This window comes from Cricetulus griseus, chromosome 3, assembly GCF_003668045.3.
Source record: "Cricetulus griseus strain 17A/GY chromosome 3, alternate assembly CriGri-PICRH-1.0, whole genome shotgun sequence".
Taxonomy (NCBI): Eukaryota; Metazoa; Chordata; class Mammalia; order Rodentia; family Cricetidae; genus Cricetulus; species Cricetulus griseus.
This window is the reverse complement of record NC_048596.1, coordinates 2,812,097-2,956,275: the sequence shown is the minus strand read 5'-3', so window position 1 is coordinate 2,956,275 and position 144,179 is coordinate 2,812,097. Positions and strand designations below refer to the sequence as shown.

General features: G+C 42.9%; 2 protein-coding genes across 3 annotated transcripts in view; one reads left to right on the top strand and one right to left on the bottom strand.

The window, feature by feature from the left end:
* Gfra1 (GDNF family receptor alpha 1) overlaps positions 1-5,790 on the bottom strand; it is a 215,274-nt gene extending 209,484 nt beyond the window's left edge. For both annotated transcript variants that reach the window (XM_035441748.1, XM_035441747.1), the window contains exons 1-3: positions 5,751-5,790; positions 4,522-4,815; positions 3,255-3,338 (exon numbers count right to left, since the gene is read on the bottom strand). In XM_035441748.1, the coding sequence (XP_035297639.1) occupies positions 3,255-3,338; positions 4,522-4,815; positions 5,751-5,790 (418 nt within the window). The remainder of the gene's footprint in view (positions 1-3,254; positions 3,339-4,521; positions 4,816-5,750) is intronic.
* A 58,380-nt stretch (positions 5,791-64,170) lies between these two features.
* Ccdc172 (coiled-coil domain containing 172) lies at positions 64,171-126,999 on the top strand. The gene is made up of 8 exons (XM_027407461.1): positions 64,171-64,249; positions 64,727-64,812; positions 81,866-81,982; positions 83,216-83,381; positions 102,285-102,386; positions 102,964-103,066; positions 126,114-126,201; positions 126,934-126,999. Exons 1-8 carry the CDS (start codon positions 64,171-64,173, stop codon positions 126,997-126,999), a joined length of 807 nt encoding a protein of 268 aa, XP_027263262.1.
* Positions 127,000-144,179: the final 17,180 nt, after the last annotated feature.

Here is a 144,179-nt window from a genome sequence, read left to right as displayed (position 1 = left end):
GCCCTCCTTTTCTGGGGAGTCAAAGAAAAGAAATGCCAGCAGATCCACCGTACTCGCAAGCCCATGCCTCGTTGCTGCTGTTGACTGAACTCTTGTGAGGAAAACAGGAAGCAGATCAGAAGTGAACAAGGCAGAGAAGGCTGTGGCCAAGAGAGAAGAGCCTGTTGAGTACTACATGGTAAGTTCTAGTGTCTGGGCCTCCAAGTGCACACGCAGCTCTGCCGTCTTCATACCCCCATTCACCCCAGCATTCTCTCACACGGGCTCATTTTCTCCCTTGTTTAAGTCAGGCCCCTGACCCTTTGGAAACCATGCTGGTAGAGTCGACAGTGAACATGCCTCCTCAAGTCCATTTGCATGCCTCAGAGACCAAAGGTTCCCACAATCAAATTTTCACAAGTGTAAGCCTGCCAACTGTCCAGTAAAACACTGGCTTCAATCAGCAGCTCCTTTTCCCTTCACGGTTCAGGCTTCAGAAGAGAAAACAGTTTGAGATTATATCTTATTGTTGTTCTCTTCCTTGTTCCTGCCAGGTCACAAGTTAATAGTTCTACAAGGCCTTTTATCCAGTTAGCAACACAGCTTTGGGTTTGAAGACTCCAAAGAATATGTAAACAAACACATCCTTGAGGGGGCCAGGCACGCTTCTGTGTGTACAGTAGCACTGGGCCACATACGTGTGTGTAGAGGCCAGAGGTCCAGTTTGGGTATCTTCCTGTAACTCTCTCCACGCTGACGGGGGATGTCCTTCTTTTTATACATTTCTCTAATTGGTTGATGAATAAAACACTGTTTGGCCAATAGAAGCAGGAAGAAAGGCAGGACTAGGAGAAGAGGAGAATTCTGGGAAAGGTAGGCAGAGAAAGACGGAGAGGAGATGCCATGTAGAAGAGGAGGAGTAACAGGTCCAGACCCTTCTCCAGTAAGATAAGGCCACATGAAAACACTTAAGATTAATAGAAATGGGTTAATAATTAAGACAGAGCTAGTCAATAAGAAGCCCTAGCTATGGACCAACAGTTTTATAATAGAGCATCCATGTGCTTATTTGGTGTTGAAGGGCAGCGGGACAAGGCTGACAAGGAAACTCCAGCAACATTACCTTGTTTGTTGTTGTTGTTGTTGTTGTTGTTTTTGAGATAGGGTCACTCACTGAACTTAGTGGCTAGCAGACTGGCTGACCATAGAGCTGGCTGGGTCCGCCTGCTCTCCTTCCCCTCCCCTGGGGCTACATCCTGCTGTCCTGGCTTCCCTCAGACACATGCCCACCATGGAACATATTCAACAAGCTCAAACTCCAACTGTAAAAAGCTACATTTATCATTCTGCTTCTCCACCCTCCATCTGACAGAGGCCACACTGGCTAATGTGCTGTATTCAATGACTCCAAACCCCTTAAGGCCCCATTTGGCTTTACTATATCCACTTAAGGAACACCGCCACTGTCAAAGGTCAAAGCTCTCTAGGGCTAGAACCTCTGTCCAAATTCCATTGAGATACCAAATGCAAGCTCTCGACAGAGCCTTCCTGCCTCTGCTTAATTCATTATGACTTTCAGGTACCCGACAGGATGGACCTCACACACTCAGGATCCTGTTTGCTGTGAAAGTAGACCTGGCCGAGTTTACTTGTCCAGTAAATGAATATGGGAGTCAAGGTCAATCCTCCTCAGGGGAATTTAGACAAGAGTGGCCTTGCTGTTCCAAAGGAGGTATGGCAGCATGGGGCACAGGGAGGAGGTTCTGGGGTGACCTCAGTCTTCCTTCAGTATTGCAGACTGGAGAACTGGAGATCACTTGCACCAACTGCCTCATTACACCATGGCATAGCATCAGACAGGGTTCTGTGAGAAGCCCCACATGTGTCTCACAGCAATACTGAAATTAAAATCAAAATGGCCCTTATTGTGGGGAGGGTCACACCCTGCCAGTCGTCAGTGGGGAGTGATGATCTCATGGCACGCATCAGGTAAGAGGTGCAGAGGCATCCCAGTATCCCATCAGTTATACCCATCTCAGCCCCTCCACAGCTTCCTTGAAAGGCTCTTCATGCATCTCTCTCTCACTGCTTAAGACACTGCCCTTGCAAGGCAAAGAGAAACAGTCAAGATTTAGAATGAAAGTTAACAGGAAATTCAAGGTCTCAGAAACCAACTTATAGCCCTGTATCTTACTCTTACTCCCAAACACACAGGCTCCAACCCCTTTTTTAAGATTCACAAGGACCAGGATGACAGCTGCCAAAACCGCAATAGGGAGAACACAGTAGGTGTCCAGTGGATATTCCACCAAGGAGTGCACATACAACACACACAGTATCAATATGTACATACTCCCTTGGTTATGTGCCTTTTTTGCATAAAAGCCTAAAGCATCTAAAATACCAGATGATTCTCATCAACAAGCCATCATCTCACAGTATCAGATTCAACACTAACCATGGTGTTTAACCACCAAGACATGGGTAATTTGTGGTGTTTATACATACTTGAGAAATGTCTTAACTGTAAATAAGTAAAGACAGCACCAATCTGGAATCTGTATTTCATTAAGAGAAATTACTACTCTCCCTATTATGTGTGGGCTGTCTCATGTGGACGTTATTTAAGGGGAAAACAAGAAACATTTAATTCCTCAAACTTCAGTTCACTTCCAAACCAAATTCAGAACCACAAAGGAAGTCCAAAAAGCCGAGGGCTAATGAGTCTAAACTTTACAGGGCCACTGAGGAGAGGCATAGTCGCTAAGAAGTACAGGTACTTGCTCAGGACAAGTAAGAAAGAAGAAACGTGAACAAGTAGCAGAACATCAGCTTTGAAGTCCGAGGCAGTCAAGTTAGTCTACCCACAATCCCTCAGCAGTTTAAGGATGTCCCTACTGTTCTCTGAAGGCATCCCAGAGGCACTGTGTATGGTATGCAGCACCATGAATATGATTTCCACCTCCGGACGGAAGCAGCGTTCCCTTTGCCAAGAGTTGGTCAATCATATTTTATTGTTTCTTAAAAAAAAAAAAAAGTTAACTCAGTCACCACCCTCCAGGCTCTTCCAAACCGCCACACCACATTACTTCATTGAGACCACTCTTCACTCCTGTGCGAATGGCTAGGTATTCCACCTCTTCATTACCATCACCTTGCTCCAGATTTCCCAGAAGCCCTCTGTCATCCTATACAGTATATGAGAGCTCGAGAGAAGGCAAGCCAACAGAGTCAAGCTGGTGAAGGAATTGCAGGGGAAGTATAAATCAGCTTACCTGCTATGAACGGGACTGCCCGGAATATATCTGACAACCTGCTGTTAACTGGCTCATACGGGGAATCTTCCAGAAGATCATTTCCTAGAAATGACAGGAAGATTAGGCTCAGCTCTGGAAAACAGGCATATTTCAGACAATGTTTGACTGCTCAGTTGGAACCCCTAATCATGTTATGATTGTGTACCAAGAAGATTCGGAAGCTCCCACAGATTTCACATGCATGTCTGGGGACATGGTTATTTCTTTCTCAGTCCTCTGCCTCTGTTGTCCTTGCTCTCCCCAGAGTGCCTGGAAAATACTGGAGCATAACCCAGCCCCAGCTTGCCAGAAAACTCTCCCACTCTTTGCAAAGGAACTGAAATCTGAGAGGAAAGAGCCGGTGACGTCACAAACTTTGCTTGCCTCCAGGAACCAATGGAAGAAAGGTGACCCAGGAGAGGCCCTTATTTCTGTTAGCTCCCCCAAACCAAGGCATGTGGCCTGCAAGTGGGAACACTGGCTGTTCATGAGATCATCCCTAAAAAACGGGTTTTCATGACTGGGTTTTAGAAGCCGCAGCTGATACCTCCAGCTTCTGTATTACAAATGTTCAGTGAGTCTCCGTGAAGAAGGCAGGCAGGGGGCCCACGTGGTACACTTACAGACTCCCTGAGTCCCACTGGAATGGACACTTGTGACTGCTACTTTTGTGCTAACCAAGGTTAAACCTCAACAGCTGGTCCAAAACTCAACTAATCTAAGATGACACATGTCATTTTCACACCTGTGTTTGAACTGGTGTGCGAGGGTGAAGACAGAAAGGAGCAGAGTTCTCTGGCTCTGCAATTCCTCTTCATCTCGTGTCATAAAGGGAAGAAAGGAGGAAAACTCCAGGCAAGATGCAAGCTAGCTTTGGCACGATTACTGTCTAAAGGCAGTGAAAGCCCCAGGCTGGCAAAGAAGTGGGTTGTTTAGGCAGCCTTTAAGGGGTCCCCACTCTGATGTTCTGACTAGGTTTCAGAAAGGTCAGTGGGATCCCAGAGGTGCCCCCACCCCCTCGCGGATCTTCCAACAACCAGCTCCAACAATAGTGCTCAGCTGCAGCAAACACCAGCTGCCGCTGTCCCTAGGGCCCAATGAAAGGTCCTCATTCCGCAGCTGGGAGAACGGAGTGGAAGATGAGATCAGCCGGCTTAACCCCAAGCCCGGCTGGACTGAGGTTGCCTCCTGACTTCGGCGAGGAACCCCCACCCCCGGCATGCTGGAGGGGGCGGATGGTGCATACCCTGCAGGCTCTGGTACATGCTCCAATAGATGCGCAGACAATTCTTCTCTTTCTTCATGCCCCGCTTGCAGCGGCAGTTGTAGAGAGACTTTTGCTTCAGGGCCTCCATGGCGCTGCGGCACTCATCCTTGGCCTCGAGACCGGATGCCAGGCTGAAGTTGGTTTCCTTGCCCGCCACACACTGCCTTAGTGTGCGGTACTTGGTGCTGCAGCTCTGTTCCTTCAGGCACTGATCGCTGGCTTTCACGCAGTCCAGGCGGTCCCCGCCACTCACCTCCGCCGACAGCAGCAAATCTACGGGGTGAATGGGAAAACCCTTGAGTGCTAGTGGGGAGACTAGTGGGGACCCTAATTTCAGGTCCCAGGAGGGGCGGGAGAAGGGGCACACGCCTGGGACACGACAGCTCTGCCATCGTTGCAATAGGCAGGCTACATAGGACGCTAGTCTACCTACCCCTCTTCTGGGAGACCATTTTCACACCCCTGGGACTGCTGCCATCATCCCTTCCTGGCCCACCAAGGAAGGTAGTAAGAGCTTCAGTTGGCCACCTTTGCCAGATTTGCTGAGGATCGTCTTAAAGCAGAAGCGGTCCTGAACCGCTGGCTGCACCGCCTCCCCCGGCACCTGGAGCTGCAGAGTCTCCCTGCCAGCCAGTCCGCAGCAGCCCTAGGGCCCTCCTCTGAACCGTGCCGTGGAGCGCTTGGCATGGGTCGCCAGCTGGACGAGAGGCAGGCAAGAGGCAAGTCTGCCCCGCGGGCAGGCTGAGACGTTAGTCCCAGAAAAGTTTCCACTCTAAGTTTGCTCTCTCCGACCCCAATGTTTTTCGACCACACTCCACCTGCCGGAGTGCCTCAGCGAGCTCTCTGAGACTTCCAAAAGGACCAACGCCCTGGGGTGAAATGTCTGGGACACACCAGATCCCCATCGGGGCTGGGTTATTATGTTGTTGTTGTTGTTGTTGTTGTTGTTGTTGTTATTATTATTATTATTATTATTATTATTATTATTATTATTTTGACACAGCAAAATAAAGCCAGCCGTGCGGAGGTGCGCTGCCACCGCTTCCCGAGCCCAGGCACCTTCGAACCTTTCACCCCCCCCCCCCAGCGAAACTTTCCACCCACATCCACGGTACCCACGCCGCAATTCTGGAGTGGCCTCTGCAAGGGACCCTCTTCAAAAGACTCTGGAGCGGGGGTGGGGGTAGCCAGCGGCGGCCTCGACTTACCCAGGAGTGGCAGTGCGAAGTAGAGAGTAGCCAGAAGCATGGTGCCGGCGCGCAGCTGGTCCCCGCCCCCCCCAAAATCCAAAGCCGCCGCTGGGTCTCGCAGGGAGAGCTCAGCGTGCAGCGATCCTCGGGCGACCGCGCTGCTCTGGCCACTCTAAGTTCAGCTCCATCCAGGGCGAGAGGAAACTCCCCGTCGCTCTGCCGCCCACCGCCGCCAGCGACTCAGCCCCGGGCGGGCGCGAGGGCGGGAGGCGGACCCGCTTTCAGGGGTTCAGTTCCGACCCAACCTGGAAAGGAGAGAGCGCTTTGAAATGAGAGCCCAGAGTGCTGAAGCCTCCCGCTCCCACCCCTCCTCTCCCCTCCCCACCCCCTCCCCTCCCCTCCCCTCCGCTCCCGCCCTGGGGGGACTTCTCAACGCTACCCCCACTCGGGTCCGAGAGCAGGAGGTGCGAGTGCTTGTATTCCCGGCGTGGGGAGGCTCCGGAACCCGCGGTTTGGGGCTGGAGAGGCTCCCAGCGTCCAAAGCCTGGGGCTATCCCGCACAACCCAAGAGGCTGAACGCAAGCAAATAAATAAGCATTACTTTCCGAGCAAGCGCCGGAAGCAAGCTGGCGCTGCCCGGAGTCGGAGCCTCGGCGGCGAAGGCTCCTTAGCCAGCCCCAGCTGGACCGAGACCCCGCTCCGGGAAGTTGGCCGCTGTCCCTGGCTCCTGCCGGACCACTCTCTGGCTCGATCTTGAGCGTTCTAGCTCCCCTGCCTAAGGCCCTCTGCACCCCGACCACCAATCGCCACCTCCGTCGCCGACACCCCGTCCCCTGGGCGAGCCTCTTTTTCCCAGGCAGTCCCGCAAGAAGAAGCTGACATCCCGCCTGGAGCTGTAACCCGGCTTCTGCGCCCCTGCCCCTACCCGACGCGCATCCTGGACTCCTTCCCAGACATTGGGTGCCTCACACGCACTTGCCCAGCGTCCGGACTCCTGCGCATCCACACCGCTGCCCGCTGCCCGCTGCCCGCTGCCCGGGGAGAGCGAGCTAGCCCGCAGCATCTGCGTGCCCCAGCAGGTGCAGCCCCGCACCACTAGCGCCCCCCTGGCCCCAAAGTTGGAGAATGCCAGCAAGATGGAAAGGGGTGGCTGGAGCTGAAGGGGGGTGGTGGCGGTGGGTGCTCAAGTGGAAGGAGAAAACTCTAAATGCCACCAACCTGAACTGAACTGACCCGCGTCCGGCTGCGGCGAGTAGCCAGTGTTTATTTATTCTTTCGGGGTGACCCGCCCCCTCTTTCCTTTTCCGGGCTCACTTTCTCGCGCTAGAAAAAGAAGATGCCATAATCTGCTACAGCTCAGAGGACGGAGTTGGCCAGGACGATTTCCGAGCAGATCCCCCTCCCTGCTCCGCCCCGCCCCGCCCCACCCCGGCTGGATGCCCGTTAGGGATGTCAGCGGTTATTGGAAGCGGTGGGAGGGTAGCGTGCCCAGATTGGTTTTGGCCGAAGGATCCTCAGCCTGCTTCTGCTCCGGCCGCCCGGCAGCCAGCGCAGAGCCAGCTCCTCCTTGAAGCGCAGCTCCACTGTCCACCACAGCAGACTTACAGGCGGTGGGACGCAGAGCCAACAGGCAGACAGGCTCAGCACCGCAGCGCTACGCAGCCACCGCCGCCGAGACTGCACCCCCTTCGGTGCACAAGGGCTCTTTATTTAGTGCAAAACACCAATCCATCCAGACCCTTGTGAACACAAAGTTCTCTCTCTCTCTCTCTCTCTCTCTCTCTCTCTCTCTCTCTCTCTCTCTCTCTCTCTCTCTCCCCTCCCCCTCCCCCTCCCCCACGTCATTCGCGGCTGTGACTCAAGACTTGGCATGTTTCAGAGTCACTCAGACCTAAACCCTGAGCAGTGGTGATCTTGCTTACTCCCCTCTCTCCCGCAGCTCGGACAGCGAGACAAAGCGAAGCTTCCAGCTCACTTCACTCAAGTCTGGTCAGAACCAGCTTTGGGTAACATAAGGTGACCTCCATGTTGACTGTTTCAAGAGTAAATTTTTTTCCTCCAAAAAGCATCGTATAAGCAGAGCACATGCATAGTCCCCAACCCCAACTTCAAGAGCAGCTCCATTTATGCTGCTGAAGTGACACCCGATGTCCTTTCGCGTTCCAAAGATTTTTAAGTACAGTCTGCAGTGGTGGGTGACCAGCTCACGGCTCGGAGCTTCTATTGGAGATTTTTTCTGTGTTCAAGTTCGTCTTTCAGGAAAACCAAGTTTGCATCAAATCTATGAGCCCAGCTGTTAAATCTGCAAACCCATCACCCCAGACAATGGGCCGCCAAGAGGGACAGAAAAGAAACGCTCCTTTTGATCCAGGGGGTTAATTGAAAAGGGCACCGGGGCTTTAGTTTAAGTTTGAGGCTGGGTGTAAGGGCAGGGAAAAGAGAAGGAGGGAAGGGTTGCTCTCCATTCGAGTACACACCAGCCAGGCGTGCCCTTCAGCTGTGGTGGCTGCCAGTTTGGCGCTGTGCATTGTTTGAAGTCCTCAAATGGGTGTCTGTTCCTTAGTGAGTGACCCAAACCCAGGGGACCTCCCACCAGCCCTAGCTCCTCCTCTTCTTGGCACGTGTTCCTCAGGGGCAGGTATGAAGTGGCTGGTGCCTTCACCAGGGATCCCTCCCCCAGCATTGCATTCAGTCACACCAGACAGATTTCCAGTTCAACGTATCAGTTTACACTTGGTAGTTGAGTAAACAAAGAAAACATATGTCACATTTTCGCGACAGATGGTTCAATCCAAGGGCTACTTACGTTTTTTTTTTCTCTAGTGATAGTCAGAAGTTTGCAGTGTGGACCACTGCGGGGAGATGTAATTGAGTCTTCCAATCAGTGTCTCTGCTTATGGAAACATATTTCCATGTTTTCACACCAAGGCAAAAATCCCAGGGAGGTGCATTTTAATGAGAAGATGTATCTCAAGACTCCCATGGATACTCAAAACGTAAAATCCTTTTCTCTTGTCCTATTTCATAAGTGAAAGGGAATGTCTTTCGCTGTCAAGTCAGTGCTTGTCTTTGGGGACCATTTTCGTGGTTAAAGAACATTTAAGTTTCATTTAAGACACCACCACGTCTTTCCCAAATATCCCTTGTTTGGAAAATACTTGTTTATTCTACTTATTCTATAGAAGTTTTAAAAGTCTGCTTTGAACAGGAAGGAGGCAGGCTGGTCTAAAAGTTCTCCAAATGTAGGATCTAGGACTCCTTTTAAAGGAGTTAGAGCTTCAAGAATATTTCAGGCCCCTTCCTCACTCTAGCCTTTAACAAATGACAACACAATAAAAACAGACCTTTTGGGGTTTGGTTTGGTTTTGAAGGAAGTGTGTGTGTGTGTGTGTGTGTGTGTGTGTGTGTGTGTGTGTGTGTGTGTGTGATGCCCAGCCATGAATACCAGAAGAGGGCATCAGATCCCAGAGCTGGAAAGTCACAATGTTGGAAGCCTCAACATGGATGCTGGGAATCAGACTCAAGTTCTTGTAAGAGCATTTTTTATTTGAATTAGAAACAAGATTATTTTACATATCAATCCCAGTTCTGTCTCCCTCCCCTCTTCCCGTGCCTCCCCCAACTAATACTCTACCTATCCCATACCATTTCTGCTCCCCAGGGAGGGTGAGGCCTCCGAGTCTGTCATGTCCTTTGGGATAGGGCCTAGGCCCTCCCTGTGTCTAGGCTCAGGGAGTATCCCTCTATGTGGAATGGGCTCCAAAGTCCATTCCTATGCTAGGGATAAGTACTGATGCAGCAAGCACTCTTAAGGGCTGAGCCATCCTTCCAGCTGTCTGTTTAAAATCATAATAGTAACAAAATAGTAAATACCCCTAGTTGCTACAACTATGTTGGCCAAGGCTAAGACTATCAGTCTCAGTATTAGTGCCATGAATTTAGTTAAAATGAGACATGATAAGTATGGCTAGTTTTCCTAAGCACTAATCAGTGGCCACACGTGGCAGTGGTTATGTTCTCTGATAACACAAAACACTTCCGTATTCCCAGGAGGAGCTAGTGGACAACACCACCTGCCAATACTGCCGTCAAATTAGCGGATGTGTGTTACGATAAATCTTTCTGCCAAAAGCTGCCTGAGCCCCACTGCCACGTGTGTGCTTTACGACAGCCGCCTGCCCAAGTTAGGCCCAAATGAATACACAGAAACTTGTATTAGGTTCAATGCTGCCTGACCAATGACTAGGATTCCTCATATGTTAGCTCAGTCTTAATTATCATAAATCTATATATTTTATAAGACTTATCTTATCAGACGCCTTATTGGCGTCCCTCCTTGCCGGTGGATCACATTGTGCAGCTGGAGCAGGCGAACAGGAAAAAGAGGCCCTTCCTGTTTCTCCTTCGCTTAAATATGAGTCTCCTTGCTATGTCACTTCCTACCTGGATCATCACTTCTCTACTACATTTCCCAGAATCCTCTTTGACTCCTAGTCCCATCTAACTTGCTGTCTCATTGGCCAAACAGTATTTTATTTAACAATCAATAAGATAAACATACACAGTACATTCCCCATCAGATGTGGCTTCCATATACAACAACAGATTGGCACAGGCATCCACTCTATGAGCAGCGGCACAGTGAGAGTTGTGAGGGTAATGGTGGTGATGGTGATGACGGTGATGGTGGTGATGGTGATGACGGTGATGGTGGTGATGACAGTGATGGTGGTGATGATGATGGTGATGATGGTGGTGATGGTGATGATGGTGTTGACGGTGATGGTGGTGATGATGGTGATGGTGGTGATGATGGTGATGGTGATGGTGATGGTGATGATGGTGATGATGGTGATGGTGATGATGGTGGTGATGGTGATGGTGGTGATGGTGATGATGGTGGTGATGGTGATGGTGGTGATGGTGATGATGATGATGATGGTGGTGATGATGGTGATGGTGATGGTGGTGATGGTGATGATGGTGATGATGGTGATGGTGATGGTGGTGATGGTGGTGATGATGGTGATGGTGGTGATGATGGTGATGGTGGTGATGGTGATGGTGGTGATGATGGTGATGGTGATGGTGGTGATGACAGTGATGGTGGTGGTGGGGGTGGTGTTTTGCTTTTCTCCCGAGGAAGCGGAGGAGCCCTATAAAGACATAGCCAGTCCCTGGTTTGTCTTCCACACAGGATGAGGTCAGTGGTAATGAAGCAAAGATGAGTAACGGCCATGACAGATTCCATCCTACAAGGAAAGCCGTGGAGAGAAAGATGTCGTTTATGTTCTAGCTTAAGACTTCTCACAGCAGGACCCGATAGGGAGACCACCGCCTCGCTGTGCATTAACATTAAAGGCGAGACAAATTCGTGGCCCAAAAGCCTTTGGAATATGGAAAATAGAAAGTACTGTGACATATTCTATTAACACTGTTTCCTTGGAGCTTATCTGTTCCCATGTGCATGAGACATCTCAGGATGAAAGGTGACATTGAAATATCAAATATTAATCTTTATAAAGGTTCATGCAATCCTTTGGGACATATTTTCTCAGTGGAAAATTGGTTTTAATGCTACAAAATTAGGTTCAATCCACCCGTGAGCACGTGAAGTGAGCAGTCTTCTTGTGTTTCTTGACGTTAGTGTATTCTCATAAGTTAACAGATGAGTCACTATGAAAATGACAGTTCTATCTCATGTGGCATTTTGCCTCTTACTCTCATTGCCTTTGTCCTATAGAATGTAGTGTGAAATATATTCATTCCCTAAAATTATGCTGCTCAAAAGTTATTCAAGTTTTTTTTTTTTTTGTTCATTCAAACTATTTCATCATCTGACATTAGACGGCTTAACAGGCTTACCTCTGCCACCACACAAAACACTCACCAAATGGGCCCTGCTTTTATCTATCTGTTCCTTTCATGTTTACTGGGATTTCCTGGCCTCTTCTCTTCCATTTGCCCATGAAATCCTACATCTAATGTTTTGAGGGTCAGTTTAGCTGGACAGTCCATACTTCATGTGTGAACTCATAGTTCCATGCCATGCCATCCACAGCACAACCCCGCACCCTTGCCGACACCTGGAATCTCTATTATGTCTGTGGTGACAACTGTTTCATAGTTTGGTTCTCTAACTGTCTCCTTGACTTGAGTGTGAGCTCATTGAAGGCAAGGGAATATTCTAGATCCTATGTCCGCATCTCCAGAGTTCAGACTCATGACTGACACATACCCATTCCCAATGAATGCACATTGATTGCATGAATAATGCGTGGTGCTGCTCCTTATTTTCTTCTGACACCATAATTTTACAGAAAGATTTACATGAAAATCCCTTTACTGTATGAACAATACGAAATGTAAGTACCTCATACGATTACTGGTATTACAGTTCCAATAATAGTATCAGATATGTATTATTCCTTTGGGGATTTGACATTTAAATTTTTTTAAACAAAAACCATTATTATAATAGAAATCTCTTTTTTTCCCTGCTTCACTTTAATAGTAAAATATGACATATTTCATTTCTGGGAAATGATAGCTTGCCTTAGGTCATATTTTAAGGCATAAAGCCAGAAGCAGAGTAACATTCCCACCTGAAGTCCTCTAATCATCTAGAAATGTACCTCTCTCTGGGAGAAGGGCCAGAGCCCAACCACCCTGGAGCCTTCATCTTCAAAGGCAAAATTTTAAAAGCCAAATTGGCTCAGAATTATTTTTAGAGAAACAACTCTGCGAACACAATCCCAAGCCCTCTTGCGATCCTTTAGGGGAAATGAGAAAATGCTGATCACCCAAAGCAGAAAGCTGGCTGAGGGTCTCCACGATGGTAAAACTTCCACCCTCTGAGCTGCACTTTGACCTTTGCCCTTTGGTGGTATGGGAAGAGGCAGCTGCTCTCAGATCGCAGAGCCCTTTTCCAGGAGGAATGGATGAAGCTGTGTCTTTTGAACATTATTTGCAAATGGAAGTTTCTTATAGGCTGTCAGGGTGCTTGACCCCTGGGAACCTATCTTAGGATATCTTCCTTCCTCCTCCTCCGTTTTCAGGTAATTTTAATTTCTTAGTACTAATAAGTCAGTGGCCAAGGTTTTAATGCATTTATGGAGGAATATTCCTGAGAGTTGAAGTCATTTGTGCTTTGGCCTCCTGCCACAAAATGCATAAGGTGCGCAGCCCTGATGAAATAAAGTGCCTGTCATGTCTTATTGCTTCAATATATGGCAAAATATACCCCATCTTCAGAGGACTTGCAAGGGTTTTTCTCAAGAGTGCCAAAGGTGTTGGATTAAAAGCCTTGTGAATTTCAACCCTCTTTATCAAGCCAGGGTGGGAGTGCCTGCTAGCAGGAGACACCCCTTCTCAGTACTGCTTTCCTCATCACCCCAAATCCTGTCCCAGTGGGAATATTGCTTCAGAAGGGCAAGAGGAAAGCTTAATCCCCAGCTTTGTCCAGTAATTAGCCTGTCTCTGTCTCTGGAGGCAGCAAACACAGATGCTGTCCGGATGAATGCTGGGACACAGAATGAAAGAAGACTGGAAACATTGCCTCCTCATCTCTTCAGAAGCCTTTTAGCAGCCTTTAAAGCCATGCGAAGTTCTCCTTTCTGTCGATGTCAGTAGGTCTGAAGTGGTCAGAGGCCCTTCCCACCAGTGAAGCTGCAAGACAAATAACAACTCAACCAGAGACTTGGAGATGAGCAGCTTGCAGGCCCTGCGCAACAATGAAAGCTCTGTACCCAGTCTCTGCCTTTGTCCTGACTCTTACCCAGGGGACTTTCAGGCACTGCCATGGAAATGCACTGCTGACCACAACATAAGCCTCTGGAAGTACCCTGGTAGGAGCTCACTAACACAATTAGTTTGCAGTTAAGGATGATGCCTCTGCCAGAGCCCATGAGGCCAAGGGTGCTCACAGAACAAAGGGTTGGGGGGGCCTGTTTTAAAGTGCCTATTGTGACATCATTTGGAAGTCATTTCAAACTCCTCCAGAACTGGTACTCTGAAAACAAAGACAGTGTGATGTTCTCAGAGTTGTCGGTTTTATTTTTCCCTGTCAGAAATCTGACAAAAGTCAGTTGAAACTGTCAAGACAAACAACATCACATGTTCTGAGGTTTCCCTCAAATTCAAAGTTTACAGAAGGAATGACAAATTTGTCATATAGGTGACTCTAGCACAAAAAATGAATTAGGAAAGCCTAGGAGATAAAATTAATGATGTTGACGGGGAGTTGCCCTCGACAGAGCTCATATCTCTGGGACCACCATGACAAATCCCTTTGAGTTTAATCTGAATCACCTGCTAACCCTAACATAGGGGAAAAGATCAATGAAATGAGAGGGTACCCTGCTGAAGACCCCACTTGCCGTCAGTTTTCGGGAATAGGCAGTAGCAGAGATGTTACCCAAACTCGGCAATATTACATTGTTTGAATGGCTGGTGTATTTGTTTTCTTGTGTCTAACTAGTGGCTAATGCTGTGGCACGCTGATGACCTTCAGGGGTACTTCAGTCACCTTCCTACAGTGGTACCTCTCAAATTGCAAGCCATGTCTCATTTACCCAGTAATAGGCAACACTTGTTTTAAAAACATTAAAATTGGAAAAAAAAACCCACCCAATGTAGAGAAAAGTATAGTTTGCCCACACTTCTGTGTCATTCCCATATGCCTGTGCATCACAGAAAATGCATTTTCTACTGCAAAGCATGGTCTTAAAAGCCTGAAAATCATTGCATGGTATTAAATGGTCTTCAGAGTTTTTAAATGTGGCGTAGGGGTGACTGTCCAGATAGCGAGATGTCTCTGTCAGTTCTAGAGTTTAATTATCCTTCTGTGGTCTTTAATAGAGCTGAAGACAGATAGTTATGGTTATAGTTTTCTTTGATTATTATAAAAGATAAGTTACCCTTCTTTTTATTTAGACAGAAAAGAGGAGATATGGGGGAAGTGCTTCTGTGTATGTGTTTGTCTTACTGGATGATAAATAAAGTACTGTTGGCCAATGAGGCAGCAAGTTAGATGGGACTAGGAGTCAAAGAGGATTCTGGGAAATGTAGTAAAGAAGTGGTGATCCAGGCAGAAAGTGACATAGCAGGGAGACTCATATTTAAGTGAGGACAAGCAGGAAGTGTCCCTTTTCCCCTCCTCTCTTCCTCCTGGTCTCTGCTCTGGAGTCGCCATGTGCTGCCATCCACTGGCAAGAGAGGGTGCCAGCGGAAGGCATCCTCTAGATAAGTCTTATAAAATATATAGATTTATGATAATTGAGACTGAGCTAACAGATGAGGAATCCTAGTCTTTAGTCAAGCAGCATTTGTATCTAATAGAAGTTTCTGTGTATTATTTGGGGCCCTAACTCGGCAAGCAAAACTTGGGCAGCTGGTGGAAAGCGCCCACGTGGCGGTAGGGCTCCGGTGGCTTTTGGTGGAAAGATAAAGATTTCATTTCCCATCCTCCTTTGCTGCCAGTTATGGCATCAGGAACAGGGTCTGATGTAGCAGAAATGAAGCCAAGAATCTCAGTGAACCCTTTAGCTTAACATTTTCATCATCACTCTCTATTTAATTTGCTGCTTGGTGCTCTAGGTTCAACCAGGCACATAAGAATCTCTTACAAAGGATGGCTGCATGGCACAGTAAAAGGGACCAAGTCCCACGATGTCTTTCTAGAACACAACTGTCTCCCTTCCCTGGACCCTCTGCTCCATACCATTGGCCAAAGGACAAATGCCTCTATCTTATTTAAGCCATTAATATATTGCATCTCCACTGAAGAACTAGTACAGTCAACTCTCAACTAAAAGGAAATACACTTAATCAAAAATTATTTTATGAGTATCAACTGTAGATCAGCCTTCAGTTGAGCTGCTTTAGAAAAGACACAGAATGTTGAACCCCAAAGGAACTGCAATCTCATTGGGAAGATGGGTTACACATATGAAATCATATTGTAAAGTGTGCTATGAATTACAAACCTGAGTGCATCTAAAATGAAGGAGGCAGATGGGAAGGTGGAAAATGGATGAGATGAGACAGTGAGGAGGTGACACATCCCTGATGGCTTGCATCTACGGACACTGAAGGGAAATTGAAGACTCTTGGTGGGGGCATGAAGTTTCGTGTCTAGCTGAGGAGAGATAGGAAGCAGGGAGCTTCTTGGAGACAAGGATTCAGTTTTGTTTGGGGCACAGCCCCTGGTATGTTGACCAAACTCCCGTGGATGACACTGTACCCAAGAGTATATGGGCGCACAAGTTGGATTTGATAGGTGTTTTAAAAAACAGACAGACAGACAGACAGAGGACTCACAGTCTGGCTCTGGGAGGATTTTTGGAAGTGAGGGTTAATATGGCCAAAGTATATTTTGTAAAATTCTTGAAGATTCTTCTTTATCTTTTAGCCCTTGGATGGTACTCAGCAAAAGCCATCAGCAAGGGCCCGTGCTACGGCAAAGCTACTGCTCTGTAGACAGTTTTCACATAGACAGGGACTCATTCTCACTTGCCCAACACTCTCACTAACCCCATCATGGCAGATCAGAAGCCCAAGGCTCCTTTGCTGGAACTCAAGTAGATAAGGATGCTGTCAGTGTGAGGGCACTCTGAATTTGGTGACAGGGACTCCCTTGTGGGAATCATAACTATCCTGCCCAGGCGCATCTCTGTGTGGGGGGTGAGGCTTTAGTTCTTAAAAAACAAAATTAGAATTATATTAAGAAAGATATGTTAATGCAGATGCAAACAGAAGAGGGGGAAGAGAGGGGATCAGGAGAGAGGGAAATGGGGAGGGCATGTGGAAAGGAGAAAAGAGGCGGAGAAAGAAGATGAAGGCAAAGAAGAAGCAGCAGTAGCAGGGGCGCCCAAGGGCGGCTGAGCCCCTGAAGGAACGCTGATGGTTACTTCTACTTTGGAAAGCACTGCTCATTGCTCTACAAGTTTTCAGTGTGAAGCTTCTGAGATTTTTTTCCAGGGCATCTGAACTGCTAATGATATGGATATTCTAGAATTCTGTTTTTGCATAGCAACTAGGAGCTGTTTAACACTGGGGCCCCCTTCTCTGAAGACAGGTGACTGGAAGATGCCTGGCTGGCAAGGCAGGAGTATGTTAAAAGGATAGTTATTTCAGCAGACTCACCATAGAGGTATGTATCAATTAAGTTAATTGTGCCATCAGTGATGCAGGCAATGACAGTAACCAGCCCCATAATGGGGCTGGGCTATTGCCATCATCTATTAAACGTGCTGGTCTTCTTAAGGGCAGCCACCTCCTCCTTATTTTTTAGGCACGAGTACACACACACACACACACACACACACACACACACACACACACACTATACCACATAGACACACACACATACATATATGCATACACACCACTCCCCACACCCCCACACTTACACAAGCTAAATCATTTGTTCTTTATACATACCATGATAAAAAGGAGAAATTATAACTCAGAACCGTTCAATGACTTTCATGAAGCTACCCAGCTTTAGTTAAGTAGGAAGATTCAGGTCTAGCTAGTGTCTCTCCTCGCTGGTCACATTATCTACCCTAGATTCCTGATAGTGTAATGGCTAAAACATTTTCAAAGTTTTATCGTGTGTCACACTGGATTAATAGATGTTAAATAATAATTATTATTTTTGGAAATTATTGAAGTCAAATATTTGCTCCATTTATGATGTACTTAAGGTAACAGCCTCAGATGGGTAGACTAGTCAAAACCAAACACAGGGCTGGGGAGATGGCACAGTGGGTAGAAATGTTTGCTGTACAAGTGTAAGGATCTGAGATCAAATCCCCAGGACTTATCCCCAGATCCAATCCAGGCATGGTAACCTCAACATTTGGGGTGGAGGTAGAGACAGGAGGATCACTGGGGCTTGCTGCTCCCAAGCCTAACTCCAGTTTAAGTGGGGACAATGCTTCAAGGGAATAAGGTAGAGAGGACAGGAAGATACCAATATTCTCCCTCTGCCTCTAGCCACACATGTGTATACAACACACACACACACACACACACACACACACACACACACACACACAAAATCACAAACGCTCACAATCTGGATAAATAGAAATCAAAATCGTTTGGAAAGTTGGCCTTCTAGGTCCTTTCCATATCTGTTTTTCTACAAGAGTTGACAGCTTTTGGCCAACACCGAATTTATTTTCACTGTGGTTATTGTGAAGACAAAGTCAGCAAGGTCAAGTCCATTCAGATTTGTGGTGGACTGAACTGAAGCCACCACTGCACTCTTGCAATACCATGGGGACATAACCAGTGGTCACCTTACCCTGGAGGCCAAGCACTCATTTCTAAAGTGTTGATATAATTAACATATCCCACCAAACCACAAACATCTTTGAGAGTTCATTCAGAATCCTTTTGGGTCAAGGTGGTAGTTAGAAACCTTTGTATTTTCTGAACCCTGAGCATGCACCCGTGTGTGTGTGTGTGTGTGTGTGTGTGTGTGTGTGTGTGTGTGTGTGCGCGCGCACACACACACACACCTGGGTCCACACACACATTCTGTATGCTATCCTTTTTTTAAGAATACCACATTAAACTAGAGCCTGTCTTAATAACCTTGTTTTATTTTTACTGCTCTTCAAAAGAGATCACATTCTGAGGTGGTAGGTCATGATTACAATACAAACATGAGGGCCAGAGTCAAGCTCCAGCAAATCAACATTTTTTTTTTTCTCAATGCACTTGGCAATTTGGGATTTAGGGACCTGTTACTGATCTTTCTTGGAGTCCATGAGAAGTTGGGCTACCAGAGAAATCAGAGAAGCTCCATACAGCTAGATGGCCACAGAACAGCAGTGGTGGAGGGGTGTAACAGTGGAGGCCCAGGGCTGCTGCGGTAGATTTGGGCCAGAGATAGCTCTGGATTCTGCATTCTGATGACAAAGCAGATTTATCAGAGGTTTCCTTAGGATGCCTCACCAGGACAGTGACATTATTAAACCAAAAGAAAACATAGGACTTGGGAAGCTGGGGCATAGCATTTGAGACCAGTGTGGGCTACATATGAGGCCCTGTCTCAGCAAGCAAGCAAGCAAGCAAGCAAGCAGAAACACCAGGAAACACTGGCGATCTAAAAGGTGAGAGGCTGGAGACTGGGAAACTGAAGAGAGCACTGCAACACTGAAAGTGAGAACTGAAAGTCTAAGCACATTATTGGCGTGGTAAAACCCAAAGTACTCATACGTACATTCATACCCATGCACATATTTTTGTACATATCGTAAACATGTGTACGGACACAGACCCACAGTCAGACAGTTATCTACATCTACACTTTGTTCTAGCCGCTCTGGGAGATGTGTCACACTGTTTGCTTCCATGTAGACGGTGCTGTGAACCCTAAGAGACAGGTGGGACCTCCTGTGGTCTTGCATGGTCATCTCCAGGCTTAACTAACATCCCTCCTTCACTTTTGTAAGCGCCAGGAATTTTGGCCTTCTTTGGGTCATACCTCAGACCTTAATACCTGCTAATCCCTTAGCCTGGCTCTTTGCCCAGTCCTGGCTTGTTTTATTGGGCTGAGGTCAGCTTTTCAGACACTTCCTCTGCCTGTCCCCTTACATGTGCTTGTCAGACTGGGGTGTTGTTCACCATCTCTCTTTTCTTCTAGATCCTAAGACCCATGAGGACAAGGATCGTGCCTGTTAGGTTCCTGCTGTGGCTCCAGCACCTACGACAAGCTACACAGAAAGGTGCCCTGTTAAGTTGAATATATGGGTGAATGAATGACTTCCTATTCAAAAGGGACTTGAAGCAACGTATAAAGGAAATGACAAAAATAGACCAGCACTAGAGAATGTGACTGTTTTCGAAATAAGCTCAGAAACTACTTTTAACCACATGACTTTTAAATTTAAAGCCAACGTTAAAACTTTTTAAGGGTTTATATTAATTTAATATTATCCACAGAAACTTCTTTTCCTTATTAAAAATAAAAAAAGAGAAGTCCCAAGATTTATTTTAAAAGCTTCACAGACATCAAATTACTGCCATAAAGGACAGGGTTGCTTTAGATGAGTATATTGGAGAATAAATGCCCAGAAGCATGCGGTTTGCATTTCCCTTAAACTCTCTTGGGTTTGCAAATTGGAAAGAAAGGTCTGGAATAAAGCACATTTTCTATTTTCCTGAAGTCAATACATGTGGGAGCCAGCAATATTTGGTATATTCAGGAAACGGAAAACATGTGTGGGTACTGGTTTAAGTCCTTACTTCCAGCACTACATTAAAGTGGCAGATAAGAAAGAGGAAGTGGGCATTTAGCATCTGAAAGAAACCAATTCACTTTTTCCCCTGTGTGGCTTTCACACAAGAGAAATCTCCCTCTGCCTCTCGCCTTGACCACAATCAATATTTTTAGGGAATGGAGGCAGCCAGCCCGGTGGGAAGTTTGGGGGGGAGGGCAGTGTTTATTCAGCCTTTTGTATGCAACTGAGCTGTGAAAACAGGATGAAGATTTTGCTAAATCTGTCCAGTAAGAGCCTCTAAGTGCTTTCTTTAAAAATGTGTCTTAAAGCAGAAGGGAGGGCATAAGAGGGAGAATCTGAGACTCCAGGCTAAATTAGTACATTTCAGTGTCTTGATGGTGGAAATGTCACGAAAAAGGCAGTGAGAGTGACAAGCACAGGCCCCACTTACATCTCTTTTTGTTGAGCAGCCCTACCAGCTGGGAAGCAGTTTGGATTTTTAAGTGGTCAAATTATGTTATTTTGAAAGAGATTTTTTTGTTGTTGTTATCTGTCAATATTGACATATAGTCTCCCCCTAGATACGCTGGTTAAGATTCAGGTCAAAGAACGCCAGCTTCAATGCACGCTATGCTAACTTGGCAAGGCAGTCACTGCCTACATAAGCATATACTTATTTTCTAATTCCGATGTTTTCTAAACATTGTCCACATAAAATCAAAAGTTCAAATAGAAGAAGAAAACCAATTAAATAAAGAAAATAAGTTGGCAAAGAGTATCAGTCATTTTGCATATGAATTAAAATATTTCCATTCTATTAAAGTATTAATATTTATAGGTAACAGTGAAAAGAAAGTCATTCACTTCTATATTAGAAATGATACCAAATCCATTTGTGCCTGAAAGGTGGACTGCTAGAGCCCCCTAGCTGTGGGAAATGATTCTGTCCTTCCCAGTGTAGGTAGAAAACTAACAGCAAAGGTAAAAAGTTGCTGCTCACCAAGAAACCTCCAGTCGACCTGCCTGCACCCCTGAGAGTGTTCACAAATATCTGCCCTGGCCAGCCACACCCTTGAACTTGTTCACAGTGGGCTAATTATAAGGCTAGGATATTACCCTTTCTTCCTGTGGTCTGATGTGTTTGAAGTAGATATTCCTCCAGACCCACAAGTACAGTGGCACTCACTGAGGTAGAAGATGCCGCTTCTGTATCCAGAAGAAGGGAGGTCTGTCTGGGGACCCGGCATGGCCTGAGGCTTGGGATGAATAGACTGATGTAAACTTAAAAATAAAAAAATGAAAAATGTGCTTTGGTTTGAATTTGGCATGCATGAACTTTATAAACCTTTAAATAGACAAACTGAATCATCAGAAATATTCAGATGAAGTCAGATATGGTGGCGCACTCCTTTAATCCCAGCACTGGGAGGCAGAGGCAGGTGGACCCCCAGGAGTTCAAGACTAGCCTGGTCTACAAGAGCTAGTTCCAGGACAGCCAGAGCTAGATAATAGAGACCCTGTCACAAAAAAATTCCCTATTTCTGGCTCTCTTGAACAATCCAGGGAGCTGATAAGTTTGGGTGTGAACAGTCACACAGCACCAAAGTCCTCAGTCACGGGGCATGTACAGTGTAACACATCTGGTTCCTCCCATTTCATGTGTTGGGTAATATGAGGCTAGCATGCTGAAGGCGTTCACATTGCCTTCTAGGGGGCTGCATTAGTTAGGGTTCACTGAAGGAACAGAACCAAGGGAATGCACATACACATACAGGCATGCATGCATACAAGCATGCATCATACTAGCATACATAGACACATACATGCATGAATGCATACATACATATATACACACATACATGCATGCATACATACACACAAACAATCATCTGACTTTAAAAAAGGAACTACAGCTGGATCCCACTGTATCAGCTGGGAGCTGGATAGTTGCTTGGTCCTTGGGGTTGTGTCAGGAGCAAGGAAAATTCCATTACGAAATTTCCAGCGGTTCCAGTAACCAGGAGATCCAGTCTGCTTTGAGTAGCAGATGCTAACCAATTTGCTATTGAACAGTATGGCCTCAGTAGGGAATGTTTCCTAGTTTGCATCTCTACAGAACTAAGCATTTGAATGGGCCTGCACCTGGGTGGAGGGGCTAGGTGTGTGAGTTACAAGTGAGGACAGAGAGTTAGGAGCTATCCAGCAGAGAGGAGTCAACTGAAGGAGAGAAATGGCCTCCTCGTGGCCATGGAAGCATGGTTAAGAAACAGCCAAGGAAATGCTCAATAAACAAGAGACTCCAGTTTTGCAACATGGAACTGAGAGCTCTCTAAAGATGACAAGATGCCTGTGTTTGGTCTTTATCGCCATTGGGTTGCTAGGAGTTTCCACGTCCACGGTCCCCCACTCAGGCGGGACCTCATGGCTGCAGTGACTTGGAGCTGAGACAGGCCTGGTGGAGACAAAATGGCGCCGGGTGGAGACGAAAAGCAAATGAGAATGGGGGAAGAAGCCATGGACACCATGAAGAAATGGACACCAAAGAAACAATGGACAAGGCAGAGGCATGGACGCTTCGAAGGGGTAGTCGTCGCAGGTGAACTGGTTGGAGAAGAAGCACGTGCAGGAAAAACAAGAAAGAAGTGGCCGAGTATGGTGAGTGACAGCGTTAAGTCAGAAACAAAACTGTATATAATTGTAGAAATAGGAAAAACATATTTGTAATATAAAATAGGAAGACGTCAGCCAGCAGCTGATGAAAAAAGATAAATCGGGTTATTTAAACCTTAAAGCAGAAATGTGCACAAAAGTATATATAAGACGAAAATGTCTGCCAGCAGCTGACAAAAAAGGTAAAGCGGGTTATTTAACCCTTAAAGTAAGAGAAGGTGGACAAAGTAGACGTGAGACTGAAATGTCAGTTAGGTGATAAAGTAGTAAAATGTAGTGCATTAAACTCCAGAGTGAAAAAATGCAGGTAATTGTAAATATGAAACAGGAATATTATTAGCCAGATGGTAAAGAGAAGTAAGTTAGCCTTGAAAAGTAAAAATGTATATAGTTAGAGAGATCAGGCAGATCTCAGATGATTGTATATTTATTTACTTGGGTATAGTTTAATAGCTAAGAGAGCTGAAACAAAGCAAAAGCAAATACAGGAGTTTAAGAGTTTTAAAAGGATCCTTCCCACTTGCAAAAGCCACCACCATGACTCTGTTGTGCAGGGGCTTGGGAAGACACAGGTGCACCTCGCATACACGAAGGACCATGGGAGATCTAGGAATGTAATGGAGAACAGAAAACTCCGCGCCTACTAAGGGGCAGCTGGATGGTAAAGAATATACAGGACAAAAGATTGGGATCAGCAGGAGGAGAGAGTTAATAAACACCAAGATGGAGACGTCTGCACCTCCTTCAATTTAAACTGGGAATACAGAGAGGCAAATACTCAATAGTAAAATTCAGCAGGAGCTAAGAGGTTGAAAGTTTTAGCAAAATTGCTCTCACAGGATATGGGAAATTTACAAGTTTCCTCAGATCACAGAGAGGGAGGCTCAGGGGAACATAGCAGGATTCATGCGCCAATACCATTCAAACAGCTCAAGGAACTAAAGATGGCTTATGTCCAGTATGGACCAACAGCAATTTTTACCCAGAGGCTGATAGGGAATATTCCTGTAGAAGCCTCACCCCTAGGAAACTGAAAGTGGGTAGCCAAGGCCTGCCGGTCAGGAGGGGAGTATTTGTTATAGAGAGCAGGCAGGGACCTAGGGAGTTAGTTCAGAATTGGTTTCTAGGCCTGTGTGGACATTATCCAAAAGAGTTAGAAACACAGGTGTTGGAACTTTGATTGTGAGACATCTAGCTTATGAGAATGCTGGTACTGCATGCCAGGTCTCGCTAAGGCCTCACAGGAAGAGGACTGACGTGGCAAGTTCACTAAGATTTTTTCAGATATTGGACCTAGCTTACACTCAGGAATTAGCGATGGTGGCTGCCTTACAGGAACTGCAGTTAAAAATATGTTATTCCTACAGAGATAGCAAGGCATAGGGAGGAAGAAATGCACAGAGCCTTCCAGAGGTTGCTTTGGATATGGTCAGGAAGGGCACCGGGTCAGAAGATTCCCAACAGAAGAGAAAATAGCGGATCAGGCTTGTGCCCAAAATACAGCCACAGATTTTCCAGCGGCTCGGAGGGCAAAAGTCGAGCTAAGGCCAAGGTCAGTCCTGGCAGAGACCGCAGTCCACCAGCCCTCAGCCAGCGGCTTGGTGCCTCCTCGTGCTGGCGTCTGCGGCGGGCTGGACCAAATTGCTGATGGAGCGGCGGACAGCCTGAAGCTCCTCAGGGAAACTTACAGCCTTGGGAGATGCCACTATGGCTGATGCTAGTCAATGTATATAAATGCTATTGATACAGCCAGTCAGAAACTGTTTTAAGATTTATGGAGAAGAAAGGGCAACATATTTAAGCTTAGATCTGTTCAAATTTTGGATGCTCATATTTTAAGGATTGACTATAGCTACTGTGTTAGGAGAAATTTCAATTAGGGATTTTTCTTTTCAACAAACTGATCATAACCTAGGCAAAAGGAGAAATGTGAGATATATGTAAGTTATGAATGGTGTGACCACACCTGGATGTGGGATGTGATTGTGAATTTATAAATGTGGACGAATGGAAATGCCTAAATTGCCTTGGATATGATTAGAGAGATGCTTAAATTGCCCCAAATATAGTTAAAACTACCAAAATCGCTTTAAATATAGTCATTAAGAGCATCCAGTCAGTCAGTCAGTCAATGTCTTAACAGGAAAAATTAATGATTTGATCCCTAGGAGATAGTCAATAAAAAAGATAGCAGAAGCCTATAGCATTAGCTTAGGGGCACGAGGAATCTATGGATGATTCTGTAAAATTTGGCAGAGGAGAGGATACAGATCTTCCTAAATTTTTATGGTTAAAAAAGGAAAATCTAGAAAGTAAAAGTTGATACATGATTTTAAAAAGGTTTTGTGAGAAGAAGCCTCAGGAGACAGCCATCCTGTTAGATTCACAGCTTGAATGTGTCTTTGTAAATGCAAATTAGGCCAGGTCAGCTAAGATGCAAATGAGGTCTTATCAGCTTGTCAGCTTCGAAGGTTACTTTAGAAAAGGCTACTCAGAAACTTTAAGTAAATCTCAAAAATGGTTTGGGACATATGTTGTATTCTAAAAATTCTAAAAAAAAGGTGGTGGTGCACGCCTTTAATCCCAGCATTCAGGAGGCAGAGGCAGGCGGATCTCTGAGAGTTCGAGGCCAGCCTGGTCTCCAGAGCGAGTGCCAGGATAGGCTCCAAAGCTACACAGGGAAACTCTATCTCGAAAACCAAAAAAAAAAAAAAAAAAAAAAAAAAAAAAAAAAAAAAAAAAAAAAAATTAAGGCTTAGTACATAACAATTAGAAAGTTTACAATCTTTGAATGCTTTTTTGTTAGAAGTTGTTAAATATTTAATAGCTGAGTCCCTTTTTTGGAGCATCTAATACAGCCAATAATTTAAATCTAATGATTTAAATCCTTTAAATAAGATTCTATAAGGAGGTAATGATCCAAATGCACCCAGACAGCTAACTAAGAAGGTAGACAAGTCTCCCTATAATTAGAGGAGGTGATTCAGCATCAACAGATATATTATACTGACTATGCAAAACCATGGGAAGCTTATGTGCTCCCCACAAAACATAGTCCGACTTCTGTTCTATGGCAGAAGGAACCATTACGGTGGTTACGCCTACCTGTCTCGCCATCCTAAGTATTAAACCCTTATTTTAAAGCAGTAGCCTGCATGGTGCAGAAATGCCATGGGGATTCTAGGAAGTATTTTAAAGAGAACCAAATATGATAAATGTTCCTTATTCCATGCCACAGGTTGACTCTTTCAAAAACAATGATTCATGGGCAATTGCTTATTCTCAGATTTCAGGAAAAATTGATATTGACTTAACCAGAGAGACAGCTGGTCAAATCATCAAACAACGTGAAATATGTCCACAATATGTCTATGGCTAATTTAGGGGTGAATCCTTGAGGTCTATTCCCTAACCATCTATGGCAAATGGATGTTACTCATTGTTTGGCAAGTTAAAAATACATACACATGGCAGTTGACACGTATTCAGATTTCTTGATGTTATAAGTCACTGTTTTAAGAGGTTTTTGCTTACATGGAAATTCCAGAAATTATAAAGACAGACCACAGAGATGGATATTATGATGAGGCATTTCAGTTATTTTATACTCATTGGGAAAATGATCAAGACAGATAGACATTTCTTGTGATCCTCCAGGACAAGGAATTTTAGAACATACTCATAGCTCCTTAAAAACACAGCTTCTAAGATAAAAGGGGGGAGCTGTGCCCCCAGTCTCCACATGATGTGTTAAACCATGCACTGTTTATTTTAAACGTTTTAAACATGGATGCCAGTGAGCAATCTGCTGCAGACATATTCTGGCATGACATAACTCGAGCGAATTTCGCTCAGGTCAAATGGAGAGATGAATAGAGGGGACCAGACCCCGTAAGTATTTGGGGTCGAGGGCATGTCTGTTTTCTCGAAGGTGGAGAACGAAACATGCTGGCTGCTGGAGCAGTTGGTAAGATGTGTGGAGCAGAGAGGAATTGGACCTGAGGCCTTGGGAGACTGTCTGAACCTGCTGGAGTGAAACACTGAACCCATGTTCCTAAGCCTTGAGTACATCCGACCTACGGCAGGAGGAAGAAAGGAGACACACCCAGTTCCAGTTTCAAGATGCTTTCCAGAGTCCCAGCTTCCCTACAGACAGACTACATCCACCTCTCTGAATCTGTGAGTACTCATCCAGGAGCAGACTACGAACTGGACAACAAACAGCTTGCCTTCTTGCCACATCTAGATGCACAAAACTGTTTTTGCCAGTTTCCCCATGGGAAAAAGGACCCAGTTAGGACAGCTGGATACTGGCACAAACCAGAGTGAGTGACAGAAGCCCCTACACAATGCTTACACGAGATATGGACAAAAGACTTTTCAGTTAACATTCAAAGACTATGTATAATTTTACAAACCTGATTTCAGAACTTTACATATTTCAAAACTTTGGACTTTAAGCAAGAAAGTTTCAGAGGACATTGAGTCCCAGGCAGGGAATAAAGGGAAAAAAAAAACATTTAGAATTGTGAGATTGTTCACACCCTATAGATTGTGGGAATATCTTATTGTCTTTTGATCGTATTGTAACTCACACTAATGTATGTTCATGAGATTGTTAATGTCTGTAACCTTGCTATATGTTTTAGGCAAATATTATTAGAGACTAGGAAGTCAGAGTTCATTCTAACAGGAATGTAGCATGTAATTTACAAGCCTTAGGATAGAAGTATGTTTAAGAGAGCAAACTTTAGTAGTGTCTGTATCAGAGGCACTAGAGGCATTCCCATGCAGATTTTAAAAGGCAATTTCAACCTTTATATGTCTCCATCCCACAGGAGAAAGTTTGCAGCCGTGAGAGTTCAGGTGCTACCTCCCGGAGGATTTTTTCTGATTCAGGAACACTTGGAGCTGGACCATGGCCCATCCCCCATTAACCTTATTTGTTTTACAGAGACTGGTTCCAGCCAGAGATGGGTACGGTTTTCCTTGCCTTCAGGGAATCCTAAGACAGAACATGCATGACGGAATGCGTGATTCCATGACGGGCACCACTGGTAGGTTGAAGGGAGCCTCCTAAGACAGGCGCAGTCATCTGTTCTTGTGCAGAAGCACAGGTTTCTTTTTATTAATTTAGGAGAGGGGAATTGTTGGGAGTGAGGAAAATTCCATTACGAAATTTCCAGTGGTTCCAGTAACCGGGAGATCTGGTCTGCTTTGAACAGTGGATGCTAACCAATTTGTTATTGAACAGTATGGCCTCAGTAGGGAATGTTTCCTAGTTTGCATCTCTACAGAACTAAGCATTTGAATGGGCCTGCACCTGGGTGGAGGGGTTAGGTGTGTGAGTTACAAGTGAGGACAGAGAGTTAGGAGCTATCTACGAACTGGACAACAAACAGCTTGCCTTCTTGCCACATCTAGACGCACAAAACTGTTTTGCCAGTTTCCCCATGGGAAAAAGGACCCAGTTAGGACAGCTGGATACTGGCACAAACCAGAGTGAGTGGAGCAGAGAGGAGTCAACTAAAGGAGAGAAATGGCCTCCTCGTGGCCATGGAAGCATGGTTAAGAGTCCACGTTCCCCCACTCAGGCTGAACCTCATAGCTGTCGTGGTTTGGAGCTGAGATGGGCTGGGCAGAGACAGGGTTGGTGCTCCAGGGCTGACTAGAGCAGCCCTACAGTACCTATCTCTCATTTGGAAAGCTTACAATCCAGTGCTTGCTCAGTCCCCAAGGTATGGTGCCTCAGTTGTCCCAGTCTGCAGTCTGAAATGTGGATGGGTGCTGGAGAGCAGCTGGTCCTTAGTCCAAGGTGGAAACCTAAAAACCATGGCTTTTGCTGCCAGTGATGGATCAGCAGCAGCAACAGGTACCTTGGCTCAAAGGTGAGAGGGAAGGCCACGTGAACAAAAGACCAGTGCTACCAGGGTGTTTTGCCCACAATGGGGGAGGGACTTCTTGCATCAGTTGCATCCATCAGGATAGTTCTTCAGGTAAGGCCCCTTCTAGGTCATGCTAATTTGTGAGAGGTTGATGATGGGGGAGGTCCTTCTGTGTATATGTTTGTCTTATTGTTTGATAAATAAAGCACTGTTGGCCAGTAGGGGAGCAAGTTAGGAGGGACTAGGAGAGAAGGAGGATTCTGGGAAATGTAGTAAAGAGAGGTCGCCATGTGATCACCAGGAAGAGAGGACACATAAGGCTGGAGTCCTCGATAAGTCTTTATAAAATATATAGATTAATGGTTATGGTTGATACTGAAGACTGAGCTAGCAAGTAAGAAATCCTAATTATTGGCCAGCAGTATTGTCAATAATATAAGACTCTGTGTGTTATTTTGGGGCCCTAAAGTGGCGGCGGAACTCAGGCGGCTGGTTGAAAGAGTTATCATTACAGGTTGACATTAAAACCAACAATAGGAGAGGTAGAAGGCATCTGAGTGTGTAACTCTTGGTCCAGACCTTGAACAATTCAGTGACTCCTCCCGGTGGTGATAATAAAGTTTCACTATGATTCAGATACCCTGCAGGTTCTCTATGGGCATCATCTCAGATCTTCATATTAACCATTCAAGACAACTACATTTATTTTACAATGAGAAATATCACACTCATGTTCAAGCACAACAAATATATAGTGAACGCAGATCTGAGGCAAGTGTTTTACTAAATACTGAAAATTCAATATTGATAAAAACAGCCCTTAGCCTTGCATTCAGGAGCTTCAGTCAAGCCCAGCGGCTATAACATGAGGGTGTTGATTGATGCAGTGGATTGAAAGAAAATGGCCCCCAAAGGCAGAGGCACTGTTAGAAGGTGTGGCCTTGCTGGAGGAAGTGTGTCACTGTGGGGGCGGGCTTTGAGGCCTCTTTTGCTTATGCTTCCCTCAGTGTGACTGTCAGTCGACTGTCCTGTTGCCTCTGCGTCAAGACTCCAGGACTGTGAGCTCCAGAACCACATCTTCCTCATGCTGTCATGCTCCCTGCCGTGACGATAACAGACTGAACCTCTGAACTGTAAGCTGCCTCCCCAATTAAATGCTTTCCTTATAAGAGTTGACGTGGTCACAGCAATAGAAACCCAGCTGAGACAACTACCGTGGAGGTGGAATGCAGGGGGGGGTTAATGTGGATACCATCAGAGTCTTTCCATTTTTGTACCATATTCAGTGGAGAAAGCAGTTTCCTCCTGGCATCCTTACCTGCAATCCCTTTGTCCTCTCTCCATTTTCTGGTTGAGTGAGCCAAGGTAGGAGCCAAATTGCTGCAAAGCATAATTCACAACATGTTACGTTTTAATCAGTTTTGAGTTGAGCCTCATTAAGCAGATTCGTGAGTAATGTAACCATCAGTACTTTCCACATCCAGCCCCTGTTCACCTCTGTCTTCTCCAGGTAACACCCCTCCATAGTCTAACTTGTATCAGGATGTTCTTCCTTCTTCAGACTGATACAGAGAGGACACATATTTGCCACTTTCATTTGGGTTTTGGCCATCCTTTGGCTACTCTGCATGACACTGCTACATGTGTAACAACAGTATCAGTTCATCTTATCTGACAAGCCAAGTGGCCCTGATACAGGTGGATCATTAACCAGACATTGACACATGGTGGGAAAAGCTCCCTGACAAAGTCTAACTGATCTGAGAGTTTGAGTAGGAAGGAATTTACAAGGTGAAGGGAGTTTGTGTCCCTTATCTGGGACACCCAGGAGAGCAGATTCCAACAGCAATCGCTAAGGTATTGGAACTGCTGTGAACACATTTGTTAACATGATGATTACAGATGAGAGCCGTAACTCAGTTAAGTACCTAAGATGAGGGTTCTTCACCAATAACTCCTCTAACATGTATGTTAAGTGCATCTCAAACCTTATTAGGTATAAAAATCCCACCGGCCATTTATTCACTCCATTCACCTGCAATGAGCCAGGCAGAGTGCTAGAAGTTGAAAGTTTATAGGAACTCATCATTCTTATAACTTTATTGTTTTCCCCAAACCCATTTATGCCACTTGTAAATATTAATTATTTTCTTGTATGCTGTTCCCCATGAAAGTCAAATTATCTCTCAATAGTCAATACACCTATCTCTAGGCACCCACGCTACACATGAAGGCGTTATTAACTCCTTGGATTATTGATGAAATATCAGTGTTGATTTCTTGGTTTTCACATTGAGAAATGAGCCCCACTTTTACCAGAGTCCAAAGAGGCTATGGAGGAGATCCAAACACATTGATAAGAAAGGTATGGGTCTTTGAGAGAGAAAATAGAGGAAGCCTTTCCACTCTAAATCAGTTTCAGAAGATCCAGTATTTTAAAAAAATAACTAAAGATAGATGAGCTGCAATGGCCAAGTCAGAGATAAAGGGGCACAGCTACAAAATCAGTAGAACACTTCCCTGAATATGGACATCACTGAGCTTTAGTGACATATAGTGGGAAATTACCAATACGGAGTTAGGTAGAAATATAAGGGTATTTAATAGGGAAAAGCCTTACTTACAGAGCAACCTAGCCAGCCGGCGTGGTAGAGGTCTGTACAGCCAGAAGCAAAGAGAAACCGAAACCGAAAACGCAGTCCCACTATGTCACTCTGACCATGCCCTCACAAGTCTGGTCAGGCATACCTGTAGCCAGCCCCTAAGAAGGCGTGGCTACAGCTTCCCCTACAATTCCCCTTTTAGTCTAAAAGAGGATTAAAACTTAACAGTATAAAGTATCCAAAATTAACAATCATAAAGGCATGGCTACAGCTTCCCCTACAATGACATTTATCACAGTCTACCTTGTAGTATGGAATAGTGTTTTGCCTTATGGATTTCCAGTGTCTTGAATGTAGGAACTATTTCTTAACCGTCTCTGAATGGCTCACAATGTCGATTCTGTGTAACTCACAGTAAGGAGTAACACACAGTATACTGCACAACAAGACATGGATGAAATAAAACAGATACTCTAATAACTACTTAATGTTTGGACAAACAATTAAGTGTGCTCACAGAAAAGCAATACAGAAGGATCTAGAACCAAATTCCATTTGTTTTAGGGGGAGGTTAGCACACTATTATGTTATAAAGGTAGGCAGTGAAGCAAATGTTTTAAAACTAACTGTCCAAGTTCAATCTCTGGAACCCAGATGGCCTAAGGAGAAAATTAAGTTGTTCTCTGACCTTCACATGTTATACTCTCTCTCTCTCTCTCTCTCTCTCTCTCTCTCTCTCTCTCTCTCACACACACACACACACACACACACACACACACGGACACACACACGGACACACACATGAAACATAGCCCAGGTTAGCCTCAAACTTATGATCCTCCTGCCTTAGTCTCCTGAGTGTTGGGACTGGTATTGCTCATCTTTATGCCCAGCTCTAAAAAGGATTTTTTAAAACCATCATTTTCAGGAGATAAATCCTTGAGATCAACATTTTTGGTATAGCTGCTCTTTGGTTTGCTTTCTCCTAGCCACTATCTAGGGGCTGAATCATCACAAGTCATTGCTTCACTGGTCTTATTGGGAATTTGAGTAAGAAATTTGATTTTTTTTCTTTCTGCACATTCTTGGTAACTGTCATCCTGAGGTGTCTTTCCTAATGTCCAATGATTTCTGTTTTCTTGTTTCTGTTGTTGTTTATTGTTTATTTGTTTTGCCATATCTGACCAGAATACTTATTTATAGAGAAACTTCAACTGAGGCCAAATTCTTTGTAACTAAAGGAGATACTTAATGAATTAACAAAATAAGGGCAGACTCTAAAAAGTCAGAGAAGACTTGAAAAGACAAGACAGTTTACAAATCCCTCAGTTGGTCTCCAAATGTCAAAAGCCATTAAGGTCACTTTGGTGGACACTGTGCCACTTGAGGCATATCCTTGCCAAAGAGGATAATGATGTTCACACATTGCTCAATCCTTTCTTCTCTTGGGCTGGTAAGTGACTTGTGGAGAGCTGCAACACACATCCCAGAAAGGGAACCAAAGGATAGACCAAAGTATGGACAGTATGGTATCCAAAGTATGGATACCACCAAGGTCCAACCTGATGAAACATGGGTTTTGTTAGGGTTACTTGCAGGGACAGAAATGACTCTCAGACAGCTGCATTACCAGAGCTCATCCCAGTGTGCATGAGAGCTCGAAAATCTGGGAACCTGGAACATACTGCCCAGCCTGCAGTTGGCTCAACAGGTTGGAGAGTGTCCTTTCCAGGTGCCTCTGTTGGTCTAATCCTCTTCCTGGCAGCTCAGTTGGTTTCTGCTGCTCCCAGCCAGCTGGTCTGGTTTCAGAGTCTTCTTTTGCATCTTGGTTTGTCTGAGATGGACTCTCAGCTTCTATTGTTTACTCTGTCAGGGAGGGGCCTGGTGAATCTGATAAGTTTCAGGGATTTCCTGAAGCTATTTTGAGTTGTTTACCTTCTTGTTTAAGGGCCTTTCCTGCAGAATGGAATGTTTCAATCTTGGAAGAGAAGGTTATACAACCCTTCATTCACTCCTTGCTGGTTCTTTCATCTATATCCCACCCCCACCACCCACTCAAGGTCCCTGAGATTTGGAGGGGATGACTATAAATGCCCATCTGTGGTTAAAAGACAGGGCACTATGGCACAGTGACGTTCACTTGTTCAGCAGAGCTTCAGCAGTGGCTAGGTGTTTAGGCTGGTCACAATAGTGATCCATGGGTGTAAACACACTTTTTGAAGGCAATTTGACAGGCACATCACATCCACCTAGGAAAGCCATATAAGCTGTTTCCTTATTGAGACCTATGACCTCCCCAGCCATAGGTCCTTGTCCTGGCATAGAGTACTAGGCAGGAACTCTCTTGTGGAGAAGGCTTTAAATCCATCTGGAAGGCTGTTAGTTTCACCCATGATAGCCAAGCCACTGTTACACAAGCAGGAACATCCTGCCCAGCATGTTGGTATTTAAGCACTCAGAGTCCATAACTAAGCATGCATGCTGGTGACATTTCTCCACCAGCAGCCTGCATGGCCCCTTCTGGCACTAGGAAAGCCACCCAGGAGGGTGAGGATTTCCAGTTCTGTCCCAATTGAATTTCTCCACGCCCTATAGTCTTGTTCTGCATCTGTGACATATAACTAATAGCAGTAGCAATAGCCTTTGTGGTTTGTGGGGCCTTGGGGGCTTCCCTAGCCAACAACTCCCAGGATGAGAGCCCAATGCCGACACTGGTGTTTTTATGCGATAACTCCATGGCATCTGGAAGTGTACTTTTTCACCCGTTTAGGGTACTTTTTGGATTTAAACTCTCTAGCTGTTGTTTAATAACCCCCCCTTTCCTTCCAATTAACCCAGTCCCAGTAGGGTTGTAAGGTATGTGGAAGTACCATTGTTCTTGGTGTCCCTCCAGTGGCTTTCCAAATGTGCAAAACAGAGGTTAGCATTATTTCATCTGTAAAACAAAACCTTTTGCAAAGGATGGGCAAGACAAGGCAACATCCCGAATCACCATTCCACAGTAAATAGTGGGGCTGAAAGACAGATAACCTTGGTGGGGCACTGTGAAAGTCTGTTGTCACCTGTTATCAAAGTGTCAGGTGACCCCAGAGGTTCACAATGGGAAGATACTAAAGGCAAACGTGAACAAGGTCTAATTCAGCACAGAGGGTTCCATCCATTTGTATCCGTTGCTTCCTCCACAGATGAAGGTTGGGACAAAGCATGGCTGGGAGGCTCTAACTTAATTAGCTCTCTGTAGCCCTCAGTCTTTTTCTCTGAGCCATGGCATTTCCTGTCCTGGAGCTCCTCATGGAACCTGTCTACATCTCTAACACTGATAAACTCAGCATGACTTACTCTGCTCAGATCTACTCATGGCCAAAGGTGAACGTGACCCTGCTTTCCCCTGCTGAACCTGCTGGCTCCCCACGTCAGAGCAGCCCTGGGTGGGCACAGTGGCTGTAGCTGTAGCTGTAGCTACATCCACCATACCTGGTTGTTGGGGGAGTTCCTCGTTAGGCAAACGATCTCCAGGCCTAGCACAACCTTTTGCTGTGTAGCCTCCCTAGTGTGATGGGATGATTACCCACCCCAGGGACAGGCTCCCTCTTCTTCATCTGTATTGTTTTACACGGGTGTCTTCTGTGCACTGCTCCTCAGGCTGTGAAGCCATCTAGAAGCCCTTAACACCGTTTGGATTCTGTCAGTTGTCCCCCAAGAACTCCAGCTCCAAACAAGTCTTGTCAAATTTGTCTTCCAGTGACCCAGACTGAGCTCTTCCTCTGCTCTGTCTTTTCCTTATCTCTTCTAGGTTGCTCTCTCACTTTACAGACACACTTTACATGCTGCTCTAAGTCACTGAGATTATGAAAGCCTTTCCACTTTATAAAGATCTTGTCCTACCAAAGGGCTCAGCAAAACCACTAAAGTGCCACACCAGCCTTGACGTCCCTGCTGGTCAGCCTTTTCATCAACTCCTCTGTGAACATACTTCTATCTGGCCCAGTGAACTGGGGTTCACACACAGCTCATCTTATTCCTGGGGCCCTCGATAGCATCTATCCCTCCTCTATGGTCCTCCAGGCCCTGATATTTATGGGAACTTTAGATGGAGATAACCAAGTGTTCCTAATGGCTCTGATAAGCCAGTCCACCAGGGACTGACTTCCCTCACACTGTCTAAGGTTGTGCAGCCTTTGCCTTCAGGAGGGATGGGAGGTTATATCACTCAGTTTTCCTGTCTCCACAGAATTCAGACTAATCCCATCTACTTCTGTGTCCTACAGCCTAACAAGCCAGGCTGTGACAGGCTCTTTTGTTGCTTGTTTAAATGTCTTCTCTCTAATTCCAGTAATTCAGTGCTGAGTATTTTCAAATAAAGGAGCCCTAGCTTCTTGTATTAGACCATTGGTAAAGCCCTCAAGTGGACTACACATTGACTCTCTTTCTCTGTTAAAGATGGAATGTGAGTGGAATCTCCTACAGATTCCACTTTTACCACCGCTGTCTCATTCTCTTGTTTATCTAATTCACTTTCTGTCTTAGGGAGAGTTTCTATTGCTATGAAGAAGAGACGCCATTGCCACGGCAACTCTTAGAAAGGAAAACATTTCATTGAGGTGGCAGCTTACAGTTTCCGAGGTTTAGTTCATCATCATCAGGGCAGGGAACATGGCAGCTGGAAGTATGGCGGCTTGCAGGCAGACAGGGTGCTAGAGAATTCTACATCTGATCCAAAGGCAACAGGAAGTAAACTGTTTCACTGAGCAAAGCTTGAGCATATATGAGACTTCAAAGCCCACCTCCACAGAGACACACTTCCTCCAGCAAGGCCACACCTACTCCAACAAGGCCACACCTCCCAATAGTGCCACTCCCTTTGGAGGCCATTTTCTTTCAAATCACCACTCTTCCCAAGTCAGAGGCTAAAACAGAAGATGCTAGCCGCAGCTCCCTTTCTTGTTGCAATGGCTGCTTTATACAAACAAGTTCCCATTGGCTGCCAATTTTTGTATATCAAACACATATGACTATTAACAAATTTACAGAGTTCAACTACACTACTAATAGCATCATTTACCAATCGAGGTATCTTATAATTGTTTGCCACACAACTAATTACCACACCTACTGATGCTGTGCCATGTTCACCCACTGGACTAAGCAGTTCCTCTATTAAATCAAATGATACGCATCCTAACATTAGCCTTCTCATTGCACAAATATTCCTGGAAATGGTACAACATCAAGGCATTAGTCTCTTTTATCTTCTGAGATCAGCTTTTCATTGGGAGTAGTGACATGTTGACATGAAGGTTAAGGGCAGATTCTACTGGAAAACAGCTTTTGCTGGAGCAAATGCCCGGACATCATCATCTATTCTCAAGCTGCTTTTTGTAGACCACACCCTGGCTTTCATTTCTAGTTCCCAGTTGGTCCTGAGGTCCTAGCTGTGTTACAGGAAAAGTAGAACACACAGCAGTAGAAAGGAATCAGACACACACACGAGTGCATACACACACACACACACACACACACACAAACATGTGCACACACACACACACATGGTCTCACATACTCATAGTACTCAAACACGCATGCACACACACACACACAGTCTCACATACTCATACACACATATACACACAGTCTCAGATACTCATACACACACACATACACACACACAGTCTCACATACTCATACACACACACACCACACACACACACACACAGAGTCTCACATACTCATACACACACACACACACACACACACACACACACACATACACGGTCTCACATACTCAAACACACACACACACACAGTCTCAGATACTCATACACACATACACACACACCGTCTCACATACTCATATACACATGCACACACACATACACGCCCTCACACTTTCACACACTCTCACATACACTCAAACACACTCCATCTTCATGGACAGGTTCCACACTGAAAGGTGAATTGTATGCCCCATGGTGTCCAGTTAAGTGTTAGCTCACACCTGCTGTGCCAGCATAATCTTTGAAAATTTCTCATATTACCCCAATAGGAGAATGTGGAAAGAAAAGGCGTGTCTTAGGAGCAAAAGTAAAGGAGTGCAAAGGAACTTAGTAATTTAAAAAAGTGTCTTAAGGAAGGATTCTAAATTGATATTTGATTTTAAGTGTTTGTGTGAATGCCTGCTCATATGTATGGAAATCGTGTTCATACCTTGTAGTGAGATCTCTCAGGCACGCCTGCGGTGCTTACCACACTGATTTGGGCATGGTCACAGGTGCATACCTGAACATGTGGGATTTGGTCTGGATCAGGCACAGGCTTGCTCTCTTTGGGTTTCCATTGGGTCTCAGAGGGCAGCTGAGCTTGGATCCTTGGAGTGCTAATCCAGGGTTATCGGTTTCTCATGTAAATGATTTTCCCCAATAAAATTAACCTGTATTATCCCAGTCCCGTGCATCATAATTTGTACAAACACAATACCTGATACCTATGGATGCCCAAAGATAGCATCAGATTCCCTGGAACTGGAGTTACAGACAGCTGTGGGCCCCCTACTGCAGGTGCTGAGAATCAAACCCAGGTCCTCTCCACAAGAGCAACGGATGCCCTTAACCGCTGAGCCATCTCTCTGTGCCTATTCTGTGCTTTAACAGCAAGGGAATTATGGACATTGTTCCCTTTTACAGCTGAGGAGACTAAGGCTGGAAAAGCTAAGTGGAGAGCCTTTGCCAGCACTCTCCCCGAAGAGAAGTGGACAGGATTTGAACACAGGAAGATGGCTCCAAAGTCCTCGTCTGTGACAGCAAGACAGGTCTCTGAGAAAGAAACTCAACAAGGTCACTCCTAAAACTCAATCAGCGTCACTCCTAAACTATAAATAATAAAACTCAATCAGCGTCACTCCTAACCCATAAATCACAAGGGGGCAGGCGAGTCTGGGAACGGTGGGGATAATGAACATTTTCACCCACTCCTCAGCCGAGACTGAGCACAGTCCAGTATGCAGCTGTTGGCCATGACGGTTAGCTTTCTCAGAGCCCTGCTTCCCGTCAAGTGGAAAGATTCAGCCAGCCGACTCTGAGGTCACTGTAAGCTCCACGTCATAACACTTTATTCTGTGAGTCCTTGTCACCGCACACTTCTCTGGCACTTTGGCAGGCTTCCAGAGTGCTCCCTCCCTAGGGTTCCAGAGTGCTCCCTCCCTAGGGTTCCAGAGTGCTCCCTCCCTAGGGTTCCAGAGTGCTCCCTCCCTAGGGTTCCAGAGTGCTCCCTCCCTAGGGTTCCAGAGTGCTCCTTTCCTTTCCCCCCTCCCGCCCTCGGCCCCTCTGTGTCTGTCCTCCACCCTCCCTCCATATGTCAGTCCCTCGGTGACCTCATCCGTCCTCCGGCTTCTGCATTCACCTCCCTGTGGCTGACGCCCCAGTCTTTATTTATGCCCCGTCTCCTCTCTCCAGGTGCAGACCTGCATTCCCAGCTGTCTGCTCTTTATCTCACACTGGAAGCTGGATGTCAACACGTCCACAGTCAAATTCATCACCTCCCACCATAGCTCATCACTCGGGCCCCATCCCCCACCCCCCCAAGTTCTGTCTGGTGTTTCACTCAGGCAACTGCAGAGACCTGACGATTTTCACCTATGCCCTGCTTCCCGGTTGCCCCCCCCCCCACTTCCATCCCCACTACCTCAACAAGCCCCTTGTTGCCTTCTTCCTGGAGGTCTTCCTCTAGTCGGCGGCTCCAGGCTTCCCTTCCACTTCCCAGCTCTGCCCATCCCACAGGCCATGCTTCCTGAACACAGGGTTTCCTGCCTTTCGGGCGCTGCCCCGTTGGCTTGCGGTTCTTTCCTTCCCATCTGTCTGTGCCCATCTCCAAGATCCCCGTTGGAGACCCCTTTCTTTACCAAGCTGTCTCAAACGTCCTAGGCAGAGATCACCTTTCCCTCTCGTAAACCTTTATAGCACATTGTGTATGTCTGCAGGGCTGAGGTCATCCTTCAGCGTCCTGAATTATATACATTCTCTTTTTTACTCTTCCATATTAGGGCCCCATCTTCCAAACGGATGGTAGATTTCATCCCTGAAATTCTGTCTCCACCTCCTTCCCTCCCCTCACAGAACAAGCTTGAGGAAAACCAAACACTTAAATGACTCCACTTCGTTTTCATTCCTGCAAAATAAAGTAATTGACCTGTACTTCTGAGTGAATGGGTTACCCGTGTTGAGGAGCCTTCCTTTCTCAGAGGCGGCTTTCTCACAGCGGCAGCGTGCCCGCCCGCTCAGCCTGGAGCCCAAATCAACAGCCTCAGAGCATCTCACTCCCACTCGTGAAGAATCTCAAGTCCCCCTCCCTTCCCAAGAGCCTGTTGGTCCTCCTGAGTAACAACTCGCCCGTCTTCTGTTTCCCCTGGGCATGAGTCCGGTGTCTCTTACAAGGGAGTATTACTCAGATTAAGCAACTATTTCAAACCCTTAGCCTCTAAGGAAGAGGAATTGTTTTAAAGCATTGTAACATTTCAGTGAATATGCAGAGAATTTCATACAGCATATTTTAATCAGATTCGCCTTTCAGCTCCCCCCCAGATCCAACCCCACCTGTCTTACCTCCGGCCCAAAACTTTGTGTCTTTTTCTCCTTATGACCACAGAGTCCAATTTCTGTTGCCATGTACTCCTGGATGTGGAGTTCATCCATAGTGGCAAAGCCTATCTACCAGACTCCACACCTTTAAAGAAAACTGACACCCCCTTCTCTCAGGGGCCACCAACTATCGTAGCTGTTCAGTTAGGGTTAGGGGCTCATGAAGCCCCCCTGTTCCCTTCATACTAGAACACTGGTTGACTTGATCACCTCCAAGCCTTGTGCAGCTACCACAGGAGCCTTGAGACTATGAGTACAACTGTCCTGTCGTATTCAGAAGGCAGTCTCACTCTATCCGACCCCCAGGCTCTGCCTTCAAGGAGGAGGTTTTTTGTTTGTTTGTTTGTTTGTTTTTTAAATATTATTCTAGAGAGTTTATGCATGGGACAGACTGTAGGGAGACACCCTAGCCCCGCCCAATAGTCCTGGGACAGGTACCAGGTGGACCCGGGACTCGCCCATAAGGGCGTGGTGAAGGAAAGCTGGGGTGACGACTATTTAGGCAAGGTAGAGTAGGCTTTGAAAGCAATCCTAGCTGCTCTTAAGACGACTAGCTTAGGACAGTAGTGATACTTAGAAATGATTACGATAACTTCCCATGCTGCATGCATAACCGGGCAGAGTCAAACACCAGCAATGCATTAGAAAGCTGAGCTGCAGGAGCTGCTCAGTAAAGGTCATTTCTTCTTGTTCTAATAGCTAAGAGTCAGCTATAAAAAAAATGTATTTCCTGCTCGACTTTGTCCTTGGACTAACAACTGATTACGGAATTTTAATGTAATATTACAGCATATGTTGCCTTTCTGAATTTAAAATCTATGGCTTGTCTCTGAAATTTTTTCAAGTTCTGCAGAAGAATAGTCCCCCCAAAATAAGGTCAGCAGCAGCAGTATTTATAATAAACTTACAATTTCTGGAAAAAAAGGAATCGATATACACAATTAATATTGCAGACAAACGTCAGAATGACAAACTTCCGCCATATAAATGAACCTTGTTTCACACATAAATGTGCTTTATGGCAAAGGCTCAAAACCCCTTTTCTTCAATAGTAAGCAGATTGAATGAAATAAAAAAATGACGTGCCAGGACTTGAAGGTACAAGTGGTACAGTCTTCAAGTTATTGATCGCTGACTATGCTTACAGACATCAAACAACACTTTTTTTAGGCATCTGTATTAGTTCACTTCAATAGAGAAGAGACACATCACAGGGAAACTGGAAATGCGGGGGTTCTTTCACCGGCCGTCACTCTTTTAGATTATCAAGGTTCGGGGTCCTTTTCTTAAGGTTATCTACATCAAACAATACAAGCAAAATGAAATCTCATTAGCTTCACATTTTTTTCTTTCCCAGAACCTCGATTGTAGCTTGAAATGTACCCAGATGTTTAGTCAGAATGCAAACTCATGTCTAAACTTATGTGAGAAGTGCACATTTGGGCGGCATCCACGGCTGTGACATTCTTTGATGGAAATCCCAGAAGCACACGGTCATCACTCCCGAGAGACTCAGTGCATTTATGCATACCCAGCTTTAGCTTCAGATTTAAGAGTGAGCCATTTGCTTTGGTGGAGTCTGAGCTCTTACAGCAGGCTCACCCCCTCCAAATCACTGTTCAGCAGCGTCTTCCCAAAACTGATGATCACAAACAGCTTCAAAACTAAGTCCATGGTCTCACACTTGAAATATTTTTTTTCTCTAACTTGGAGATGGAAAGTACATCCGTGTGTTAGAGAAATCTGTTAGTTGGATTTCTTTCAGTTGCTAGTGACATAAACCAAATTCAAACCAGCACCAGCCAAAAAGATAATTTATTGTCTTGGATTATTGGAAAGTTCAAGTCAGGCTGGAAACAGGAGTTCAGGTGATGTCACTGAGAATCTGTTTCTCTCCGTCTCTCAGCTACGCATCTCTGTGATGGATGTTCCCAAGCCGTCTGGAACCATATGGATGACCCCTGATGGTGAAGTTGCAGACCTGAGACGGTCTAAGCCGTCACTCCAGCCAGGTATTCCCACCAAAGATTAACTGGTTCAAACATCCTTGCAAGCTGTTTTTTGTTTGTTTGTTTTGGTTTGTTTTGGTTTTACTGATGCCTATGCTCAGACCCAGAGCAGTCTTTGAGACCTCATGCCCACAGAATGGTCATAGGTGCCATCTACCTGCTTAGGTCCCCTCTATACTTATTCTCAACTTTGTTCCTCCATTATCCAGGCTCATAAACCTTCATGGCTCTGCATTTAAGACCTCATAAGGTAGCAGTCCATCTTTGTTTCTCTGAATGTTTCTCTCCACCCTGCTAACCCCAATCCAATCAAATTCAAAACTGAAGACTCATTGATCCTGCCTTGGCCTATAGTAGTACTGACTGAACTAAGAGCCACAATGCCAACTGAGATCAGTAGAATCTGAAACTCTGGCTGGGAGCTAACATGAAGGAAGAGAGGTTTGTTTCTTTTCATCTAGTGACATGGAATTCCCCTTCACCACAAATTCATTGCCATCATGGGGTTCACTTGCTGGGGGTGGAGAGCCAGAGCCTGGGCAGTATTCTGCAAAGTGGAGTAGAGCAGTCATTAGTATGGGTTTCTCAGGGGACAGGATCTGACCTGAAATTGGGGGAGCAGTACCAGGAAGAACAGCATTTCAGGCAGAGGAAACAGTGTTTGGAGGAGGAGAAACCAGCACAACTGTCTAACAGTTGCCAGCCAAGCTTCCAAGGCCAGCATAAGAGGGAGGATTGAAGCAATTATTGAGAAAATTGTCTCAGTCTTTCCTTGTCTCCTGGCTATGGAAATTTGGCCATCACTACATTTTTGTAAGAGAAGCGAATCTTGATTCCAGAGACCACACAAGGTTAAGTGATGGAAATTTTATTTATTTACTTATTTTTTAGACAGGACAGAAAAAAACCACAGCACCTGAATTCAACTGGGAAAAAAAAAAGACTTTATAAGAAAGGAAATAGAAAATCTTTCTTCTCTTGCCTTCTATCCTTGTCTCACATTCAACACACTCCCCTGTGTTGGCTCTCTTTGTTTTTTGAGTGGGAGGGAGAAATTTTATTTGAGCCGATCTATTGACCAAGAATTGCAAGTACAGATGCGTTCACTGCTCTGTGAGAGCTTCATAAATGCTTGTAGCAGGACATGGTGATTATTCAAACAATTTTTTTGATAATTTACTAATACCAAATCAGAATCAAGTACAGTTCCAGGAATCGACTCTCTTGCCCTTTTTCCATTAAGCCATCTCCCCAAATGTCTGTATAGATTCTTAGCATTCGACACTTCCTTTTAAGATTAAATAGCATTAAAACTCTGCCTTGCAAGGAAAGGAATTGTGAGCTTAAGTGAAAATAAGATCAGTAGAGATGCCTGCAGAAATCTGAAGCCCACAAAAAATGTACCACAAATGAGTAGAAATTAGATGGACCTCGTTTGAGTTTTAGCACAATAATTTATGAACTATTCAGTTCTGGGAATGTTTCTTCCTGTCCTTAAAAATCAAGGTAGAGTCAGTGTAGGTTGTAGGTGTATGTGTATGGTGTGTGTGCATGTGTGTGTGTGTGTGTGTGTGTGTGTGTGTGTGTGTGTGTGTGTGTGTGTGTGTGTGTGTGTGTGTGTGTGTGTGTGTGTGTGTGTGTGTGTGTTTGGTGTGTGTGTGTGTGTGTGTGTGTGTGTGTGTGTGTGTGTGTGTTGGGGTATGTGTGGTGTGTTTGGAGTGTGTGTTTGTTGTGTGTGTGTGTTAAAGGAATAACTAAAAAGAGTGCTTGACAGTGCCCAGCATATCATATTACATTGAAAGCAAAAGAACAACCCTCAGTGTTGGTGTCAGCTGTGAAGCACACATTTTCACAGCGGTAATGTGGCGCCATCTATGTCATCTATTCTTCCCCCTGTCCAATCTGTTGTCCCTCTGTTACTGTGATAAACAATTTGACCAGAGACAGCTGAAAGGAGGAAGTTTTTATTCTAACTTGCAGTTTCAGGGTGGTGGTGGAGTTGTAGCACGGAGGCAGAAGGAGCAGGAAGCAGAGAGAACAGTGAGGCCAGGCTGTAAACCCTCAAAGCTCACGTCCAGGGAAGGACTTCCTCCAGCATGGCTCTATCTCCTAAACGTCCTGTAACCCCGCCCCCAAACAGCTCTACTAACTGGGGACTTACACATGAGCTTATGGGGGACATTTCTTATGTACACCGTCACAAAAGTGTTGGAATTAATATGGTTTGAAAGGTCCTATCATGGCACTGATCTGTGTTGGGCACCACCAAAGGAATGGCCTTACTTGTTTTGAGCCTCCTATTATTTGCTGAAAGGGAAAAAACACAACATTGGAATCCCTTCTCAGAGAACCCTGAACTGCTAACATCACACGTGTTTGACTGTAGAGAAGAATGGTAGAGTGAAGCTACAATGAACCCAGTGTGTGATGCAACCGTTCCCTTATTCAGGGATACTTTTGCATCTATTACCTTTTTTCTCAAAAAAGGACAGAGTCTTGTGTATTCCCAGGTGGCCCCAAACTTGCTCTGTATGTCTTAATTACTGTTCTATTGGACCAAGACAACTGATAAAAAAGCATTTAATTGGGGGCTTTCTTACCATTTCAGAGGGTGAGTCCACAGTCGTCGTGGCAGGGGGTGTGTGGTGGAGGCAGTGAGACAGAGTGCTGGAATGGCAGTTAAGAGCTGACATCTGATGGAGGCAGACAGCTAGCTAAACTGGACCTGCCATGGGCTTTTGAAACCTCAAAACCTACCCCCATAGACATACCTCTTCCAACAAGGCCACACCACCTAATCCTTCCTAAACAGTCCACCAACTGGGAACCAAACATTCAAGTAGATGAGTCCATAGGAGCCACTCTCATTCAAACCACAACACTCCACTCCCTGGTCCCCATGGCTTGCACCTGTAATTATAATACAAACTGAATTCCCTCCAACTTCAAAACACCCATAGTCTTTCACAGTCTCAACACTGCTTCAAAATCCAAAGTCTGTTCTGAGACTCAAGGCAGTTTCTTAACTATAACTCCCTTTAAAACAAAAAAGCAAATGACATACTTTCAACATACAATGGCATAGAATATACATTACCATTCCAAAAGGTAGGAAAGGGGACCAGAACCCAGCAGGGCATACTCCAAATTCTGCCACTCCGTGTCTGATGTCAAAGGGCTCTTTGGTTCTCTCACTCCAGCTTTGTTGACTGCAACACAGTTTTCTCTCTTGGGCTACTTCCATTCTCTGTCTGCAGCTCTCCATGGCAAGTCCACCATGGCTCTAGCATCTTCAACATCTTGGGGTCTCCAACGCCATCCAGGCAATGACCTCTCCCAAGTCTCCATGCAGGGACTCCTCTGTCACATCCCTGGCCTCAATGGCTTTCCTTAACCACAGAGGAATCTTCCACAACTCCTTTATCCCTGTATCCTTGACTTTAAAGCCAGAACCACATGGGTGAAGCAGCCAGGTTCTGTGTTACGTGAGGTTTTTTTTAACGGCTAGGCCCCACCACTGCTTCACCCCCAAATGAACACATGGATGCTATATTAGCTATAAATTGTTTGTTGATGACTATGGTTTCTTACTCACTAGCTTTGTCTTAATTATTAACCCATTTTTATTAATCCATGGGTTTCCATGTGGTCTTGGCTTACCCGAGAATGCTGGACCTGCAACTCCTTTGCCTGCTACATGATGACTGCTCAGTGTCTCAGCAGAGAAGAGAGTGATTGCCTGTTTGTCCCTGCTTCTATCCTGATTCTGCCCAGCTACGTCACTTCCTGTCTGGCTAGTCAGCCAATCAGAGTTTTATTCATTAGCCCAATAAGAGAAACAGATATAGAGAAGAACATCGCCCATCAGTTCTGCTTGTGTGTTATCTACTCTGGCCCCCTCCTTGAATTACATTTTCGTAAGGTTTGACTTGATGGTTTCCTATGTTGAACAAGCTTTGCTTTGTGCAAGTTGAAAGCTTAGCTGGGTAAGACAAGCATGGCCCCTGTGCAGGGATAGCATGATGTATTTGAAATGTATTTTAAGATAACAGATGTTCTGGAGCAGGGGAACGTAACACAGTTGGTGGCTTTCCTAGCGGGCACGCCTTCCTGGGTTCATTTCCTAGTACCACAAAAGCTGGGTGTGGTGAGATGTGTCTATAATATCTGGAATCAGAGGGTGGAGGTGGAAAGGTCAGAAGTTCAAGCTCATCTTTGCCCACCATAGTGGTCTGAATGAGAAGGCCTCCCGTAGGCTCATGTATACTTGAATGCTTGATCCCTGGTTAGTGGACTGTTTGGTAAAGGTTAGGAGGTGTGGCCTGACTAGAGGAGGTGTGTTGCTTAGGGTGAGATTTGAGGTTTCAAAAGCCCATGATGGGCCCTGTCTCACTTTCTTTCTGCCTCCATCCTGTGAATCAGATGTGAGCTCTGGGCTGCTGCTCCAAGGTCATGCCTGCCATCCCTGCCTGCTGCTGTGTTCCCTGTTGTGATGGTCATAGACTCACACTCTGAAACTGTATGCAGACCCCCAGTTTCTTGTATAATCTGGTTTGGTCCTGGTGTTTCATCACAGTAATATCAACCCTAACTAAGCAGAAGTTGGCACGGGGACTGGAGTATTGCTGTGACAGGCCTCATCGTGCTGTTGTTTGGAGGAATGTGGAAGATTTTGGGTCTTTGGACTAGAAAAGCAGTTAAATGCAGTAAGTTGGGCTGAATGGACATCCCAGTAGGAGCTTGGAAGACAGTAATTCAGAGCATGTTGTGAACTATGTGGCTCCACTCAATTCAAAAGAAGAATCTATATGGAAACAGCAGTTAGAATAGAATTTCTAGCCATCTGCATAGTGACTAAGTTCTATTATACCTTATTTTTATAGTTAAATAGTTCAATATTAATTTAAGCATAAAACTGAAAACAAATATTGGGGAGGTAGGACTTCACCTGATGTCATATGGGAGACAATTCACACGACTGTCCCTGTTATGATATGCAGCACAAGGGAGACCCTATCCGAGTCATGGTACCAATGTTATTTACCAAGCTTGAGAAGTGACCACAAGATACACAACAAAACCCACTTTTGGAGTTTTATTAGTCAAGAGTGGGGAATGGGAAGGAGGGAGTGTGCCTGTCTGGAAGAACAGTGCTGAGAGAGTAAGTGCTGCTTTTAAAGGTAGCTCAGCACGTGCCTAGGGGGCTCACGCCACACCACACATGCACATAGATTGCATAGGCATTTTGCCTGAATGCAGATGGCTGTGTGTAAGGTCATGGGACCCCGGAAGTGTTGGAAATGCTAACAGTCCCAGGCTCCTGCTATTTGAATTTACTTTCAGCTGTGCCTGTATGTCTCTCTGTGGATGCTGACCACAATTTACTGAGAGAACTGAACAAAATGCAGTTCCTCCGTTTAGTTTACCACATTCTGAACAACACAGGTACAGAAAAAGAGCAGAATTAAGCTGGATTAACAGACCATACCATAATTTCTACTATCATGAAATTGAGAGAATAGTATTAAAAAAAAGAACCAGAAAACAGCACCACACATGAAGATGTCATGAGATCAAGCAAACAGGCCTAAGCACAGCAAGTAAAAATTCATTCCTCTTACACACTTATTCCATAATTAAATACTCATTTCTTGAGTCAAATTAGCCTATAGTCTTTGGTTCTGCCTACCCTGAGTTTTCATATAATTTTTCCCATGAACAAAGTAACAGTATACTTTCTTCTTAGATTAAAAAGTAATCAAAAGCAGGGACTTTTAAGTCTAAGACCAGCTTTGTCATTCTGTACACCAAAGCCTCAGTTCTTGATTTATAAACAGGACACTCATACACTGTTCACCAAAGTGGCCCGCCAGTGTAGCAGAATGCTAACCTAGACCAGGATCACACACCTTTCAATGCTCTTGGCTAGAGGGAAACTGCTACCAAGAGCTCCTTAGCTGCCCAAACAGAAATCGAGGGCTTAAACCACAAATTATATTTTTCTGAACATTGTTGATTCTATCATAGTTACACTTCCTAAATGGAAAGGGCTTCCTGGCCTAACAAACCAGGAGCACGGCATTGGATTACACGAACCAGATTTTGTTGCTGCTACAACTTTTCAGAACTTTTAATAAACCAATGCACATCACTTGTCTCCCAGAGGGGCTGAGATGACAGGGTCTCCTACCTGATTTCTGCATGGAATTACACTTGTGTTTTTCAAAGAAGGTGTGGGAAACCTTGAAGATGAATGAGAGTTCCTTGGGCCACAGCCCGAAAAGCACTTCTTCAAAGACATTCAGACCCCTTAGGCTGACATGTCTTAAACCACAAAACGGTAGAGCACCAAACACACTCCTTCATGTGTTGTCTGGGGGAGCTTCCTTCATTCTCTACAGGAAGCTCTTGGGGTTGTCTTCACGGTAATGAGTTAATTATGGCTTGTCAGTGATTTCTAAGAGCACATTTCTCAAGCTCTGGAGACAGAGGTAGAACATATACCAACATGCAGTGTGAAAATTCGAGCAGAGTGTGAACTTTGTGGAGCCCTTCTTGCATAACTTAGAGATGATGAGGAACTTTTTTTCTGTATGGAATAAAACAAAGTTGTTAAGTGCAGAGCAGAAGCTGGGTCAGACAGATATACGGTTCTGGAGGGCGTGCTGATTGTGATTTGAGTTTTACGGTAGCTGAAGAGTTTGAGCTGCTTGCTAATGAGATCAAGCGCTGTTACATATATTACTGGAATCTTCAGAAACTGCACATTCATTTGGAAATATCTTTATGCTACATTTATTCAAAGTATTGTCTTTCTGTTGAAGGAATTCACCTGCACATTATATTTTCCCTGTAATATACTACTGATCGTGTGGAGAACTATTTCTAGGTGTCTCTTTGTCTGAATTTGGAAGCCGTGCATTTTGAGTTCCATTTTCTTGTTGACAAATAAGACTGTCACAGCGATTGTAGGACTGAATGACTCTCCTGATTTCCTAATTCGTTGCTTGAATTGCAATGTCTCAAAATAAGTGCAGTCTCTCTAAAATATTTTGTCATCTCACACTGTTTGAAAGATAAATGGTCTTTAGTGCAATGGTTGCTAAAATTCTTTGTTAGGATGGAAGTCTTAACATCAGGTTCCATACCTAAAAAGATGTAGGTGTCAGGGACGTCTGTGTTACAGGGGAGGTTTTTCTCACACGGAGTCGAATTCTGGAGTTGAGTCCTAAGTGAAAGAGAGAGATGAAAGAGGGGCTTTCAAGTAAAAGAGCAGGATCTTGTGTTTAAAAGAGAACAAGGAAGGAGACCATCTCTCAAAGGGGGTGCTTCCTTTTGGATATTCCAGAAGTGGCCGAACATCTGTACCTACATTTTTAATTTCTGGAAGAATGGCCTTACTGCTTCCCACAATGGCTATATCAATTTCCAATGTATTCACGGAAACATTATTCACAGAAATTAAGAAACTGAAATAGGACCTGGGGAGCTAGCTCTGCTGATAAGGCCCCTGCCACGCAAGCATGGGGAATCCAGGTTCAACGACCAGAACCACTTGCCAACGTTGGGCATGGCGGCACATTTTAAATCTTAGCACCAAGGATGCAGGACGGGAGGTCCACATGGGGCTCACTGGCCAGCCAAACCTGGCCTCATCTGAGAGCCCCAGTTCATAGTGAGAGTGAAATGAATTACCACTCGTGTCAATATACAGGAACCTGGGGACATGAATGGAATAAGGCTGGCACAGAAAGACAAACACTACGGCACCTGTGTGCAGACTCCAAAACACTCAGACAACAGAGAGCAGAACATGGCTGGAGGGGTGGGGAGAGTGAAGACTGAAGCTGTTGGTCAAAGTGCAAAGTGTCAGTTATCCAGGACATGTGAGACCTCGACATCTGATTTATAGCTCTCTGACTGAAGTTAACAATGCTACATTGTTGACTTCCATGCTGAGAAGGTACTGTCAAGTCTTCTTAGCACATAGAAAGAAAAAAATGGCACGATAGCTATATTAATTGGCTCGTTGTGGTATTCATTTCACTATCATGTTGTTCCCATTACACATACACTATTTTTATTTGTCAAATATGCATCAATAAGGCTAGGGTTAAGGAGTATGGGATTAGGGTTCAAATCCGTGGGGAAACCTTTGATAAATCAATTGTCAGATTATGAATAGAAAGAAACTCCGATAACTCACAAAACACTAACTTCTCATTATAATTGAATATGAAACAAGGGGGGATGAAGCTGTGAAGAGGGGCCACTAGCTGTTGAAGTCTCTCCACATATGTCTGCCTGCTGTGACATACATGTTCATGTATGTGTGACTTCAGTGTGTGTGCTACCAGAAGACAACCCAGCTACTATTTCTCAGGTGCTGCTCACTTTTTTTTGGGACACATTTCTCTTACTATCCCGGAACTCATCAAGTAGACCAGGCTAGCCAGCAGCTAACCTGCCTGTGTCTGCTTCTTCAAGGCAGGGTTTGCAGACACAACCCATGATGCCTGGGGCTCTTTTTTTTTTTTTTTAATATGTGTTCTAGAAACTTGACTTGGGTCATTATGTCTGCAAGGCAAGCATTCTGCCAACTGAGCCACCTTCCCCAGCACCGCTTTCTGAATTTTTAAGCACGGAGAAGTCCTTGTGTTTGTAATCAAGGTTTCTTCATTCTTTGGCTACTGCTCCATGTGTAGATTAGCAATGGTTATTGCTTTGTGGAAAAGCAGAATCTACAGATTGAACTTAATTTTCTGCCTAGAATTTGGTATATTGTTGTGTGCTTAGATTTTGTTTTTCCCCTTTTTGGCTACTTCTCATTTGAAAGGCTTTCACTCACTGTGCCTATAAGGGATGCTATCAAGGCTCGGTGCTGGTAAAGTTTCAGGGAAAAAAGTGAGAAAATTATTTAAAGGACTGCTTTTTGATAATAGCGGTGTTTTGACAGTTTTTGACAGGCAATTTGGAATAATGCAACCTCCTGGATTACAGCCAACCTCTGAAATGGGCTGTAATTTAGAATGATGGCAGCTTCTATGACCTCTATATTAAAGAGTCACTGGAATTAAAACAGAAAAAAATCTCCAAACAATTTTAGGTCTATATCTGAAAACCTAGTTAAAATGTTCTGGTATGGAACCATTTTATTTATTGAAAAGGTTTTCTCATTCACTGCACAATACCAAATACTTACCCTAAAGTGGGGAAGATTTTTCCCCTGTCTTTTTGTGTGCAATAAATTTCAGGTTCTACTCCCAGCCAGACTCTGGTGTTTTGTTTTTATTTTATTTATTTATTTATTTGGTTTTTCCAGACAGGGTTTATCTGTGTAGCTTTGGAGCCTATCCTGGAGACCAGGCTGGCCTCGAACTCACAGAGACCCACCTGCCTCTGCCTCCTGAGTGCTGGGATTAAAGGCGTGCACCACCACTGCCTGGCGGACTCTGGTGTTTTTATAAGCCTGCTGTGGGTGTGTCTGCCCCTGCTGTGGGTGTGTCGTGTGCCCCTTCAGTGCCTAGATGAAATTAGAGTCACTTGGGTGTTTGCAGCTATATCATACTGTCATCCATCTGAAGACAATGGTCTGTGCTATTGTAGCATCCTAAACTTTCCCTTCTTAGACAAATGTGCTGTTTCAGACCTTGAATTTGGTCCGCAAGGCTTTTTTGAAAAAAGTAGATTCGATTACTCCCTTAATTCTGAGAGTTAAATGCTTTTTAAAGACTGTGTAACTTAAATATGAGCTGGGTGTCCAGGGTAGGGTTTTTAGCTGAACCACAATTCTCCAAACATACCAATATATTCCAAAATTGCCAGTTGCAGCTATAAAATATTTACATTGCAGAGTTAATAATGTATGTTTAGTAAGAAATAATGAAATATTTACAGTTTTTCTAAAGATACTGTATGGTTTTCCCCTTCTGCCACAGCCATTTTTCTTGAAGTCGGAGAATAGGCAACTTCCAGAGCTGCGCTGGGAGCTACGTGGAAGCGTCTGCAAAGGCCAGGGATGCTCTGAGGCAGTGAGTGAGGAGAAAGACAAGTGACTGAAGGCAGACACAGAAACAGATTCCTGTGGCTGAAGGACTGGGGAGGGATTAGCACGCTATTTGGGGGTCTTTGCCATTAACCATAGGCATCCACACCCTCTGCCATTGTTTTCCGACAAACCTCTTCTGTGGCGGTGTGGAGATTCTCGGGCTGTGGTGCAACCCCCAAGCTTCTGAACAAATACTTTAATAACCTCCCACCCCCATGTAAACCTTGACCTTGACCATGGTACCAGATCTTCACTGTACAAGCTGAGGGGTTTTCAACAGGTTTACAAACAGGGAACCGCGGGTACCTACACAACCTGGTAGGTTAAATCCCAGGCAATGCTTGGCTGCCTTCATAGACTTAGGAACAAGCAGACCTGAATACCTGCCCTTCCTCTCTCTTCCTCGCTCCCTCTGTCCCCTGAACTCTGTTTCTATCCCCCTTTCCCTTCCCCTCTCCCTTGATCCATCTTCCCTTATTTCTTCCTGTTCTGGAGATTAAATCCAGGACCTCACACGTGCCATGCGCACACTCTGCCCTGAGCAGCATTCTCAGCCCCTGGGCTATCGGAACAACCCAGTGAAACTGGTCTTGGAGGTGTGACCTCTCCAGCTACAAGAGGGTTTGTGTGTGTTACTGGAAGTCAAAATGTGTTGTGCGTTTGTGGGAGCAGGAACCACTGCCCCCAGCGCTTCACCTCGGACACTCTTTTATTGCTAAACACAACTATTTAAGCCATGTTGCCGAGGCGCTAAGACCTACTCTGGTCCCTGTGGTTATAAATACTGTGGCCCCCTCTTTCCATCCACCTTGAGGAGCTCCCCAGTCATACTCCACCGAGGATCCCACAGCGGCAGAAGAAGCAAGGGCTTGTGGCCAATAACTGCATCTTTCAAAATTGGACCTTGAGCCACAAGAATTCATCACCTTCTTCCTGATTGCTCAGCATCCTGCTGCTCCCAAGGGGACCCAGGGACTAGAGGAGGTCACGACCTACTCTTCGGCTAGGCAGAGTCACTGCAGTCATTACATACACTTAACTTTGCATGTCCAGGAATGTCAAAGCTGAGGCTGGTCTGCAACAATGGATTGTCTAACTCAGGGACAGAATGGATGCATCATTGCCGTTTAAGGGAAGAGATGATGTCAAAGTACGGGCTTGCCACTCATTCTCTCCCCATTGTTTTGGGAACCTGAGAGTACTGGGTGTATTCCAGGGTTGGTGAGGGTATATGTGTGTGTTGGGGGTGGGGAGAATCTATGTATTTAATCAGGACTTGTTTCTACTAGAACACCTCAGTGAAAGAAAGGACAGAAAAAAAAATTAAAAAGATGGCAGCTGCATGGAGCTGGGGGTAGCATCTCGTTTCTATGGCAACGGGTCTGCTTTGTTCCCAAGTACCATCTGGTATTTGCAGGCCCACCAGGCAGGTAGTGTGTAAATGCCTGTTGGGGGTTGGGGGCAGATATCAGTAAAAATTGTTGGGATCAGGCACAAATGAACCTTCAGCAACACCATGCATTCTCTAAGACAGTGAGTCAGGTAGCATGGATATGACAACACTATTGCTGATCTCACTGACTGTCCCTTCTTATTTATTCTTGCTGATTACCGCTTGGTGACACAGAGAGCATAAGGAGGCACACTTCACTCTCCTTCTCTGTGGGCCCTGGGGTCCAGAAAGAAAACTGCACTTGATGAAGCCTGTATAACACCATTGGTGTAGACCATTCCCTGGCTCCATTGTGAGCATATTTATCTCGGGAAAGTACTTTCCTTGTTTTCCTAAGTACCTCTATAAAAACAGGATATCTCCACAAAGTCATAATTTTCCTAAAATGCAATGTAACTTTAAAGATTTATTGCCATGCTATATTTGAAATACACACTGAAAAATTATTTGTTGTCAGACATTCAAGTTTAATAGAGCATGGTATATTTTTATTTTACATGTCTTAAAGCCCTATTTATAGATCTGAATACGGGCCTTTAAAGTCATTCTATCACTTAGGCTTTGATAGGGTATATCAAGATGCCAATACACTGGAGAGTATTGATTTCCAGCCTTTTCTTGTTATTAAAACAAATATTCAAATGTTTGTTGTTTTCAGTAAAAACTGTTGTCTCTACAAACGTGTACATATATCCATTTCTCTTTATTCCTTCAACACCAGACTGTTGACGTTGAACCCCTGCTGCTTGCCTGACCCTGCTGGAAGCTGCGGGAAATGGGGTGCCTTAAGATCCACGGGTCCAGCCTAACACTGGACTGCGCTCCTGGTTTTATTTCAGGGCATTTACTCCCACTGTGTACATGTCACTGTCTGATATACACAGATCCATCAGATATGGCCCCTGCCTCCCAAGAGAAGATAAAGTACCAGATTAGCGATCGCTTACATGTCTTAACGTTTCCCCATCTTCTTCAGCCAGTCCCATGGGCATTGAATGGCTACAGGCATTCGGACTGTCGTTGTCTCTTACTGCTCATCTCCTTACTGTCTTCCTTCAGTATGATATACAAGAAGAAGAGCCTCCTCTTTTCCTCGAGGGGAATCTACCCATCCCAGGACTCCTCCTCCATCCTGTTCCTCTTCTGAGTCCTAACAAGAGACTTGAACCTTAGTAGTGAGATAGACAACCTTCCCCAGTTTTTCCTCAACTCTTACCTTTTTTTTTCTTATGGTTTTGTGTTATTATCTACCAACTAAGAGGAGATAATCCAAGTCTTCAGTGCTCCAAAACGCTCTTGAGATAGGGGTCTACTTTTAGGTTTTTCTATGCAGCTCATAGTCTTTTATTTCATGTCTCCCCTTGTGGTTTTGTGACATGATTTTACGAGTGCCCTGAGTATCTGCATAAAGTGATGGTTAAATATGTAACCACTGTGGAAAGAGAGCAATGGCCCCAAGGATCTATTACTCAACCCTCAAACAGAGTGAATACAACTAAATTTAAGGAATATAAAGAGAATCCTGGCTTGGATCTTGTATATCCTCTCTGAGGTCTTGATATAAATCTTTAACTAAGGTGGCCATGGTAATGATTTTACTAAGTTGTACTGTTCTTGTCTTTGTCCATCACAATGTGAACTTTTCATTTGTAAGTACTGAGTCTCTATTTCCTTTTCCTCTCTCCTGTTGCTCACCTTTCATTTACTCTGCATCTCTGATCCCATCTGAAAACAGGTGACTAGTATGGACCCATCATCTTCTCTGAAGCAGACTGGTGCCACCAGGAGCAGGCATGTCTCATTGTCATAAAAAAAGAACTGTATATCATTAAAACATCTTAAATACCATATTCTGTAGATATCTGAAGTGTTTGAAGACTACCTATCTATCTAAAATATATCGCTGTTTGACCTTGAAAACATGCCCAATATGACAGTGGCTGGCCACTTTGCTTCTCTGATCCTTCAGCTTTCACGCCCACCCCCCCATAGCTGACTCTGAGGTTTTATTACTATGATCAAAGAGAATTCATGCTATAGTCTAGAAAGAGTCAATGACTTTTTCAGGGCTACACAGCTGGTTGTAAGCCAAAGGGAACCCTGGGCCTAGGTCAATGTGTGTCAACTAGTCTACCATGACAGACTGTTACCCCACCTAGGAAGCAGAAGGTTTTTGTTATTTTTCATCTTAAAATGCAATCATTTCTTCAGATAAGACCTTAGAATCTGCTACAAAAACTTAAATAACATCCAAAACCCTTGCATTCCCTCTTGAGGCTCTGTATGATTGGACTGTAGTATGTGTTTACTGCTTACTCTTGCGGGTTGTAGGTCTTAATTTGTGTATTTTGTGGATGTTTTTACCTTTCCTTCTCCTAGACTATACTTGACATTTGTTTTCATTGAACATAGCTTTTGTATCAGCTGTAAAATCCTCTTATTTAGACAAAAGGGGAATTGTAGTGGCATCTTGCCTTGGCAGTGAACTTGTAGTGGTGGCCACACCCCTTGGGCATGGTTTCAGGAGCAGACTTGACCCATTATAAGGTAGAGGAGGGGCTGGCTTGTGCTGTCTTGGGTTGTGGAGAGCATGGGAAGGGCAGAGACTGCATCTTCTGGAGCAGAAAGACCATGGAGGTTATTTACTCTTATCTGTGTAAGTTGTTCCCTAATAAATACCTAATTATCATTTATCTTGGGTCTGGTGGACTCATTTAAACCCTGCCTTCATTAGACTCAGTGCCTTTGGTCAAATCCTCCTGTGAAGAAACCCCACTGGACTTTTCTCCATTCTGCAGCCTGCCCAGCCTGAGGAACTGTTGGAGGTTAAATGTGTTATCCAAAAGTACCTACCTACCCCATGTTGGCATGTTTGACGCGTACATTGACTGTGTTTGCATTGAATGAATGAGTGTGCACATTCTCATTCTTGTCATCCCCATGGAATTGGTTAGTGTAGAAGGATCATTGCTTTTGTTCATCGTTGTACTACAGAGTTTATCACCCTAGGTCCCCAGCACACATTTGCTGAATGACACCTGCCTTCCATCCTCATGGGTGCACCCAAAGGCTGTAATGCCACTTCTCAAGGCAGACAAAAGCTAGTCCATCTTGTAAACCTTCTGCATGGTGTGCCAACTAAATTCTGGAACAGAATAAAAGGAACAAAGGTGTTTGGTCAGTTACATAAGCTGTCACAGCAGTACTTAAAGGAAGTGAAGACCGGTTTTGTGACCTCCGTGGTAATCAGCTTATACGGAAGCAGGAGATTTAAATCTCCTTATCAGTGCCTAGATGAGAATGTCGTTTCATTTACAGCTACAGCCTCATGGACAGAATATCACATTTTATGAGTAATAGCATCTGTAAGTAAGATAAAAGACATCGCAAAAGAAAATGAAAGCATTTAAAATACAACAATTACTGAAATAAAATCGTCTTGAGGACTTTTTTCTGATGAGTTCTCTCAGGCTTTATTAATTTCTTCTAGGATAATCACCATGAATCTCTTTGATGTGTGTTTGGATCCTGTGGGCACAGTCCCAGGATGTAGTCACTGGGGGTAAAGCTTGAAGCTGAGTGAGTTCTCAGCTGGTTTCTGCTCTACTCAGGGGACTGCCTGGAAATGCTGAAGTTAAACGTTAGATTAGCAAACAGGTTTGAAAACACACTTGCACACACATTTTATAAGCAGAAATATAAGCACCAAATGAACACAATCTAGATCTCCTTTGTCATTCTAACACTTTGCAATATTTCCATGTATGTCTCAGACATTAAATTTCCTTTTTTTAAAAATTTTTTTCATCCCTCTCAATTAACTGTGAGATACTTGTGATAGTCTTAGATTCAGAAAGGCTTTGTGTGTGTGTGTGTGTGTGTGTGTGTGTGTGTGTGTGAACTAATTATTTCCTTTAGCTCTCTCTGAGATTTTGATATTCTATTATCAACAGCCTGCAATGTCAAATAAAAGATAAGGTTTATGAGCCATGTACACTATGATAAAACATTTTGAGCTGTCTGTAGCAACGTAGATGGAAAATAATGGCAGTGTCTGGATTATATAATGTAACACTATTGTGCTAAGGCCAATAAGGTCATTTTAAGCATTGAAAGCATAAAGTAATTTTATCCTGATAAATGAGCAACCTAGCAAAGTGTTTGAGAATAAATAGAATTTAGAGCTCACCCCACATATTTATATATAGGTAAATATATACACTGAATTAAAAAAAATGATCCAGTGTCACTGTGAAACATTCAGAGAAAGCAATAGTTATATTAAAATTTATCCCAATTCCCAAATAGTCACTATTTACTTAAATTAATAAAAAATCATGATTCATAGAAATTGCAATAACAATGTAGATAGGAGTGCAACATGTGATTTAAATTTAGACTCACTCAATAATTAAGTCAGTTTAGAACCAGGGTGATGGGTCAGCAAGTAGTTCATGGTACTTTCTGTCATGTATGAGGATCTGAGTTTCATCCCTGGGACCCACATACTGAAAGGAGAGAATCTATGCCCAGAGTTGTCCTCTGGTACTCACATGTGTGCAGTGACAGAAAGTTCCCCAGTAAGATAAAACAACGTAATAAAACTTAAAAAATAGTTAATTCTTTGGGGAGGATGTATTAGATACACAAAGGTTATTCTAGTAATTTTTAAAACTATTAGTGGGCATGCGTGAGCGCACTGTGTGTGTGTGTGTGTGTGTGTGTGTGTGTGTGTGTGTGTGTGTGTGTGTGTGTTTATACATTCACAAGGTCAGGCCACTGCCAGGGTGCGAAGGTCAGATGACAGCTTGCAGGAGTCAATTCTCTTGTATCTATCATGTGAGTTCTAGGGGTGGAACTCAGGTCTTCAGGCTTGGAGGGAAATGCCTTTGCCCTCAGAGCCATCCCCCGAGTCCCATATTAATAATTTAAGCAAGGAATCAGTAACAAGAAAAGAATATTTAAATTTTCTTACTCATTTATGCACTCTCAAACCACTAAATTTTGTTGTCATGGAAACTATGACTTGATACATACTTATTGCAAACTGCTTGTCTTATTCAGCTTGTCACCTTATGTATAGTACCTACTCAATAAGTAGTCATTTAAATAAACAAATGTACTATATTTAGCGGAGAATATGATTTCCAAGTGTCATTTTGTTTTTAATTTCTGGGCCTGACGGGTTGCCATTGTGGCAACAGGGACCACTTTTGTGGTCCCTGTGCTGGGGTCCTGGTTCTGACGATATAAAACTCCCTTTCTCTAGCCACACTGCAGATTCATTTTCCCCCCAAGACGTTGACCTTTAGTGACCCTTAAAGCGTAGGTGGAATTTTTCACATGCTCTGCTTCAGAGCCAGTAAGAAAGTTTTCTGTCCATTAAACTTAATCAGTGGTTAAGAATTGACTATTTGGCACTGGTGGTGGTGGTGGCACACACATTTAACCCCAGCATCTGGGAGGCAGAGGTGCCTGGTCTATAGAGTGAGCTCTAGAACAGCCAGGGCTACACAGAGAAACTGTGTCTCAAAACAAAACAAAACAAAACAAAACACCAAACAGAATTGACTATTTGAAGTGAGGATGTGGCTGACTGCAGGGTACTTGTCCAGCACTGGGGTGACTGTAAATTCAAAATTAACTGTAGCAAACTTTTAATCCCAGTACTCCAGAGTCAGAGGCAGGTGACTCCAAGGCCAGCCTTGTCTGCATAGTGGGTTCCAGGACAGCCAAGGCTACACAGAGAGAGCCTTGAAAAAATGGTGGAAGGAGGAAAGACTATACAAGGCCTTTTAAAGATTGGCTGTGATTTGTTCATTAATTATGAGTATTGCATGTATGGGCGTGTACACGAGTTCAGGTTCCCGTGGAGACCAGGCTGTTGGATTCCCTCTCAGTTGGAGTGACAGGTAGCTCTGAGGCACCCACAGTGGGTGCTGGAACCACACTCTCGTCCACTGCAAGGGCAGTGCATGCTCTAAGCCACTGAGCCATCTCTCCACCCCTGTAGCCTATTCCTCAAGCCCCTTCATATCACAACATGCTTTGACTGTGACATTGAAAAATCTGTTTCATTTGTCAAATAAACAAACAAACACAAAGCACAACACAAACAAATGAAAACCAAACCAAAAACGGAAAAGCCGGTTTCCTACAGCTTGACTTTCCATGTTCTCCCAAGGGATGAGTTGAAGTCATTCGTCCAGTACTGCAGAATGTGACTGCACTTGAAACTGGGACGAGGGCAGGTATGATTAGCTGAGATGAGGTCATCTCAGTGAGCTCGAGTTCTCTTACCTAAGGTGACTGGTACCCTTCCAAGGAGAAAGGAGGAAAGAGAAAGGCGAACATGGCGGGAATTCCAAATGACATCAGAGGATGAGATGGGAGACCCATGTCCCAAGAGTCCCAGTGCGACCCTGGCGGCTTGTTCTGATCTGCAGCCTCCACCGAGCTGTGGTAGAACACAGTTCTCCTGTTTGTAACCTTTAGTGTGGTGTTGTTCCCGGACACATAGGAAGCTGATGTAAAACTAAGGCAGTGCTTCTCAGGGATTTCTAGTCTAGCTGCACCATAAGACACACAGCTAGTTCAATTCTAAAGGTAAGACCCATTACTAACTTCCCTCCCTCCCTCCGTTTCTCCCTCCCTCCCTCCCTCCCTCCCTCCCTCCCTCCCTCCCTCCCTCCCTCCCTCCCTTCTTTCTTTCTTTCTTTCTTTCTTTTCTTTCTTTTTTGAGACAGAGTCTTACTCTGTAACCATGGCTGACCTCAAACTAACAGAGATCTGCCTGACTCTGCTTCCCGAGAGCCGGGATTAAAGGTGTGTATCACCAACTTCAACTCTTGGCTGTATTTCCTTCAGTCACATTTTATTTTAATTCATATTAAAATATAGGATATATATCTGAAATTGTCTTTGTAAGTATTAATTGGCAATAAGTGAATATTGAGATGTCTACCTTTGGCAGATGAAATAGATGCTCAAAACACCGTTTCTCTTGAGGTTTCAGAGACTGAAAAAGGTCATAGATGATGGAGACACACATCCTGACTTGGCTACTTCCCTCCTGCTCCCGGCCTAGGGAAGAGTCACCCAGCTCTCTCTGCCCAGTGGTCCAAACAATAAATAACTGTTCCCATTGGGTTATTGAGTTGATTTTGATGATTCATTCACATCAGTGACCTCCATGGTGGTTGGCACACAGTGAGTGCTGTGGTGTGAATGTTTGTGCTACCAGATGTGATTTGATGAACCAATGACTAGGGAAGGGCTTTCACGATTGAAATTTGTGTTCCCATGGAAAAGGCTAAAACAATGCTGATTAGTCCTGCCACCTCTGTAACAGTGAAGACAGGAGGCATCTGTGAACTAGGAAATGGGCTCACACTGAATGGACAGACACCTTAATGTTGAATTTCACTGCTTCCAAAATGGGAAAAAAATCCCAATGTTTTTAAGCTTCCCAACTTATGGAACTTTGGGGTAGTGGCCCAGATGGACTAAGATAGCATGCTACTCAATATGCAACATGCAAAATGGCAATCTTGTTCTTTTTGTGCTTCTAACCCAGTGTAGTCAATTTACTCAGCAGACAAGTGTGGACGTTCCATTCACTTGCTGGAAGCATCAAATGAATCTATATCATATAAATAAAAATGCAAAATACTTAATATTGGCCAACCCCATGTGACTTTCTGCTGCCTTTTCTTTCCTTTCCATTAAAAGTCTGACTCTCACTTACTGCTACTAGTAAGTCTATCTAGATGCTCTATATCAGGCATGGTTTCTCTCTTCTACAAAAATTTAAAAGCACAGGTATGGATATATTATATAGTGCTTATTCTGAAGTTATTTGTGTAACCTCTGCCTCACTGGATAGACTGGGACCTCCAGGAGGGCAGGGCTGTTATTTGGGCTGGTATCTTTCCAACTTTTTAACCTTCTTAATATCCAGGAGGGAATCCCAAACTTAGTAGATACTCAATAAATGGTTGTTAAACTTGGTTGAACCCACAGTATTTTCTTCTTTATGGTAGGTGCCCTAAGAAAAACATAAAATAAATGAATTACTTTCCCTCTTTTCATTGCAATACATATGCCCTGGGCTAGTGAGTATTTGCAAGCCTAGGTTAGAAAAGTCATCAATCTAAGAAGAAATGCATTTTAAATCACAAGAGCAATAGAGCCTTATATGAGGCCTTCTAGCAAAACAATTATTGATGTCTACATAGCCCAGGTGCTAAGTGACCGCAAGCGAATGTTGAGGGTGAGACACATAAATGATCTTCACTTGTGTTCCATAGGTAGGCAATTCGGTGAGACGGGCACAGATGGAAAGTTTGGGTCTGGGAGTCATATGTGGGTGTCATAACACAAATAATTGACTTTCTTTCTGGAGAACATCTGCCGAAGCATCTGAAAAGCAGTTGCTTATCCTGCTGCCAAAGTGCCGAGAAATATAATAATTCTCCAATGAGGTTAGAATTATCCAGGGGAAGAAAAATGGTTTTCTTATGTTGCACTGCTTTTATTAAATCTTGCGGTTGTTTCTCTTACATGGCACATAGGAGATGTTCAATAATATTTGTCGGATGAATGTTGAATGAAGAGCAGAAACCCATTAAACAGTTGTTGAATGAATCATTTCCCATTTTTAGACTCAGAAGATACATTTTCAGAAAATAGTACGCCCACAAAGTTTTATCATGTCATATACCATCTTTATTTGGCATAAATTTATATAATGCCAACCTTGCTCTGTGCATTATGGGATGTAATCAGCATGCATTGCTATAAGAGAAAATAGTCTCAACACTATACAAAATGTATGAATAAAGTTGGGTTTGACTATGTTACTATGATGTTACTTCAATTCATTATTATGAAAATGGTAAGATTTGAATTGCAGGCTTGCATAATTATGCTTGCTTCAATGAACAAAATTAAAATAAAAAACCCAGCTCCTGTCTATAATGGAAATGCATCTAAGAAGATCCTCCTGAGATTTCAAAGTGCTAGAATGTTCTAGAGTGTGAAGATGACTGCAGAGCATGGCGATGGAGTTTCTCTTGAGTTTCAGGTGGCTCTCTTCTGTACTCACGTGTGAGAGAGGGAGGCCAGCTTCCAAAGGCTTCCCAGAACTCACTCTGCCAAGTTTCAGTACAGAGAGCGCATGCTAAGTAGCAGATGGGTTGGAGTGTAACTAAAAAAACGTAATGTTAAAAAAGCATCATGTTGCTGAAAACCAGCCTTTCTGTGAGGCTGGCTCCTCACAGACCACCAGGGAGAACTCTGAATGGAACAGTGTGAATGAGGGATGTGCTCTACCTCCAGGAGTTCTTTCCTTTGCTGACCACTGTGACACGAGGGTGCTCAGAGAAAATGGCCCAGACCATAATCTGTGTCATCTTCCAAGAGATGGTAAGTTCGCTATGCTTGTGAGGCAATAAGAAAATTACAGCTGAACCCAGCCCTGAATTCACGGCTCCCAATCCCCGACTTCTTGGTTTCAGTTGCTCTCTGTCCTCGCTTGGTACACGACTGTGGCCATGTCACCTTGGTCTCATTGCTGCAGTCCTAAGTAACAGAGACAGGATGCTTGTCTTAAATTAAGGATCTATATACATCAAGATTTCAGCTGGCGACTGAACGAAATTGTTCACTGAGCTCACTTTTTGTTGGGATATTCTGTGTCTGTCTCCTTGACTGCATTAGCGAAGGAACGGCAAGACTCATCTGACATAGACTCAGCCCAGAAACAGAGTGCTAGGCAGGTAAATAATTTTATTATATGATTATATAATAATTACCAAAAGTAACACTTACTCCTTGTTTATGAGACTCCAGCGTTGTCAATAAAGCACGCTTGGCGGAGGGTTACCCGGGGACAGGGAGACTTTTCACCAGCATTTGCTTTGCATAGTTCTGAGTGAGTCTCTTGCACTTCACTGTAGTTTCAGCCAGCGCTCTGCGAGTTTAAACATGAGATTCTATGCAGACTTAACGAGAATTAGGGTAGATTCATAACAGGTTAAAATGGATAACTGATTACACTGAGGCATTAATGGGTGTTAACTAAGCCTATGGTATGTGGCAAAAATCTGACTACACTGTATTTTGCTGAATTCCTGGCACATTCAAACAAGGTTTGACCCACCGACACCGCAAATAGAATGATAGATAGATAGATATAGATGGATGGATGGATAGACAGACACAGATACAGACAGATGTGGTGCAGAAGCCGGGCATGCGCCCTTCACGCGCAGCAACCCGCTGGTGTGAGGCGCACACTGCGGATCCGAAGCCTCGAAGCCTCGGTGTCACCACCACCGGGGCCTCATTACCGAGGGCGGGGATTAGTGTCAGGCCGGGAGCTGTGCCCTGATTGCAGAGGAGGATGGAGGTCGAGCCCCTGCTCGCCCGGTAACACTCTGCAGAGCTCATGCTTCCAACCGCGGGCTCCGCACTGTGTAACACCTGTGACCCGCCCGCCGCACCTCGGAGCGAGCGCAGAACGGCTGCGGATGGGCCCACCCGGCTCCCGTAGCTACGTCCTCGCGAGGCCAGCACGAGGCCGCGGTTAAGTTCCCGCTCCTCACCGTGGCGTCTGCTCCTGGAGCGGAGGGCGAGCTGCGCGGAGCCCGGGCGAGCAAGAGTTTTTCAGTGTGAGCTGCGCCCGCCACGGAGGCCACGGAGGCCGGGGAGGCCACGGAGGCCGGGGAGAACCTTCTAGAGCATGGGGGAGACGAGCCCCACCCCGCCCCGCCCCGCTGGCCCCGCCCCGCTGCTCCCCCGCGGGTGGACGAGCATGGGGCGAGCATGGGTGCTGCGAGCACACCCATCAAGCTGGGCCCCCTCCCGCCTCCCCCCTGTGCTTCCCAGGATCTGGATAAAGATGAGTCTGGAGTCGCTGTTCCAGCAGATCCTCTTCACAGAGCACCAGGCCGAGGAGAGCCGCAGGGCGCTGCGGGGAGGTCAGGGCCACCCGGGGAGGGGAGAGGGAGGAGAGGGAGGGGAGAGGGGAGGGGAGGGAGAGAGAGGGGAGAGGGAGGGAGGGGAGAGGGGGAGGGAGAGGGGAGGGGTAGAGAGAGGGAAGGAGAGAAAGGGAGAGGAGGGAAAGGGGAGGGAGAGGAGGGGAGGTCAGGGCAGCCCGGGGAGGGGAAGAGGGGAGAGGAGGGGGAGGGAAAGGGGAGGGAGGAGAGAGAGAGGGGAGGAGGGAGGGAGGGAGGGAGGGGAGAGGAGGAGGACAGGGAGGGGTGAGAGGGGAGGGAGACAAAGGGGAGGGAAAGGAGGGGAGGTCAGGGCGGGGGGGGGGAGGAGGAAAAGGGAGGGGAGAAGAGGGAGAGGGAAGAGAGAGAAGGGAGAGGAGGGAAAGGGGAGGGGAGAGGAGGGGAGAGGAGCCCGAGACTCGAGACTCAGGTGAGTGCAAGTAAAGGTTTGCCTGTGTCCAGTGAGGTCAGAAATTACCAGATGTCGTGGGAAAATCAAGAAAGCGACTGAGGATCTGAAGGAAGAGAAACTGAAGTTGGAATCCAAGGTAGGGATGCCTAGACCGAGCTAGCTGTTGCGTGGGGAGGGATCTGACTGGCTTTTCGGAAAACTCCACTGTCCGGCTACCAGGAAGCTCCAGGATTATATATTGTGTTGTCCAGAGTTTAAAGTTCTGAAACCAATAATGTCTTCAGATATTAATAGGAAGTGGCCCCAAGGAAGCCAGCCTTAAATAAGGAACCCCATTGTGTGGGGTGGTTAATGTAAAGGAACACAATGTCATGGGAAGAATAATTGTCCAATAAGCACTTAGTGCAGCATATAAATTTTAAATGCTAAATAATTTAAGTGTGCTCTGCGGGTGTAATAACAGATCGTGTGTATCTTCGGTGGGCCTCGGCTTTCTCACTTTCTAGTCATTACCACATTTTTGGACAGGTCTCATCCAAAAGTGTCCTCCTGCTCTCATCTCTCTCTTTTGCACTGGTAAAGTTCTGGGTTTTAATAAATAGAACCAAGGGAGTCTCATAGCTTCAAGAAAGATTTTGAACTGTCGGTAGAATTTTGGAGAAGCAAAGAGATGTCGTAGGAGAAACCGTTTGTAGCCAAGGGAGGGAGCAGATCTGCCCCAGGCACATTGAGACCCCAGCAGAGGACTGGTGTGTACAGTAGGAGGAGAATGTGGCCAAGATGTGACCGGGGAGGGGCAATAAAAGTGCTTTTAGGAGGCCCTTTGCACTCTGATCCCAAAGATGGGAGACAGGTGTGAAGATGCTGAGGCCACATGGGAGGCCTCACTCTGAGCAGGAGCACACAGGGGTCCAAGAACCTGTTTCAACACCTAAGATGAACTAAGCAAGCAGTGTGCATAGGTAGTCTGTTTACATAATTACTCTGTTTTTGTCTATAACATGGTCTGTTTTTTGTATATTAAATATAAACTTATACGTAAATAAATTATAAATTATTACTCTATTTAGCTTACATTTGTGAAGAAGTTTCAGTTTTCCCTGGATCAACACATACTGGTATTTGCAGCCCCTGTTGCTTTGAGAGGATCATACTTAGACCTTTTTCTTATCCACCTTTATTCTCCTTGTGTTGGTTGCTTAGCAAACATTGCATGTGAGTGTGTTCACTACTAAGAGTGTGATCTATAACAAAGAAGGAGCTGTCTTAATTTGACAAGTAAAACTTGTACATGTTTATGGGTTCCATGTGTTTTTATATGCATTTTATAATGCTCAAATCCAGGTTAATGTATCTGTGGCAACAGTTATTCTGACTTTGTGGTGAAAATATTACATATCTTTTAATTTTTTAGTATAGGTTACTTGCGTCAGTCACCCTGCTGTGCAGTAGAATACCAGCATTTATGCCTCCTGACTATGAGTACGCGCCAGCCAGTCTTTCCTTTCCCCCCTTACACGCCAGACGGTCTTTCCTTCCCCCCTTACACACCAGCCAGTCTTTCCTTTCCCCCCCTTCCAACTAAAAGAGACGGGCTGTCTTTGAAAACATAACTTGGGGCTGTTATTCATTCATTGAGCCCCTGCGCTCTTATTTTCCTATAGTAAGAGAGAAAGTAGCCCCTAGTGACAGTGCCGAAAGCTGCCAAGGCTGGGCAAGCTGTGAGCAGTGTCATGATGTAGCTGTCTTCCCTTGAAGAAGAGTTATGATGATTTGAAAGTTGGCAAATGGAAGCCAACAGAAGAAAGGTCCAGAGAGAGAGAGAGAGAGATAGACACAGACGGACAAACAGACAGACAGACAGACAGACAGACAGACACAGACATTGCCACCTCCACACTTGGCAGCTAACAGTGCTCATGTGCCTGGCACTATTCAAAGGTGACATTACTCCTTTAGTTCTAACAGGAACTCTGTGTGGAGGAGCCAGCATTCCCATTTTGCAGGTGAAGAAGTTGAGAGTTTAAATGGCTTGTCCGTGGTATATACTATAAAACCAAATAACTACCATAATAAAAGTAACAATTACGGAGAACATAACTCTATTAAAACAGAATCTCAAGCTCATCTTGAACATTCTTTCATGACATACAGTAATGTGTCTGAAGCTTTGTGTCTGGGGCAGTATTCTTTAAAGGTCACTTAGTAAGCTTTTGTATAAAGTACATTTCTCTGGGATTGGTGACATACTGACCTGACAGCAGGTAGTAAGTGTTTTTTTGTTTTTGGTTTTTGGTTTTTCAAGACAGGGTTTCTCTGTGACTTTGGAGGCTGTCCTGGAACTAGCTCTTGTAGACCAGGCTGGTCTCAACTCACAGAGATCCTCCTGCCTCTGCCTGCTGAGTGCTGGTATTAAAGGTGTGCGCCACCAACTCCCGGCTGTGTTTTATTTTAAATGAAATCTTTTTTTCTTTCTAATGTTTCCTTTGTAAGACAAATTATTATTCTTTGTAACACTTTCTTTCTTAGCAGCCTGTTTTACCTGAGAGTAGAAATGTGGTGTTGGTGTCTACACAGACTTAAAGAGGATGTTGATTTAGTTGTTTGTGCTAGAGAAAACACAGCAAATCTCTAATATTGTTTAACAACATTCATTGAAATTACTAATTAATATAGGCTCATAAATGTCCATTGCTTTTTAATCAGCTCATATACATGGGTAATAATATAATTGTATCTTACTAATAAAACTAGCATATGAGGGTCACAGTTCATACAACATTAACTTGTAGTTGAGGTAATTTGATTTATAATTAGAGTCAAGATGGTGTGTATGTATAAAGATTTTAAAGTGGAATTAAGATTATAATGTGAGTGAGTAATGGGAAGAGCTAAGGAAGTAATCATAAATTGATTCTGTTTCTTTTCTCAGAGTTAATTATATGTCTGCCAATAGCAATGGAAATATATTTCCTTGAATACTTGACTTGGTGTTTATTGACCCATTTATCAAACAGAAGCAGCATGAAGAGAAGCTAGAACAGACCTGGAACAGAGCAATACTGGAGCTGTTGTGTATTCATTATTCAAAAATGATTTGGGCATTTATTTGGGAAATGGCTTGTGGTCAAAGTATTTTTAGGACTCTTTTCCCCTAGTCTGCAGAACCTAGGTAGCATGTAATTAGAACTTGAGGGGTAACATTTGCCTCTCAGGATGGGATGAGTCCTTTAAAATATATGGCTGCACAAAGTCTGAGATTGTGTGAGTGCTATGTGACTCACAGCTACAGAGAGCCTGGCTAACTTGACTAGGCAGCTACAGTGAGCCCCGCTAGGTGTGGTGATGTGAAAACCAGAGGCTGGGTGCATGCTGTGTGGCCTTAATGCTTCCTAGTGTACCTGAGGCACCCAGCTGTTTATGGAAGGTATTGTAGTGTGGATGTCAGAGAAGCTAAAATAAAGCAACCCATTGAGTTTCCTATATGTAAAAACTGGCATGTAATTATACTTTGGGTAGTTTTTATAAACATCCTATATAAAACCCAAAACTGTGCCATACTCCTGTGAGAGGGGTAAATAGAGGGAAAGATTAGGCTACAATAGCATATTTTCCATATCAACTTGTCATTATAATATAATTACAACATTCTCCCCTTTTTCTGCTCCCTCCAAACCATCCCGTAAACATTCTTGCTCTCTTTCAAAATCATGGCCTGATATTTTATTGCATGCGTATGTATGTATGTATGTATGTATGTATGTATGTATGTATGTATATGCATATATATTCCTAAAAATCACCTGCATGGTGTTAATAATGTTACTTGTATATACAAAGAAATATTTTAAGAACATAAAATAATGCTTTATGAATTTTAAAGACAATACATTCTAATGAAGTAACAATGGCTCCAATTACGTTTTTATTTATAAATGTAGACATTCTGCCATCTAGTTGGTAAGGTCAGTCACCCTCTTGAGAAGTGGTCTTTTGGTACTGAAAGAATAAAATTATAATTTTTTATTGTTTATAATACTAAAACGGAAGTTTTTAGTTGAGGTGGTTTGTTTTCTTTTAAGATTTGTGTATTAAACAAAATGTTGTATCCTATCCTACTTATTCTTAATTTTATGATTGGTTTAAATTTGTGTAAAAATGTGGATGAAAGAAGACTCTTGTCAGCTTATGGCACAACAGAAATTCTGCTTAAACAACAGTGGAATGTTGCTGACTTGTGTAACTGGGGACCCAATATTTGACTCATGGCTTCTTCTGTTGTCATTGCATCGGGCCACTGATAACAGAAACCTTGCCTTTGTGGTTCCACTGAATAACAGTTGCTTTTTTCGCTCAGGTAATCAGGTCTGAAAGGGGGTTGGTTACCAGGCCATTTATTAAAGCTGCTTGAGGGAACCCTAAAGTGTTAGCTTGTTCTGCATTTGTTCACTGCACCATGCACCATTCCTGAGCACTGTTCCATTCCTTGGAGTGTTCCTGAAGCTTGGAGGAAAGGATTTTAGGGGGGGAAGTCCTCAAAAATTTCAACCTGCAGTATAAGGGTTAGAATTCAGTAGTCAACATTGGCAGGTGAGTCTAAGATTTTGTTGTTGCTTGTTTTTGGAGACAGGATCTCAGTCTACAGCTGTCCTTAAAATCTGCATCTCTCCTGGGCTGTCCTTAAAATCTGCATGTCTCCTAGGCTGGCCTTGAGCCCTTGATGATCCACTTGTCTTGGCCTCCTGGCAGTACCTGAGTTATTGTCACGAAACAGTTGGAGTTGTGTTAGTCAAGTGAAATGTGTGGCTGTCCTTGTGTCCTTACATAGGTGTTAATAATTCCTAAGGTCAAGCACTTCTCTGTTCAAAATCAGAGACAGGAGGATGTGTATAGGATACCTTACAGGCGGAGATATTCCCACTCTCCATCGTGTAGTCAAGTTTTTTTTTTCTCCCATGATTTGTGGTGATCTTTGGACCAGTAATGGTCTTCAAGTTCAGTGAGGATGACCCATGTTTCAGAAAAAACATTAACTGGTTAGCAAGGAAATGAAGAATGTGTGTCAGAGAGGCAACCATAGTGTCTGTGGAAAAGGTTTTAGTGGTAAAATCAGAATGGCCATGTAAAAACCCTGCTGTTGTCTGAAATGGTCCAGGTTAATTATGGATAATATCTGTCACTCACTCTCTGTATCACATGCCACAGAACATTCTGCAAGATTCTACCTTGCCCTGTATTACTCTCAGCTAAGGATGAATTACTCTTTGCAAACATCTTTAGAAGGCTTTCCGGATATAGAATGGACTTTTGTTTTGCACAATTAATAGTGGAAGTTTGGGATACCTGGAGGAGGCTCGTGAATGAACTGATAAAAAAGGGGGCCAAAGACCCAACTAGGTTTCTGTTACAAGGAATATGGCTTCAGAATCTCGTGTCAAGTGTTACTATTAAAAAAAGACTTGAAAATAATTCATTTTCAAAGCATAAGTTGGTAAAAAAAACAACCTGTAGAAACTATGTAAGTGTAAAAGCACCAAATATTCAGAGCACAAATCTGTCGTGGAGGGTTTGTAAATATAGTCAAAATATAATGAGATTCATGGGATGATGAATAGCACATCAAGACAGTGATTGTCCCTGTTAGGGTGGCACACAGCTGTAATCAGGGAAGGGTGAACAGGACACACAAGCTTATGTAATGCTTTTTTTTTTCTTAAGATGGGGGGAGCACAGCTGCTAGGTCACTTTACAAAAGATACGTTCTTCAAAGTTAGAAAGCAAGGATTGGTAACTTTTCACAAGGTTGTGTGTGATCATTGATTTAAGGAGATATTCATCGACCCCCAAAGAAACACTGCATCTTCTAGCAACCACCCCATAGCCCTCAAGACCCCAAGGTCTACCAGCCCCATGTCCTAGGCAATCCATTTCTTTTTCCTCTGGATATGTTGTACAGATGTAGGAACATGGTAACATTTTGTGACACATCTCTGTCTCTTACAGTGTTTCCAAATTCATCCATGTTATAGCATGACAAATGGTATTCAGTTACCTTTTGGGTGTGAACAATGTTCCTTGTATCCGATATATACTATTTTGCGTGTTCATCAAAAACCAGATTATTTAGTTGTTTTGAATAATGTTGTCATGAATATTTGTGTCCAAATGTTTGAGTAAACATACATCTTCAAACCTGTTGAGTACTCCATCTGGAGTGGAATTGATGGGTCATGTGGAACCTTCGGAGTCATTTTCTATTTGCTGTTTTTTCCCCTTCGGGATATATGACATGGTTTTCATAATGACTACACACTTTTGTGTTTGCATCAGTGTGTATGAGGCCTCTGTGTCTCTGTCCTTCCCAGCCTTTGCTATGTACTGCCTCCCTGGCTTTTATGTAGTAGTGCCTTAACTTGTTCCTTAGTGTCACTTACTGAAGACCTTCTAGGTGCTTGTTGACCATATGGCAATTCATTCTTGATATGGGCTCCTGATAAATACCTTGCTTGTGACTAATTCTTCTGTGAGAAGACCTGGCCTCCATGAAGTCACACCCGCTTTCCATGGTCACAAAACTAAAACGATTAGCTCCAAATTAAACATCTGCATATGACATTTATGGGACTTCCCTTTCATTAGTGCTGTCTTTATAACTAGTGGAAAACCAAAGAATATTTAGAATAATAGTTTAGATCAGACTATGACAACATGCCCATTAGCCCCTCTGATGCGGGGAATTATAAACCAAGTGGCATGCGGAATGGCTTGTATTCACGGAGTTGAAAATCCACTCAGCTGTTCTTAATTGTAAACTTGAGGATTCCACTTCCATTCCTGTTTTCAAAACTGTATAATATGAAACCTCGGAAATGCTTTGAGCAGAAAAAAATGATCTCCTGGAACTAAGAGGAAAATACTTTGAGGAACAGTGTTTTTGCCTCATTTTGAGTTTGCAGCCCCTTAAGCTACAGCACAGATTACCCTTTCAGATTTACTTTGTGGTTTATGATTTATTAGAAAATCAGTTAATTATGATTCTTCTCCTAAGCATCTGCCATCATTCAAGAAACACTCACTGTACAATCTATAAGTCATACTATGATTGGCAAATAAATTACATGATACCCTTTCTTTCTTTCTTTTTTTCTTTCTTTCTTTGTTTATTTATGCCTCTGTGTAGACAGGTACACATGAGTGTATGTGCTGTGGAGACAGAAAAAGGTACCCAGAGTGGAGCTTACTTGGGTGCTGGGAATGGAACTGTGGTCCTCTGCAAGAGCAGCAGGTGCTCTTGCCAGCTTAGTCATCTTTCCAGCACTGTGATACCTTTCTTAATAGGGGGATTGGCATTAAACAACTTCAGTTATATAATGCTAACTGTAAACCCAAGACTTCTAAGGTTCTCGTGCAACTTAGCTTAGAATTACTTTTAATTTTTCCTGTAATTCTTCAAAGAAAGCCTTACCATGCTTGTCAAGAGAGTGACTGAAACCTTGGAAATAGACAAGAGGAGTACGGGCTCTGGGAAATGAAATCAGGTCGAAGGTATTGTAAATAGGGCGTTCCTAGAAACAATGCACTTTCTAATCATAATCCAAACAGAATGCTCATCCCTTCTGGGTTATGCAGGAAGTGTGGCAAGGTGGGCATTAGACAAATGAGTGTAGGTCAACAGGAGACATTCAAGGCAACCGTTTGCCATAGGTAAACTCCTGAGGGGCTTCTCGTAGGCCCCTCTGCCAAACCAGGCATTTCCTGTCACCATGGGAGCTCCTTCCCAGAGCAATCAAAGAACCAATTAACTACTGTAAGAAACTATACTGCTCTGAATGATAGAAGAGCTATAAAAGAACAAAACAAAAATCAGAAAAACCTACAAAGCTATTATATTGACAAACTTCTATATATGAGCAGAGACCAAAAATTAAAAATACAAATAAGTGTTATCATTGAACTTCTGGTAGGCACAGGTGTAGACATAACAGTAATTCCAGCAGAACCATGGCATCCAAATTGGCCACTTGAGGAGGCAAATGTTCAACTTTTAGGGATTGGAGATAACTCAGGTAAAGCAGAGCACAAGATGGGTCAACCATATAGGGCCAGAAAGACAGGCTATTTAAAGCCATATGTTGCTAATATTGAAAGGAATTTGTGGGGATGTGATTTGTTACAGCAGTGGAATATTCATGATAACATTCAACCAATCTTAGAAACAAACCATAAGTTAATGCATGGTTCTGGAAAAAATATTAGAAAGTACTATAAAGAACAATCATTAACCATTGAGTTTGTACAAGAACAGGACACAACAGCTGCTTATCTTCCAAAGGTATCACCAGCTGTACCTTTAAAATGGTTGACAGACAAACCTGTATGGGTTGTACATTAATGGGCTTTAACAACAGAGAAGCTATAGGCTTTAGAAGATCTGGTACATGGTACAAGAGCAACTAAATGCTTAGCATATGAGGGAATCAACCAGCCCTTAGAATTCTGATTTGTTATTAAAAAGAAGTCAGGAAATGGAGAATGGTAACAAATCTGAGAGTTATTAATAAGGTGATTCACCCAGTGGGCTCTCTACAATCTGGAATTCCTTTGCCTCCTCTATTGCCTAAAGGATGGCCTCTGATAGTTATTGATTTAAAAGATTGTTTCTTCAGTAAACCTTTACAAAAAAGGATGAGAAAATTTGCTTTCACAATGTCTACTTATAATTGTCTGCTAAGAGATATCGATGGGAGGTTCTCCCACAGGGAACGATAAATAGCCCCACCTTATGCCAATATTCTGTAAGGTAGCCACTGGAAATAATATGTAAGCAATTTCCTCAATCTATAGTTTACCATATCACATGGATGACATTTTACTATCTGATTCCAATGTTGATACTTTAAAAAGAATGAAGTAAAGAAAAATTTGCCTTGTTGGGGATTACAAGCTGCTCCTGAAAAAAACAAAGAGGAGATTCTGTTAATTATTTAGGCTATAAAATAGGTTTACAAAAATTAGACCCCAAAAGGTACAAATGAGGAGAGATTGATTGCAGACTCGTAATGACTTTCAGAGATAACCAGGAGACACTACCCATCTATGGCACATTATTGGGATAAAACCTGATCAACTGATAATTCAAACAAGACCCTAGATGGTGACAAGGATTTATATAGTCCTTGGAGTTAACAGTTGAAGCTGAGAAAGAATTGGCGTCGGTGGAAGAGAAATTACAGATTGCTCACATGGATCGTGTGGACCAGAAGCTTAACTCCGTCCTGGTCACATCACCCTCTCAGCATCTCCTACTTAACTCTGTCCTCGTCACATCACCCTCTAAGCATTTCCCTACAGGATTTTAATGCAGAAGGAAGATATTAGCATAGAATGGAACCTTTTACCACATAAACCAAGTAAAAAATTAAAAATTTAGGTGGAAAAGATCTCCAAGTTGATTCTAAAGGGAAAATTGAGACTTGGTCAATTAGCAGGAATAGGTCTAGTAGAAATTATAGTACCTTTACTAATGATGAAATTGACAAATTTTGGGTAGAAAGTGAACCCTGGCAATAACTTTTAGTAATTTTTTGGGAGAAGTTAACAATTATCCCCAAAGCAAGAGAGTTCAACTTAAAAAGAAAACTGACTGATCCTTCCTCACATTGTTCAGGAAGCACCGATAACTGGAGGCCCTACATTCTTTACTGATGCAAATAAATCAATCAGAATATTTAAGTTAAAAAGATCTAAACTCTTACAAATCTGTCCAGAAGTCAAACTTATATGCTATTCTCGTGGTATTAGTAAATTTTACAGAATCTTTCAGCATATAAAGGCATCCAGCTAAGGAATCCAAAGACCACCAGACAAATGAAACAGAATAAAAGGACATCATCCAGAAAAATTGTTCCAAGAAATAAATTGGCCAATTGGCATATCACATTTCCAACTGGATAAAAATTCATAAATCTTCCCAAATGTTTATTTCTGCTTTTTTCTGCAGACATATAATCCAAATGATCTTTTTGGAGTCCCAGTCCAATTAAAAATTAAAGCTGGCTTTGGAGTTGGGAGTGTGGCTGTCTCCTTCTCTAAACCCAAGCATACAAAAAAATACAAAAAGTCTGTCTCATGTCAGAAGAGCCACCTGATATGGAACAGAAGAAAAACAAATATTTTAGGACAGTTGTGTTGCCAGTAATCTCTTAGTCCTTTGGTTTTATTTTGACTCATTGAAGCTTTTCTCGAGGCATACTAAAAATTTATAAGATTAATATGTATGTATTTTAAAGATTAGTCATGATATTAATGGTCATATAGACTACTAATTCTAGAAAAAGTTTCTTCTACCTTCCTGTACACGGTTTCAGTTTGACTTTCTGTCAGTTTTCTGCAGTGAACCATAAGCATGCCTAATAGTGACCTTTTGAAGTCCCCAAAAGGAGGATGGGGCCCCACAAGGACAATTTCATCAGGACTATCACAGCACCATTATGCGGAACAACCCCAACTAAAGAGCAGCTTTGTTCTACGAAGTGCTCATAAAAATTTTGAGGTGACTTGCTCAGATGATCCAGCTTCACAGACTCTGCTCAGAACAATTTGTAGGTGGCTAGTTGAGGTGATTCAGCCTCACAGACTATTCTCACCAGAACTGAGACAAACCCTGTACTTTCCCATTATGCAGAGACTGGACAAAATGAAACAGTTGACAGTTAACCCAAATTTTTTTTCAGGATCCCCTAAAGATGCCATCACCCCAAACAGCAGGAAGTAATTTTAAGAACACAGCACCCACATTCCCAAGAGGTGGGGTGGGTGGTTTTTGGTTGTTCATTGGGTTGTAGATATTTGTCATTGTCTGGGGGGATTGGTTACAAGTTGTTATTTGTAATGGTTACTAAAAAAGCTAACCAAAGAAGATTATATTCAAGGTTCTTGTTTTGAAAGAAAAAAATGGGGATACAGATATGATAGGATAAAAGGGTCCATCCTTGAATCTACTCTGAAAATAAAAGAGAGAGGATACAGATAGGATAAGATGAAAAGGTAGATTATTGAAACTACATTTAAAGGGCAACTTCTCATTTTAAATACTTTGATTGGATTTTACTTTTTTATATTGTATACAAATATTGTATATTGATACTTGTTTGAGATTAATTTTGTTATCAATATTGTAAATACATTTCTAATGTTGTTGAAGATGTTGTACCTATACAGCTCATTCAACATTGTAATGCAAATTTCAGTCCTTGAAAGTTATTACCAATTGTACAGGATAACAAGGGAATGCAGGTTAGTAACTAGTCACCTGTTACAATTGAACTTTTGGTCACATGAGGTATGTTTACATTAGGTACGTTTACATTAGGTATGTTTACAAGGTCAAGCAGATATGTTTTAAACAGACAGGTCATCTTCAAATGCTTCAGAGATCTAGAGAATATGGCATTCATGATGTTTTAATAACATAGGTTTTTGTTTTTATGACAATGAAAGATGTCTGCTCCTGGCAGTACCAATATACTTAAGAGAAGGTGATGGGCATTAAACAATCTCCACAGCCGGGCGTTGGTGGCGCACGCCTTTAATCCCAGCACCTGGGAGGCAGAGGCAGGCGGATCTCTGTGAGTTTGAGGCCAGCCTGGTCTACAGAGTTAGTGCCAGGATAGGCTCCAAAGCCACACATAGAAACCCTGTCTCGAAAAACCAAAATAAATAAATAAATAAATAAATAACCAATCTCCACATGGATTTTAAGTTCTTTGTGGCAAAAGTAAGCCACTAGGCAAGAAAGTGCCCTTGCTTCAACTGCTGGCAGTATGCTGTCCGAATTAGACAACCAGGACATAAAAGAGAGTGCCTGCAAAACCTTGCAAAAACAAGATGGGACAGTCCTTCAAATATCCTACTTCACAGAAAAGTCTCTCAGGTATGTTAAGCCTATAGACGATGCCCCAGTGTTGTAGAGGAACCTTGAGTGCCTATCCAGGCAGACAGCTGTTTTTGTCTTTTTACAGTTTTTTTGGGAAGTCATTTGCTCACACTTCCTGCTTTCTCAGTTAACAATATTTCCTTCTTGGGTCTCTGAGGGAGTTGAAGACAAGGTAGTATAGTTATAGTTTTCCTTGTTTACCAGACTCAGAAAAGAGATTCACCAAAGAAATGTGAGGTATATCATGTTGACAGACATTAAAAGATAATTTGATAATGCAAATTAGAATAAAAAATGAATTAGGCATAACCTTTTTGACTCACCAAGATAGGATATGTATATAGTATTTTCTCTGAATTTGTCAAATCCAAACGGACTAGATGTTGTTGTTGTGCTTATTGTCTATATATTGTATATAGTTATTGTACTTACTGTACATGACTTTTCTTATATTAGTTATAGCCTTCTTTTTTATATTAGACGTCAGGGAAATTGTGGTGATATATTGTTTATGATCTAATAAAGCCACTGGAGATCAGAATGCAAAGTCTGACACATCATTTAGCCATTGATGCAAGGCAGTAGTTGTGCACACCTTTAATCCCAGGACTCAGGAGATAAAGGCAGATGGATCTCTGTGACTCCCAAGACCATCCTGGGCTACATGAGAGTGAATCAGTCTAAAAGAGAAACAGAGATCATGCCTTTAATCCCAGCACTTTGGATATATAAGGAGCTCAGCGCAGTCTCAGAAAGCAGTCTAGGATTCTGAGGCTTGGTGGAGATTAGTGCAGTCTGGAGATGCAGTCAGGTTCAGGGGATTGCCCCTTTCGTCTGAGTTTTGGTAGAGGTGAGAACTCTCTAGTGGCTGGCTGCTTTGCTTCTCTTATCTTCAGCTTGAACCCCAATATATGTCTCTGGGTTTTTATTATTCATACTACACATTATCATGTATATACTAGAAGTTAGTAAGTTGTAGAGCAAAAGAATATTGCCTTCTTGATAGTTTTAATTTAAATGTTATTAAGTTAATAGAGTTTTAAATTTCTTATAGATTCCAGCTTTTTATACCATACTTATTATTATTAACCTTTGTCATTTAAATCTTGGCTTATGGTATATTTTTTTCTCATCAGAGTTTGTAATTTTTATGTTGCTAGGATCTTTGACACTACTTATTTCAATATTTATACATTGTTTAAATCCTTATTTATGTGTTTGCTTCTGAACTCTTTTCAGTTACGAAAGCCTGTTCCTCTACAAGATTTTAAACAATATATATTTTCTGGTACTCCAATGGATCTTGGAGAAGAGACTTTCAGGATGAATGAATGATAATTCTGTTCAAAAGGTGCAGAGGAAATGGTTCTGGTATGTTTAAGGTGTAGGTGGGAGAAACAATGGGTCAGAGACGGAAGAATGAGGAAGAGATTGTGGGAAGTTAGAGCATGATGGGTGTGCACACATGCTAATGGCTTCCTGTATTGAACCTTTCTTGCTTGCCACGAATTACTGTGTCATAATGGCACAACTGTGGTTTAGAAACACACAAGTACCTGTGTTTAAAAGGCTAAAGTCTGCTGAGTTTAGTGGCACATGCCTTTAATCTCAGCACCAGAGAGGCAGAGGCAGGTGGATGGCTACAGGTTTGAAGCCAGCCTGATCTTCATAGGGATCCTGGCCAGCCAAGGCTACATAGTGAAATCTTGTTTCAAAAGAAAAAGTTGAAGTGAATGGGAATGTTGCATTGTGTTCTTAAAATTACTTCCTGTTGTCTGCAAGTGATAGCATCTTTAGCAGAACCCAAAAAGAAAAAGAAATGGGCTAATTGTCAAGTCCTGGGAGAGCTTGCTGTATCATATGTTGTCCAGTCTGTGTGATGGGAAAATGTAGAGTTTGTCTCAAGTCCTGGCTGGAGTAGTCTGTGAGGCTACCATCTCAGGCCACCTTGAAATTGTCCTAAGCAGTTTGTAGTCCAAACCTGATCTGTGGGTGGTGTTTGTCAGCTTAGTGGCATTACTCTAGTCCTGGCAGAAGTGTCATTGTGGGACCCCATCATCCTTTTAGAGACTTCACAGGTCACTGTTAGGCATGGTCATGTTTACTGCAGAAAAACATTTTAAATGCCATATGCATCAGATCTCAAAGAGGTTAAAGGACCATAATTTGTTCTGTCCATCTAGATAATTTTATAATGTCATAGTGAGATTGGTACTCAAACACAAGCTATTGAGTTCATGTAGTGAATATATCTGTGTGTGTGTGTGTGTGTGTGTGTGTGTGTGTGTGTGTACAAACTATGGGTTCGTTTAGTGTTCCTGTATTGTATACATGTTTAGTGCTGATCACTGATACTGGATGACCTAGCAGATGGCCCTAGAGAACACTGATTCTCCCTCTCATGGCAGGCATCAGTTGTCTGTAGCTTTTCGCCTATGTCTGGTGCTTTGTGAGATTTCCCCATCTTCATTGACATGTCAGCTGGAGGTATAATATTAACACTACCATTAAAAAAGAAAGTATTGGGATGAGGAAGCAAACAGGAAGACTACCTCTCTGCTTCTTGGGGAAGAGGCCACCAGAGCTGTTGCCTCTGGAAACAAAACTCACCCATGGTGAAGAACCAAGCAGAAACAACTGCTTGTCTGTTTATTTCCATTTAATATGGAGACAGGTCACTCATCTGAAGTCTCATCTACTGTCTGCAACCTTAGTACTGTGAGGCAGATTGTTGGAAGCACATGGTTTCCTGTTTTGGCGGTGGGTGTGTGACTTTCCTCTGTCTCCCACTTTCTCTAGTGTGTGAGAGGCGGGGAGGGAGGAGAGAATGCATATGGGGGTGGGATGTGTGTGTGTGTGAGACAGAGAGAGACAGAGAGAGAGACAGAGAGAGAGAGAGAGAGAGAGAGAGAGAGAGAGAGAGAGAGAGAGAGAGAGAGAGAGAGCGCACAAGGGATGGGGTGGGGACGTGTGGTGGGTGTGGGTATGTGGAGATCAGAGGAAAACTTTGTGCAGTTGGTTCTCTCCTTCTTCCCTGTGGGTTTTGGGAGTCAATGTCAGAACAGAATTAGAAATTAAGAATCTCGATTCTAAAGGACATACTATCTGAAGTGCCTTAGTACATTAAAGCAGGGCTCTCAGCCCATGGCCTGCAGGGTAAATGCATACCACTCCAGAGCACTTAGTGAAAACATGAGATTTATTTGCAATTTTTATTTGTTTATTTTGATAATTACCCAGTTTTCAAATACTATTGTGATACTATTGTGTCAGTGCCACATGGCTGGAAATACTGATGCCTCAGCTGTATGTCTGAAGCAGTTCTCAATAACCAGGCTGCTATTGACAGTGAGGTTCTGTATACTGGATGCAGGGGTCTCAGTATTTGGTGGTTTTCCTAATTCTCTCTGGAGCTCACCTGCTTTAACTTTCAGTGCTGGGGTGCTGGCGTCCTTCTTACTGCCATAATTACTTTGAAATAGCATTAGCATTTCCATTTTAATATCATGATTAACACAAGGGATTTCAGAAGACCTGGATTTTATCCCCACACTTACCCCTAATTAATTATATGTCCTTTATAAATCTTAAACTTGTAGACTGTATAATAGTCATGAAGTAGCCCTGAAGTGTCATGTTCTTACACTAAACAAATGGAGAAGTTGTGACCCTACCCTTGTCTTCTCTGTTGGCTTCTTTGTGACCCTGAAGTCCAGGAAACACACTTTGTGTTCTGCATCACAGACTCATGATACCATCTCACTGTTACCTTCATACCTCCAGTCTTGCAAATTATACATCTCCATCTTTCTCTGTTGGCGTCTTTCTTACAGTGTGGTTGATGGGAACCGCACCTAGGACTGTAGGTTGGGCCCCTGGGCTATGACCTTATATAAATGGAAGATCATGTTCCTATTTCACTTCAGCTACTTTTTCTAAATGCCACTATTCCTAGGACTTAGTAGCTGTAATATTTCAAAATGTCTTGGAAGCCAACCCTTTGCCTCTGGAATAGACTCTTCCAGGCTCTTTACTATTCAATATCTTCTGGGACAGAGATTTCACAACCTGTCTCTCACCTTGAGGAAGTTCTCATAACTAATATAAATCTTGCTTTCTGCAATTTCAGTTGAATTTATATCATTTTTCTTTTCTCTGTAGAGATGAGAACAGCCCTAAACCAGAGGTGATACATTCTCATGAGGGCCAGAGCTGAACACTGTAGAAAAATGGTTTTCAGTCCAGCATCCATTTCTCTGTCATTCTGGCATTTGATTCATGTCTCAGAAGGTGCCATTTTAAAAGTCCAAATGAAATAATAGTTTCTATCTACTATCAGTACTTACGAAATCATTTGCTCTTTAAAATAAAATGGGGTATGGAAATTTAAAAGTGAGTTCTTGTGGGGAGGAAGGGGAAATGCCGGTCTGTGATCCTGTTTGTAAGAAACGTGTTGGTCAGACAGTGGTGGCACACACCTTCAGTCCCAGCCCTTGGGAGGCAGAGGCAGGTGGATTTCTGTGAGTTCCAGGCCAACCTGGTCTACACAAGAGAAACTCTGTCTTAAAGAACTAAAAAAAAAAAAAAAAAAAGAAAAAGGAAAAAAGGAAGGGAGGAAGGAAGGAAGGAGGAAGAAAAGAGAAAGAGAAATCTTTTGGCTGAGTGCCTAGAAGGGGCTGGGGTGGCTCTCTGTTGACTCTCAGAACCTGACAGTGCTAAAGCTGCTGAAGTCACTAAAATAAGAGATCTCTCTAGAGTAAATAAATAAAATTAGAAGATGTGTTCTCAAAATGCATTTGAGATATTTAACTATACTTCTTATTTCATATAGCTATAATCACAAGACTGGCTTTGGGCTGTAGATTTTATCCCATTTTTTAATGATAATAGTAAGTGATTGATTCATTCATTAGAAACTGTGAGACAAGAAATCTGTTCCTTGGAGCAAGCTATCCAGACGTGGATTTCAATGTGTATGGCGGGATGGCTTCAGTCCTCAGCTAAGAACTGTGCTGAACGTGGTGAGGATAGATAAGCTACCTGTGCCGTGAGGAGCCTGTGTTTGTGCTGAGGAAGACACTGTGAACTAACTGCTTCCAGTCACTTTTAACAGTGCAGACAGCAAGACATGGAATGGAAATTTAATTTTACAGAAGAAGTCTTATATATACAATTGCATACATGTTAAATTAACTGAGCCCCGAAAATTTGTATTCAATTGCTTCATTATGATTTCTGATTTTTTCTTTTGAAGGTTCAGCAGTTTTCTGAAAAATCATTCCTTTTAAAGATTTTGAAAACCCATGAAAATGCACTAGAGAGACAATGCAGTGAAATTACGAACCAAAGGGACACACTGCTCCAAGCCTTCGTAAGTCACTAGTCACCTAGAAACACTGAAGTCAGTAACTGTGTCAAAGACATTTAAATATATGCAGCTTTACTTGGAGACAATTACATGTATGAATATCAGCTGACAGTACTTTTCAAATAAAAAATATTAAGGGCTATTTAAAACTGACTGCGAAAGCAATACCATTTAGAGAGTTGTTCTGGCAAGGACATCCTACAGTTGCAGCAAGTCACTGCCTTCAATGACTCTGGTGTTGAGACCCAGTTATAATGCCCCGGAAAAACAGAGAAGTTTATAATTTTAGGCATATTTATGAGTATCAGTAAAAATATATTGTTTATCTTTTTATCTTAAAAAGATAACCAACAAGCCAACAAGCTGAGCAGTACTTATACATATAGACCAATTTGGAGATGTGACTAGTTATAAGTTGACATTTCAAAGAAATACATTTGGGCCAGCAGGAGGGCTCAGTAAAGGCACTTTCCAACAAGTCTGATGCCCTTTCAATCCCTGGAACCAACATGGTGGAACGAGAACTGACCCCTGCAAGTTGTCCTCTAACCTCCATGTCCATGATGTCATATGCCTGCCCACACTCATACAAACAATATAGTGAATGAATAAGGAAATGGAAAAATTACCTAAGACGTATGTCAGAATACAAATACAGTTCATGACATGACTAGCTTCTAAAAGTGATTCCACATAGTTGTCATGCCATCCAAAAGATTTGTTTCTACTGCCGTCAGGAAATTAGATCTTTGTACTGTCCAAAGATTTAAATTCATATTTTCATGCACTGTGAGTATTTGATTCATTATATAAAAGCTTATTTAGAACTAACTTTGAAATGATTGCATGATTTGCCTTCAGATAACAGTTTGCATTTTCCTATAAAGCAGACATTGTTTCTTTGAGTAAAGGTTGTAATTTTCACATTTCACTGTTACTTCTCCACCTAATTGTACATTATATTGACAAAGTAGCATATATGATTGTAAAGTAAATTGACAGACACAAGGATAATGGTTAATGTAAGAATTTCTAATTCACCAACTCTCCCAAATCTGTAAGGATAAAGCTTCCACATGAGAGTTGTTGTAGGACAGTCTCCATCCTTAAACGCATTTATTTGGTCAGCATAGGGTGTTTGTGGTGATGCAGGAAACAGAGCTGATGATATATTTTAAATCACTGAAGAATAGTGCCACCCATGTGTATAACTGGTCCCTTTTTTCTGCTTTTCAGGAGGACACAAAGAAAAAAGTGACAGAGGAAGAGGAGAAATTTATTAAGGAGATTACAGACTTCAATGATGAGTATGAAATAACTAAGAAAAGAGATATTGTGAGGCAAGAAAACATCAAGAAGGAAATTTCTGACTTGGAAAAGCAGGCAAATGTTTTGAGAGGAGGTACTGGCACAGGCTCCTCTGTGACTGTTGTTAATGAATACGTGGTCTCATTTGCTTGTTTGTTCACTTGCCGGTTTGTGAGACAGGGTTTCACCGTGTAGCACAAACTGGCTTGGAACTTAATGTGTAGCTTAGGCTGGCCTCAGATTTGGTATGATGCTCCTGTCAAAGTTTTCCAAGCACTGAGGTTTAAAGCGTGCACCACATGCCTGTTACAGTGAGTCACTTTGAATGAATGTGTTTTCTGGAAGGTCAGCTCTGTATGAAGGTAAATCCCATCATTACATAGTTACTCTTTTACTTAGTGAACATGTACTACCATGGTGATTGTGTATTTCACATTCTTCAGAAGTACATTGTGAACAGAGCATTTGATCATCTGTCTGATATGAATGTAAGTTTACTATGTCATGTGACTGTTAGGTACTGTTCTAGGTCCCAGGGATATGAGATTTAAAGGTGTAAGGAACAAGTGTGTAAGCCATGTGATGAGTTAGGACTGCACTGTGAATTGCATTTGCTCATCAAGCCTGTGAAAAGTAGGAAGTACAGGTACAGAGAGAGGTGGCAAGTGGGTCACCTCAGGAGTATCTGTGTGCGTGCTACTGGAGACCCATAAGATGATACATTCAAGTAATTGCCAGAGAGGGGAGTGAAGCAGCTGTTTAGGAAAATAACAGGACTTTAATACACACAGAAACAGGGAATGCCAAGGACACCAGTTCCCAGGCCCCACAGGCTCTATTCCACCATCAAGTTTGGTTTCTCTTCTCTCGAATTAGGCTCAGTCACAGTTGAGATCCCTTGATTGCCACTCCCCTGTAATTCCTTGAGTATATTTCCTCTTAATCTGAAAACCTCACAGTAAAGCAAATAATAATTTCTCAGATGGTCAGTGTGCTGTGGTGAGATCAGAGAGAGGAAAACCGTGGATGCCATCGCCCCAGCGCAGTTCAGAAGTACAGTTACAGAGACGCTGGGCATTCCCTGGTTAGGACTTGGGCATCCTCCTACCTCCGTTCTGATGCATTCCTGTTTTTGTGAGAGGTGTCTTATGCTTGCAGCCCCTCCTTTTTAAAGCTTGCTTCAGCTCTACAGGACTTCTGGCATCCAAGGGCCTTTTTTAGCATTCTTAGCATCACTGGAATTATGGGACTAATTCTCTTAAAGACTTTGTAACTCTTAGATGAATCTAATTGAGGTTAATTCCACTAGAAAAAAAAGCTGTGACTACAATTTTTTTTCTGAGATCAGACTTTGTTTTGGTTTCTGCTGAAACATCAGAAAACAATACTAAGTGCTTTTTAAAATTTTTCTCTTTTATGGAAAATGGATTATTTTCTCATACAATATATCTTGATTACAGTTCCCCTCCCTCTACTCCTGGCCCTCAAGCTTAACTGATTTTCTGAGACATCATTTTAGATTTCTCTCAGATCAAAACAGTTTTAAATTTATATGCTGTGTTTTATATTTAGATAATGATTTCCTAGCATTGGCATGGGTTTATCCTCACTGACAGGTGTGTATTTTACTTCCTGAAACAACTAATAACGAAATGCAAAGATGCAATGCCAGGGCACCACATGAGTTAAAGGTAATCTTAAAACACTAATGTAGTCTGAATACAAGTGTGAAAGGAAGAACAAACCCATAAAACAAATAATAGCACAGTAGACCTAAGTTTGTCTATATCAATAACTCACACTGAATGGTCAGCCAGTCACCACAGTTAGAAGACAGACAGAATGATACTGTGTAGGAGAGAGGGCTCAGCAGTGAAGGGCATGCATCACTCTTGATGAACACCCAAGTTCCGTTCCCAGCACCCACACCTGACAGATGACAGCTGCCAGTGTCTCTAGCTCTGTGATTAGTGAAATGGCTCTGACATCCTTGAACATAATGCATATACACAGACATGCACATACATACATAAATAGATAGCAATAAAACAAAGGAAGCTAATGAATAAAAAGATATTCTGTGAGCAATAACCATAAAAATTAACGTTTTTATTGATATCAGATACCATTTAATAAAAAGGTGTCACTGAAATTAAAGAGAATTTTATATTGAAAAGTTTAATTTTCAGTCAGTTAAGAATATTGGAATAATGCATAGTGTATTTTATCAGCATAAGTGAATAACTTTAAAAAAGTAACAAGCAATAAAGTTTCCAGCAAAATCTAAACATTTGGAAATTAAAAGGCACATTTATTTAAAAAAAACTCATTGTCCAAAGGGAAAATAAAAATAATTGAATTATAATATAAATTCAATATACTAAAATTTTGTAGTTTAGGCAGTATTTATTTGGAGGTATTTAAGTAATTTTAACGCTTACATTACTTTAAATAAAAAAAAATGGTCTAAGGTTGATATGTTTTACATGAAGAAGATCCTAAAAAGTAGTGCAAATAAATTCACATGAAGGAGGAAAATGCATTTGAAAATTAAAGCAGAAATCAAGGGAAAACTGGAAAAGGAAGGGACAGTGTCTTTCCCCATGCTGAGACACCCTGAGCATCAGGAAAGTCCGTGATCAGTTCAGCAGTCACTCTGTAGAACATGAGCCCAGACTCCAGAGTACCCTCTGGGAAATGGCTTTCAGCAAGAGCTCCGGAGTGGCAGCTCCATAGGTGAAACAGTGGCTCTTCAGTAAGTAAACCAGAGCTGTGGGGCCTCTGCTGTCGAGGCGAACCTTTAGCCTGTTACACACCATGTTACAAATTAACCGGAGGGGCTGGAGATATGTGTCCACACTCTTCAGAGGACTGGAATTTCGTTGCTAGCACCCATGTTGGACAGCTTGCAGCTACCTGTAACTCCAGATGCACGACATTGGATGCCCTGTTCTGCCCCAGATGGTACTGTACACACATGGCATATACTCACTCAGACATAAACACATATACATAAAGAAAAAGAAAAACTACTGTCGGGAGAAATCCTGACTAGAGGTACCACTGACCACGCCCATTTGGGTGTGGTCAGAGTTATGTAACAAGGGTTTAAGAAGGAGAGAGGTGCTGCAGGAAGCTCTCTTTCACCTGGCTGAGCTAACTGGGAAGCATTATATGGGTTTGTCCTGCTCTGGTGCAAACCTGGTCACTGGCTTCCTTGCGTGAGTACTTTTTCCCAGTAAACTACAATTTATCAAAAATATTTCTGACTCCACTTTGCAATTGTCAATAAGCTACCTTTATAAATTTAACTCAGAATAAACTTATATCTAAACATTAAAACTACAGTTAGGCACCTCCTGAGGAAAACAGAAACAGTGAAACTATCAGGACTGGAGGGATGTCTGAGTGGTTAGGACTGCTGGTCCCTCCTGCAGAGGGCCTTAGTTTGGTTCTCAGCTCCCACATCAGGTGGTTCCCAATGAAGCTACAGCTCTAGCTTCATTTGATCTCATGCTTTCTTGCCTGTGGGTGCACCTGTGTGCACACAGTTCACATAAACTCACAAGGCACAATACAAATATACATAAATAACAAAAACATCTGAAATATTTTCACCATTTTCAAATAAGCAGATTTCTTAGATGGAAGATAGAAGTGTGAACCATAAGAGGAAAACTACACACTGGGAATCAACTAAATTGAAAAAAGTTAGGAAAATGAGGACAGACTATGGGCTGGAAAAAACATTTGTGATACATGTACATGGGCTGCTACTCAGAAAATAATGACCCTCACAACTTCAAATTGAGAAGACAACAAGACCAGATATAGCAGGGGAAGATTTGAACTTAACAGTACAGTTCTGATGACCAATGAACACATTGGAAAAGTCCTCAATATTTTTAGTCATGAGGAAGATACTAATTAAAATACAGTGAGCTGTCATTGTGCATTCATTTAATCAAAATTAAACAGACTGACCAACTCAGGTGTTGAGAAAAGTGAAGGGCATTTGAAACCCATGTAGCAGTAATAAAAATAGAAAATAAATGGTAAAAATTTCTCTCAAGAATTGTTTGGCAATTTCTTAAAAGTTAAATGTACATTTATCCTATACTTCACACCACAAGTAGATGCTCCAGAAAAATTAACACTGTGTTTGTAACAGATGTTTTTGTAAATTTAATTCATAGTAGCCAAAGACTGCACATAATTTAAATGTCTATTAGGAAGTGAATGGCTAGACAACAGCTGGCAAAATTACTAATATACACCATGGAGGGATCTCATGAAACCAGGGATGCACATACTCTACACTGTGAACCTAGAGGAAAAGGTTAACAGGGGTCACAAGGTGAAAGACCCCCAAAGAGGTACTTTCGTAGGAGGAGACCCCCGTACTCAGGAACCAACGAGACCACGATCTTGGATGCAAAACCGCAAGAGGCTTTATTTAGGAGACGGGTACCCGGACGACTTAGCTTTTCTGAGGCCAAGCGCCCCGAGCCAAGGGAGAGGTGCCTTTTTATAGAAAAAAACGCAAGCGAGGAACAGGGATTCTATTGGATGGTTCAAATGAGGCACAGAGCCATTCCAGATCAGCATATTCTCAAGGTCTGGTGTCTGGTACAACAGACTTGATTCCTCCCTCCGCGCCCAGGTGGCTGACCTTGGGACGAAGGTTCCCCATGGGGGGGCGTGGGGGCGGGGGAAGTGGAGGCCGGCGGGGGCAGGGACAGCGGGATGAGGGGGAAGCAGGGCGGCTCCGCGGCAGCTCGCAGCTCCCGGACAAGCAGCATCGCCCGCGCTGCACTCTCCAGCCCCCATCCTTCCCAGCCCATCCCGGCTGCTCCAGAGAGAACACCCAGCATCGGCATAGGCGGGGGGAGACAGAGAGGCAGCGGGCCTTTCATTCCCCCATTTCTCTTGTGACTGAATGGAATCTTTCATTCAGAGGTCTCTGGATATTCTGGATAGCTGGTGGTATTATTGAGTTAAGACTAAGGCCTGTATTTAGAATGCAGGGACCAAATATGAGGATCAAAAATAGGATAACCAGAGGTCCCATGAGCGTGGATATAAGGGTAGTCAACCAGGGGGACTTAGCGAACCATCCTTGTTGAGATTCAAATAGCCGTTGTCTCTGTTTAAGCCTTTCCCTAAGTTTGGCCATGCTGTCCCTAACTATACCTGTATGATCTGCATAAAAAACAGCATTCTTCCTTGAGGGCAGCGCATAGTCCTCCTTCCTATAGAAATAACAAATCTAACCCTCGTCTGTTCTGCAGGACTACCTCAGAGAGTGATGTTAAGGATTTCTCAAGTGCGCTTACTGACTCTTCTAGGGACTGGATATCGGTATGCATGGCTTGCTGTAGAAGTTTGAAATGACTAGTTTCCTGTAAGGCAACCGTACTGGTTCCTATGCCAGCTGCTATACCTCCCATAGTTATTCCCCCGAATAATAGGGCCACGGTTAAGGACATTGGCTCCCTCTGATGTCGGGTTGACTTCTCTAGTACCCTATAAATATATTCAGGTTGGTGATATGTGACCCTGGGCCAAAGTTCTGTCAATATACAAAAGTCAATAGTGGCATTGAGAACGGTAGTAGAGACGCAGGGGGTCAAACCAGTACTGCAAGCCCAATAAGTTCCATAGGGGGCAACAAGGTATTGGCTGTCCTGAGATAATGGCTCTGTTTGGTTACATAACTCTTGATATGAGGGAGGAACCCTGCCTATGCATAGCCCCTTTCCTGAGACCTCAGACAATGTGAGCTTGTGCTGCATGGCAGTTTCACAACTGGTAGGCGCTGAGGTCTGGTGACGCCAGACCCAGACAGTGTCCCCGATCTGGTAGGAATGGGGAATGGTAGGATGGTCCCTCTGGTCTTTATAAGTTTTTTTTTAAAGGTGTGAGCCCATATGGCCTAGGGGTATGCTAGGGGGAGTAGGAGGACCCAGTCTCTAGTGTCCCCATCAGGGAGTGATAGGTACTGGCATCCCCACGCAAGGGAGTTCCCTTTGACTTAGCATTTCAACCAGGGAGAATGGACGGCGAAATTCTTTTCCAAACTGCTTCCTGCTGACTTTGGGACGAAGTTAGGGACCCCAGAAGGTTGAAATGCTAGTCAAAAACAAAAAGGAATTTAGGCAATGGGGAATCCATCAGGGGCTTCTGGTTAGCAGACACTGTTGCAGAGATAGGGGGTGTCCATATCAGCAGACTGGTTCACATCCATAGCAAGTCTAGGGTTCGCAGTCTACTTAGAACAGTCTGAAGTCAGCAACTGGTACTCAGATGTCTGTCAGAAGCAGAAACCTGTTTAAGACATATTTAAACTAGGAACAGAGGTTAAAACTTATTTATAGAAGCCCACAGTGCAGAAAAAGCAGATATCTGGATATCTGTTCAAACAGCAAGAACATATTTATAACTTTGAGTCCTAGCAAAAACTACAGATTTGGGCTATAAGCATGTACATTTTTCTTCTGTCCAGAGAGCCAGGTATGGATTGGACAGAGGTGCCTTTGGCCTGATGAAAAGCCCTTTAAGTTTGTACTTAGATGACAACCAAAATAAACTTAAAAACCTTGAGCTTGTGCCTGAACAGTAGATAGTCATTATTTTATCAGCTAACATACTGACTAGTCTATAGTGGATCTGACTGTCTGATGCTGTCAAGCTGACAACCAGTAATATTTCAGAGATCTGAGAAGGGTATATTTTATCCGAATCTACTAAAAAGTGACAGAAGCCAGTTAGAAGCAGTCCATATACAGTTAGCCAAACCCAAGTTTCTCCATTACCGTTGGAGGCAGCTGTCTCAAAGAACAGCAATCTTCGCCAGGCCTATATTGTGAGAGTTTTTTTTTTTCCTCTCTGTGGAAGAGGGACATGGAAAAGACTGACCTTGTTTTGTCTAGGCAAAGGGGTACAATCAATTTTCCAGCGTCCAGCAGCTTCGTCCACAGTCTCGGCCAGGTTCTGGCAGGCGGCAGGTTTCATATCTGAGCATCTGCTCATTGGTCCAGGTGCAGGAACTGAGGTGCCTGTAATCTTCGGGTCATTGTCAGGATCTGGCAGTCTGTCTGACATTATAAACTTTAAAGATAACAATTTAAATGCCATATTCTGAAGATCTCTGAAGCATTAGAGGTCTGTTTGTCTGTTTTAATTACTTGCCTTAAGCACACATTAAGTATACAGGTGGCTAGGTAAGGTCTTATTTCTGTAAATAATTTTTAGTCTGACTGTAACTGGTTTTAACTTAGTAAGATGTTTGAAACAGCACAGCTGAACTTAAAACTGCATAGAGCTACCTTATATTCCTTAAACAGTAGCTTAACTTCTTTCTTAGGCAGGGTTTTTCTGTGACTTTGGAGCCTGTCCTGGAATTCGATCTGCCGGACCAGACAGGCCTTGAACTCATAAAGATCCATCTGCCTCTTACTCCCGAGTGGTGGGATTAAAGGCGTGTATCCCCAATGTTCTAAACTTAAGGCGTGTGCTACCAACATCCTGAGCTTAAAGGTGTGTGTTATCAACATCCTAAACTTATTTCTAAAATATAAACTGTAATATCTTATAATAGATCAGCATCTTTCATAAAACAAAAACTTTACATTGTCAGGCTTTGCTCAAAAATAATTTTAAATTGAAGCTCTTTAAGTACAAACATTAATAAAAACAAACATAAAAAAACTGGTTTTAAAAAGAAATTTAAATTCCCTTAAGGTCTTTCTGTAATATATAGAAGCATTAACATTGTAAATCTCAATTGAAAAACTTGTTTCTAAGATGGTACCTCTAATTTCCATGCGGTCATCTTTAGTCAAGATGGCGGTTTAAGTATTCTTTTTTTTTTTTAATTTTAGCAAAATGGCGACCAGTCAAGTCATATGAACATTTTAAAACAAGTATATATAAAACAGAATTAGCTTAATATGGTTAAAATTTTAGACATGAGAAACCATAGCACAGTTTACATTTTTCTCTGACTTATAATAACCTTTTTTCTGACTTTTAACAACTTTCCTCTGACCTTTTACAACTTGCTTTGACCCTCCATAACTTTCTGTAACAATCTTCTCTGCTATGACTTGCTTGCTTTAATTTTCTATAACCTTTTAGTTCATTTCTCTGACTCTCTTAGACATTCCTAGACAAATTTCCTTTTTATTATTTAAGTTTCCTACGTTTTTTTTTTCATTTTTCAGTCAACATAAAAATTTTGTCAAAGTCCCCTTTTCATGAAGTATAGCAAAAAGCACATTGATCCCTGTCCAGGTCGCTGGTGGCCTGCCCTGGATCTTCCGGATCATAGGGAGTATACGTCCTATATGCTTCTTTTAGTCTCTCTAGAAAAGCGGCGGGCGATTAGAGGGGAAAGGAAGGAGGGGGTTAAAGGTATCATCCCGCGGCCAGCCCATGTCAAAAGCTGGCCATTCTGAGGAACAAAGAGCAATCCATTTGCGTTTATGCACATCAATTACAAAACAAAGACCAAACAACACAGAACAGGTCTTCGCAGTGCGGTTTCGACAGAGAGTCGAAAGGAAGAATTGAGAGGGGGGTCGAAGAAGGGGGCCCTCCTTCTTCGTCCCCAGTAAAGATTGCAAATCCCTCAAGCCGAGGGCCTTCTCCAAAGAGACTGGGAAGATATCCAGTCATAGATCTAAGTTCAAAGTACAAATCCCTCACGCCGAGGGCTCCAAAGTACAAATCCCTCACGCCGAGGGCTACAAACACTACCAGGACGTCTCCTGGAGCCGAGGTCGGGAGTTCGAACCCGTCAGTCCCTCCTCAGATCCGCCTACAAATGTACACAGCTGTATACTACAAACGCAAGCGCAATTCACAAGACGGATTTAGACAGACAGGCAAGACGAGACAAGACAAAACAGCGGATCCGCACAACTCTTACCTCCCAAACGTGGGTCGGTGGTCCCTGAGTGGGGGGTCTTCATCCCGGAAGAGCCCCCAAATGAAAGACCCCCAAAGAGGTACTTTCGTAGGAGGAGACCCCCGTACTCAGGAACCAACGAGACCACGATCTTGGATGCAAAACCGCAAGAGGCTTTATTTAGGAGACGGGTACCCGGACGACAGCTTTTCTGAGGCCAAGCGCCCCAAGCCAAGGGAGAGGTGCCTTTTTATAGAAAAAAACGCAAGCGAGGAACAGGGATTCTATTGGATGGTTCAAATGAGGCACAGAGCCATTCCAGATCAGCATATTCTCAAGGTCTGGTGTCTGGTACAACAGACTTGATTCCTCCCTCCGCGCCCAGGTGGCTGACCTTGGGACGAAGGTTCCCCATCGGGGGGGGGGGGCGGGGGAAGTGGAGGCCGGCGGGGGCAGGGACAGCGGGATGAGGGGGAAGCAGGGCGGCTCCGCGGCAGCTCGCAGCTCCCGGACAAGCAGCATCGCCCGCGCTGCACTCTCCAGCCCCCATCCTTCCCAGCCCATCCCGGCTGCTCCAGAGAGAACACCCAGCATCGGCATAGGCGGGCGGGAGACAGAGAGGCAGCGGGCCTTTCAAAGGGATCTTTTGGTGTTGATGGAATGTGTGTTCTTATTTCTGAGGATGGCTTCACAGGGTTAATCATGGCAAACTCATGGAGTAGTGTGGTACATTGAAACTGAAAAGGGGAAAAAAAAGTTTGTGGTATCACAGTTGCTGTCAGAATCCTCTCCATTATGTGTGTCTTCTCCTAGAAGTACAGATTTTATGGGTGTTGCTTTCATGGTGCCTGTTACTCTTGCTGCTGCTCTCAGAGAGTCTTCTGTAAGTGTTGTATGACACTGACTATCACCTCCATAGAGGCCAGGACTTCATTTTGATCACTGCCCTATTGCTGCCCTATTGCCAACAGTATTTCCAGCCTTTTCTAAGTTAAGGAGTTCTGTCATGTACTGCATCATTTCTTTCTTCATTGTTTAACTTTAGATTTTACCTGTAACTATGCTGCAATGGTCACACTGTGAACTCTGGTTTGAGTTAATTAAATAAAATCAACCTTGGGTTAGGAGGCAGAGCCAGTAACTAGTTGACAGAAAGTAATTATAGAGAGTCAGAGGGCGTCTGGAAGACGGATAGAGAGACACACAGGAAGCAGTAGGGAGGAACTTTGAGTGGTTTGGAGTAATGGAAGAGACACTGGTAAAGAGGAAAGGTCAGCTAGTTGCTCCTCAACTTCTGTGAGCTAGCAGGTTTTCACCCCAGCCTCTGACTCTCAAGTCTTTATTGGTAAACAGAACAATAGAGATTTAGTTAAAAATTACATTTGGTGGTAGTTGCAGGAGGTGGATCCAGCAGGAGGTAAAAGTCCCCCCAGGCCACTGCCTGAGAAGCAAGTCAGTAACTGTGGAGCTGTAATTACTACTGAAACCTCAGTAGATTCAGGGGCAGCTGCTGTGCTGGAGGATAAAATGACATAAATATGTAAAACAACATAACTGAGGGGCTGGGGGAGAACAGAAACTAGTTTTACAGTTATTATCCGACCTTTCCTCTTTTTTTTTTTTTAGCTTAGATTTTCTCTGACACTGAATTTAAACTAGCTGTCCCATGTTCACTTGTGTTATTTTCATTTTAAAAGAAGTGTGTCTGCAAATGGGCATGGGCAGAGCTTGGCACGTGGGAGGTCGGAGGACAGTTTTCAGGATCTGGTTTTTCTCTCCGCTGTGTGTTCCCTGCGTCAAAGTCAAGTGCCTTTCCCTGCCCTGGCATCCTGCTGCCTCCCACCCCACCCCTGTTTCATTTTTACTATTTGTAGTTTTCATCTATCTAGAACTTTTTGCAAGAAGTTAGAGATCCAACTTTAGCCTTTCCTAAATGGCTGGTTAGCTGTTTAATGCTATTTGTTACAAGGTGTATCTGTTTCCAGACATTTTAAATGTCTACAGTTGTCATATTTTAATATTATGTATATATTTGTGCATGTCTCTTTTCTTATTTTGTTTTCTGTTTTAGTTTTTCATCATAATTTGATAACTAGTGGGACAATCCTATCCTTGCTTTTCATATTGATTATTATGTATATATTTTCTTCAGTAAAAGTTAATTTTTGTAAAGTTCAAAGGTATCTTGTATTTTGAGTTATACTGATTTTTACTAGTTGACTTAGGAAGAACTGATATCTTCTTAATCTTGGGTCTTCCTGTCAGAAAAATAAACATGAACAACAAGATGGCTCAGCAGCTTAAGGTGCTGACTTGATCTCTGGGACCTACATGGTGGAAATGAAGAACCAGCTCCTACAGGTTGTCTTCTGACCACCACGTACATGATATAATTGTGCATGTATACACACACACACACACACACACACACACACACACACACACACACACGGAGTTTGTAATGATAAGTCTTAATGCCAAAGCCGTCCGAGCCCTGCTACCACGTGGGCGCTTTCTGCCAGCCTCCCGAGTTCCACCCAAGTTCTGCCCGCTGTGTTAGGGCCCCAAATAATACACAGGGATTTAAATTATTTACAATGCTGTTGGCCAATGACTAGGATTTCTTATCTGCTAGCTCAGTCTTAATTATCAACCATAATCATAAGACTTATCTTATGGAGGTCACCAGTGGAATGTGTCCTGTCTTCGGGGGATCACATGGTGGCTCCAGAGAAGAGAGCAGAAGGAAGAGGAAGCACCCTGCTTATATTCAGGGTCTGCCTGCTGTGTCACTTCCTGCCTGCATCACAAGACTTCTTACTACATTTCCCAGAATCCTCCTTAACTCCTAGTCCCACCTATTCTGCTTCCTCATTGGCCGAACAGTGCTTTATTCAACAACCAATAAGATAAACATACATAGAAGGACATTCCCCATCATCTCCTCTTTTCTGTCTAAATAAAAGTGATCCTGGGAAGAGGACGCCAGGGGAAGGTGTCCTCGATAAGTCTTATATATAGATTTATGATAATTAAGACTGAGCTAGCATATAAGAAATACTAGTCAATTGGCCAGCAGCATTGTAACTAATATAAGACTCTGTATTATTTGGGGCCCTAAGGCAGAGGGTGGAACTCAGGGGGCTGGCGGAAAGTACCCATGTGGTGGCAGGGCTCAGGCGGTTGGCATAAAGACTTATTGTTACACACACACACACACACACACACACAGAGAGAGAGAGAGAGAGAGAGAGAGAGAGAGAGAGAGAGAGAGAGAGAGAGAGAGAGATGTAAAAAAGTGCTCCAATTGTCTTGACTTGTGTTGTTACTATCTTTCTAAGAACCACTATATTTTAAGTGGGTTTCTCCATTGAGTTTTCTCAGGATTATGGTTTGTCTACAGGTAAAGTGACTTCTTCTCCATTCAGATTTCCTAACACAAACTTGATTTTTGTTTCCAGTATATAACTGTCTGCTTCACCTAATGACAACTCTCTTGGAATTTCAGGATTCATTCTATCTTTAAAATGTAGTTTTATTGGTAGATGCTTTTAGACTGTTATGGATACTAAAAAATGAAATTAGATAATGACTCTTCTAGAGCTTGATTACTAATAAGGATGCTAGACTGAAGGTGTTTGCTCTCCCTCTTCTTCCATCCCCTTTATTTCCCAGTCACCTTCCCCATCTTTAATGACCACGAATTTCCTCCCCAAATCTATTTATTTATTTATTTATTTATTTATTTATATTTCTATGTCCTGACCATAGGTTTTTCTTCTCTTTTTTCTCCCAGTTTCTCCCCCAGCTCCCCACTGCTCCCCTTATCTCCTCCTCCTCCTCCCTTTCTATTCAGAAAAGGACAGGCCTCCCATGGATATCAATAAAATGTTATGATAAATCTTTCTGCCAAAAGCCACCGAGCCCCACTGCCTCGTGTGAGCTTTACACCAGCCACCCGCCTGAGTTAGGGCCCAAATGAATACACAGAAACTTGTATTAGGTTCAATGCTGCTCGGCCAATGACTAGGATTCTCATCTGTTAGCTCAGTCTCAATTATCATAAATCTTTTGTTTTTAAGACTTACCTTATTGGACGCCTTATTGGCATCCCTCCTTGCCGGTGGATCACATTGCACCACTGGAGGAAGAGCAGAGGGGAAAAAGGACATTTCCTGTTTCTCCTTGCTTAAATATGAGTCTCCTTGCTATGTCACTTCCTGCCTGGATCACCACTTCTCTACTACATTTTCCAGAATCCTCTTTGACTCCTAGTCCTGTCTAACTTGCTGTCTCATTGGCCAAACAAGTACTTTATTCAATAATCAATAAGATGAACATACACAGTACATTCTCCATCAATAAAAAATGGTATATCACATTGCAATAAGGCTAAGCACTTCCCTTCCTTGAAGGCTGGACAGGACAACCTAGCATGAGGAATAGGTACTGAATAGGCAGTCACTGTTCCCACTGTTAGGAGTCCCATAAGAACAGGCTACACAATTCTCACATATATGCAGAGGGTGTAGGCCAGTCCCATGAAGGCTTCCTGGTTGTTGGTTAAGTCTCTGCGAGCCCCCATGAACCCAGGATAGTTAGTTATTTGGTTTTTCTTGTGGTGTCTTTGACCCCTTTTGCTCCTACAATCTTTTGCCCCCCTCTTTTGCAGGATTCCTGGAATTCTACCTAATGTTTGGCTGTGGGTTTCTGCATCTGTTTCCATCAGTTGCTGGATGAAGCCTCTCTGACGACACCTGGGCTAGGCACCAATCTTTGACTATAGCAGAATGTTGTTAGGAATCATTATATTGACATTTTTTGTTTTATTTTTTTGCCAGCCATGTTTGATCTCTTGGCCATCCAGCTCTGGGTCGTGGTGCTCCAGACAGTGTCAGGATTGGGCTCACTCTCATGGCGTGGGTCTCAGTCTGGACCAGTCATTGGTGGGCCACTCCCACAATTTCTGCCTCTCTTACCCCAGCACATCCCATAGGCATGTCAGACTGTAGGTTAAAGGCTTTATGTCTGGGTGGGTGTCCACAACCCTCCACTGGAAGTCCTGCCTGGTCACAGGTGATGGCCAGTTCAGGCTACATATACCATATTGCTAGGAGTCTTAGCTGGGGTCCTCCTTGTAGGTTCCTAGGAGTTTCCCTTACTCTAGAGTTCTATCTCACCCCAAAATGCCCCTCCTTTTCTAGTCTTCTCTTTCCGTACTCTCATTGCCTAGCCCCTATAGCTGATACCTCAGATTCCCATCCCCTCCTGTCCTCAGACCACAAAAGAAATCTATTTCCCCTTCCCAGGGAGATTCAAATACCCTTTCTTGTTACCTACCTTCTCTGTGTCTGTGGATTGTAGCATCGTTATCCTTTACAGTTAATATTCACTTGGGAGTGAGTGTATACCATGTTTGTCTTTCTTGGTCTTGGTTACCTCACTCAGGATAATTTTTTCTATTCCCATCCATTTGCTGAAAAATGGCATGATGTCATTGTTTTTAGTAGCTGAGTACTACCATTGTGTAAATGTAACACATTTTCTTTAACCATTCTTTAGTTGAAGGGCATCTAAGTTGTTTCTAAGGTTCTGGCTATTACAAATAAAGCTGCTTTGAACATAGTTAAACAAATGTCCTTGTGGTATGATTGAGCATCCTTTAGGTATATGCCCAAGAATGGTAATGCTGGGTCTTGGGATAGATTTAATCCCAATTTTCTGAGAAACTGCCATGCTGATTTCCAAAGTGGCTGTACAAGTTTGCACTCCCACTGGCAGTGGAGGGAGGAGTGTGCCCCTTGCTCCACATCCTCTCCAGCGTGAGTTGTCACTTGTGTTGTTGATCTAAGCCATTCAAACAGATATAATATGGAATTTCAGAGTCGTTTTGATTTCCATTTCCCTGATGGCTAAGTATGTTAAACATTTAAGTGTTTCTCTGCCATTTGAGATTCTTCTGTTGAGAATTCTCTGTTTAGACCTATACCATTTTTAAATTGGATTATTTGGTTTCTTGAGTTCTAGCTTCTTGAGTTCTTTATATATTTGGAAACTAGCCCTCTGTCAGATGTGGGGTTGGTGAAAATCTTTTCCCATTCTTTAGGTTGCCAGTTTGTCCTATTGATGGTGTCCTTTGCCTTACAGAAGCTTTTCAGTTTCCCGAGGTCCCATTTTTTAACTGTCAGTCTTGGTGTAAGTACTGTTGGTGTTCAGGAAGTTGTCTCCTGTGCTGATGTGTTCTAGGCTGTATCCCACTTTGTCTTCTGTCAGGTTCAGTGGATGTGTATTTATGTTGAGGTTTTTGAAGTTTGTGTAGGGTGAGATTATTTATTTCCTGTATTTTCCTGAGTGAAGTTAATCTAGTTAGGTTGGAATTTTCCTTCTAGTACTTTCTGTAGGACTTAGATTGTGGGTAGATACTGTTTAAATTAGACTTTGTCATGGAATATCTTGTTTTCTCCATGTATAGCAAGTGAAAATTTTGCTGGGTATAGTAGTCCAGGCTGGCATCGGTGGTCTCTTTAAGAGTCTACAAAATATCTTGCCAGGCCCTTTTCACTTTTTGAGTCTCCCATTGAAAAGTCAGGTGTAATTCTAATAGGTCTGCCTTTATATGTTAACTGGCCCTTTTCCCTTGCAGCATTTAATATTTTATTTGTTCTGCATGTTTAGTGTTTTGATTATTATGTGACAGGGTGACTTTCTTTTCTGTCCTAACCCATTTGTTCTGTAAACTTCGTGTACCTTTATAGGCATCTCCTTCTTTAGGTTAGGAAAGCTTTCTTCTATGATTTTGTTGAAAATATTTTCTGGGCCTTTGAGCTGTGTTTCTTCTCCTTCTTGTATTCCTATTATTCTTAGGTTTGGTCTTTGCATAGTGCCCCAGGTTTCCAGGATCTATATATAGTGTCTTCTACACCTGAGATTCTCTCTACCATCTCTCATGTTCTGTTGGTGACACTTGGCATCTGTAGTTCTGGTTTACTTACCTATAGTTTTCATCTTCTGTATTCCCTCCATTTGTGTTTTCTGTATTTTTTCTATTTCCATCTTCAGGTCTTGAACAGTTTTATTCATTTTCTTCACCTGCTTGTGTTTCCTGGATGTCTTTAAGGTATTTGTTGATTTCCTCTTTATTGACCTCTATCATCTTCACAGGATTGGATTTAAGGTCATTTTCTTGTGCTTCCGCTGTGTTGAAATGCCCAGGGCTTGCTGTAATAGGTAGCTGGGCACTGGTGGTTGCCCTGGGTGTTGGTGATCGTGTTCTTATGCTGGCCAGTAGTCATCTGGGTTTGGGGTTATAATCAGTTTAGGTGCTGATTTCTGAGTCTGTCTTTGTTGTATGTTTTCTGGATCCCCCATTTCCCCCCATTTCTGTTTCACCTCTCGTCTTCTGGCCTTGGTGGCCTGTGGTTTGGGTGACCAGCAAGTTTTCAGGTCCAGTAGTGTGTGTCTGCTGGTGTTTGGGTAGCCTGCTTGGCCTCTGGTGTTTGGGGTGCTTGCTTGCTTTGCTTCTGAGTTTCTGGGTTTCTGGATACCTGTGTGGTCCCTGGGGTTCCTAGGGTTCCTAATACCAGCATGGCCTTGGGTAGAGTGAGTGTCTTCTGGAGTTTCTAGCACCTTGGTGGCCTCCAGCAGAGCAGGAGTCTCCTGCTGGGTTGTGAACCTGGATGTGGAGCCCAGGGGAGGAAGTGCTGTTGGGTGCTTCTGGGCAGACTCTTGGGTTCCTAGTACCAGTATGGTTTCTGGTAGAGCAAGAGTCTTTTGCTGGTGGTTATGGGCCAGAATATGGAGCCCCAGGAAGGGGGTGCTATTGGGGACTGCTGGGTGGGGCATGAGGCTTGTTTGCAGGCTGTAGGTCATCTCTTACCTGGGGTTCCTAGTACTGGTAATGGCCTCCAGTAGAGAACCCCTACCTAATTTATTAGAGTAATGGATTTTACTAACAAATAATTCTGTCATTAACCTTAGTGTGAGTTTATAGTCTTCTACTATGTTGCTAAATTCTACTTGGCATTATTTTATTTTAAAATTTTGAATCTTGGAAAGGCAAATAAGCTGGTCTGTGAGACTCCAACCACATTGATAAAGTCTCAACAATTAAAATTTATTGCTTGTGCAAATTAAAAGAAAATAAAATCTGGAAAATGAAAAAAATGAATCTTTTAAAGTGAGATTAATGTATGTTTGTGCCTATGAACACTATATTGACTCCACCAGAAATTGTGGACAGTAGTTTCTCTGGTTGTTCTCTGGTCTCGGCACACACACACACACACACACACACACACACACACACACACACACACACACACACAGGTGGACACGCATATATTCATAGACACTCATAAATAATAGTAAACCAAGGAAGATGTCTGGCAGAGAAAGGAGATACTTGAGTAGAAGGTTTTAATAATAACAGCCATAAGTAAAATTGGGGATTATTCAAAACGCAGTGAGTTTGTCTGTCTCATCACTGTTACAGGGTGGATAAAGGAAGGCTGAAAACAGAGGCAGCCAAGGGGAGACAGAAGAGTGGGGAGGGCCGGCACAAGCAGAGAGCAGGGATGGGAGAGCAAACCCTGACAATCCCAGAGACAAGTAGAAGTGAAAGCTGCCACTGTCTGCTCAAAACTGAACAGTTCCTTTCTCTCCTTCACTGCAACTTGCAGGGTCCCTAGAAACACCTCATGTGGATCTGTCCAAAACTTGAAAGAACATAACCACCTGTAATTCCAGTTCCAGGGATCCACCACCTTTGGCCTCTGGGGGCATCTGTGCTTACACGTGGAGCACACACATACACATAAGGGGGGGTGGTAGAGAGACAGACAAATCATTCTGGTAGCTACTGAGAGCATTCTTAAGAGAAGGAAACACCCAAACAGGGGGATGTAGAGTGAGCAGGAGAGAGCATGAGGGATCTAGGCAAGAGCTGTTGCACACGGAAAAGGGTTGTATCAGCAAGCATCAACAGTTCTGGGTCTGTTGTGAAGATCTACTTAATAGAGAAGAGATGTGGCAGCCAGCATTTGGAGCCTGAGTAATTAGGAATGTGGATGATTGGTGTTTGATGTATATATTTGTGGAAGTATATATATATATATATTTTAAACATTTGAAAATATATAGATTCATTTGACTTCAGAATAACTTCCATGATTGTCAACATTTTTTTCAAAGTATTTCTTGTGTTCACTTCTCTCAGCCGGTGAACCAGTTTTTTTTTTTCCTGAATAGGAAATAAGATACATATTTCACTTTCACTTTGCCTAATAATCTATTATTAATTAGTCTATTAATGATTTGTGTTAGACATATGGGCAAGCACTCTTGTTAAAAATGAGAATGAAATTTGCTGATCTTAGTTTGGTTTAGTATTTACAGGCATAAAACCCAGTTAGCCTGGCCTAGTGGTATACATTTGTAATTCCAGTAGTCAGTAGACAGAGGTTTGCTCTGGATAATCCTTCTGGACACTTTGAATATCCAATAAGAAGCCTGAGCCATTGGCCAAACAGTTTACAGTTAATATGAGCTTCTGTGGGTTTCTTTGGGACTGAACAGCTGCATGACCAGGAGGACAGAAACTTCAGTCTACACTGCATTCCCTTTGTTAGCCTAACTAGCCTGTCACACTGGTGATTAATGCTGGTGAGTTTACTAAAGAGAGTTCCTTAGGTGACCAAGGGAGTCCAGTCAGGACTTTAAATTGACCATATGGTGACTAGATTTTTATTGAATGACAATCAATTATTGTCATTGATGCTGTGTTTAAAAACTCTACAGTCTGAATGCTTTCCTCTATTTGTTTCTGTATATTTTCAGTTTTGTATTTTATATTTCAGTGAATAATGCTGTTAGAGGTTTTATGGGGATGGCACTGCACATGTATACTTCTCTGGGAAATTTGGGTAGTTTAGAACTATTGATTCTGATTCACGAATGGGGTTGTTTCTGTTTAGTCATGTCTTTGTTGTCTCTTATCAGTGATGGTTTTCAGTGTACACATTGTTACCCGCTCTGGTTAATGTGTTCCTGGGTAACTTTTTGATGATGACTATATATATTTGTTTCTAGAAATGAAGTCAATGGAATGTAGCAGTGGCCACTTGCAGGAACTTCAAAAACAAAAAAGTCAACTGTTACAAGAATTATTTACTCTCCAGGAAAAGCTTAAAGGTATTCACTTCATGAGTCCATTTGTCCTGCTAGAAAATACAGGAGTGTGCATGTGACTGTGTTAGGCTGGTACGTAAAGACACACTATCCTGGTGGGTGGTGCTTTTGCTGTGGAAGTAGTGGGTAGAACACACAACTGAGTGCTTCAGTATTTAGCTAGGTGGTGGATTTTGGCCATTTTGTTTTGTTTTTCCATTTATGGGGATTGAGTTTAGGGCCTGACACAAGCTACACAAGAACTCAACCACTGAGCTGTAACCTCAATTTTCTTTACTATGTTTTGTTACAAAAAAGGGCTTAAGTTGTCCATCCTGGTCTTGAACTTGCAACTCTCCTGCCTTAGCCTCTGAAATAGCTGGGATTTTAGGCCTGCACCACCAGGCCTGGCAAGAGCTGATATTTGTTACGTCCAAATTTTGTGAAGATCTTTTGTGCCTCTAATTGCTATGTTAAAGTAGAGAATAAAAATAATTTTCATGTATGTTTGACACACAACACAAAAAGTTTTCATAAGTGACTAAAGATAAATTTTTGGTTCAATTCTTAAATGATTATAAAAATTTTCTTAATTGTTTAGTTCTTAAAGATGAAGAGATTGAAGCCATTTATACCACCAAATATTTGGAGGCAGAAAAAACAAAAGTCAAGGAGAAGCCTCAACATGATGCTGAGTGCTTGAGGTGAGCGTTTGCTACTGTGTCTTTATGTAGGATCTAATGGTGTTTTTAAATGCTAAATGGATTTCAGTACAAAGCTGGGAGTGTGTTTTTAAAGCCCCAGATAGAGACACCATTTGCATCTATGAGTATCCTGAAACCTGCTGATAGGCAACCCTTCCCTGGCCAGAACATGCTACATGTCAGCTCACAATGCGCAGGGCACCACAGGGAATTCAAGCTTGCTTTCTATCTCACAGACCATTGCTCTCATCTATCTTAGTAGTTAATGTGATGCCCTCTTGTGTCAGTCCTAACGTTATATTTAATGTTTGTTCAGTCTAGGGTAGAAGTCATAACCTACTGTCTTTTAAAATGAAATAGAAATGTTTTCTGTGTGGAATAAGCACTTCTGTGCTTTTGCTCTTTGAGTATAATGTTGTGATGGCTGTTGTTTGAAATTACATTGACACCAATACAAGGAGAAAAGACCTTAAATTCTTTGTATTTTTATTTTTTAAGTTTTTGATGGTTATTTATTGACATTTCATGACCACATTCACTGGTGTTTTAAAGAAGATCCTGTGATTCCTAGAAAAGTCAACCACATTACTGAATCTATTGAGAAGTCAATGGGGCTTCCTTCCACATAAATCACACAGGAAATATGTCTACCAGAGCCGAACGAATGCTTCGTATTTACCGTGTATTGCGCCTGGCCACCATTGTAAGAGACTGTGAGAAAATATTTGCAATTTAATTTTGTGATAAGCTTTAAAAGCATAAAATATCAGACTCTTGGGCAATGTGTGGATGAGGATGAGTTTCTGTGATGATGTCTGCTCATTGGCTTCCTACACTTGTTAAATGGCAGAGCCCACTGGTGTCATGCCCTTGGCTGTGGACAGGCTTCCAGTGTGAACTCCAGCTTTGCCATGTAGTCACAAGCATTTCCTCTGAGTTACGATGAAATACCCAAATCTGTGAGAGAATGTAAAGACACATAGTAACAGAAATTATCCAAAAGAAACATCAGTGTGTGTGCCTGGTGCATCCCTTATTTTAGTACTTACTAATGAGATGCCAATATTTATCAATTTACATTTAAATCTGTATATGTATACTTCTTTCTATAGAAAAGCATTTCATTAAAAATCCCTGGCTGTAAAGAAAATAAAAGTGTTGAACATTAGGACTTTTGGAAAAAAGTGAAATAGCAAGAAACTAAAGATAAGAAATGATACTAGATTTATTGAACATCAAAAAGGTTGAAACTAAGCTGATTATGTTTTAAAATTGGATTATAACTATAACTGTATGTAAAACTATGTGTATGCCTACAGAGAGAGAGAGAGAGAGAAAAAGAGGGAATGAGAGAGAGAGAGAGGGTCTGAGGAAATGCTGAAGGAAGACCCCAGACTCAAATAGTATGCATAGACAAAGAGCATATTAGAGCATGCAGGATCGAACACCTGTACAAAATGTTGATGAACCCAAGAGGCGTGTGCAGGCTCCTGTTTAGCATAGCTAGAAGAGTTTCAGGTTATCTCATACATAATTGATTAAGCAAGCAGCAGTTACACTAGTATACTTTCAATTGGCTGAGGTTCAGCCTTCGAATTTTTGGACATACTTGCACAAGTTTGGGCAAGTCCAGACATGACTCAGAAGGCGAGGGTCGGGGTGGTTGCAAGATTTGTCCTTGAGACATTGTGGGGCTGACTCAGTCCTTGTATTTGCTTCCCCCTCATCCCTGAGTGTGAGGGTATTGTTATACATGGCCCTTTGTTAGGAGAGAAACGGGTTTTGCCCCTCTCAGAGAACTGAAACCTAAATTCAGTTGTAAAAGTGGGAAAGTTTAACCTGTCTTTATGTTTAAAGTATGTTGCATTCTCTACTAGTTGCATTTCTCTTAAGTTTTCAGATTTGATCTCTTTTTCGGAGTAGATATTATTTTTATAGCAGGATTTCCAAGACTTGGCACTGTAAGACCCCTGGAAGCTCAGGCCTCCAGGATCTCAGCCCAGGACCTCGGTCACCCCAATCACCAGGTGGAGTTGAAAGCTTGATGCAAACTGCATGAGGCTTTATTACAGTTGTTTAACGAGCTAACCCCATGTTAGCTTGGGTCTTTCATCCACCCGCCATGGCGGATGGCTAGAAAAGACAGCTCGAAGTGTCTGCATAGAGATCTTATAGGGCAGCATAAGGGGAGTGTCTAGGGGTACGCACAGGCTCACGATTGGTGTGCCTCCAGGCTTGGAGGGCTTGCCCTTTGTTGATTGGTCAACTTGTTGTTATGGCCCATAGGCCCTCCCAGGGTGGTTGCTATGCTCTGCACGTCATTGCTGTGCGCTTGTCCGTAAAGCACATCCAGAGCCTTAAAGCATAGCACCACCAGCTAACTTCTGATTGGTTACTTGCCACGAGGCAGGAACCTAACCTAGTGACCAAGGCAAGGTCATGGCAAGCACGTGTTACTGTCATGGCTGCCAAAATGGGGAGCACTACTTAAGATTTAGGCCAGATTGTCCTTATTTTAGGCATTGGCCCTATGCATTGTAAGGTATTTAGTAGCTGCTATGCGCCCAGAGCACCCCTAGGTTCTGAACACACAAATGAGCCCTCCTATTTGAGGATAGCAAAGTTGCTGCTTGTTATAATTCTACTTTTACCCAACTAGACCATACTGTTTGTCTGTTTCTTCCAGAGTCCCCTCCGTACCCATTTGCATTTCTTTGGTTCCAGGTGCCTATGGCAACTGTGGCCTGAAATTTTTCACAAGTATCTTTGCATAGCAAGTAACTTATAAACAGTCACCCTTTCCCCACTGTGAGGAAACATTCCAAGATGCCAGTGGCTACCTGGAGTCACAGACCCAAACCTGGCATAATGGTTGTTATAGAAACATACATTCCTGTGAGTGTTAAATTCCATAAATTAGGCACAAAAGTGATAACAACTAATAGTAAGTTGAATAATTATAATATTCTACAATAAGTTATTTAAATTGTATGAATTGTTTATCTCTGAAATTTTCCAGTTAGTATTTTCGGACTAGGTTGAATAAGAAGTTAGATTCTAGTTAACTGAACCCCTAGACAGAGGGACGTGTGTGTGTGTGTGTGTGTGTGTGTGTGTGTGTGTGTGTGTGTAGGGATTATGGTTTATATTTTTTAAAGTTAGCCTGTTTTTCCAGGTGGTTTACTGTCATGTTTAATGCAGAGTGCCAGTCCCAGTATTTTGTAATAGCAAGGCTATAGTAAGACCTTATGCAGGTAGTATTTCCCTATTTATAAATATAGCAATGCTTATTTATTTGAAAGATTCTGTTTTGAATAGGGTAGGATGAGGTAATATGTGCTAAATGTGCAGAGGTGGAGATAGGGAGATGAGGAAGGCATGAGTGTGGGTTGGGTCCTGAGTGAGTGTGAAGAGTGGGTTGGGTTCTGAGTGAGTGTGTGAAGAGTGGGTTGGGTCCTGAGTTTGTGAAGAGTGGGTTGGGTCCTGAGTGAGTGTGTGAAGAGTGGGTTGGGTCCTGAGTGAGTGTGTGAAGAGTGGGTTGGGTCCTGAGTTTGTGAAGAGTGGGTTGGGTCCTGAGTGAGTGTGTGAAGAGTGGGATAGGTCCTGAGTGAGTGTGTGAAGAGTGGGTTGGGTACTGAGTGAGTGTGTGAAGAGTGGGTTGGGTACTGAGTGAGTGTGTGAAGAGTGGGTTGGGTCCTGAGTTTGTGAAGAGTGGGTTGGGTCCTGAGTGAGTGTGTGAAGAGTGGGTTGGGTCCTGAGTTTGTGAAGAGTGGGTTGGGTTCTGAGTGAGTGTGTGAAGAGTGGGTTGGGTCCTGAGTTTGTGAAGAGTGGGTTGGGTCCTGAGTGAGTGTGTGAAGAGTGGGTTGGGTCCTGAGTTTGTGAAGAGTGGGTTGGGTTCTGAGTGAGTGTGTGAAGAGTGGGTTGGGTCCTGAGTTTGTGAAGAGTGGGTTGGGTCCTGAGTGAGTGTGTGAAGAGTGGGTTGGGTCCTGAGTGAGTGTGTGAAGAGTGGGTTGGGTCCTGAGTTTGTGAAGAGTGGGTTGGGTCCTGAGTGAGTGTGTGAAGAGTGGGATAGGTCCTGAGTGAGTGTGTGAAGAGTGGGTTGGGTACTGAGTGAGTGTGTGAAGAGTGGGTTGGGTCCTGAGTGAGTGTGTGAAGAGTGGGTTGGGTCCTGAGTGTGTGTGTGAAGAGTGGGTTGGGTCCTGAGTGAGTGTGAAGAGTGGGTTGGGTCCTGAGTGTGTGAAGAGTGGGTTGGGTCCTGAGTGAGTGTGTGAAGAGTGGGTTGGGTCCTGAGTGAGTGTGTGAAGAGTGGGTTGGGTCCTGAGTTTGTGAAGAGTGGGTTGGGTCCTGAGTGAGTGTGTGAAGAGTGGGTTGGGTACTGAGTGAGTGTGTGAAGAGTGGGTTGGGTACTGAGTGAGTGTGTGAAGAGTGGGTTGGGTCCTGAGTTTGTGAAGAGTGGGTTGGGTCCTGAGTGAGTGTGTGAAGAGTGGGTTGGGTCCTGAGTTTGTGAAGAGTGGGTTGGGTTCTGAGTGAGTGTGTGAAGAGTGGGTTGGGTCCTGAGTTTGTGAAGAGTGGGTTGGGTCCTGAGTGAGTGTGTGAAGAGTGGGTTGGGTCCTGAGTGAGTGTGTGAAGAGTGGGTTGGGTCCTGAGTTTGTGAAGAGTGGGTTGGGTCCTGAGTGAGTGTGTGAAGAGTGGGATAGGTCCTGAGTGAGTGTGTGAAGAGTGGGTTGGGTACTGAGTGAGTGTGTGAAGAGTGGGTTGGGTCCTGAGTGTGTGTGTGAAGAGTGGGTTGGGTCCTGAGTGAGTGTGAAGAGTGGGTTGGGTCCTGAGTGAGTGTGTGAAGAGTGGGTTGGGTCCTGAGTGTGTGTGTGAAGAGTGGGTTGGGTCCTGAGTGAGTGTGAAGAGTGGGTTGGGTCCTGAGTGTGTGAAGAGTGGGTTGGGTCCTGAGTGAGTGTGTGAAGAGTGGGTTGGGTCCTGAGTGAGTGTGTGAAGAGTGGGTTGGGTCCTGAGTGAGTGTGTGAAGAGTGGGTTGGGTCCTGAGTGTGTGAAGAGTGGGTTGGGTCCTGAGTGAGTGTGTGAAGAGTGGGTTGGGTCCTGAGTGAGTGTGAAGAGTGGGTTGGGTCCTGAGTGTGTGAAGAGTGGGTTGGGTCCTGAGTGTGTGTGTGAAGAGTGGGTTGGGTCCTGAGTGAGTGTGTGAAGAGTGGGTTGGGTCCTGAGTGTGTGAAGAGTGGGTTGGGTCCTGAGTGTGTGTGTGAAGAGTGGGTTGGGTCCTGAGTGAGTGTGAAGAGTGGGTTGGGTCCTGAGTGAGTGTGAAGAGTGGGTTGGGTCCTGAGTGTGTGAAGAGTGGGTTGGGTCCTGAGTGAGTGTGTGAAGAGTGGGTTGGGTCCTGAGTGTGTGTGTGAAGAGTGGGTTGGGTCCTGAGTGAGTGTGTGAAGAGTGGGTTGGGTCCTGAGTGTGTGTGTGAAGAGTGGGTTGGGTCCTGAGTGAGTGTGAAGAGTGGGTTGGGTCCTGAGTGAGTGTGAAGAGTGGGTTGGGTCCTGAGTGAGAGTGGGTTGGGTCCTGAGTGAGTGTGAAGAGTGGGTTGGGTCCTGAGTGAGTGCTTGGGCAGGGCCATGGCAAGTACCTCTGGCCCATGGGAACTGGCAGAGCCTTCGTGTTGGCTCAGAGGTAATGACAAAGCCTCCCCTGGTCCATGTAAAAGTGGTGTTTTGTGTGTGTATGTTTTTAAATGAATGATTGGCACGTGTTGCAAAAACTAACACTTGCAGCTTCCTCTTTCCTCCCTGATGATCTCAGCCTGATGCCACAACCTTACAGAGACCTCCCACTGAGACCAGTTTCCTCCCTCCCAGTTCCATGCCTAACAGAAGAAGTCCTAACCCTAGCCCACCCCACCCAGCCTTCTCTGTAGTTGTATCTGTCTGTGTGTCTGCCCTTTCTAAATTCTGTTTTTGCCTGATCAGGGTTATCATCCGATCTAGAGGCTGGGATGATTCATCAGAAGGTGCTGGGGGGTTGTGTCACTGATAGTCTGCGCGGACAGTGAGGATAAAACCCTGAGTCTCAACCTAGAGAATCATGGTATCTACAGTCTCTACTATTTCCTAGACTGATGGCCCATGCCTCAGTCTCCATTTTTATAAGTAATGTTGACAATAGAACCTGCCTTACAAGATCACAGTAAATAGACAGTCTCAGCGTGTATGAATACCCTTGGACAGAAAGTGACACATAGAAAATGCTCTGTAATTACCAGATAACGAGAGTTTGGGTATCACTCTTCATGATGGCTGTGTGTATGGCAGCTTCCCTCTCATTTGTCTTTCTGTGTGTTCCTCCAAAGCAGAGGTCTCTCAAAGGTTAAGCATGGGGTCTATGAGATTCATGCTCTCCTGAGCAGCTTGGTTTCATCATCTACACATAATTTCCAAATCTTTGCCCCAAATCTTTCTTTCTTAATCTTGGATTTTTCAACATTGAATGGAAACAGAAATGTATCTGACAGGATATTTTCCTGATTGCACAACAACAACAACAAAACTCTTATCAGAAGGTAAAGCCCTCATAGTTTATACAAGCCAGTGCTGTTGATTTGTGATTCTCAAGAACACAGCACAGACCTTCTTTCTCTCCTTCCTGCCTGTGTCTTTCCTCTGCAGCAGCTAACATCAGCTCAGTTTCAGGAGCCAGCCTCTGCGCCCACTTTCTAGGCCTTTCACCCCACCCCAATCCACATCCGTAGTTTGCTTCTTTTCCCTATGGGATGTTTCTTGAATCTTTCGACTTGTTTCCATTGCTTATACCCCCGTTGAAGCCACCAGTCTGTCTCTGCCACTGGCTGTCAGTCACAGTCCTTTTTCTGCTTGCTTTGCCTGCACTCTGGTAGCCTCTAATCTGTGACAAATTGAATGCCATCATTCCTTTTACTAAAACTATCCACTGGCTTCCTAATGAGCATAATAAAACCTAATGTCCTTGTGGCCAAAATGACCTCAATATGGCCCCTTATTGCTCTGCTACTTCAAACCTGCCAAGCCTTCATCCACCTGAAGACCTTCGTAACTCATCTTTCCTCCCCCTCCAAGTTACAATTCCCTGCTCTGCCTGCCTGTGTACCTACCTTAGTGAGCAGTGACCCTTCCTAGGTATCAGCTGAAATGCTTCTTTAGACAGTCCTCTGTCCTGTTTAAAAAGCATGTCACCTGTTATTTTGCCAGGAGCATCCTGCAGTTTTCCTTTAGAGATCATCCTGACTTATAATTACATACATTATTTTGTCAATGTCCTTTTAAACTGTGTGCCAAGTAAGAAGAATCTTGTTTACTCTGGGCACCAGTGTTACTTACAGTTTAATACTGTGGTAGATGTTAGTGTTCAATAAATAGGGGGAAATGAATGAGTTATGGATTATAGAAGCTTTCCTCTACTCCAGTTCTCGATTCTCGTGCTATAGTGACGTGGCCATCTGTTTCACCAGTCTGGGAACTCCTGGTGTTTCTTCCTCCAACAGTCCAGGTATGTGGTGCCCAGCACACACTTACACTTGTCCCACTGATGGAGCCTGAATGTTACTGAATTTTCACTGCAAAAATGTGCAAACACTTAATGTGTTGTCAGGGCTGATACACAGTCATCACATGTTGCAACTTGTAGGATAACTTCATTTGAAATGTATTTCTTCTCACTTCTGATTGATTGTCTTCAGTGAAAGAATGGTGGCTCATTTAACTCTCATCTCCTCTCTGTCCAGTTGTGTGACTCAGTGTGAAGCAGTGACTTGGCTAAAGTTGGGCAGTCTGGGGGCCTTGCCAGGAGCTCAGGACCTCCCCATTCCCAGTCATTTTGGGCTGTGGTAGAGATGCACTCCTCTGTCTGTCTGCACCCTCGGGGTTTAAGTCATAGGATTCTGCAGGAGAACCCTGTGGGTAGGTGAGGGGGGGTAGGTTAGTTCCTCCCAGGGTTCAATATTAGAAAATCTTGCCTTCAATCAAGCTAGGTTCTTTAGAACGGGCTCTATCAGGAGCAGATAGATGTGTTTGCCTCCTTCTGCCCTCCTTGTTTTTAAATTAGGCAGATGGTATGTTTTGTTCATTTGTTTGTTTTTGAGACAGAGACTCACCATGTAGCCTGCCTGGGATTTGACTTTTACACCAGGATGGTCTCAGACTCATGGACATCTGCCTGCAGAACTCTGCCTCCTGGGTGCCAAACTTAAAGGCACCACACCCAGTCACTTAGAGGCATCTTTGAAGAGGAACGAAGTTACTTTCTGGGTCCCTTCAACCTCCCAAAGTCTGTCATGTTTACTTAGTAACCCCAGAATTACCAATACACAGTTCTTTAAAAATAATAATAATAACAATTACTGTCGCTTATATGTTTATGATGTACCTATGGGCGTGCCTGTACTAGGGTGAAGATCAGAAGGCAACCTTCAGAGTTAGCTCTCTCTTCCCCCCTTTACAGAGGTTCCTGGAATTCAGTGTGAGCTGCCAGCTCCTATAGCAGCAACTTCAGCCTCTGAGCCTCTAGCTGGTCTCAATATACACAGTTCTTAATTGTTTGCCTTCTTTCCTTTGTGTGTGTGTGGCAGGGTCTCATTATATATCTAAAGTTAGCTGCCAAACTCATTATTCTCTTGCCTCCACATCCCAAGTGCTGGAATTGTTTGTGTGTACCACCCTGGCAGTGTTTTGTTTTGGTTTTTCTTCTTCTTCTTCACTCTAAGTAGTACAAATATCAAAATAGACAACTTATAAGTGTTTTAGGCATTTTTTAACCATTAAAACTGAGTGATTTTTATATCTTATATAACCAGTATTTGTATGTGCTTGGTACAACAAGAAGCTGTGTTAAAAAGAAATCTACAAAATCAACATGAGATATTCACTGTGAATACTTAAAAGATAATGTGGGTTTTGCAATGGAAAGTGCACAAAATTAATCTGCTACCAGGAGACTCTGTGAACATTCCTAGGTTGTAGTAAAGCCACGTGGAAGCCCTACCATGGTCATTGGTTCTACAGTGATAAGGTACACAGACACATTATGAGGTTAAAATCTCTCAACCTCTCTAGCAGATGCTCTGAGACAGAATACATTTTACATATATATTCCAAATGTGTATACATATTAAAATTATGAGAGTAAGATATTTTGATTGAAGAAAAATGTAAGCACTACAGTAATGTAAAAGATCACTCTGATGCATGACAACTTTTTAACATTTTTTGAGCATCCTATTGGGGTTTGTGTATTTTTCTGTCTGTGTTCTTTTGTGTAACCATTTGGATGCATGTGTGCTCACATGTATTTAGAGCAGTCAGGTCATGGGACCACATTTACTGCTTGATAGTTTGTTTCATTGTTTGGCTAGGTGTTAGAGACATTCTCCACATTAGTTTGAATTGATGAGGTTCATGTTGCAAATGCCATTGTCAGTTTTTAAACAGTCATGGCTGTGTGTATTTTCATAAACATGTCCTTAACTGCTTGCAGGAATATTCCTGACATTATTTAGAATAAGTAGCAGTGTTGTAAGAAATGTTATCTAGCTGTGCTGGCTTGTCAACTTGGCACAGGCAAGAACCATCTAAGAGGAAGGAACTTTGATTGAGAAAATGCCTCCATTCGATCAGGCTGTACACAAACCTGCAGATCATTTTCTTAATGATTGATGGGGGAAAGTGCAGTCCGTTGTGGGTGGTGTCATCTCTGAGCTGGTCCTGGGTTCTATAAGAAAGTAAACTGAGCAAGCCATTGAGAGCAGGTGAGTGAGCAGCTCCCCTCCATGGCCTCTGCATCAGCTCTTGCCTCCAGGTTCCTGCCCTCACTGCTTTTTACACTGAACTGTTCGTTATATGGAAGGAACTCTTTCCTTTCCAAGTTGCTTCTGGTCATGGTGTTTCATAATAGCAATAGTAACCCTAACAAAGATACCAGCCTTCATTTAGAAATTAGCACACATTCATTTGTTCCTTGTTTGTAATAAGAATCAACTCAAAGTTGGCAAGTGTAAAAAGCTCTTTGCTCAGAAGTTTCTGCAAAATTCTAGTCACATAATTGTATCTGAACCTAATTCACATTTTCTTTCTCTTTTAAAAGCATTTATAGGAGATGGAAATTCTCATTTAATTTCAGACTCATTTGTAGCTTTGTATTTGTTGAATATTTCTGTTAACTCTGCAGTTTTGTGGTATAACTTCATTATTTATTCACTAACAGAAGTGTCTCCACAGCATTGATTATATAGCTTCAAGCTGGGAGAGATCCCTGTTTTGTGAAGTCTTGGCACATGCTGTAGTTATTAAAGCTTCTACATAAATATAGAGGCAGTTCAGTGTTAGACTCAATTGATTTTGAAGATATATTCTGTTATGAATATACCCATTTATCCCTGAAATTAAAAAATAGTATTTACAAGTAATATGTAACATTGCAACAGTCCTTTTGTGTTCATATACCTATTGTTAAACCTTTAATCCCTGTGCTCACGAGGCAGAAGCAAAAGCATCTCTGTGAGTTCAAGGCCAACCTAGTCTACATAGTGAGTCTCAGGCCCGCCAGAGCTGTATAGTGAGACCTTGTCTCACTCACCACGGGAAAGGCAATGTGCAAGCCGCCTGCCTCACCCTCATCTCCTTCTCCATGAGCCCAAGGGAAACATGGACAACTGGCCATGCTTCTTCCATACACTCACTTTTCATATCCACTGTCATAAATACGCCATGTATGAAAGCGGGATTCCTCCTTCAGCGTTTTCAGGTAAAATGGCACTAGGATGGTGTCCACATGAACTCATACAGAGGTACAAAGAATGAGAAAGTCAGCTGCAAACACTGGTAGGAAGTAGAAAAGACGGCCCAAGGGCTGGGAGCCAGCTCTGTTGGTAATTGCTTGCCACACAGTGTGAGGACCTGAGCTGGGACATAGTGTGCTGGTCATGGTGGTGCACACCTGCAGTGCTGGCCATGGTGGTGCACACCCGCAGTGCTGGCCATTGTGGTGCACACCTAAAATGCTGGCCATGGTGGTGCACACCCGCAGTGCTGGCTATGGTGGTGCACACCTAAAATGCTAGCATTGCACAGACTGACACCAGAGGGTATCCAGTTTCAAAAAAAGTGGAAATTAACAGAGAAACACACTGTTCTATTTTCATCTCTGGTTCTGTGATTAAACACTAACCAGATGTAGCTTAGGGAGGAGCCGAGTTATCTGGCTTACACTTCTACGTCACAGCCTATCACGGGTGGAAGTCAGGGCAGGAATTTGAAACAGGAACCATGGGGGAGCAATGCTTGCTGGCTTGCTCAGGTGTATGCTCAGATGGCTTTCTTGTGCAGCCCAGGACCATCTGCCCTGAGAGCAGACTGTGCTCAGCATGCGGGTGTGGCTGGCCTGGAACTCATATGTAGAGCAAACTGACCTCAACTGCATAGAAATCCACCTGCTTTTGCCTCTGCCCACAAGTGCTAGGATTGAGGGTGTTTACCACCATGCCCATCTCCCCTAATATTTTATTTCATTTATTGAGATTTTCCCTTCCATTTTTTTCTTCAGAAACTTTGTCTCTACTGAATTTCTACTCATTTCTTCTCAATTAGTTTCCTTGCTTTATTAGTCTGTTTTGGGTCTTGTTTTTCTTCCCTGGGTTATTTAGGATAGAAACCATGGTTCTTCAGCCGAGTAACAATTCCACCTCCATCCACCGGCCCAGGTAGGCCAGGGGCTGTTTCCGGTTCTGGTTCAGAGGCCCTGCTTAGAGACATCTGATGCCAGGGGTCTGCTCACTGGATTTGAACTCCGCAGCAGGATCCAACACACCTGGACACTGCCGAGGCCCCGGTAACAGTGCCACCTCCATCCATGAGAAGAGGACAGACATCAGAGTATTGGAACTGTTTGTATCTACCAGAAGGGAACCTCGTTCCCACACCCACCAGGAGAGTGCTATGGTGCTACACCCACCAGAAGAAAGGATGAGAAGAGGACAATGTTAAAGCACATTCAACAACAGAAAACCCAATATGATACCACCAGAGACTAGGAACCATATACCAGCAAGACATGAGCATCACAATGCAGATGAACCAGAAGAGAATGACCTTAAAAACATCTTCATGAAAATGATAGAGGACCTCAAAGAGGACATGAGAAAATCACTTAAAGAAATGGAAGAAAAAACAAACAAAAAAATACAACATATCAACAAATCTCTCAAGGAAACAGTTCAAGACCTGAAAACTGAAATAGAGACAATAAAGAAAGCACAATCTGAGGGAATGCTGGAAATAGAAAAGCTGGGTAAATGATCAGGAACTACAGATGTAAGCATAACCAACAGAATACAAGAGATGGAAGAGAGAATCTCAGGAGTTGAAGACACATTAGCGGAAATAGACTCATCAACCAAAGAAAATCTTAAGTCCAACAAATCCCTAACACAAAATATCCAGGAAATATGGGATACTGTGAAAAGACCAAACCTAAGAATAATAGGTATAGAAGAAGGTGAAGAAATCCAAATCAAAGGCGCAGAAAACATATTCAACAGAATCATAGAAGAAAACTTTCCCAACCTAAAGAAAGACATGCCAATGAAAATACAAGAAGCCTACAAAACACCAAATAGACAAAAACCAAAAAAGATCTCCTTGCCACATAATATTCAAAACACCAAACATACAAAATAAAGAGAAAATATTAAGAGCAAAGGAAAAAGGTCAAGTAACTTATAAAGGCAAACCTATCAGAATTACACCTGACTTTTCCATGGAAACTCTGAAAGCCAGAAGATCCTGGATAGATATTCTACCTACACTAAGAGACCATGGATGCCAGCCCAGACTACTATACCCAGCAAAGCTTTCAATCATTATAGATGGAGAAAACAAGATATTCCATGACAAAACCAGATTCAAACAATACATATCCACCAATCCAGCCCTACAGAAAGTACTGGAAGGAAAACTGCAACCCAAGGAAGTTAACTACAACCAGAAAAACATAGGCAATAGAGAATCCCACTTTACCAACAGCCAAAAGGAAAAAGGGATAGAATCCCCCACATAATTTCGCAACCATCACCAAATCAAAAACAAACAAGAATGAACAATCAATGGTCATTGATATCCATTAATTAATATCCATCAACATTAATGGTCTTAACTCGCCTATAAAAAGACACAGAGTAGCAGAATGGATAAGAAGACAGAATACAGAGAATCATCAGGTCATACTTGAAAACCTATGTTCCTCAAAATTCGAAAATCTAAAGGAAATGGACAATTTTCTGGACAGATATCACTTACCAAAATTAAATCAAGAACAGATAAGCAACTTAAATAGACCTGTAACCCCCCAATGAAATAGACGCAGTCATCAGAAGTCTCCCAACCAAAAAAAACCCAGGGCCAGATGGCTTCAGTGCAGAATTCTACCAGAAATTCAAAGAACAGCTAATACCAATTCTCCTCAAAGTATTCCACACAATAGAAACAGAAGGGTCATTACCAAACTCTTTATGAGGCTTCAATAACCTTGATACCCAAGCCACACAAAGACACAACTAAGAAAGACAACTACAGACCAATATCCCTCATGAACATTGATGCAAAAATTCTCAATAAAATACTGGCAAGTTGAATCCAAGAACATATCAGAGAAATCATTCACCATGATCAAGTAGGCTTCATCCCAGGGATGCAAGGATGGTTCAACATATGAAAATCCATCAATGTAATCCACCATATAAACAAACTGAGGAAAAAAAAAACACATGATCATCTCACTAGATACCGAAAAAGCCTTTGACAAAATCCAACATGCCTTCATGATAAAGGTCTTGGGGAAATCAGGGATAACAGGACCATACCTCAACATAATAAAAGCAATATGCAGCAAGCTGACAGCTAACATCAAATGAAATGGAGAGGAACTCAGTGCAATTCCTCTAAAATCCAGGAAAAGACAAGGCTGTCTACTCTCTCCATACCTCTTCAATATTGTCCTTGAAGTTCTAGCTAGAGCAATAAGACAATGAAAGGAGATCAAGGGAATCGGAAAGGAAGAAGTCAAACTCTCACTATTTGCAGAAAACATGATAGTCTACATAAGTGACCCGAAAAACTCTACCAGGGAACTCCTACAGCTGATAAACACCTTCAGCAAAGTGGCAGGATACAAGATTAACTCAAAAAAAATCTGTAGCCCTACTATACACCAATGACACATTGGTGGAGAAAGAAATCAGAGAAACATCACCCTTTATAGTTGCTGCAAACAACATAAAATAATTTGGGGTAACACTAACCAAAAGATCAAAAGACCTGTACTATAAGAATTTTGACTCTCTAAAGAAAGAAACTAAGGAAGATACCAGAAAATGGAAAGATCTCCCATGCTCTTGGATAGGCAGGATCAACCATAGTAAAAATGGCAATCTTTCGAAAAGCAATCTACAGATTCAATGCGATCCCTATCAAAATCCCAACGCAATTCTTCACAGACCTTGAAAGAACAATTCTCAACTTTATATGGAGAGACAAAAGACGTAGGGTAGCCAAAACACACCCTGTACAATAAAGGAACTTCTGGAGGCATCACCATCCCTGACTTCAAGCTCTATTACAGAGCTATAGTCCTGAAAACAGCTTGGTATTGGCACAAAAATAGACAGCTAGACCAATGGAATAGATTTGAAAACCCTGATATTAACCCACACACCTATGAACACCTGATTTTTGACAAACAATCCAAATTTATATGATGGAACAAAGAGAACATCTTCAACAAATGGTGCTGGCATAACTGGATGCGGACATGTAGAAGACTACAGATAGACCCAAGCCTATCGCCATGCACAAAACTTAAGTCAAAATGATCAAAGGCCTCAACATAAACCCAGCCACACTAACCCTATTAGAAGACAAAGTGGAAAATACCCTTGAATTAATCGGTACAGGAGACAGCTTCCTGAACATTACACCAGTACCACAAACACTGAGATAAAGAATTGATTCATGGGACCTCCTGAAACTGAGAAGCTTCTGTAAGGCAAAGGACACAGTCAACAAGACAAAATGACAGCCCACAGACTGGGAAAAGATATTCACCAACCCCACATCTGACCGAGGACTGATCTCCAAAATATACAAAGAACTCAAGAAGCTAGTCTCTAAAACACCAAACAATCCAATTAAAAAAATGGGGTACAGAACTAAATAGACAATTCTCAATAGAGGAATCTAAAACGGCTGAAAGACACATAAGAAAGCGTTCAACATCCTTAGCCATCAGGAAAATGCAAATCAAAACAACTCTGAGATACCATCTTACTCCTGTCAGAATGGCCCAAATCAAAAACACCAATGACAGTTCATGTTGGAGAGGATGTGGAGAAAGGGACACACTCCTCCACTGCTGGTGGGAGTGCCAACTCATACAGCCACTTTGGAAATCAGTATGGTGACTCCTCAAGGAAATGGGAATGAGTCTACCACAAGATCCAGCAATTCCACTCTTAAGCATATACCCAAAGGATGCACATTCATACAACAAGGACATCTGTTCAACGATGTTCATAGCAGCACTATTTGTAATAGCCAGAAACTGGAAGCAGCCTAGATGCCCCTCAACCGAAGAATGGATAGAGAAAATGTGGTACATTTACACAATGGAGTACTACTCAGCAGAAAAAAACAATGGAATCTTGAAATTTGCAGGAAAATGGATGGAACTAGAAGAAACCATTCTGAGTGAGGTAACCCAACCATAAAAAGACAAACATGGTATGCTCTCACTCATATGTGGATTTCAGACGTAGAGTAAAGAATTACCAGACTACAGTCCACACTGCCAGAGAAGCTAGTAAACAAGGAGGACCCTAAGAGAGACATACAGGGTCCCCTGGAGAAGGGGAAAGGGTCAAGATCCCATAAGCAAATTGAGAGCACGGGAGGAAGGGGGAGGGAGCTAGGAGATTGAAAAGGGAAGAAAAGGAGGGATGCAGAGGTCATGAGGAAGCAGAAAGGTTGAGTCAGGGGAAGAGTAGAAGATAACAAGATTGGAGATACCATAATAGAGGGAGACATTTTAGGTTTACAGAGAAATCAGGCACTAGGGAAATGTCTGGAGATCTACAAAGATGATACCAGCTAACAATCTAAGAAACAGAGGAGAGGCTACCTTAAATGCCCTCCCCAATAATGAGATTGATGACTGACTTATATGCCACCCGATAGCCCTCATCCAGCAGCTGGTGGAAGTAGAAGCAGACACCCACAACTAATCACTGAACTGAACTGGAATCCAGATGCAGAGAAGGACGAGTGATGAGCAAAGGGGTCCAGACCAGGCTGGTGAAACCCACAGAAACAGCTGACCTGAACATCAGGGAGCTCTTGGTCCCCAGACTGATAGCTGGGAAACCAGCATGGGACTGATCCAGACCCCAGGATCATGGATTTCATTGAGGAAACCTCGGAAATCTTCAGGACCTCATGTAGTGGTTCAGTACTTATCCCTCGCATAGGTGTGAACTTTGGGAGCCCCTTCCATATAGAGGGATACTCCCTGAGCCAAGACACACTGGGGTTGGCCTAGGCCCTACCCCAAAGGATATGATGGACTCTGATGACCCCCCCCATGGAAGGCCTCACCCTCCAGGGGGAGCAGAAAGGCTATGTGATAGGTAGGGTTTTAGTTGGGGGGTGTGGTAGGGGAGGACGGGAGGGAGAAGGGAACTGAGATTGTCATGTAATTCAATCTTGTTTCTAATTGAAATAAAAAATTCTGGAAAAAAAAAAAAGAAACCGTGGTTCTGCTTGTACTAGCCTCTAACTCAAGTCTTATTTCATGTCAGGCACCAATGGCTCTTCCCCTTAGCTATGCTGGCTGAATTTTACCTGATGGACATTGAAAACATCAGATGATGCAGACGTGGAAGTAATGTGCAAAGAGACAGGCAGAGGTTCTCCTTCTTTCCCGTCTTTCTGTCCATTTCTGCTCACTGTTGCCTATAACCATTTCATTAGCTCTGGTTATTCTTCTGTGTTTCCTTTACAGAAATCAATGGATAATCACACACTAACACAGCATATGTAGTCCTTTGTATCTTACTGCCTGTCATTTAATAGTGCATGCTAGAATTAACTCATGTTGTTGAAAGAGATCATTTTCATCCTTATGGTTGTATAATACTCCACTGTAATTAGTATGCTATGGTTTCTTTAACCAATTCCATGTGAATGGACAGGAAGACTGTTTTTAATGCTGCTTTGACTTACACACCATGTTTGTGTTTATAATGACTTGTACTTTATATTACTAGATGTGAAAAGTCAGGGCTCAAGGAAATAGGCAAATTAACTGAGGTTACACCATTTTGGATCTTATTCAGCTAACACTTAAGCACATTTATTTGTTTATTGCCTCAACAAAAGCATTTGTAGTCAGCTGTTTGAATCTCCATCCACAAGAAGAGAGACAGCATCCCTGTCAAACATTTGCAGGTTTTGTCATGAGTTCAGAAGAGCATTTTTATACCGCTAGGAACCATTTGTGTGCCACTCTTCAGAATGCCTCTTTAGCACCACCCCACTTTCTATTGAGGGTTGGTCTTACCTAATTTGGAAAATGTCTTTATCTTTAAAGAGATTTGGCATAGTATATAGTAAGTATTTCTTCTAGACTACCATTTCCTGTTAGTCTTTATACATGTGGTTTCTGTTAATAGAAAAATTTTAACACAGTTGAATTTAATCTTTTCCTTTACATTAAATTACATTTGTATTTAACTGTATTTAAAGCTCTACCCACACCTGTTACATACAACAATTTAGCTATGCCTTTGCCCTGTCTTGTATGGTTTTATTTTTTAATGTATAAATATTTGATCCACTTAGAGTGGATATGCTGTGAGATATAGATCCAGTTTTGCCTTTGAGATCCATTTAGTTTTGCATCCATTTGCAGGTTGTTGTCCAGTTGTCCCAGCATGATTTATTGAAAAGCCATCTTCTACCCCCAGGGAGCTGAGGTGCGGCCTTCATCACGCACTCGCTGTCCATTTGCTCTTAGTCCCCGTCTGTCTCTTGTACCCACGACTGCATTTGTGTGCAGTGCTGCACTCTTTAGTTATCCAAGGTTAATAGTAGGATTTAGTAGCTGGCATTTGTTTTTAAACATTCAAGAGGGTTTTGGATTTTTTTTTCTATATGAACCTAAAGATCAATTTGCCTCATACCAAGAGGGAAAAAACACATTTATGTTTTTATCATGATCATATTTAGTGGGTTTAACTTGGAACTATTAACATTTTTATGACTTCCTGAGAACAAGTCATCTTCATCATTATTGATGATAATAAAGTCTATTTATTTGAGTATGTTAATCTTTGTATTTTGCCAACTTCCTTAATTATTTTCTTTGTGCTTATTTTCACTGACTGCATATATATGGTTGTATCATCTGAAAAATTGAAGCTTTTTCTTTTTTTCTTCCAGCTCTTACGAATTTAGTTATTTTTCTGTAGATAATTTCTTAGTATTTTAGTACATACCATTAAAATTACTGTAGAGAAAATAAAGGCATAAGAGCTGGAGAAAAAGAAAAAAACATAAAAAACTAAAGTTAACTGACAAGTGTCCCCATCTCTCCCCTCAGCCAACAAATAAGATTCTTACATGGGGCCATGTATAAATGTCTGTTTATATAAAAATGTATCTTACCAACTTTATTGTTTCAATGTTTTTATCAGGGATAAATTTTTGTATTTCAAAAAGTGGTTTTAGAACCATAGAAGATAATCATATTTGTTTCAAATAATTAAGATTGTTTCCAGTTTTGATAGAGAGATGTACTAAGGATTTCACTTGAAATACAATTTAATAATACTGGACAATTGCACTAAAAGGAACTGGCATAGGAGATCCAACAACCCAAAGAAATTGGGATTTCCTTACATTGAGATGTTGGAGGGTTAGTGGGACAGTTTGTCCGTGTCTCTGAGTTAGCAGATTGGTGAATGTGTTAGATAGGATAAGACCTTAATTTAATAGATTAGAGGCTAATCTATTGACTCACAGAACCTAGAGGCTCAGATAGGAACTAAGGTCTGTGAATCCAAGCGGGGATGGTTCTGCACTCTGAATGTTCTCTTTGGAAGCATTGGTAAGGTCAGTTCATAGAATTTGTAATATTAAGCTGCATCCTCACTCTTGGAATAAATAAACCCTAAATGATGGTAGTGCAGCATCCACTCAGCACTCTGTTGCATTTGTTGTGTGTGTTTTTGTGTTGTGTATTTTATCATCAGGAGGGTTAAGTAATGTTGGGGCTGCTTTAGGAAGAAGTTGCCATTGTCCTTAGTTTTGTACTCTATACTAAATTTCATCATCTGGGATTATCTGACTTCTAAATGTCTTGTTCATAATACAGTTCTTTTAAAACTTTCTAAAAACAAGATGAAAATGTTTCCCATTTAACTATGATTATTACATGAAAGAGTTTGAAACTATATAGACAAGGAGTAAGAAATTTTAATTAAGAGCACTGGAGAGACAAAAGAAAGTCAATAGCTTAAAACATAAAAAGACCTAAAAAGACCCTTCCATTCAAAATAATATGCAAGCAAGCCACTGGCTTTCTGAATTTCCTTCTCCTCTCTGGAGTCAGTCTGTCTGGCTATGAGGCCTGGACCTGTGAATACAGTTTCCCACAGAGAGGTGTGGGAAGGGCACCTTCACATCTTGGGGGACACTTGACCTATTTTCATCTCCTTTATGCCTGTTTGCCATCTTTCTAATTATCACTCAAGTTCACACTGGGGCATTCTTTCCAGGTGAATTCATGTTTTTATTACTCTATTTAAATATGATATTGTTATGCCCAAACTCTGATCCCCCCAAATCACCAAGAGACCCAATCCAGTGGAAAAGCAGAGAGTCTTCAATTTAAGAGTTAACTCGGGTTCCCCGCCCATCCAACACAGCAGGTGAAGCAGGAGGGACCTCAAGCAGCAGTGAGGCAGGGAATATATTGGGTTAGAGCAAGGGGGGTGTGGGTGGAGTCTGCTGTTGCATAGCAACTGTCTCAGGATTGATGCACCTCTGGGCTTGGGCAGCCTGTCCTGTGTTGCTTGGTCAGCTGCAGCTGCAGCAGGGTTGCTGGGCCTAGAGGGCCTCGCAGAGCGGTTGCATTCCACTGGTATCAGTAAAGAACATCCAGAGCCTGCTAGTTAATTTCTGATTGGCTCCTTGCCACATGGAGGGTATCTGGCTTCCTAGTGATTAGGACAAGGTCCCGGGCTCAGCACATGTTGCTGCTGAGTCAGGGACCTATGACTTGCTGGGTCTTTTCTGCAGCCTGTCATGGATGCCATAGCAGGGGGCTGGGTGAGGGTCTGGCCCTTCACACAGGAGAGAAGAGGAAAAGAGATAGGGAAAGTCCTGTCTGTCCCAGGGGAACAACAGCAGGCAAGAGATCGAGAAAGAGTGCATAAGTGGGTGGAGGTCTTTCTTTTTAAAGGGGTCCTTTGCACCTGGGCTGACCAGGCTACTGCCTGAATGCATTCTGCCAGGTGACAGGGGCAGACCAGCATAATGCCTGAATTCTTATAGTCTGCACTCTGGTGGGTTCTTGGATCTGAATTGTGCAGTGGGGAAGCCATTAAGGGGAAAATAAGGCAGAGGGGCCTCCTATTTGTTAAGAAAATTTCTTTGGTCAAACTTGTGATGAATGACTCCAGTTGTCCGGTCTTCCAACACACTGTATAAAAAGAATGACATGCCACACAGCCTCTGAAGTCCTTTTTTTTGGGGGGGGGGATTTCGAGACAGGATTTCTCTGTGGCTTTGGAGGCTGTCCTGGAACTCTCTCTGTAGACCAGGCTGTTCTCAAACTCACAGAGATCAGACTGCCTCTGCCTCCCGAATGCTGAGACTAAAGGTATGCACCACCACCGCCCAGCTCTGAAGTCCATTTTTAAAGCAAGCCTATTACATTTGAGATTTTATCCATAGTGTTGCATATCTGAGAGTCACAGCAGAACATTTTATAGAGATAACAGAATACTTTTAAACACAATACAAAGACACCAAGCAGTGTCTTGAGAAATTCATCTTCTATACACATACTTAAATCTCTGAAAAACAGACTTAAAGAGAAACATGCAGGAAAGCAGAGGAAGCTATAGTATGATTTTCAGGAGGAAGGGTATGATTTCAAATAGGAAGGTGGAGTTAGTTGGGCAAAGGTAAATAAATATAAAAGCTCCCTTTTGATTATAAAGTCACTTTACGAGATAAATAGCAAAGAAAGATATTAGCTCTGTATTTTAGATGTATAATATGTGGGAAATGTGTGATGATAATAGAATAAAAATTTGAGGGAAAATTGAAATATATTGCTGTAACATTCTTCCCTGTAAGTGCAATTGTACTATTTGATAAGACTGTTGAGTCTATGCTGTAAGCTTAAGTGTAAGCTGTATATAAATTTTAAAGTTGGTATAATAAAAAAGTCTATAGAGGAGATAATAAGCAGCTCCCTTATATACTGAAAGGAAGGGAAGGAATGAGGAACCTACAGGATAAACAGGAAACAACTAGAAGAAAGCTGTATTTTGAACCCCACCATATAAACAGCTACATTAAGTGTAAACAGTGGTAACCTGACAGCTAATGAAGAGATTTTCATATTAAAGAGTAATACAGGTGTCAATGCTTCTACCCCCAAATCCCCCAAAACCTTACGTATAAAGACATGGGTTAAAAGTGAAAAAAAAGAAATAAGCTATCCTGCACTGGGGCACTAGAATTCCTATTTCCTTCCCCTCTCCCTCCTCTGTTTCCTTTTCCTTGTTGAACTGGATCTTACAATCTAGCTCTAACGGGCATGGCACACTGTGAGCTCTGCCTCCTGGGTGCCATGGCTGTGACTCTTTCCTGACTGTCCCTTGTGTTTTCCTTGGTGTGTCACTATTGCACAGCTGATACTATTTCATGTCTTTATTGGTCATTGAATAGTCAGCTTTTTATCAGTAGCCTGTTAAGAGTTAGAGGCTGTGTTATGCTTATGTTGTACCCATTTTATGTGTGTTTCCCTCAGGGTTGTGGGTACAATTTGCTTCTTGCCTCTGTCGACTTATACTGGATATTCTTACTGGTGTGCTTGGTGGTTTTTTATTGCTATATTGTTATTTATTCTCCATCTGTGGATGACCAGTGGGTCTAATATGTTAAGGCTTCCCTCAGAGAGGGGTTTCTGTGGCTCTTGTTCGCACGCAGGGAACAGAGCTGATCTAAGCCCCTTCCCTTTGCTGCAGTGATGCTTAGCTTTGTGAGGTCATCCTTGCTTGCAGTGTCTGCCCTCAGGGCCGCCTCACACAAGCCAGCCATGGGATAGGTTCTGGTGCTCTGCCCCTCACACAGCTCAGGCTCTGTGGGATGTTTTTCTTTGGGGGATAAAAACATCAGTCATTGTTCTTGAGATGAAAGAGTGCTGCTTCTCCACTTTCCACACTGAATTCAGACAAAAAAAAACTTTTTATTCAATAAATCATTCGAAAATTTAAGTACACAATTGATAAAAATAAACACTGATGTTTAATTCTCAGTCTAATATATTTTAATTATATAACTATTATATGTTATCTTTATTTTTAGAGCAAAAGCAAATGTCACAAGTAATTTTTAACTTAATTCTGAGTTAGGATCAGAGAAGCAAATGAGTCCCTGTGCATTCAGCTTCTCGGTGGAGGCCTGGTTCTGTCCCTGTCACACTAATCTTCGAGGACGCCTTACAGTACTGCAATTTATTTTCTGTGACACATTTCCTACTTTTCTTTCTTTATGGGAGTTTTCCTCTAAAATTCTTATATAGTCCATAAAGAGTCTGAGAGGGTTAAATTTCCTATATATTTCTGGTTTCTAACCTGATCTTGATATTTTCTGATATTTTTGAGGTTACAAAACCCACCTCTCTATATGTAATAAAATTATTGTGAAAGCTTAACATCAAACTAATGGAGTGACTTTCCTTTAAATAGACTTAAACAGGAATTAGATCTTTATAACGAAGATGAAATGGAAAGTGCCTGGAAAGAGCTCCAAGCGGAAACAGAATTTCTGGAGTCGGTAAGCCCACACTGCTCATTTGAGCTTCTGCAAAGCCCCTAAAGCAAGCGAGTGAAATTAAAGTTGAGATATAAACCATGAGGTGTTTTGAGATCCTGGAGGGCCAGCTCAGTAAGCTTGTCATCAAGGAGCAGGAAAGCTTCTCACTGAGTTCTCACACACAGGACCTTCCGTCCTTTCACCAAAACAGTCACGAGAGAGGACAGCTGTACGGGAGTCTGTCTGGTGCTCACCTGCCTCTGCTTCTAAAGGCACAAACCACACTCACTGGATCTAATCCTGCTCTTTATACTACAGACTGCCATGATCTCAGACCCTTTGCGCATTTTCAGGTTGCGTAGGAGCGCTGCCTGTAACTAACTTACAAATGAGCATAGTGTTTTCTATAATGTGTCTTAATACAGACATTCATGGGGTATGCTAAATACAGTTTTAACTTGATGCACTGCCTTTTGCATCATGTTTAGTTTCTACAAACTTACTTGTTCAAACTGCTACAGTTATGTTTTGATTCATATTTTCTGTGGTAACTTTGGAAAACCTGAAATCCCAAGAACTATTGCTGTGTTAAGTTTAGGTAAATTTCATTCGATCACGTTAAGAAATGAGTTTGGGCTGGGTGTGTAGCTGGATTGTTATATCCTCACCTAGCATGTGCAGGCCCTGGGCTTGATAGCCAGCAAATCAGAGTTCACTTTACTTACGAATAAGCACTGCGTGCTTGCTTTTCAGACACTGGCACAGAAGGGTCTTCAGGACAAGCAACCTCTGGAAGCTGATGAGCTGCCCCACGCTTGACCATTGCGTCTCAGAGCCAGCCCTGAGCGCACCCGTGTGGTAGATCCCCATGTGAACACAAACCTCAGATAGTCCAAGTGCTGACACCTAGAGTTGGTCTTCTTTTCTGTATCTACATAATAAGTTTTATCTTGTTATTTAAGAGGTCCTTGGTGTGCTTTCTAAAGGAAGAGAAAGGAGAAGATACCATATTCCAGGGTTCTCACTTGATCTGCCCTTTCTGATCACTAAATGTCCTTCTTTATTGAAGCTTACCCCATGTCCTGTCAACACACACTGAAAGACATGTTCAGGTTATTGACTTGATTTTGTTCATCCTGTTTCTGCCAGGCCAAAGTCCTTACTTTGATTTTAATCTTAATTCCATTCATAAAGTATCTGTCAACTCATCATATGGGCCCTTTCATTCCTCTGCGTGTCTACAGATCTTTAAGGCCAGGGATCCTTCCTAGTGACAGTGTTGGTTGGGAGTAAAGGAAGTTCTCTACTTGGGGAGGATAGAAAGGCCTACATCATATACTCTCCACAGTTATCTGACTCCTAGCAAGGATATTTTCACTAGTGTCTGAAAGAGTATCAAAGCTGGGAGGGGGTTTTGTCTGAAAGTATTTAATGTAAATGTTGGAGCCACGTTCCTTTATAGTTACTATTGAATTTGGCCACATGTGACCTGTTAAGGAAAAGTAGAGTGCTGAGGTTTTAGTTTCAAAGCAAGTCTTTCTTTGCCACAGCTGTTTTTATAAGTGTTACACACTCTTGGTTTTAGAAAAAGTAGTAGACTTCAAACACTTGCCATTGGAGGCCACTGTGACAGCTTAGCAGGTAAAACTGTTTCCTGTCAAGCTAGGTGACCCGAGTTCAATCCCTGAGACCTACATGGTGGGAAGAGAGAGCTGACTCCTGTGATTGTCATCTGTTCAGATGACATCAGTTCTGCCAGGGAATTGCAGTCTATAAATTATATACAATACAGATACAGAGTAGGACCAGTTGGTGATTGGGATCAGTCATGGTTTGGTTCTGTCTTAATCTGGTCTGTTTGTACACCCAAACCGTAGGTCTCACCACTATTACAAGACATAAATGTGCCAAATGGGTTTATGCAGCCACTCCTTTCCACTCTTGGTCACTCGTGTTCATGGCTGCTTCTAGAGTGAAACACTAATGTGGCCTAGGGCTTACCCCATTCATGCCCTTTCCACACAGTGCACATGCACAGAATACACTGCCACTGACACGCTGTCTGTTTGTATGTGTGTCACAAGGAATGGACAGTAGGACATTCAGTGAGTGATAGGACCAGGAAAAAGGGGCGCTGACCCTGAGAGGACTGGGTGTCTGGTGTTTCCATTGTTGAGAATGAAGTAAGGTGCACAAGTCACGTTCATATGACCAAAGGGTGACAGTATGAGCACTGTGTGGGAGAGCAGTGCAGAGCACCAGCCACCTGAGCTGGCTGGGACAGTGTGTGAGAACAGGTTCTGTGAAGCAAAGGAAGCTGCAGCCAGCATCCGGGCTGTTAAAGCTGAACTGCTCCTCGTGGCTTAGTTCTTCTCCTTCTTACACATTTGTAAGTCATAAAACTCTTGGAAGGAAAATTAACTGAAATTGTCTGGGTGTAAATATGTCTCATGCTGAATTTAATTACTCTGGAAGTAAGACAGTGGCTACAGAGGAAGGTAGTTTGTACATGAGTGTGTATTCATTAAGTAAATTCATTAGATTGGCTATGCATTTAGTTATGAGCAAAGTGCCACTAACCCAAGTAATTCCCCCACTGCACTCATGGCCTGGCAGCCACCATGGGTCCTTAATGCTACCCTGCATCTTTCAAGAAGCAGTTTCTAATTCTTACCTCTCCACTGGGGCCTATATTAGAATGTAGAGTTTGCTACATATTCTGTGTTGATTGATGGAGCTGTATGTCTAGAGAAAAAATAGCAATAAAATTATAGGATATGGACATGGTCCTAATGAAGATTCCTTTCTTTCTTCTTGACCTTATTGTTGAATGGGAGGGAGGTACAAAGAAAAAGGAAACTTTAAGGATTGTGCAGTCAGACATGGCTGCTTTAACCTTGTTTTGTCCATAACACATTTTCTCAGTAAAAGAAACAAAGAATAAACGGCATTTGCCTGTTTTCTTGAATGTGTAAAACCATGAAGAAATTTTAAAAGCCAAAAGGGAAGTTGAGGTCATTGTATTCTAATGAATTAGAACCTGAGACACAGTGAACTGGGGTTGTTTCCTCACTGCACAGTGGGAACTGTGCTGTGAACAGTCTATTGAGGCTTTTACCAGATGGCACACTGGATGGCTGCAGATGGACAGACAGCACACACTGGACAAGCCCTGTTGTCGGCTTGGCTGAGGACAAAGTCTCTTTCTACTTTGCACCAATCAATCATAAGTAACTGTGTCACACTGTGATGAATAAATCATTTATTTGCAGTCCAGAAACCAGTAGCAGTTCAGTGATGTGACTACTCAAAGGAGACAATGTTAGTCGGTCTTGAGGGCAGCAGGCTAAGGTGGCTTTATCAAGGCTTTGTCATCGTGTCAATCTGAGATATGAAGTTGCTGAGCACACTAGAGAGACTCTCAGCATTTGGAGTTGATGTATTTTATGTGTACTTGGATATTTGTTTGTTTGTGTTTTGTTTAATTCTCTTCACTCCTCTGTCTTTTGAAAAAACACGGAGTTTGCCTCTCAAAATCTAGTTCAAAACATTTTCTGTTCAAAGAAAAGTTTAGGAACTAAAAATGAAAAATATTTTTGTCATTAGCCTGAAGCAGGGAGTAAGTCGTGGGGGTTTATGGCCCTTTTATCTCAAGACAACAGACTTTGTTTTACTTTTTTTGTTTTATTTTGTTTTAATGCAGGAAGGTAGCAGAGTTCTCCTTGAAAATGCTTGAGGTTGGGATGCATAGTTAGCCCTTTGTTCTTTGTGAACACTGTATTTCAAAGTTAAATGGTTTTGTTTGGTTCTCTCCTTTTTTTATTAATCTAAGAGTCAAATAATCATACTAGGAATTAAGCTTTATTTTCTTATTTAATTCCCTAAGATGCAAAATAAATAGTCCTGACACAACACTGACTAACAATCTGTGAAGGAAATTTTGTTACACCCCCCCCCATATAGTTGAAGCAAAGTTTTACTGTTGTTCCTTGGTGGAGGACCACATTTGTCAAACCTGAGGAAGAACTGTGCGGATGACGCCTGTTGTAAGAGCACGCACTTTCATAGAAGGAAGAAGAAAGGCCACTTGACAGGGGTCAGCTGGGGCTCCCCCAGCTGCTGCCCTAGCAAAGTACTGAGAGCAGAGCTGGTGGAGGTGAGTGCTTATTGAACCACTGCTCCTGGTGCACAGCAAGTTTATCTTTAAAAGACTGTGTGAAATCAACAGCGCCAGAACTCAGATGTCTGAAAATAAAGAGCAAGTGAAATGTGAAATTAATAACAGTGACACGGGGATCTGTACTGAGGCCCGTGGAGCAAGAGGAAATGCCTTTGTTTTTCTCTACAACCAAAAGAGCTCCACGCCGCTAATAATTCTAAGTTTGTTATTTTCATATTTGTAATAAATTGCTATTCTAATTAATTGATAAAATCTTGTTAAAATAAAGCTCTCTTAATCTCTATCTAATATGTGCAAATATAGTACTAATGACTATTTCTGAATCCAGCTTTGTGATGACTGAAGCCACCATTACATTGTCATTGTTGGAACAGTTTTTGTGGGTATTAGATAAGAAGCCCCTATAGTGTGAATAACTTGGGGGGTGTCAGGGGTCAGTGTCATAGAAGTTCTAAATCCAGTGCCAATGAAAGTTTGTAGAACACAGAGAATATATTCACAAGACATCTTTACCCCTGCAGACAGAGCTCACTGTTGGGGGCCATGGGGTACAAGCATGTATGGCAGGCTGCAGCAGAGCTCACTGTTGGGGGCCATGGGGTACAAGCATGTATGGCAGGCTGCAGATGGAGCTGAGGTTTTGATTCGTGGTCTGATATGTGAGATCACGAAGAGCAGTGGTTGGCTCTTTATTACACTTCATTGTTCAGACTCCAGTGATAACATACATTAGAGAATATTGGTTTTGAAAATTTGCTTGGAATTAAAAATCTAAACAGCTACATTCAGTGAAATTTGAAAACTATTTAAATCAGCCTCTGATTATCAGAAATCATGGGTTCAGTCATAATCAGTAAGGGAGTTTGGGTTAACTGAGAAAGTCGTCTTAAAGTCCTTGATGAGAAAGGGCCCTCTGGGAATCTCTGGGAAATGATACCTGTCCATCTTTGTTTGCTAGACTTGTTTTAGACGTGTAGCTTTGCATCACCCTGTGGTCACTGATATGTAAAGTATTAACTAGAATCAGCTAGTGCAAGGAGTTAGCATTGTCGCTCCTTTCCAACATCCCCACTTAGACTCTCCTTTCTGTCTGTCCTTGCATCTGCTGCCCCCCTGGCTCGAATCCTGTTGCTCCCCTCCTTGCACACTCCTCTTCAGCTACATGGACTTTGGCTCTGCCTTCTCCAAATTGGGCCAGCCTTAGGGACACCTCATATGCTCTCCTGTGTATGGAGTGCTTCTCCTACCCTCATCCCTGTAGACAGTCTCAGATTATTGTAGATTTGCTATGGTTGGTCATGGAATGCCCGCTACAGGCTCAGGTGCTCAGTGCTCAGAAGTCGGTGGACTGTGGGGCATGAGGCTTTGCTAGGGAAAGCCGGCCCTGAGAGCTGACTTTGAAGTTTAAACTTTGTTCCTATCTCCTTTCTCACTGCTCCTACCCTGACGTTCAGCCTTTCCTCAGACTTGACTAAAGGAATGGAGCCAGCCACGAAACCCAGAAACCACATGCTACAATAGCAGGCTCTCAGAAGTTTAACGCATCATCCCATTCGCCTCTCACACTTTGTGTCCAGTCTGAATGTCTCTCTCGTCTTTCTTTTTTGTAATTACCACTAAACCTTGAGTTTTATGAGGCTGTTGTCTTGCACACCACTTTCCCCTCAGAACACCGAGAACTGTCTGTCTGGCATGTAGGGAGTGTTCAATTAAATGTGCGTTGAAATATGATTTGAATTACTCTTTTATTTTATCCATATATATTAATGATTTAAATATAAATAGATTCTCTAGTTATGCTGAACTCACTCAATTTTGGTTTTCTTGGTCAAACTACCCTATCTTCTGGTTTCTCAATATTTCTGTATCTGTTTGTTTCACTGAAAAAGGGGTAGTGATAATCCTTGCTAATTCTGGAATCTATGTGTGTAGAACACTCTATAAAATAAACTAGAAGAAATTAATGATCCCACATCCCATCATAGAGAAAGTTTGTAAGCCTCTCAGTGGTTACTTACAGCTTTCCATTATCAAGCTGTTGATTGACAGATAATGGTTATGAATGCCTGCTTTCCACCAGCTGCTAGGCTAGAAAATGAATATTGTAAGCTGCTTGCAAGCTAGGAATGCGTATTGAGGTCCCTTTAAAGCATTGTTTCTCTCTAGTAATAGGAAATTTCAAAATGTGTTTGCTTCTGTGGGTTGGTTCAGTCTTTCTGAACTGAAATGCAGTTTAAGCAATTCTGTTTTTAAGTTAGCACCATATTTAGAAAAATATGTGAGTGCCCTCTGCTGGAATTCTCCAGTACCACATTGAGCAAGATTACACAGAATTTATAGGGTTGGTTTTGGTGTTAGCTTAGGCAAGACAAACTCTTGTAAAAGAGTGGTCCAGGAGGGCATGGTGGCTTGTGCCTGTAATCCCAGCATCCTGGAGATGGTGCCAGGAAGAGCAGGAGTTCAAGGTTAGCCAGGGCTACATAGTGAAAAATCCTGTCTCAAACACACACACACACAAAGAAACAAACAAAATACCTTCCTTTCTTCTTTCTTTCCTGCTCACTGCAATTTCTTCCTAATATAAATTTTGTATCTCTATGTAATTTATACTTTCTCAAGCTTCCGTAATTTTTAATATGTCTGACATTATTTTTATTACTACATGCTATTTCTACTTTTGCTAGCCTTAAGAGAATTGATAACTTGTTCACACTTGTAGCCAACAATATCCTTTCATTCACTGTTTGCTATTAGTTCTCAAAGATTTATTCATGAATTGTTGAATTATTAAATAATGTCACTCTACTTAGGGTCTGCCATGGCTATGGAATGTCCCGGTCAAGGTGACTGGATCTTGACAGTGCTGACCTCCTCAATTAGGTTGGTGTGGAAATGTCCCTCAAATGCTCCTGTCTTGAACTCTTGCTCCACAGTGAGTGGTGATACTTGGAAGGAAAACCTTCAGGAGTTGGAACCAAGCTGGCAGCTGTCAATCATGAGAGGCCACCTGCTAGCTTCACGTGCTTTCTGCTACTGTGATGAAATACTGGCCAAGGCCAGCTTGCAGAAGAAAGGGTGTGTGTGACTTACAGCTTACATTCCATCAGAGAGGGATGCCAAGCTTCGAACATAAGGAAAGAACTCAGATCCAAGAACGTTTGAGAAACCAACCTGTTGGTTCAAATGTTGACTGCTTTTATTTTAGAAGATATAGACAGGGTTATGTAAGGTTTCTATGCCTCTAAAAGATTTTCTGTCATGTAAATCCCCTTGAGGAGGAATCCATCTGATGACTCACTATTTGTGTCTGTAATAATCTTCAATGAACTTTTTCTTACACAGATTCATGAAACCTTTAAATGTACTCTATCTAATAGTAATTAATATAAGTATTTGTTGGATTTTTGATAGGTGCTCTATGAGTTACTAAGTGCTACAATTCATAAGAAACTTAAAATCAAATTAAGACACTTTACATTATGAGTGAGCTTGGGCTTTGAGTTCATAGTCAATACATGCATTTGCATTTACTTTATCTAATTCAGATTGATCTTGTGGTAGCAGTCCAAGGAAGCGACCCTGAGTCCTTTCCTGATGGCCTTGGCCCATAACTCCTCTGAGTTCATTTCCTAATGGCAACAAAAGAATAACACAATATCCATTTTGTTGGGTTATACAGATTTTAGGGACAGTATACATAAAAGTGGATACATTATCCTGATGGTAATATCCTGATGAAGCTCAGTTATTTAACCATCCTATGTTTGTTGTTGTTTTCAAAAACAGCATGTGATACTGTGATAAGGGCAACAAACTGTTGGAATTCTCTCATTTTTTTTTCTTTTTAAAGGCAGGTCTCATTATGTAGCCCTGGCTGGCTCAAACTCACAAAGTTCTGCCTGCCTCTGCATCCTAAGTGCTGGGATCAAAGATGTGCCTGGTCCTGACATTCTTTACAAATGAAACAAGCTCATCCACTGCTGACTATTGCTTTGAGTCACCAGGATTTCAGGCCTATGGCTTGTATCTCAGACCCATAACTCATGCGGCTGAGGGAAATTAAAGCTGTGAACAGATTTCCCTCACCAGATATAATTGGTATCTTCCCCAAGCTTGAAACAACAGAACTGACTAACATGGGTACCTGGGTGATGACTGGATCTTCTTCCTAGAAAATCCTAGTCATTTTATACTCTGAGATGTAGAATATGGGGACATGGGTTTTGAACACTAGTTACTACTCTAAATGTCCATTGAAGGTGGGTAGATCAAATTAAAACCTTACCTCCACTCCTTCCCCCAGATTGCACTAAGTAGCCTGAGAGCAAAGTATTTTAAAGACATAAAGAGTGAGGCAAGAAGATTGTGTCTGAGGCCATCCTGTACATAGTGAGGTCCTGATTGTAGATAGATTTTTTTTTTGGTACGTGACAGCTGGCAAGTATATGACTGAGTAGTAGTTGGCTCAGCAAACTGAAAAAGGACCCTTCACCAGCAGAGGGTCAGGCTGAGTACACTCTTAGGAACTGCTGAAATCCAGATGTCCAGTGAGCATCATGATCTGAAGATCAGTGGTGATTACATAAAAGCCAGACATGGCATGGACTTGCACTGTAGCCAAAGTGCCGGGGCAGGGTACAGAGACAGTCAGGAAGTTAGCTGGAGCTTGCTGGCCAACCAGCCTAGCTGAAAACTGTCAAGTCCTAGCTTCAATGAGAGACCCTATCTCATGGAACAAGGCAGAGAACTATAGAGGACACCTGACATCTCCTCTGTTCTCCACACAGCATGTATGTGTTCATCTGTATCCTCCTCCACCTCCATACACAAGTCCTGAGATCCATCCCATCCTCCATCTTAGTTGGAAGTGGCTTCTTGCAACCCTGGAAGACACTCTTGGTTTTGTTTATTTAATTGTATTTATTGTGTGAGTGTACATTCTACAACATGCATGGAGAGGTCAGAGGGTACCTTTTAGGATCGTTTTTGCACTTCCACCATAGGTAATGGGGACTCAAAGTCGGGTCCTTGGGCTGTGAAACAAGCACCTTTCCCTAGTAGCTGTTGCTGTTGTGCGGACTTTCACTTCATTTCTCAGAGAATACAGAACAGAGGGCAGCACTGAGGGTAGAGTGTTGCATGGAAGACAGGGTCAGGGCAGTGTACTTTCTGGATGCTGTAGTCTCTAGACTTTGGCAAGCCTTCTGGATGACTGTGATATGTGCAAGCAGAGGGTTGAGATACTCTTCTCCAGTGAATCCTCCATGCTCCAAAGAAAAGACCTACTAGGGGCTCTCAGGACAATAGGGCAGCCAGAAGACAGGCTGGTAGTCCCGAGTCAAGAGTCCCCCATATCTCCAGGATAAAACAGTGAGGTCTTTGCGGCCTGTTTCAAAAAGAAACCTGAGAGAATAGGTGCTTGGAGCACAAAGGACTGAGACATGTGTTGTTCAGGTTGTTCCAGGGTGATGACTCCTGCCTCTTCCTGTCAAGTGCTGGGGTTACACAGGGGGGCAACACCATGCCCCGATGAGGTTAGAATGAAAAAACAAAACAGCAACACCTTCAGAGAGGTAAGATACTTGCCACTTTAAGGTATTATGAACAAATGAACTTTAAAATAGTTTTAATTAACAAAAGTGTTAAAGGGGGAAACAGTAAATCACCCAGAAAGTAGAGGTAAAAAGATGAAGGGAAAATGGGAGAAAGAGTGCCTCGTTCTATTAAACATCCAGATGATAGCAATTTAGGAAACGAGAAGAATCAAAACAGAAGGAAAACTTGGGGCAAATTAAAGGACATAAGCTTTTAGACTTAGGGCCTAGTGGAAGCACCACACAGACACACTGTTCAAGTGGATCCTATAAAATTCTAAAGGGAAAAAAAGGTCCTCAACTGTCCATGGCCCCCAGCTCCAGGGCATCTGGTGTCCTCTTTTGATCCAGGGCACCAAGCACGCATGTAATGCACATTCACACATATGGTCAAAACACTCATACACGTAAATATTTTTAAATAAAATTTTGAAATGGACTATCACAAGGGAGGGGGCCTGGTCTAGGAATCATTAACCTGCAAGTATGAAGAATGTAACATTTGGGTTCGTGTTTATGAGCAGATAAGCAAAAGCCAGTTCTCATCCCAGAACTGTTAGTTACACTGAGCCTCTATAGCTACCAAAAATGCTGCGTATTAGAAAAAGGTGGCTAGAAAAATGAGACTGCCCTACAGAGAAGCTTATGTGGGCTGGTCTCAGAAGCAGAAAGGGAGACTTCGTCTGTGGACAAGAAGACAAGACTCTGGTGGAGGATGTCCTTCTGTGTATGTTTGTCTTACTGGTTGACAAATAAAACACTGTTGGCCAATAGGGAAGCAAGATGGGCAGGACTAGGAGAGAAGGAGGATTCTGGGAAATGTAGGAAAGGGAGAGTCGCCACGTGATCTCAAGAAGAGAGGACACATAAGGTTGGCATCCTTGGTAAGTCCTTATAAAAACATATAGATTAGTAGTTATGGTTGATAATTAAGACTGAGCTAGCAAATAAGAAATCCTAGTCATTGGCCAGAAGCATTGTAACTAAAATAAGACTCTATGTGTTATTTGGGGGCCCTAAAGCGGCGGCAGAACCCAGGCAGCTGGGAGAAAGAGTTATCGTTACAGGACACAACAGATGTGCAATTTGATGGCGCAGAGGAGGCTGTGAGATGAGGTGAGTTGGTGGCACTGTGCTGTAGTGTGTGCTGTAGTGTGTGCTGTAGTGTGTGTGTAGTGTGTGCTGTAGTGTGTGTGTAGTGTGTGCTGTAGTGTGTGCTGTAGTGTGTGCTGTAGTGTGTGTGTAGTGTGTGCTGTAGTGTGTGCTGTAGTGTGTGTGTAGTGTGTGCTGTAGTGTGTGTGTAGTGTGTGCTGTAGTGTGTGCTGTAGTGTGTGCTGTAGTGTGTGTGTAGTGTGTGCTGTAGTGTGTGTGTAGTGTGTGCTGTAGTGTGTGCTGTAGTGTGTGCTGTAGTGTGTGCTGTAGTGTGTGCTGTAGTGTGTGCTGTAGTGTGTGTGTAGTGTGTGCTGTAGTGTGTGTGTAGTGTGTGCTGTAGTGTGTGCTGTAGTGTGTGCTGTAGTGTGTGTGTAGTGTGTGCTGTAGTGTGTGCTGTAGTGTGTGTGTAGTGTGTGTGTAGTGTGTGCTGTAGTGTGTGTGTAGTGTGTGTGTAGTGTGTGTGTAGTGTGTGCTGTAGTGTGTGTGTAGTGTGTGCTGTAATGTGTGCTGTAGTGTGTGCTGTAGTGTGTGCTGTAATGTGTGGTGTTCAAACGCCATACAGATCATGCAAATCCTTGACTATAAATAAAGGAGAGGAGTTGCTTTGTGGAGCTTGGTAAGAATGACATCAAGACTGCTGGCTCAAGGGTTCCAGCAGATTGACATGGATGTGTAATGAACTCCGTGGAGTGGCCTCACCTCATCCCCATTCAGTGTGAATAAGATCCAGTTTTTCTTCCTTGAGCCTGACAGAGCTTTCCCTTACAATGTCTGTGGTTTTTCAGCAGCTTCCTGTCACTATAACAGAGAATAAAGAGGTTTACTCTGTTGGAAGAAGTAGGCCACTGGGGGGATGTACTTTGAGATTTCCTATTCTCAAACTATGACCAGTGTCCCAGACCACTTCCTGTGGCCTGTGGATGAACATGTAGGATTCTCTACTCCTTTTCCAGCACCACATCTGTAGACAGATAATTCTTTGGGCCACCAGCTCACAAGAAAACAACACGGAGACTTGTTATTATGAAAGCTCGGCCTACAGCTGAGTCTTGTGTCACTAGCTCTTATAATTTAAATTAACCCATTTATATTAATCTACATTTTGCCTCATGGGTTTTTACCATTCTTCCATCTTGCGCTTGCTATTTCCTCTTCATGCCCCCCACCCCGGCATCTCTCCTCTTCCTCTCCCTCTGCCCAGAAGTCCTGCCTACTATTGGGCATTCAGTTCTTTATTAAACCAGTCAGAAGCCATTGTAGCAAAGACACATCTTCACATTGTACAAAATATTATTCCACAACACCATGTCTGCCTGCATGCCACCATGTTGTACCATGACGATAATGGGCTAAACCTGAAAATGTAAGCAGCCATGTCATGGTGTCTCTTCACATCAATGGAATCCCTAACTAAAGCCAAGTGACAAGATGATATAGGGGAGTTCACAGGGATGGGAAGAAGAGTGACAGACTTATTCCAACGAGGCCACACCTCCTAATAATGCCAGTCCCTTCGAGCCCATGAGGACCAATTATATCTGACTACCACATCCCTCTACAAGATTCTTGATTTTAGGGTTTGTTTTGACCCTATATAGTTTGACCAGAGCATCTCAAATCATGCTTATTTTCATAAAAACATATAAAATTTACACAATTCTTAGCATGGTATTAAGAAGCACCATGGGCTACAATATTACTTTAGTGATGATTTTCCATAAGTTGAAATCCTCTGTCCTCAAATGATGGAATTAGGAGTTGAGGAAGTCGGCGTGACAATTAGGTCATGAACTTGGAGCTTTCATGAATGGAGTTAGAGGCAAGTAAGTACTTAATTAACCTCCCTGTGATCTTGGCCATGTGAGAACACACTGGAAAGAAACTACCTGCAGTCAACACATGGGTCCTCCATAGACTATTGCCAGCACCTTGATCTTGGACCTCCTGTCCTTCCAAGACTGTTAGGAATGAATTCATGTTGTTTAAGCCAACTGGTCAAAGATAATTTGTTATAGCAGCTGTACTTGGCTGAGACAGTCTGATTAACATAATATTAAAAAGTTTAGATCCTGAAGTGACCTAATTTCTGCGAATACTGAGTTGTATGCCACTGTTTACTTACTTGTAGAAATCAATGTTAATTTCTTTTGTAATTATAAAAAATGCACATAATATTTTGAATTACTATCAGAAGTAGGGATGTAGACAGAATGAGATCATATTTCATCTTGCATTTTCTCATATATTTTATATATCACAGTTTGTTCTATTTTTGGCCTCCTGGTGGTTAGACGTTTATTACTTTACAATCATTTAACTAAATGTCATGTTTCAAAATTGTATGGAACTTTGTATTTCACTAAAAACTAAGAACATGCCTCTGAATAACTTAGCCATATATTGTTTGGTTGGAGGAGAAGGTGTACTTTGGTCTGCAGTTGGGGAGATTTTAATCCAGGACTGAGCATCAGATCTCCTGCTGTTAGGTCTCTGCTGGGCAGGATGTCCTGGCAGTAGCTCAAGCCTTAGCAAAACCATTCCCTAATCTCAGGACAAACACACAAAACCAGGAAAGGGGCTGGGCCCTACATCACCTTTGTGGGTACATCCCCAGTGACTGGAAGACATCTGAGTAGACCTCTTTTTGAGAAGTTCTACTGGCTCCCAGTAGGACCACTCTGGAAAAGCAAGAAAGTAATAATAATAAAAAACCTGTGGTGTGTCACTTCCTACAGAAATAGCCAGAATGCCCCAGACCTTAGGTACATAGTGCATGCAACCTGTTGTTTTGTAAGCAAAAGAAAAAAAAACTTTTAAAAAATAGAGAAAAAGCCAACACTTCAGGGACTCATTCTGAAGGAGATGAGGCAAAAAGAGAAGATGGTCGAGACACCATCTCTCAGCCTGCCTTTGAGGGAGAAAGCCACACAGATCTTTCTCTCTAAATCTCCCAGAGAAGAATGAATACAAGAAAAAAGTATCCACTGGACACAACAGGGGCAGCTGACGGTGGTTATGAGATCATAATAAGCCCCTGCAAGCTCAAGCTGGACCACATCCAGGTCTGGAGAGGAGAGGCAGGGAGAAGCCCCACCTCTGTCCTGGGAGGTTGAGCATACTCTACTGGAAGGCCACACAGCCAAGAACATTGTGCAACACACACTGTACTTGATGGCTGACTGAAAAAGAAGGACACAGAGTTGGGTAGGTAGGAAAGTGGTTTGGATATCAAGAGGAGCTGTGGGAAGGGTGAGCAAAATCACAAAGAACTAATAAAAAAGTACATGTAAAAGAAGACTAATGAGAATCATACCCCAATTTAGTTTCTCATGTGACATTTTCACACACATACATCGTTCCTTGTGCTCATCCTTTCACTGCCCTCCTCCCCTAAGTACTCCCCTTTGGTCTTTCATACCACATACACATTATATACATATTTTAAGCATTGTTAATCCAGATTCCCCATGAAACAAAAATATGGTATTTGTCTTTCTGAGTCCTGCTTTTTCACTTAACTTGGTTTCATCCATTTTCCTGCAAATAACAATTTTATTTTACTTTTTTATTTTTGAGAGTGTGTGTTATGTAATATTTGATTGCATTCTGACAAAGAAGTTTGTTTTGAATTAGAAGGCAGTAGCTGACCAAAAATAACCACAGTAGTTTTGGAGGACTGAGGAAGTAGTAAGGGATTAGAGAGGGTCTTGGCCCATCTTGGAGGAAGGATTGGAAGAGGTAGCAGGTCACTGGTTGCTTCTCTGAAGCCTCTCAGATCATTCAGGCTCCTACCACAGTATCTGACTCCCGATTTTTTATTGATAAAGAATAATTAGTTAAATACTTTACTTGGCACCCGGTGTGAGGCACAAAGTCACAAGATAGCAGATCACCCCAGCTTTACAGTCACTAGAGCTGCACTGGCCAGAGCCACCACTCCCGGAGCTGCCCCACGGCTGGCTGACTTTAACTTTCCTACTCCAAGCCCTCTGAGTTGAGTATGGGATTTTCCTGTTGCAGCCTCTCTACAACAGTCTCCAGCTGCTGCCCCAAACTCCGCAGGTACTAGGGCTCCAAATGCTGGCGTTGCCTGCCCGTGACTGGCCAGGCCTGCCTTCAGGTAGCTCTCCAAAAAGTGTTTCTTCTTCATGTCCCCCCGTGTCCGCCTTACAGATAGATGGCTGTCTCCTTGGCTCCTTCTCCCTGAGGGTTTCAGGCTGTTGCCACTCTAGCGTGGCCACCTAGACACCACTCATGGCTCTCAGCTCACAGCTACTGTGAGCTACGCAGCAACAGCCAGCCTTACGTATCACTGTCATCGTCATCAGACTTGGTGAGACAGCTGGAGATTTTAAAGGGGGGGATTCCTTTTAAACAAAATGGAGGGTTTTCCCCCATATTAAAAATGGAAAACAACTTCATGATGGAGGGGTTAGGTCTTGCAGGCTGAAAGAGGACACCAGATCTTATTATAGGTGGTTGTGAGCCACCATGTGGTCTCTATATGAGTCCACAATGGATGGTTTGAAAATGGAACTAAAATGGATGCATAGTTAACTTAGTTGGAATTTACATAATGCCAATTATAATCATTATCAATTTGGTAATTCATGTTTTATAACTAAAAAGTTGTTGGATATTGGTGACAAATGTGAAAAATTTGATAAGATGCAATCTTTAAAAAAGACCTACTAATGAAACTAAGAAAAATATTCATGTACTATTTACAGAGTTTATAGCAGAAACTCCTGTGCCATTGCATGATGAAACTGAAGAGGAGTGGCCCAAGGTTATTAGAAAACCAACCTTCATCTATCCAGTTCCATTCAAGAATGACCACTAGATGATAGGCACCCCTAAGGCTATTTAGAAGCTAACTGGGACCCTATAGAAATATTAGATTTGGAGGGATTTATGGAAGAAATAGTTTCATTTGGTATGAATTCACCTTTTATGAAATGGATGTTAAAATCATGGGAACAGAATTATTCCACAAGACTGAAAAGATTTAGTTACAGCAATATTGGAATCTGGTCCTCAGTTACAGTGGAAAACGTGGTAGGAAGAGGAAGCTAGGGCCATAGAACAGCAAGGTAGGGCTAGAGAATATGAGATTTTCTGAGACCAAATGCTTGGTGAGGGCCATTATGCTGGTGTGAAAAGACAAATTACATCTGATGATCACACCTTGCCCTGCGTGGCACAGCAACTTTCAAAGCTTGGGACAAGGCTGAAGAGTCGGGAAAGAGGACTGAGCCAGTTACTAAAATTATACAAGGCCCAAAAGAAGCCTTCACTGATTTTTTGTTTTACAAAGATTGACTTCAGCTGTAAATAGAATGATATCAGATCCAAAAGCTAGACAAATGTTAATTGAATCTTTGGCTTTTGAAAATGCTAATTCTGAATGCAAAAGGATGATAGGTCTTTGAAGTCAAGAACAACACAATAGATGAATGGATTAATAATACATCTGATATTGGATCTCATGATTATGATGATTCTTGGATAGGAGAGTGACTTCTAAAAATTTTAAGAAAACGAAAAAGGTTAGATGATTCGAATTATGGTAAATCTGGTCATCTGAAAAGGGATTGTAGGCAGGGCATTCCTAGGAGCAATGTTTTCTCTGGAAATAGTCCAAACAAGGCCCCAGCCTTCTGGAATATACAATAGTGTGGCAAAGGCAGACATTGAACTAATGAATGCAGATCAACATGGGACAGACAAGGTGACCCTTTGCCATCAGTAAATGTCATAGGGGTTCTCTGGCCGGCCCCCATAACAATTTGGTTCAGTCATTTCCTGTCAGCATTGGGGAAACTCCTCCACAGAATAATTAAAAGACTTAACACCTGTTACAGAAGACCATATGGTTCTGGATGCCAGAACAGCTTTAAAAGATAAAAAAAAAAATCAGAAGAAACTATGAAATAAATATTTTTGACAAACTTCAAAAAATGATCAAAGATCAAAGTTAAAAATGCAAATAAATGACATTGTAATTGAAGGTTCAGTAGACCCAGGGACAAATGGAACAATAATTTCACCAAAATCTTGGCATCCAAATTGGCCTCTTTCGTGAGATGGTAAAGGTTCAGCTTTAAGGGATTAGAACTTTATCTCAAATAAAACAAAGCACAAGATGGGTCAAATGTATAGGGCCAAAAGGACAGAAAAGAAAAAGTCATATGTGGCCAACATAACAATGAATTTATGGGGATGTGATTTGTATAGCAATGGAAAACCCAGATTACTATTCCTCCATCTCAGAAACAAAACATAAACATACGTTTCTGGAAAAACTGTTAAAAATATTATAAAGAACAGGCACAGACCATTCAGGTTATACATAAACAGGGTGCAACAATTGCTGGTCTTTCAAAGGTACCAACAGCCCTACCTTTAAAACGGTTAACTGACAAAACTGTCTTGAAGGGACAATGGCCTTTAACATCAGAAAAATTACAGACCTTAGAAAAGTTGGTACAGGAGCAGATAAATGTACCCGGTATTGTAGGATTAAGGTCTCTTTATTCCAGAAGACACCAAGGTAAAACACAGGCCAGAGCTAGGTTATAGAACCCAGCCAGCGCGGCCAGAACAAAAGGGGCCAAGGTCCCCACGTGCAGCCCCTTAAGAAGCTCTCTTACATCACCCAGGCTTTCCTTCACCACGCCCTTATGGGCGAGTCCCGGGTCCACCTGGTACCTGTCCCAGGACTATTGGGCGGGGCTAGGGTGTCTCCCTACAGGGTATTGAAGAATCAACCAATCCATGGAGTTCTCCTATATTTGTCCTTAAAAAGAAATCTGGAAAATGGAGAATGGTAACAGTTACAAGAGCTATTAATGAGGTGATTCAGCCAATGGGCCCTTTACAGTCTGAAATTCCTTTGTCTTTTCTATTACCTAAAGGATGGTCTACTACAATGACTGATTTAAAAAGACGGCTTTTTTACTATACCTTTGCAAGACCAGGATAGAAAAAAATGCTCCTTCACAGTGCCTACTTATAATAACTCCCAGCCTGTTAAAGAATATCAGTGGAAATATCTTCCACAATAAATGTTA

Excerpts from the sequence above, each read along its gene's own strand:
- Ccdc172 (XM_027407461.1), top strand. The coding sequence starts at position 64,171 with ATGAGTCTGGAGTCGCTGTTCCAGCAGATCCTCTTCACAGAGCACCAG. Across the intron at positions 64,813-81,865 it reads AACTGAAGTTGGAATCCAAG|GTTCAGCAGTTTTCTGAAAA; the intron begins GTAGGGATGCCT and ends TTTCTTTTGAAG. Across the intron at positions 83,382-102,284 it reads GGCAAATGTTTTGAGAGGAG|AAATGAAGTCAATGGAATGT; the intron begins GTACTGGCACAG and ends ATTTGTTTCTAG.